The 144,179-nt window shown below is 35.9% G+C and overlaps 1 protein-coding gene across 1 annotated transcript; it reads left to right on the forward strand.

Moving 5' to 3' along the window:
- The first annotated feature begins 6,695 nt into the window (after positions 1-6,695).
- LOC150104844 (cholecystokinin receptor-like) lies at positions 6,696-112,003 on the forward strand. Its single transcript, XM_090395074.1, has 4 exons — positions 6,696-7,158; positions 94,274-94,474; positions 97,797-97,967; positions 111,966-112,003. Exons 1-4 carry the CDS (start codon positions 6,696-6,698, stop codon positions 112,001-112,003), a joined length of 873 nt encoding a protein of 290 aa, XP_090251200.1.
- The last annotated feature ends 32,176 nt before the right edge of the window (positions 112,004-144,179 follow it).

Raw genomic sequence — 144,179 nt, forward strand, 5'->3', positions numbered from 1 at the left:
TTCAGTAAATGTTATATGTGGAACTAGGCCAATGTTATCCTGGAAAGCTGAGGGTTTCTGTTTTCAGTTTATAAAGGTAGTGGCGTTTTCCGTTAGATCTTGTATGGCGCCTAGTTGCAATATGATGGGGCTGTGATGAGAACTTAAGTCGTTATCTGCTTGTATTTGATAGCTGTGCGCCATGTTTTTAGTATTGCGATATCAAGTACATCCGGATGGCCGGTTGCGCCGTGGTGTGTGGCTTCTGCGGGTCCTATTACTGTCATGTTTCTTGTAGTGGCATATGAATTCAGCAGTCTCTGCAGTTGATAGTTGAGTTTCTGCTGATCCATGTGGAATGTTTGGCATTAATGTCGCGAGCTACGATTACTGCTCTGTACCTCCGTTTAGTATTTCATCCAGATCTGAATCGAGGAGTTTTTTTTTTTTATTTGGGGGATTGCAGGCTGCGAATATCCTGATACTGCTTGTGTTTTCCATATATATTTCTATTCCTGTGGTTTCCATGTGTTCTGTTTGGGTTTCGGCTATTGTATTTTGTTTTATGTTTCTTTGGACAAAGATGGCGGTGCCTCCTCCTCCTCTTGCATAGGATTTGTCTGTACGGTAAGTGCTGTAATTGTTGATTCTGACCTTGTCACTTGGACGAAGGTGTGATTCATTTATAAGGATGATATCTACTTGGGTTTCTGCTGCAATCTCCTGTAGTTTAGTTCCTGCATTTTGTTGATAGCCCGTTTTCGTTCCAGCTCACAATCTGTAATGATTTAGAATTTCTATTAGCGTTATTCATTAAGGATTTAAACAATCAGTGATTGAGTGTGTCTTAAGATGATATCCTTGGCTTCTTGAGTTGGGTTGGTTTGCCTGAGTTAAGCAAGCATTTCACCTATGTGGCTTGTTATGTAGGATAGGTTTTTTGGTTTGCTGTGACTGGTTTGGTTTTGGCTTTGGGTCTTTTAGGTAGGTCTGTCTTGTTACTTCAGCCTACGTCCTTCCGTACGTTGTGGAGATTGTGGTTTGATGGGAGGATGTGCGTTCTTATATAGGTTTGCTGGTTTGGAGTTGTGTCTTTTGGTTTTGAGAAAATGTTATGCAGCCACCTATAGTTTGCGAGGTGTGGGTCTCCGCAATTTGTATACTTTGTTGGTTGTGTGCGGGGTTTTTTGACATTCATTTGTTGCGTGTTTGCCACCAAATTTAACACATCGGTAATCTGCTTTGCAGCAGCGTTCTGAGTGGCCAAACGTTTGACAGCGATGACAGTAACAAAAATGTATAAAATGCATTCTTATCATGACGAGTTATGTAGCTTACGCTGTTAATAAGTTTATTTATTCAAATTTTATTTATTATAATTAACATTTTTTCAAATTTAATAAAAGTTTATATATCTATTTTCTTTATACATTTTTTACTTTTAAAATTGGTAACTTTACGCGTAAAGTATAAAAGTTCAGACAAGGCTTAGTTGTTATATTTTATGTCTGTGTTGACTTTTAAAGTAAACTATTCTGCTTTTTAAAAACCAGTGAAATTTTATTTTATTATTAAAATAAAGGCATGCTTCCAGTCAAATATTGGAGGAAAGCTACGCTAAGGATACAGGGTTTATATCGAAAGGCAGTGGAATTATTCATGCCACAAATTGCAATTCAAATAACGTACAATAAAAAGCAAAAATGGTACAACTGCAGAACAATTGTAAACGTTTTACTCTGTTAATACACGTTTCTGTATATTGCGTAATTTTTTGACATTAAATAAGAGCACATCCCTGAAGTTTGTTAGTAATCAGGATTTCTAGACAACTAACATTTTATTACCTAGTCATGTCCTTTTATTTGTTCTTTAGTTAAAAATGTGCTCTTTTTTTGACTGATTCGTCCTCTTACGCCACCTACCGGAAAAGAAAGAGACGACTTAACTCTGTTATGAATGAACTAAACTTATTTTAAGATCAGTGACGATGGCCAGAGAAACGCATTAAATACATTGGTGTCGGATATTATTGATTATCTGTTGTATATACCAACCAAGGATTATTCACTGTCAGGGAACAATCAACCAGCATATTAGAACCTACATGTTATAAAAACACAATTATGTACAAGGGTCTCAAAGCAGCAAGGCACGTTATTGTTATTGAACTATTTCATGCAAATATTGACTAATCAAATTCGAAACACAAAGCAGTTCAATCTACTTATATTTGCGTAAGTGATAAGGAGTTTACTGTAGGTAGCAGCTCGGATAGTTTGACGAAATTCCAAAACTAAAATTTAAATAGAAATTATATACGATATAGTTTGTACTGCCATTGAAAAAACAAACCTACCACCGCTATATGAAGTCACTTAACTCATTTTAGCTGAAACTGGCTTTTAGTAATGTTCGTATTATATAACGACGAAAACTTTAGTTCCCTGAGTTGTCTTTGCAAAGGATTGATACGCTGTTTTTACTGGGAACATTACCTTAGTTACACTACACGACAACTGATAAATTTAGGAATAAAAGTACATCACTCTGAATAATGCATAAAGAAATTAATCTACAGGGATGTATTTCAATCATAAACATGAGAGAGAGAGAGAGAGAGAGAGAGACGGTTCTTTTCGAAGTAATAAAGATGTTGTTTATAATCGCGTGTCTCCTTAATAAAGTCAAATGTACACGAGATTATCATTTAGTATTCAACCAATATTAACTGATAAGAACGATGACATCTTTCACAATGGAATGACGAAGACAGACTAGAAAGACTGAAACATTCATATCCATAATGCATTGTTACCGAACATGGGATCACTAACAGCCGTTGGATGTAGTCAATCTATAAGAGCGGTCGGTTTGGGTAACGACTAGGAGGAGGGAACTACACGAGCATGAATATTAAAAGGAGTCTTGTTCTTCGAGTTCGTAATATATTGTTTGTGGCAGGTTAAACTAGTACGGAACAAAACGGATTAACTTCCTACTTAAAAGGTTAATGAACTCATGAACATTGTTATCGAAAAGAGAGACGAGCATCCTGTGTGTGGGGGGGGGGGGGGAGAAAGAAAGAAAGAGAGGGAGAGAGTACTTAATTTTGATATGTTAAGTTCCAATATTAAGATTATTTATGTTCAGTAAACTGTTTTAGCTGCTCAGAGAATTGTTCTATAAAAGAGAAGGCGGCAGTCCTCATCCCTAATGAAAACCCCTTTTTGATAGGAAAGTGTTCGCCTTCATCGTCACCAAAAGTTTAATGCGATCTTTAACCTGCGTGGATAGAGGAAACTGACAGAATAATGTGGCAAACAGCTGTAACTACTACTGCAGTTGTCCTTTTGCTATCCTGTATTCTTAATCCTAGATAGTATAACTAGCCGAATAGCGCGTGAATTATCGTCAATTTTCATGGGTTACAGAGTAAAATCTGAATTTATTCCAGGAATTAAAACCCTGCTTACCTGCGTTTAAGATGAACGATGAACTACATCGGCACATACTTTAAAAAAAAAGCCTACAAAAAGATCCTATAGTTACTGAGATGTTTTTTTTTCAGACAATCCAGCATTATGGACAAGGATATGGAGCACTAAAATATTCGTAGTTCTGTAGTTATTATGGAAATTAAATAAATTTGGTGATAACCGCATTATTTTTAGAGGCAGCTGCTGTGAGTGTATCGTTTTACTGATTTTAAGCACAAAATTCAAATAACTGAATTCTACAAAGTTATTTTAGAGTTACATTCTTAAATGCATTACATCCTTACGAGTTACATTCTTCATCCCGAAGATAGTGTCACATTCTGAAAGGATGTGTATTATCTCTCTCTCATCACAAGATATCACTGAGTTTTTAAATTAATTGCTTCTCCCTTATTCACAAATGTGCATAAAAGAAGACATATAAGACTTTTATCAATTAAAATTGTCAGATAAATTAGTTCTATGTTTGTAACAAATTACTGTTCATGGTAATATTATCTCACGTATCTCTTATATATTGTAAATTATATTGTACTCTTTTTTATAACTTTTTATATAATTATTATATCTTTACCATGTTTTATACTGAGGATGTGTTAGCTGGATTCATACAAAGGCGATAGGGTTTTTACTTCTTGGAAAGTCGAGAATTTTTTATTGTTACAAAAACTGTCAAACCAATAGGAGAACTAGACACAATTACTGGTCTCATAGCCTTAGTTGTCTTATTAATAATTCCAACCAACTAATTCCCCTTTAGAATTAAGGAGATTTTTGTTTTTGAACGAACAAAAATACTCACATATGATGGAAATGTGACTTCGGTTCGATCATTATACTTCGCATTATTTCCTGGATAAAACACAGTACCTGTTCCTGTAAAATAAAATAGAAATAAATAAATAAAGGAGCTTATCCACAATTGGGCTTTTTTCAGTTTTGTAAGAGGTCCTGCATCATTACTTTTCTGTTACAGCATCAATCATTTCCACTGTACTGTCTAGAAACACGATCATTAGTCATCCAGAAATCTTTGTAATACAATAACTAATACAAATTGGGTTGACTTAAAGTTGTGATTTTGAAACCTGCCTTGTTTGTTTGCGTTTGTTTGAAAAATAAAAAAAATCATAAATATCATACAATTTGTTTCGTCCTCGTTCTATAGAAAAAATTTCACGCACACTGCTGACATCTCACATGACAATCAGCTGAATACATTCTAATTCTGCAACTGAAGTTGATCATTAAGTGCTGAAACGACTGTGACAAATAACTCCAGTAAAACTACTTTCAACTTTCTTTTATAGATATTGTCTACCAATATGAAGTTACTTTCTTTTAACGCGTGCTTCTATTGAAGAACAAAAATTCCATTTTCTAAATTTTCTGATGTGCTTCGAACAGTTATCTGGTTCTTTTAGCCATTTCACAGATGCATGCTTTCAGCTTTATCAGTCAATTAATGTTATGGATTAAGACTATTACACTTTTTTTATATAACGTTCGTCAAGTAGCTTTATTTTATTATCCTACATGTTTGGCCAATATTTTTCTATCGGCATCTTTCAGGGAATACAAACTAATTTTTAAGATCACCGAAAGATCCTCATCCATTCTACAAGTACTCTGGAGTATATAATATACCTTGCTCATGTGGTATTAGTTATGTAGGTCAGACCTCTAGAAGCTTTGAAACGAGAAAGAAAGAACACATAGGATATGTCAGAAACAACAGACAAGACATTTCAGGCCTTTCTTGCCACTTTGCCTCTACTAACCATCACATTGAGTGGGATAAGAGCCTTATGCCCTATATAGAAGATAACTACCATTCAAGAACCTTCAAGGAAGCAGCTACAGTCGCCCGTAAAACTGAAAACCTACACAAGAATCAAGGTCTAACCTTACCAGAAATGTGGAAAGCTTTAATCAGATCATTAAACATTAAAGAAATGAACTTTCATAACAATTACATCATGAGTCATAACGAATAAATCACGTTCCCGAGACACGCGCATTGCCTCGTTCAATACTAATTTTTTGTATGAATTAGAACCATCAGTTATATCAGTTATAGTCTGTTACCTTCATATAGTTTACTACTTTGTATTCCCTGAAGATGCCGATAGAAAAATATTGGCGAAACATGTAGGATAATAAAATAAAACTACTTGACGAACATTATATAAATCAAAAGTGTAATAGTCTTATAAATAATAGTCAAGAAAAAATTCAACACAATGTTATGGATTGTTCTAGCTTATCTTCAGTGTTGATATTTTTATTCTGTTAATTATTAGTTCATTTTCTTCATGATAGAATTAAGGCAATTATTACGTGTCTCTAGGTGGATTGGATAAAGTACATTTTATTTCTTTGGAACTTTATATTTAATTGTTATATATTTTAATCCTAATGTTCATATGATGTTTTTTATGTTCCTCTCTTTTTCCACTTAACTGTCTTACGTTCTGAATCAACAGCAAACAAGAAGCACAAGTTCTATTGAAAGTCCTAAAAAGGGCTGGGAGATAGACAGAGTCCTTGACTCTTTATCCCTTCATCTGAATGATGAAAATTTGTGTGGATGGGGTGTTATTGAGCTAAAATATCTATATCTAGTCGTGGCTGGGTAACGCAATAGCCGAGCTTCTGTTAAAACTTCCTTGGCTACAGTATTGCCACCCTGTTCTATTGAAACAATCGTCCGCCATCTATTTATATATATGATATATATAAAAGTGAATGGTGTTATAAATATTTTCTATGTTTTACCAAATTTATTCCTTAAAAATTCCATAATAGTTTTTAAAAAATTAAAATTTTATGATTTATTTTTATTTTAAGAATATTTACAAAAAATACTATTTCTTTTAAACCTGTCAATACTTTTGAATATTAAGTTCTCATTTCTTCACCTCACAGTTTACACGAGGAAACAAAAACTACCGACAGAGCGCCACAAATGGACAGACATTGCTGATGACGAAATCTACCATACGTGACGTCATCGATAGTTTCTTTGAAAACGAGCCCACGCAACGAGAGGTGGCAGAGTAGGTTGAGAAGCTGTTGGTGGCATGCGAAGCTTTTATACAGAATCTGTGTTAGCGCTTGCATTGCGATCGCACGTGAGGGAAAAATAGAAGTCATCGCATAGCGTCAAAGTAATTTTACAGATTCGTTGATACCCTGACTTAACTGAAACGCATGATGTCAGTCAGGAAAGTATTTAATTTTCTCCCACAAGTAAATGCTACATATGATTACTTAACTGTTGATAGAAGCTATGACAATAATGATATGAACTCTTCAAGTATTACTGATATGATAAACGGAATTTTCAATGAGGATGAGAATATCTCTTTATCGGTTAATGTTTCGCAGAATTCTTCTATCGAAGATAAAAACTTCGATGCATTGCCTAGCGACACTGTTCTCCTCATTTGTTTCTACTGCTTAATATTTCTGCTATCCATCGCTGGGAACTCGTTGGTGATTATTACTTTGGCGCAAAATAAACGAATGAGAACGGTTACTAACGTGTTTTTACTCAATCTTGCCGTCAGCGACCTTTTGCTTGGAGTCTTCTGTATGCCTTTTACGTTAATAGGAAGCATTTTGAAGAATTTCATCTTTGGCGCGGTGATGTGCAAGCTTCTTCCATATCTGCAAGGTAAGCCCAAGAGTTTTGTTCGGAGTTAATTTAGCGTTACTTACTCATTAGAGATTTAACCGATGCCTTAGCTTAAATATACATGAACTATACATCGATAGCATGATCACTAAATTAGTCAAAATAAAATTAATATAATGATATTTGTAATTGTGTGTGTGTGTGTATCCATTTAACTTAACTCGACAGAACCGAAGGCAAAACCAGTGTGAAACGTCAGCATTCTATATTACGAAATAGAAAATCATAAAATTCATCAATACCTTTCTGTGTGGGTTTATCTTCCCATATGTGGTATGCAGATCATATAGAAAATTTTAAAAAATATTAACATCAGATCGAATATATAGATTTAAGTAATCTGTCTTTCTATTACAGAATTACATTTACTATCAATCATAGCAAAACATAAAACATTACTGTTTCATAGAGTGAAGCATTAACAATCATCCTTATAAAAGACTGGCTTTAAGGGACGAAGCAAGATTGCTTTTCATATTCCCCGTTGTCTGTAGAGGATAGTGTGTAGTGTAGAGGAAAGGATAAGGTGTTATTGGGCTATAAAGCTCTGATCATGGCAAGAGGGTAACAGCAATAGCCGAGCCTCAGTTAGAACTTCATTGGCTACAGCATTGCCATCCATTACCCTCCCTAGGTACCCATTTTAGTCGCCTCATACGACATGCGTTAGCTATACTGGTGCTATTCTTATCCCGGCAACCACACTGGGACTAACAATCATCTTTTTTTTAAGGACTGGCTTAAAGGGGCGAAGCAAGAATGCTTTTCATCTTCCCCGTTATATATAGAGAACATATAGAGAACAGTGTAGGGATAAGGTATTATTGAGCTATTAAAGCTCTGATCATGGCAGGAGGGTAACAGCAATAGCCGAGCCTCAGTTAGAACTTCAATGGCTACAGCATTTCCATCCATTATCCTCCAAAGGTATTAATCACCGCATCTCACGGTCGATTAACCATTCATTCATACCCTAACAGTCATCGAACCCTTCGTAATCAATTTCAATTACAGTATTGTATTTAAAAAATGGTGTATTTATATTATTCAAAAATATATTATGATTTTTCAAATTTTAAATTAAAAATAAGCATTTAGATTTTATTTAAGAGAAATAATATATTTCTTTTTATTATTTTATTAAAGTTTCTAAATGTGACGATTATTTTAAATGTTAATTATTATTTTAATTATTAAATGTATTGATATTTTTCATTATACACTACTGGGAAAGAAATCAACGGACAGCATAGTGTGAGGAACAAACATCCAAGCGCCGACCTTAATAAGATGTAGGACCTCGTTCGCTACGATGACTGCAGAAATTTGAGGGGCATACTATCCACAAGCGCACGATAGTAGCGGTTAATGGGAATTTTGGACAATTCTTCCTGTCGACATGTAACAACAGCCTACAGGAAGAATTGTTCTGGAGTGTTCTAGAGCAGTCCTTTGACCTTACCACCCACCAATTCATCCCACCAATCTTCAATAGGGTTGAGATCAGGGCTGTATGGAGGCCAGTTAGATGTGATGATGTTTATGTCCACAAATCACGCAGTTAAAGCAGCAGCAGCCTTATGACACGGTTCATCATTCTTCCTAAAACAGACAACGGTCAGTTCCGTAGAAACACTACAAAGTAGGAAGCATTGCATTATCCAGAATGCTCAGATACCTATCGGAGTTGAATGTTCCACAAACAGAGGCCCGAGACTAAACCAGGAAAAACAAGACTATACCACCACACAGCCACCTCCGAACTTCATAGTTGGGGGTTATGCACTCTGGTAAGAGACGTTCACCGGCCAGTCACACCATTCCATCTGCTCAATACAGGAGACACAGATGTCCTGCGTCTCCTTCTCTATAGAGAGGATGTACTGCACGGGTAAGTAGGGCTTGCATACTGCTAACCTACCATGGAAACTATGTTCTTAGACTCGGTTCTAAATTGTGGAGATTCGTGTTCCTGTCGATGCCCAGAACTCAACGTATTGGCCGAGAAATGGCGGTTTTTGCTTATTATCCGTCGTACCACCCTACGGTCACGTTCGGTGAGTGTGGTGAGCTCACTACCGGTAGCACTTGTAGTTGCTCCCTGCGCTTGCACGTCAGTATGATATCACTTGTTTGTTGTCTTGGGATGGCCCAATTTGTCAACAATTTTCCGAACAGATAAACCTGAAACGTGGCATCTTATCACAATACTTCTTTCAAACTCTGTCAGTTCCCTCTCGCAGACACAATTATATTTCTCCAATGTATATCTTCTGCAAACACGTGACTCGTTATATGGCACGATGTACCTAGCCCATTGTTGTGTCCGTTTACTTCTTTCCAATTGGTGTATATTTTTCTGTATAGGTGTGCAGTTTCCTATGATCCTTTTAAAATACACAATGCTAAAATATTCATCCTTGAAATATCAAACAGTTTGAATTCTAATTAGAATTAAGAGACGGGTGTTTTGTTGAGTATCTCATTACATGGCATGGTGTATTTACTAAATGAAATTTCAAAAATAATTTATTCGTCTGAAGAAGTTAATTAGTTTATTTAGATTACCTTAAAATAAGTAATGACGCTAGTCTATTAGGTGTGTGTGTTTCTTTTGTCTTCCACTTCATATGTCTGTTAACAACTCAGAGTTTCCTATAGAACAAAAGTCTGCACACTTGGTTTAATACGGCTAACTCAATTTTCAATTTTTTTCTCTTTATGATTCGAAGCCAGGTTTCTTGGTTTCTTTATCCGTTTTTTTAAAGTTGTTCTTTGAGCCATTCTTCATTAATTTGAGACAGCCATACATATAAAGAAAGTAGTAATTCCTTATTACCATTTGTTCGTATTCTGCTATAATGAGTTATCGAATCTCCAAACTACTCTCTTTGTATCGAAATAAAATAAGCAAAGGTAGAGGTCACGTAACACAGAGGTAAAGCATATTAAAATTGCTTACGGATACTGCAAGTTGAAACGAGGCAATTTGGAAATAATCAGGGTTTAGGGTTCTTCTGTAAATAGAGTGCCAAGAAAATAAGTCTACAAAAATTTAATTTGCATTTCTTAATTGCATAAACTTCAAAGTGGATTTTTTGCTTTATGTTTTAGTTTACACTCTGTTGATTTTTAGCAGTATTGCTACAGACTTATGATCATGTTGTATTCTGCCAAGAATAATCACTAGTAACATGATAGGGGAAGAAACCCAACCCTTCGGTTTGACATACTGGGGAGGGGAAAGGCAACAGCGAGGCACTTAATGTCATTGGAGAATGCATTAGCAGGGACATCAAATGTACAAACTTACATCAACATCATCAGGGAGGTTTATGGTGACATTAAATACAAATGAAACTGGATATAGGCCATCGTAATGCTTCGGAGTAAACAGCCAGAAAAATTGGCAGACCTTGTTCAGGGAAAATCCGCAACGCTGTTATTATTTTGCACGATGCGTTGGATTGGTAACTAATGAAGTAAACATCGGGCAATTTGACAATTATTTAGAGATTCTGACAGACTATTCTTAGATTCTTGGGTAGATTTGAATTGTTCTCTATCACCAGCCAAATGGTTGTTTAAATGATATCTTGTTTTGACTGTATATCAATTATGTGAAGAAACTAATAATAATAATAATAATAATATTATAGATAATTCTCGCATTAATTCTCAATTTACATTCTAAATGTATAAAAATTTTAAGTCTTTTGTTACTATGTTATGTTTGTTATCAACGGTCTCGCATTGCTGTTCGGTGATTGAAAAGTTTAAAAAAATTCACAAAGACAGCTTCGAATGTAATTCCTGTGAATGGCTTTGCTGAATTTCTTAAAATATGTTAAAGAATATTTACAAAAAAAAAAAAAAAAAAGACACGCTGTTAAACAGGACTTCTCTTTCTGTAATCGGCGATGACATCGCTACTTCGTTCACATCGCTTAATCTAATAATTTCTCTCAGTCCGACCAATGTGACACTTTCCAGTAGGAGCGGTCAAGTTTGTAGACATCTGGATATTCTACAATGTTTTGCACTCTTGAAACCATCTCAAGAGGCTGCGTATTTCTCTCTCTCTCTCTCTCTATCTGTTCTATTTCAATCCCTTGGTCAGAGGCTTACAGGTATTTTTACGCGGACATATATCTGCTACATTCATTTGAAGATCGTTTTAATAAAAAAAATAGAAAATTATTTGAAGCAGTAGTGTATTAAGCACGATATTTATGTTTAATTATTATAATTACAAAATGCACTTTGTTAGTATTTTCTTTCTCTTTGAAACTTTTGTTTCATTTTGTATAAGTTGGATTCTTTTTCTAAGAATAGCACCGTATCCGTATAAAATAATCGTGGTATGGGTCATTGCACTGTGCGGACAGTTGTTATTTTCTTAGTCACAACGAGACTGATTATTCCAGCCCGTTAAAGAGATTCAACCCTAATCGCTGCCCCGGGTCAAGGCTACCAGCTTGTTTCTTCAAACTTCATCATTTTGCTTATCCCATTTGGCGATGGAGGACTTAGTTCTCCGTCTGCTACGTCAGCGATATTTATACAATTCTGATACGCCATTGTTATGATTGAAGAAAAACTTCTTTTTGTCCAGAATATATAACTCATCAAATAGGGACCGACGTTTGTTCGCTGCTACTGCATTAATAAAAATAAATTTCAGATTATCTCTTCTTCTGTGTGAGTGTCCTAGTTGCAAGAATAAACGAAGTTTCTAAAAATCAAAGATTAAAGAAAAACAGGATGTTCCCGATTTCATATTGTGAATTTCTGAAATTCATCATATAAGGACAAAAAATGAGTTAAAAGTATGATGTTATGACTTGTTTTTAATATTGTGAATTGTCTACAAAAGATTTATATCATATATTAAAGATAATAATAATATAATATAATACAAGCGTTTTATATATTAAAGATAATAATAATAATATAATACAATACAAGTTTTTTATATTTTGTCATCTGATATTAAAACTGATTTAACATTAACATTTCTGGCTAGATGGGTGAAGCAAAATTGCTTTTCATATTCCCCTTTGTCTTGTAATGGAAGAACTTTGAATGGAGTGTTTGTGAGCTATGTGCTCGCCCATTGAGGGCAGTGAAGTTAGTTGCGTTCAGCTGAACTTAAAATAGATTTTGGTCTTTTAAATTTGTAGATTTCTTCTTCATTATATTCCGAGGCTTCCTTGATTAACGGGTTTGGATGGTTACTTGTCTTGGTAAAGAACTTCTCAGCTAGATTTATGAGAAAGGAAAAACTGATTTTATAACCCTTTTAAATTTTATTGTAATCATAATCGTAATTAGAAAAGGTGTACTACTAAGATTTCTTGTATATTCTCCATATTAAAAATAACACTCTTCTAAGATACTCTCTTTCATAATATTTTTTAATATTTTTTTTCTAAAACTTCTTATATCATTCATATAAATAATGTTCCATTCTTACTAAATAAAATATACGAATTGGAATATTTTCCCTTGAAATTGATCTTCATCGATATACTAATAACTTGACACATTTATAGCGAAATGCCGTCTCGGTTTAAAATTGCAGTATTTTAGAGAAGTATTCTGGACGTTTATTTGTATTTCATCTTGAAACGCAAATAAAATTTCATCCTAAATTTCCACTTTCTTACAGTCCTTATAAGGACTGGCTTAAAGGGGCAAAGCAAGAATACTTTTTATCTTCCCCGTTATCTGTAGAGGACAGTGTAGGGATAAGGTGATATTGAGCTATTAAAGCTCTGATCATGGCAGGAGGGTAACAGAAATAGCCGAGCCTCAGTTAGAACTTCATTGGCTACAGCATTGCCATCCATTACCCTCCAAGGTTATTAATCACCGCATCTCACGGTCGATTAATTCTTTCCCCCTAAATTTCCACTTAGTCCTTATAAGGACTGGCTTAAAGGGGCGAAGCAAGAATGCTTTTCATCTTCCCCGTTATCTGTAGAGGACAGTGTAGGGATAAGGTGTTATTGAGCTATTAAATTAAAGCTCTGATCATGGCAGGAGGGTAACAGCAATAGCCGAGCCTCAGTCAGAACTTCGTTGGCTACAGCACTGCCATCCATTACCCTCCAAGGGTAGTAATCACCGCATCTCACGGTCGATTAATCCACTCCTAAATTTCCACTCAGTTTTTTTCTAATTATATATACAAAGTATATATAAAAAAGAAAATGGTTTTCAAATTTAGTTAATTGATAAATATTAATGTGTTAAGTAAAAAATAAAATAGAAAATAAACAATTTATCTTTCATTAGCTTCTTACTTTTAGTTTTACGCTGATAAGGTGGACTGTTTTTTTTTTGCCCGCAATCCCTGCACACAGTGTGCAATTAGATATCCAGTAGATTCTTCTGAACAGGAATCCCTTACAACATGCCTTTTGAAGACAGCCGTACCATGGACATAGAATGCAATTTGTTCACGGTCTGCCCCATTAAGATAAGAACAGCGGGGAAGAGAAAAGGAAAGAAGGGGAAAGTCAATGTCTCAGTTCTGTGAAGAGTGTTTAACATTTAATGCTGATCGAACAGACGCGTCTCGGAGACTTCGATACCAAGAATCCAATTAACGTAAAAGATACGTAAGACGAGGCCTATAAATGTCGCGCTGACAAGTAAGTTTTGGTGCTTCGACACAGATGTACGATTCATTAAACTAAAGAGGGTGTGAAGGAAACGGACGCTGCGTTTATCCACATTATGGGAAGGACGTTGGGAGTACAGAAGAGAATTGAACTCGCCACCAAGAAATGCAAATTTAGTTGGCAAATGTTTGCTCATCTTTAAAAGAATGAAACATAAATCAGTATATACCGCATGCGCAGTTGCTGATTCCTTTTCTTTTTTTAAATTAGTATAGTTACAGTTTTATTGATCATTATTTCATAATATTTTCTCTGTTTTACATTTTTTTTCGTGATTTTTCATTACTACTTTAAGTACTTTAGTTTATTAAATCATAAATGATTTATCATTAATCATCATAGAAAAAAAATCGCCAATTAATAAATAAAGTAAATGGCTTTTGAAAGAAAATTTTTAAAAAAAATGAAGAAAGAGAGACTGAATATTTTCTTTTTCTGATTAACTAGATGATAGAGTAGAAATTTATTCATTTAAAACACCGAGTGTTTGTCTTTGTTCTTAACTGAAATGATTTAAAGTTTTTCAACCTGTAGAAAATCGTTACTATGGTGACAAGAACTGCAAAACAATTTCAAGAACATTTCACTGGACTTGGCACGAAGATCTCTTAAAGGAGCTCCCGTCTTGTCATTTATCTTTTGTCTAGAGTCGGTTGCCAGTTTTCTGTGTGCCTGCGAGCTGCGTGTGATGCGGCAGGATCATTATCCATGGGCTTCGTAATAGATGCCAGTTGTAAAATGAACAGCCGTTGTTTTCAATGCTCTTCCTTTTGTGTAACTGACAATGACCATATCTAGTTAGAGGGCGCAGTCTTCAGTTTTGTTGATAGCAGCACGCTTTACTATTTCATCTAATTGAGTATTGCCCAAATGACAGCAGCTAACGGAATACTTTCGTCTACAGCCTATAAATGCCGATTTCGAAACCTCACTTCGGTAAACAGAGATAGTTAATTCAACTGTTTGTTTGTTTTTATTATTTGTAAAGATTCTTCATTTTTTTTCTAGAAAAAAGAAATTCTGTGTACTCCCGCCGACTTCCTGTCTTAAAATGCATTTGGAATAAACGTACTGCAGAATAAATGTAACACATACGTTACCTGCAGTATCTAAGAAATCAGTAAATTGATTTCGAAAGGCGTTATTTTTCTTAAAATAATTATGAACAAATTATATATTAGCTTTATGGCAGAATGCTATTTGTTAATTGAGATACTCCTTATAAGAAGACAATTCCTGAGATTAATCCAAAGAAAACGATAGTTATATTCGCACACTATTTTTTTTCTTTTTTATTGTTGAAGCAAGTATACAACCAGTCATCACCACTTTCTTGGTTTTTTTCGCTACCGCCCACGTTGACACTTGGGCGGTAGCGAAAAAAACCAACATTTCTGAAGTGTCAACTTGAGAAATGTTGGTTTCTGCTTGAAACATCCGAGCTTTTTCATTAATAGTTCTATTGCCATTCAAGACTTATTCTTAAGTATTTTTATTTTTGTATCTGTGGATTTGGGAATATTAAATGAATTTTTTCTCTTTATCACAAAAAGTGCAAAATAGTTTTGTTATCTGGAAAGCCAGAATTGCTTATTTATTTAAGCCTTCAAATAAGCAAGGGAGAATCATTTTTCTCATTCCTGTGAGAGAAAAAACGTTGTTAATAGTAGCACTTCTCGAGTCCAGAAAACAGCTTTCGTAAAAAATGAAGTCTTACTCTGTTATGTCGCATCAGATTTAAAAAGTTTCTCTTCATAACCGAAATAATCCCCATGTGATTTTTTAATACGCAACCACATTTTGTTTGTTACTAATTCCAAAACAAGCTTTTACAGAAAATGAATAATTCCAGTCTACACTCCTTGTTTTTAAAAAAGTCCTTATGAATATGTGAAATAACTAATTTATATTAAAAAAACTTCTTTCTCAAGAATAAAGTAAAAGAATGGGAATTATTTTTCGTAATGATTAAAAAAAAAAGTATAAAAAAAAATAAAATATCGAGGAAACAGCCATTTCAAGGATAAAAACTCACCTTTTTGCCGAGTCTATTTTATCACTTTTAGGTGGTCTTCATGAAATGTGTTCGCATTTTTAGATTCGTTTTATCCATCCTTCCGTCCGAGTATACGTATATGTGTGACTGGACTTTTTTTTTTTTTTTTTTTTTTTTGTTGTTTGAAATTTCGTATTCGGAATTTTTAGAAAATGTAACTCATCTCAATTTTAGTTTCAATTGAATTATATCAGGGACACAAAAAGTAGAAAACGTATCAAAATGAAGATAATAATGATCGAAGTCGTTTCCCACTTGGTTAGACTCTAATAAATTTAGTAAAATCCTTTATCCAAGTGTAATTAAACAAAGTTTGCGCTTACGCCTTCAGACGCAAACTTTGTTTACTTACACTTGGATAAAGGATTAAACTAAATTTATTATGATGCAAATAATAATGAGTACATTAAATCAGGCATTTTTCAAGCATAAAACGGAACAAAGTATTTTAAAACAAAACACAGCAATAAATCCGCTATGTTGGGTTTCGATAATGTAGTATTGTCCGTTAAAATATGTTTATTCAACACAATTTTAACTAAACGCAGACTATTTAATGGTACAATTGGACAGATTGTTTCAAATTTAGCATTCAGATGGTTTGTTTCAGTCATTTCAACGTTAGTTATTGTTAAAGAAGCAAATGAAGTGCTTGTTAAAATATATTTCGTATAATATCTTAAGACTAATACCAACAAAGATTTCTTTTGAATTGAAATCGTTAATCTCATGACCGAGTATCTACATCAGGATATGCTCGTTAAAACTGAAGCCTTGTAGCTTGTGATTTTTCGCAATTTAAATATTCTAGGGACAAAGGCAAATTGTGTCTGAACACGGTAAATCAATTGTTGAGTGGAGTGGATCATTCTCCATAACAGTGAAGTAAAGAGTAATTTATTTAAATTAAAATTTTAGAAACACTGGAGCTACTTTATATAATTTTTAAATATATTGTTTTAGTCATTTTATGTTATTCCTCTCTTTTATGGAAAAATGTAGAATATTTTCGAAAAATGGGATATTGCCTTTTACTCTATCATTGCGAAGAGGAGTTTAAAAGAAGAACAGACCTCTAGGGAACTTAATGGGGGGGGGGGGGAATGAGACTAATCGATGCCCTTGGAAAGTAATATTTCTTCATGCACTTGCTTCTAAAATAAGAAAGTATCTTATTTCATTATTCTTATAATTGAAACACTCTGCTCTTAGCCAGTTTGCATAAGACGGTAATGTCAGAGTTACAGTTAATTAGTCGGAAGGGCATCATTAAAACAAAATTAATTTGAGATACGAAAATATGAGACATGACAGTGCGAAGGTGAAGTTGTCTTGGCAACGATGTCTGTTTTTTACGGTGATAATTAGACATGCAGAGAACTCCTAGAGTTTAATTACCTTGACGTTGACAGTCAGAAGAGGTAATGAATTTGAAACAGTTCGTATGATTTTCTTTGAATTCTGTTACCTCACTCACGACTGTATTTTTATTTCAATTGCTGTCATTAAAAGAATATAATACCGCATTAAATCAGAAAGATGTGCAAGATAAAATAAAACACACACACAAGAAAAATTATTTCTCTCTTTTTTGTCTCTTTTTAATAAAAGTGAGTGGTTTCATGTCACTGGATGGGGGGGGGGTATCAAATCCCATTTGTGATGAATCTGTTGCGTGTGCACAAAACAAACTTTTTTGTATAAAATCCGTATTGCCACATAATTCCCCTACAGTCCTCATACAGAATCCGATGCACACATGCAGTTAGTATCATTGAATTTTGACTCGAGTTTCGCGATTGGGAAAAATCATTAAAAATAGCACCTTACTTACCTTTTTTTTTGTTTTCATTTAGAACGAAATTGGGAAAAGAGGGGGTTATCATTAGATATTAGTTAATTAAAATTACCAACAACTGAAATTAATACTTATGAATTGATGATACGTCCTGTATCATCAATAATTAGTTAATATATACTATCAGCTTACTTTGAGTAAAAATTACTACGTTTTAACCACTTTATTTCCACATAAAGAATCTATTTTTAAAATATGTACCCGTCGATATTTCATATCCAAATATAAATAGCGTAAAGTATATTTCACATCACATTCTACTATCATACACATTGCATTGTTGAAAACAACAAACAGTACTTACTCAGATGAGACTGTGTTTATTTGTATTGTTGGTCGTTAACACTGTTCATCTAGTTCTTATTTCATACTGATATTTTCGATATTTTTAGAATAATTACCCCAAAAAAATTAAATATTTGGTCATCTGCACATTCAAAAACTTTAAGTAATTTCGATGTGAATTGTTTAAATTTTCTCCAACCTTGTAAAGATTTTATCTCATGACTCAGCTATCTAAAGTAGTAAAGAGAATCTATATTCGTTCTTCAAGTAAGGATCAGAGTTTATTTTGGTTAATAAAGAAGAGGATTAATACAAGAAATACCAATTATATGTTTGGAACTTCTAACGGACTGGCTAAATAGGGTGGTGCAAGTATCGGTTTTGCTCCTCTGATGATTTGGAGAGAGTACCAAGTTGTCTAGAAACATGGAGATGAGATGCGATGATGCAAAAAAGGCAATGACGGCACTTTGGTTTAATGAAGCAAAGCAAGCGATCTTAGTTCGCAACGGGAACGTGATAAAAAAAAGTCACTCTGGACTTTTCTCTTTTATTCAATCTAGAAGATCAAAGTCCGTATAGTTACTTTGCTCTTCCAAATATTCAATCTAGAAGATCAAAGTCACTCTGGACTTTGATCTATTAGATTGAATACTTTGAATCTTCTCATGCGAAATCTACGATATCATTGAGCCTTTTGTATCAAAAAATAACGTTTTTTCTCTTCAGAGGTGAGACTAAAAGATCTGTTATTGCATGAACACATAAATACTCCGCAGTATACCACAAAATAAGACGCATGTTGTCACAATTCACAGGGAAAGAGTTGAAAGTGATCGCAATTCTCTTCTCTTTAGTTTTTTAATAAGAAGTGCCATGACTTTTTTAGTTTACAAATTTCTCTTATTTGCTCATTAAACTTAAAGAAACAATAGGAGCCCAATGAGTACAAATTCTTCACAAAATAAAATTCTTTCATGAATCTCTTGTTAATCCAGAAATATTATTTTTGGATTAAAAAGCAGTCTAGTTTATCTCGATGACAACGACTGTAAGGCAAAAGGTCATCCATGTCCATATTTCATCTTTTGTACTCAGGAGGAACGCTGTTATCAAGAAATATCTTTGATTATGAAACAAATAGAATAAATTCATCAGCCTTCTTGAGCATTTAATGAAATTTAATGGGTTTTTAAAATATTTTTTCTTTGAAAAATTAAACAAAGACTTTCTTCCTCTCTCTCTCTCTCTCTCTCTCTCTCTCTCTCTCTCTCTCTCTCTCCTTTCACTCGGTTACATCTTTTTTTTTTATTATTCCCGCATGATAATGATATGCAACATTTTTTCCCTGCTATTTCATTGGAGAATAAACAGGAAACCATCAAAACCAGTTCTGTTAATTATACAGCAAATATTACTTACAGCACGTTATTAATTGGGTACATTAATGAACATGAAAAACAAAAAAAAAAAATATCTGGTGCAAGTACGCAAACAACAACTTCGGAAATGATGTTCGAAAATAAATAATTGCGAAAACCTGAAGGGGAAAAAATGCTACAGTTGTGCGACACCTGGAAGCATAAAATACATCGGGAGTTTTTTTTTTTCCATAATCCAAGGAAGAGCTGTTAGTTATTTATGCCTTACCCACCCCGCCTCTAAATGGAGTCTAAGGAAGAAATTTCAAAGATTTATATAAAAGCTCTCATATAAAGTTTCAATATTTGCAATCTTACACCATTTTTCTTTAAATTTTATGAATGAAATAAAATATCTCCTATTTAAGAAATATTTTGCTATATTATGATGGTGATGCCATAGTCTAAAAGATGGATGATTGACGGCGTTTTATTTGAAAAGGCATGGTCCGAATTGCGTCATTTGGTGAATATTTTATGATATCTTCTTATGTTTTGCAAACTATATATGCATTTATTACATTGGATTTTAGGTCTTCTGTCTAATAAGCAATTTTCTCCTCAATTCTAGTCGAAGGGATTTTATAATATTATTAAAATTTGATATGCTAGGACTATTATATATTACAGTACAAAAGCCAAAAGAAAACAAAGAAATATATTTTTCGTTACTAATTTAATAAGCCGAAAGGATTATAACTCGGCCAAAGGGCAGAGATTCAAACAGTACACCGATCCACACTGTAATTAACTAATTGTAGCTGAGATTACAAAATTTAAATACAAAATTAAATTTCGAGTACGACAATTATTGTGTGATGCATGTGGAAGATATAAAGCGTGAATTATTCATTGTTAATTTCTATTAACATTTTTCATTGTTGTGTAAAGAATTCACCTTTACGAATGACGTCACAATTGACTACAGGACTTGTAGTTTCAAACTTTGGATGGAATTTCAAACTTTCGTAGAAATGACATCGTGAAATCAACCTTAAATACTTCATCAATTGTAGCAAACAATCCATAAGCATTTGTCAAGAATGAGTCCACATCATTTGCATGCTATTATAGAATTGTGTAGAAAGGTTATTCTTCGTTATCTAAATAATATTAATAAATAATCATTAGGCGACATGTATCTGAATACCTGCAATTCATGTAAATGTTATAATTACTTCCCGGCCTAAACAAATTATAAACAAAGGCGTAAATGCTAATGGGTGAATGTGAAAGAGAGAAAGAAAGAAAGAGTTTACTCGTAGTTGCTAATGAGCTCTAATAGTGTATATATTTCTCATTACGTGTAGTATACTGAGGTGATTCAGAGTGCAACAATGAATAATTCACGCTTTGTATCTTCCACATGCATCACACAATAATTCTCGCACTCGAAATTTAATTTTGTATTTAAATTTTGTAATTTCAGCTACAATAAGTTAATTACAGTGTGGATCGGTGTATTGTTTGAATCTCTACCCTTTTGCCGAGTTATAATCATTTCAATCTAATTATTTGTTTCGCAGTAATTGAAATAATGAGAATGAGATTCTCTAACAGATGTTTATCTTTTATGCCGGATTTCGCTTTTTCAAAGAATTAATATTTTGATTAACTGATAGAAACACACAATAATACACTGAGTAGCAGGAATTATAGAAAGGATAGTAATATAAACATTTTAAGGAGGAGTTTATCCACTCCTTTTGATATTAATTATGACTAAAGGGAAGGAGATTGGGTAACAAAAATATGGTTCTTTCAGAAGATATCATTACTGGCAGATTATTATATATAGATTATTATTATATACCAGATATGAAAAAAGCAACTCATATTAATGGAAAAGCATGCCTATAATCACATTCAGTTGTTGCTTCAAACATGATACAGAATTTATGAGTTCGTGTGTATATTGGGAGAAGATAGAAAGAATTGTAATAAATTATGATTTTGTAGAGTTTTGCAAGAATTGTTAGGAATTAAACTTTTATCTCTTGTGCAAGGGAGCAAATGGATTCGATTTTATTGGACATTTTCAGAAAGGAAGTGAAAATATGATTGCCAATGGGTGTAATGATCATTTATAACATGCCTTGAGGAAAGGGTATTTGCTTCCATAACACTCGCTAACCTCCCGAAGGAAAACCATAATATGTTAGATTCTAATCAGCAGCTAGAGGATATTTGAAATGGTAAAGTAGGGATTTTTTTGTTTCTCTTTCTGTTACAGACAATAATACTAAGGTTAGACTTTAAGACCAAGAGATGTCCGAAGTTTTCTATTGTGCCCTTTCCCGAAAAAAGCCTTGTTTCATTGTTATCTTGAGCTCACTATCAGTGAAAGCTGAAGGTGGAGACTGATTTGCCTATTTATCTTTAAAAACTTACTAAGAGGTAATGGATTTGTTTATTTATAATATATAGCTCGGCTGCAATTTTATAGAGCATTACAAATTCGCAGGGAAATTTGTTTTTTTTTTTTTAAATGATTCATTGAAATCAATAATTATTACTTCTAATAAATTAAAAATAATAATAAAAAATTAATACTAAACGGCATTTATTATTTTTATCAAATACGCTATTTTAAAAATAGTATGATGTTAGCAAATTAATTGAAGTTGTCAATTAATTTGCTAACAAATATTCGTCTCATACTTCTAATTTCTTCGCTTTCGAACGAAGCAGATTTGATTATAAAATTGAGTAATTAAAATAAGAATCAACTAAGAAAATAACAAATTTAATTAAGTGAAAACTCGTGTCATAAGAAAAGAAATTAAGTTTGAATCTTAGAGCAGAACAAAAGACATGAGGTTTTGTTTGAAACGCAATTTTTCATTAATGTGAAAATTAAAATACTGAAGAGCAATTAACTGATGGGTAACCCTTGGGATTTCCTAAGAATAAAGATAAGAATCAGCAGACAAAGCAGAACAACTCGCGGGTAAAACTACCGCCTGGAATAATAATTTCTTACATAATTCCGTTTCGATTACTTATTTACTTCTCTGTTGCTTCTGAGATCCGCTCTAAATTACAACGATTTGTACTTCAATCCTGTTATCCTACCAGATACCAACATTGGATAAGCAGAATCGTCAAAAGACCAAGAACCATTGATCTTTATTTCATTTACCTAAGTGATTTTTGAGTATTCCTCAGTGTTGTCATGAATATTTTAAGATTGAAAGTTCTTGCGGAGAACCCAAATTGATTACAGATGTGATCGATACCTTTCTTTCAAAATTATGTTTATTAAAAACATTTTTTTTTGTTTCAATGGTATGCGTTAGCGAGAAAGATAAAGATATTAGAGAGAAGACAGAGAGAGAGAGAGAGAGAGAGAGATAAAGAGAGAGAGAGAGGGAGAGAAAGAAAGAATAGTAAATCAAAAATTCTTTGTCAACATTTTGACAAATTCCATACTGTTAAGATTTCGGAATATACAAATAAAACAGATCTCCAATTATTTTATACATTTTCCAGGAGATAGAAGCACTGCACTGAACGCTAACACATGCTAATCATCACAGTTTTGTCATGGTTAGACTCTTAAAGAAACAACGAAAGACTACACTTTTTATGGTGCTAGGATGTCATACCGAGATATCATATCAAACATGAATTGACTGATGTACAAAGTTTTTTACCTTGGGTAAAATACCAGGTTTAAAATAGTTTGGTATCTTTAATGAATTGACTGATTTCCGTGACATGGGAAAGTCAGTTGGGCTACGAACTTCTTAATTCAGGATAATGTCATCGTATATTTGGGATATTAAAATATTACTTTCGATAACCTGCTGATGAAATGAACTTTTAACAAATCTATATTGCGATGCACTATTTACTGGTCTCATTCTAAACACATGCACGCTCTTTGTTTAGGGATCAGGGGTCCTTTACTTGTACCTTCATATACTAATCGTGTGTTAATAAATATCAGTTCCGTGTTCTAGGAACTAAAAAACTGAAAACACTTTCGTTCCTTTCTCTGTCACTCATATACAAGGAAATGAGAGCCGCCATGTTTATCTAGTGTCTCTGTTTTCTCTCTCATCAAAATTAAACCACACTTGTAGATGAGAAAGGAATAGTTTGAAGATTATAACACACACACAAACTATTTTAAGAATAGTGTGTGTGTGTGTGTGTGTGTGTGTGTGTGTGTGTGTGTGTGTGTGTGTGTGTGTGTGTGTGTGTGTGTGTGTGTGTGTGTGTGTGTGTGTGTGTGTGTGTGTGTGTGTGTGTGTGTGTGTGTGTGTGTGTGTGTGTGTGTGTGTGTGTGTGTGTGTGTGTGTGTGTGTGTGTGTGTGTGTTAATGAAACATGGGGATTAAAGGGTTTTCCAGATGTTTTTTCTTGTAGTTATATCACTTGCTTTAATATAATTATTGTACTAGGTGTTTGATCATAACGTTTCAGCCCTCTCGTATGTTGCATATTATATATATATATATATTTGATCCTCTGCTTGTAAGCAGAGTTTAATCTGTGAATATAGCGCCACCATCTCCTGAAAATTTACAAACACTGCAGAAGATTCTCAAATTCAAGCTATTAAAAATATTCATGCCGTCGATTATGTTTTTCCATTTATCCTTGCAACTGTTTACGAAATTTCAGCCCCTGAAAATTAACGAAATTCGAAATTTCTTCTGTAATACTGAAATTAATGTAATCAATTGTTGGCATTAGCATTCAAAATAGTCCGTTTCGATTCTTGATAGATAGATAGATAGATAGATTGATTGATTGAGAGAGAGAGAGAGAGAGACTAGCATCGAAATAGTTTCTGTTTATGAATGCATAACAGTATAAAACAATGATAAAAACAATTCATGTGAGTTTGTAGCGCTAGTCGTATCAGTCGCAAAAAGTGAATACATTTACGTCAGTAAAATAACATTAAGAAATTTCTTCTATAATACTGAAATTATTGTAATCAATTGTTGGCATTAGCATTCAAAATAGTCCGTTTCGATTCTTGATTATTATCATGTGGCGAAAGCCAAATAAATCCGTTCTCATTTTAGACGTATGTATCGTGCTCAAAAAGAGTTTTCCGACAAATCGCCATTTCCTTGAAATCACCTGCGTTCGAACCCCGTCTAGGACACAATGTTATAATCACTTTTAAGGATGAATTATTTTAGGATGAGTTAGCTAGTATTATACAGAGGTAGAGAAAATTGACCCAAAAGAAATCTGACCTTTATCAATCTCAAAATCCAGACACACACACACACGCACACGCGCACGCACTCTACAATTAACACAGCATAATACACCGGCCCCTAATAATCTTAGGGTTCTTCTAATATTCCAACTGTGGTTTATTCTAATGGTATCCCAATAAATGTAATTTAAATTATTATGATGTTTTTTATTTTATGTTCAATCTAATCTTAGTATTGTACAATAAGAGGAAACGATGAAGCTTAAGATAAACAAAATGTCTTGAAATTAACTTCCATCGATATTTTCTTTCACTGCTTTGCTCGTTTAGTCGGCAGACTTCTGAAGCTCCAATATTTACTTTTGAACCTCAATTCACTGCCGTTAGTGATACTTGAATGATAAATAAAGAAATGATTACACTTTATTCTGCTGCTGAATGCACTTTTAGCTCAAAAAGTCCCTAATGACTTTCAAACCTTCGCTTAAGCAAACAGTTGGGAGGAGGAAAAATTACTAAAGTTGTTGAAAACAACAACATCCACGAGATGTTCGTTCCAGCAAAGTTCTTTAATTGATTTTCATTCCGAATTTTCACACTATAAAATATCGCTATACTCACATGGATTGCTGTTTATCTTTTTTACAAATTTGTAAATTGAAATTTCAAACCCTTTTGGCCGAATTCAATTTAAATACTTGCACAAAATGCATTTAATTTATCTAAATACTTAACCTGAAACTAGTGTGTTCCGGTATTTTACAACACCAACAATAACAATAAAGTGCTGTCAGTCAGTGGATACAATTATCTGCTTGGACTGTATAATAACGTGAACATTAAAATGTTTTTAATGTAATCAATGTACTGGTATTTAACTTACATCGCGAATTTTTATACCAATTAGTTCCACTCATTCTACAGACACTTATAGTGTCCGTAGAATAAGTTCTTAGTTCGCAACTGGAACGTGATAAAAAAAAAAGTCACTCTGGACTTTGATCTTCTAGATTGAATACTTGGAATCTTCTCATGCGAAATCTACGATATCATCGAGCCTTTGGTATCACAAAATAACACTTTTTTTCTCTTCAGAAATGAGACTGAAAGATCTGTTACTGCATGAACATATAAATACTCTCAGAATACACAAAATAAGACGCATACTGTCACATTCATATGGAAAGAGTTAAAATTGATCACAATTCTCTTCTCTTTAGTTTTTTAATAAGAAGTGCCATGCCTTTAATTTTCAAATTTCTTTTGTTTACTCATTAAACTCAAAGAAACAAATAGCATAATGCGAACAAATTCTTCTGTTGATTCAAACGAAATAGCCGGGTGCCTTTGAGGTCAAGATCAATGAACAAATGCGCATGTAATGAAACTTAATAGATTTTTTAAAAATAATTTTTCTTTGAAAAATTAAAGACAAACTTCCTTTCTCTCTCCTTTCACTCCGTTCTGTTCATTTTTTTATTATTCCCGCATTATAATGATATACAACATTTTTCTACCTGCTATTTCATTGGAAAGTAAACAGGAAACCATTAAAACAAGTTCTGCTAATTATACAGCAAAATAAACACGGTAGTAATTGGTCACATTAATGAACATAAAAAAATAATAAAAAAAAGCACGTGCAAACACGCACGCAACAGCTTGAAATGATGTTCGAAAATAAATAATTACGAAAACCTGAAAAAAAATGCTATAATTAGACGAGTTCTGGAAGCACAAAATACATTGGGGAGTTTTTCGCCATAATCCAACGAAGCGCTGTTATTTTTTACCCATCCCACTTCTAATTGATGTCTACAGAAGAAATTTCAAAGATTTATATAAATGCTCTCAAATTAAGTTTCAGTGTTTTTTTAACTTTTTTGTGAACGAAATAAAATATCTCCTATGTAATAATTTAAATTTTGCTATACATACAGTATATTACGATGGCGATTCCATAATTCTATTCAGTGTAAACGATGGCGGTTGATTGCGTCATTTGGTGATATATTTTATGATATCGTCTTAAGTGTGTTTTCCAAACTGTGCATGCATTTATTAGATTGGTTTGTCGGTCACCTGTCCACTATGCAATTTTCTGCTCAGTTCTAGATTGAAGAGATCTTATAATTTTTAAAAAATTTGGTATGTAAAATTAACACGAAAATTCTCTAACCCTCTCTATATTAGTTTCGATCAAATCATTCAATTTTGTCTTTCATTCAAACGGGTCAATTTCAGTATACAAATTAGACTAAAGACTATTATATATTACAGTACAAAAGCCAAAAGAAAACAAAGAAAAACATTTTTCATTGTTGTGTAAAGAATTTAACTTACGAGTGACTTCACAATTGACTACATGATTTGTAGTTTCAAAATTTGGATGGAATTTCAAACTTTCGTAGAAATGGCATAGCTAAATCAACCTGAAATACTTCATTAACAGTATCAAACAATACATGAGCATTTGTCATGATTGAATCCGTATTATTTGCATACTATTATAGAATTGTCTGGAAAGGTTATTCCTCATTATCTAAAGATTAATAAATAATCATTAGGTGGCATGTAATGAATCTCTGTCATTCATTCAAAATAACTTTGCTGACCTAAACGAATTATAAGAAAAGGCGTAAATCCTAATGAGGTAAATGTGAGAGAGAAAGAAAGAATAAATTTAGTTCTAGTAGCTAATTAACCCTAATAGTGTGTATGTTTCTCATTATTCTTTAAGGCAACAACGTGTAGTATACTGAGGTGATTCAGAGTGCAACAATGAATTGTTCACACTTTATATTTTCCACGTTCCACGCATAATAATTCTCGAACTCGAAACTTATTTTTTTATTTTATTTTGTAATTTCAGCTACAGTAAGTTAGTTACAGTGTTGATCGGTTTACTGTTTGAATCTTTGCCCTTTTGCAGAGTTATAATCACGGCATTCTACTTACAGTAGAATCTCTGTTAACCGGCAACAACGGGACTTCTCCGATTCCGGATACGAGATTTTGACAGATAATTGAATATATATTTCGAGAACTTATCCGTTCATGTTTTGCGATACCATCTGTAGAAATTGCTGCATGCGAAGTTCGCTGGTCGTGTTTTTCGTTCTGCCGCTCATAATGAAATAAATAACATCAAACATCGTGCTGTTTTTTTTTTAAATTTAAAACACATACACGTGATTTTATTTTTCACAAAATCAAATTTAAACAACATTTAAACATTACAGTACGTATTATCACGTGAAAGTTGGGAATTTCTTAGTGTGACGACATAACATAACTTCGAATGTCTGCCTGCTTGCAAGGTTGTCGCCAGAGCTTTAAAAATTTATTGTGTATACAATGAAGTTTCATAACATCATCTGCTTGTATATGTGAACGTTGCTCGGCAAATGCTTGCCAGAATGCAAGCCCATTGCATATTTTTCTTATCTCATAGGCTTAAATTTCCGGTTTAAATTTAGCCCTTCGAAAATGCGTTTTGGTATTGCCAGTTAACTGGGTACGGGTTACGAGAGATTTTACTGTATTTGTTTAGCAGTAATTCCTAAACTAGAATTAATTGAAATAATGAGAATGAGATTCTCTAACAGATGTTTATCTTTTATGCCAGATTTCACTTCTTCAAAGAATTAATATTTTGATTAACTGAGAGCAACATGCAACAATACATTATGTAACAGGAATAGTAGAAAGGATAGTAATATGAACATTTTAAGGAAGTGTTTATTCACTCCTTCTGATATTAATTATGATTAAGGGAAGGATATTTGGTAACAAAAATGTTTCTCTCAGAAGATGTCATTATCTCCAGCCTCCTCATAACATTGACACTCTCGTATTATCCTCCCTGAGCTTTATTATTATTAGCGAATGCTGTTGTAATGGATTAAAAATGATTTCCACTGTACAAACATTTATTTAAGTTACAGAGATGGATAGAAATGACTGTAAATGTGTATGGTAACCAGATATGAACCTGGAAATGCATAATAATGGAACAGTTTGCTTATAATCATATTGGAATGTTGCTTCAAGCATGATACAGAATTTATGAAATCGTGTGTTTATGAATTGTAATACAATTATGATTTTGTGGGGTTTGCAACACTTTAGATGACGTTTAATTTATAAAACGTATCAAATAGATTCGCTTTTATTGAACATTTTAAGAAAGAAAGTGAAACTATGATTGCAAATGGGTGCAATGATAATTTATAAGCGAGTGATTATGGAAGCGTTTGCGTCTTTAGTAATAAAGGAATAAATGTCCTCCCAAAGGAAGACCATATAGGTTAGATTCTAATCATCGACTACTAGAGGATATTTTAATACGCATTTCTTCTGCAGGTTCCGAGTTAGTCGATCGCTGGAATGGTAAAGTAAGCATTTTTTTTTCCACTTCGAAAGTCAGAATTTTAACCTGATTCTCAAATTAATTAATTAATTGCCCAAGCTCTTCCACTGCTACAGACAATAATAGGAATATTAGTGTTTAGGAACAAAAGATGTCCGAAGTTTTTTATTGCTCTCTTTCTCCAAAAAGCCTTGTTTCATTGTTAGCTTGAGCTCACTATCAGTGAAAGCTGAAGGTGGAGACTGATTGCCTATTTATCTTTAAAAATTTACCAGCGCTAATGGATTTATTTAAGTATAATTTAAAACTCATCTGTAATTTTATAGAGCATTAAAAATTCGTAGAGAATTTTTTTATATAAAATCATTCATTGAAATCAAAAATCATTACTTCTAAGAAATTAAAAAACTAAAATTTAAAAAAAAATTAATATTATACTGCATTTATTATTTTTATTCAATGCACTATTTAAAAAGTGTATTATTTTTGAGTAAATTAATTTGCTAACAAAGATTTGTCTCATAGTTTTAATTTCTTCGCTTATTTACGAACGAAGCAGATTTGATTATAAAATTTAATAATTTAAAAAAGAATCACCTAAGTAAAGAAAACATTTAACTAAATGTAAACTAATTATGTAAATTAATATGTAAGAAATTATTATTCCGGACTGTAGTTTTTTCTGCGAGTTGTTTCATTTTGAATCTTAGAGCAGAATAAAGAACAAGACGTTTTGTTTTGAAACGCAATTTTTCATTAATGTAAAAATTAAAACACTGAAGAGCAAGTAACTGATGGGTAACCCTTGGGATTGGATTTCCTAAGAATAAAGATAAGAATCAACAGACAAATCAGAACCACTCGCGGGGAAAAACTACCGCCTGGAATAATAATTTCTTACATAATTCCATTTCGATTACTTGTTTACTTCTCTGTTGCCCCTAAGATCCGCTCTAAACTATAACTTTTTATATTTCAATCCAGCTATCCTACCAAATACCAAAATTGAATAAGCAGAATCGGCACAAGGCCAAGAACCATTGATCTTTATTTCATTTACCTAAGTGACTTTTCAGTATTCCTCTAAGTGTTATCATGAATATTTTAAGATTGAAAGTTCTTGCGGAGAAAAGATACACCAAATTTGATCGGAGATGTGATGGATACCTTTCTTTTAAAATTGCGTTTATTAAAACAAATATTAGAAAGAGGAGAGACAGAGAAAGAAACATAGAACGAAAGAAAGAAAGAAAGAGAGAGAGAGAGAGAGAGAGAGAGAGAGAGAGAGAGAATAGTAAAACAAAAATTCTTTGTCAACATTTTGACAAATTCCATACTGTTAAGATTTCGGAATATACAAATGAAAGCGATCCCCAATTTTTTTTTATACATTTTCCAGGAGATAGAAGCACTGCACTGAACGTTAACACATTCTAATCATCACAGTCAGTTTTGTCATGGTTAGAATCTCAAAGAAACAACGAAAGACTACACTTTTTATGGTGCTAGGATGTCATACCGAGATATAGTTTGTCTTATGCAGCTGTCTGAAGCAAATGTGTTGTCTCTATCCCTTGAAATGGATAAAATTGAGTACCGTGCGGTTAAGAAATTCTTTGTAAAAGAAAGTTTTACTCTAAAAGAAATTCACTCGAAGTTCATATGACAGTTTTTAAAAATTTATGGGCACTCTGCTCCTTCATTTTCGAAATGAAGGAAAAGAGTGCCCATATTAAGAAATGGGCTGCCGAGTTTAAACCTGGCTGTACCAGCCTTGAACGTGATCCACGTGAAGGACGTCCAAAAAAGTATAACAACACCAGAAATCATTGATCGAATGCTCGATATGGTATTGGATGACCGACGAGTCAAAGTGCGTGAATTTATAGCTGAGACCATAGGCATTTCAAAAGAATTTGTAGGATATATTTTGCATGAAGAATTGCAAATGAAAAACTTTGCGCAAGTCGGGTGCCGCACTTGTTCACAGCAGATCAAAAACGCACGCGCATTAAAATCTCTGAACAGTGCTTGGAGCGTTTTAACAGGAATAAAACTGATTTTGTGCGTTGATTTATTACTATGGATGAGACTTGGATTCACCATTACGCACCAGAATCCAAATAGCACTCAAAACAGTCCATTTCGATATGTTTTTTGATTATCTTCAAGTAATTCTTGATTTTTATTATGTGTCGGACGCCGAAATAAACTAGTTCTTATTGTACACGTTTGTATCGCACTCAAAAGGAGTTTTGCGACAAATTGCCATTTCTTTGAAGACACCTACGTTCAACTCCCGTCTGGAACACACGTTATAAGCACTTTCAATTCAGGATGAGTTAGCTAGTGTTATACAGAAATGGAGAATATCGACCCAAAAAACGTGATTCTGATTTCAAAAACAAGCGCTGGCCGAAGAACACACACACACACACACACACACACACACACACACACACACACACACACACACACACACACACACACACACACACACACACACAGCCTAAAAGTCTTAGATTTATTCTAATATTCAAAGCATGGTTTATGGTATCCTAATGTTAGTATAACCCTCTCAAAATGTAATTGAAATTATCATCATTTTTCGTTCAATCTAATCTTAGTATTGTACAATAAGAGGAAACGATGAAGCTTAAGTTAAACAAAATGTCTTGAAATTAACTTTCATCGATATTTTCTTTCACTGCTTTGCTCGTTTAATCTGCAGACTTCTGAATCTCCAATATCTACTTTTCAACCTCAGTTCACTGTACCATTAGTGATACTTGAATGTTAAATAAAGAAATTATTACACTACCTTCGCTTAAGCAAACATTTGAGAGGAGAAAAAATTACTAAAGTTGTTGAATGGACAACAACAACAACAACATCCATGAGATGTTCGCTCCAGTCAAGTTCTTTAATTGATTTACATTCCGAATTTTCACACTATAAAATTTCGCTGTATATTGATGGATATTATACATATATGACTTTTGTTTTCTGTATAGTTTTCACTAGGTTTAAACACACAGTTTAAAGTAATCTACTTTCTTTTTCTAATCTCTCACTGACAAAAAAAAGGCAACAATAGAGAAAATAAACCGAGTTTACAAAACAACATTGTAAGCAATAATGGCGACACTCAGCAAACTCATATGAAGCAATACAACAATACCTAGCGGAAGAAAACTGCACTAACAGCAACGCACTTTATTCGCTAGCTCTGGAACTCGAAGATAGTGCCCTTCTGTATGTAACCAATGGCTATAAATAAAGTTTCTACAGTAAGTACGCTTAAAACTTAGGTTATATTATTTAAAAATTATATAACATATAGCATTTCACTTCTTACCTAGCAGAATAATAAATATCAATTTATTTTCATGCTATGTAGGAAACAATGTTAACTGAAATTTGAAAACTGCTTCCAAAGGGATCAGAGGATATTCAGCTTATTTCACAGCCTATAGAAGGTTATTCTAAACTACAGCATCAGTAGATATAATAAATGAAGGGAAAGAAAAAAATCGTTCTTGAGTCTGGAGTAGAACCTGTAGAATAAGGCGTTGGTTAGCCACTATACATCTACAGAATTGAACAGTGGGAGTTTGTACACTTCTTAATTTATATAAAACAAACTCTTATTACATATCCTTGCTTTTAATAAGGATATCCTTTTTATTGCTAAATTAAGCGTTTTTAGACTCTTTTCTTCGTTATTATTATTATTAGTGGAGTATTCTTACTGATAGAAAAATATTAGATAATAATAGCCTTCGTTCAGTACAACGAAATAAGTAGATAAAAGGCCATTATATTAGTATATTAATGGCATTTCTTTTTTTTTATCGGTTTACCTATTTTGCTAGGCGAAAATATAATTTATTTAAACATGTAAAATGTAAGGTGAATTATAAACAACACGTTAACTTTTAGATTTAAAAAACCTGATGATTTTTGACGCTTCGAATGATTAGAGAGAGAGAGAGAGAGAGAGAGAGACTTTTGCTAAGAAATCACAGTCTTCTACGCAACTAATAGAATACAGTCGTTACTTTCCGTCTTGCTGTAAATTAGATATCCATCGTGACATATCACCATTCACCCAGTTGTCTTATTGGCTACCCTACGAGGAGTCAGATAGCTCTCTAAGCTACAAGTGAATACCCATCGATTTTTCCCGCAATGTCACTTTCAGAATTTCCATTTTGTCATCGCAGTGGAAAAATTAATCAACCATTCAGCACTGCATTGTAATCTCGTGAATCCTAAATGGTTAACAAAAGCTTTGCTGTTATCACGAAGATAAGGAATAAATTTGTGAATGTGCTTAATGTTGGATGAAGGCAACGATGTGTTGGTCAGTCACTAAAAATAATTTTTTCCTTTATAGATTTTTATGTCGAAATTCACAACAACTTTGTTGCACTTCGATAACTTATCAAAGTGTTTTAATTTACAAAAATATTTTGATGGCTTTATCATAGTCTATTTGATTTTTATTTTAACTTTATCATAGTCTATTTCAGGCAAGAAAAAAAAATAGAATCCTGTATGCCTATAACATAACAAAGACACCTCGGTTCCAATTCGATTCCATTTGGGACAAAAGGAACTTTTTTTATAAGATCATTTTAACTCAACGCGAATAGACTATCCGCTCTAGTACGAGTTTCATTAATGATTTTGAATGAAAAAAACGAAATTAATTCAGCTCTTTTCATCCTGCCCATCAGCTAAACTGTCTGACAACACACACACACATACACACACAGTTTATAAATCTAACAGTAACCTCATATCTGAGTTCCTTCCGTATAAGTCTACTGAGACTAAACCAAACCAACTGATGCTCGAGTTTTTATTGGCTAAAGATGAGAATGATGAATGCTTGTTCAGCAAACCAACATCCATGGAAGTAACTAAAGATAAAGTAAGACCTAGATCGCCCTGTAGGGATAAAAGAGAGAGAGATAAGTTAATTGAACTGCCTTCCTTTCATACAACATCAAAGATTTTAGGGAAGGTTTGGTGCATCATCACAAACTCAAGAACATATCGAAGCAGAAATTGTGTAAAGTTTATTGGTTTCAGGATGAGACTGCGCCAAAGCAGCTAATACTATTAGGCAAGTATTTTTGTGGTTAATGCATGTTCTCTCTAGTCGACTGTATATTATTATTATTATTATTATTATTATTATTATTATTATTATTATTATTATTATTATTATTATTATTTGTCACCTCCAGGTACTTTGAAATAGCTGAAAGGAGGCCTCAGGTACTTTGAAATAGTTCAATGTTTGGTCAGGAGGTTTCCATAGCGTCTAATCTTGAGCTACCCACATTACTAGGATAGGGAAAATAAGACATATATGTGATGTAGTGCCATAAAGAGGATTAAATTTCAGCCAGAGAGGAGAGACGAGAAATAATCTTGTTTGAAGATGAGTGTGTTATTAAAGATAAGAGAAGATGAAATAAGATTTTTTCCTTGAAAGTACTGTTTTGATAACATTTGTTTAGATTGTTTGTTGCCTGGAAGGTTTGGGAACCACACCGTTTGCCCAACAGAACAGAAAAGTGGAATCAAACGATGGTTTTGATTTGAAGTTAATGAGAACTCTCTTTCATGATGGATGTACAGAGTTGTGCCCTATAGGCAAAAGTTCTAGAAGTTTTTTTTTATCTGTTGCGAGAGATTGCAGTACCCGTATTAGCGGTAATTAATTAAAAGATATACTTCACAGCACTAAAGAATTAACCATTGAACTTCATCATTTGAGAGAAGACGAAAGATAACATGTGGGAAGATGAGAGTAAATAGAAACAATAGTGTCATCGCAAATGTTTTTCTTTCTTTTCAGAAACAGGTGTTGGATATGGACTGACTTACCTGCTGCGGGGTAGAAGAGTATGAGAGGTTGCAGAAACGATACAGTGTTCCAATTATTTCTGACTTTCGTGCCTAATTAAATTATGGTTTTGAAGCTATGCTAGAATAATCTTTTATGCGCGCTATATTCGAAGCGGTTAAAAACTGATCATGACAAATAGAAATACGAGGATCATTTCAAACATTCTACGCACTGCAAGCATTGCTTGAACAAAATATATTTACAAGCTTTCATCTTCTTCTCCATTCTGCTTCATCTCTTCTGTCCAACGAATTGAATAAATCCTGTTGCGTTCCTGTCACATTTTCATGACATAAAAATACTGAAACCAGAAAGTGAGCACAAAACGTCTGAACACGGTGGGCTTACATCTGATGCCCATCCCACTAATCACGCATGCGCGAGGTGAACGTTTGAAGAGATCTTCCTATGTGTGTCAAAAGTTGGATAAATCAACAGTATTAGACCCTCCAGTAACAATTGCATGAGATTAAATAGGAAAACGCATTCAGAAGTACTTGTTAACTGATTAATTACAAAATATATCTCATGCTTTAGACCAGAGGTGGGGAACCATTTTTCTGTCAAGGGCCATTTGGATATTTATAACATCATTCGCGGGCCATACAAAATTATCAACAAAAAATTAACCTGCTATATATGGTCAAACATTTAATTAATTAACCTCTAATTTGATGGTTGGAACTGTTTCTCTTTGGTCAGGCGTGTGATGTTAGCTGATATTGATGATGTTGCTACTCGCAACTGCTTTTCCAGGTTTGCGTCGGTCAGTCTGGAGGGCAGTCGACTCTGCGATGGTAAGTTTTGAAAAGAACTGCTGGCAGCAGTAAGTTGTTCAGAACACAGATGCCTACTTATGCATGTCTCCTCAAAGTGGTAAATTCATCATTGCTTATGTGACGTTTATAGAACTCAAGCAGTTGGGAGGGTGTTGTTGTACCTAGCTTTCAGCTCATTATCGCTTTGCAGCTGAATGATTTCGTGTTGTAGGTTATCAGGTACATCAGTTGGTTCCACATTGAACGGTGTAACAAAGATATTCAATTCCATTTGTTTACTTTTTACGTCCTTGAATCTTTCATTAAATGCCTCAATTAGTTTCGCACATTCACCAGCATATTCAAGTGTCGTAGAAGGCTTTTGTCCTTTCAGAGTGGGGAAATGCACCGTGTTATTCCTTTCGAGTTGCACTTTCCACAGCTTCAAATGATTTCACGTTTGAAAGCAGGAAGCTAAGAAGCTGGTTAGGGCCCCTTGAATTTCGGCTCTGAGAGGTACTTGGTAATGTCTGCCATGAATGCTAGACCACACAGCCACTTCTTATCATTGAGTTCCCTGAGAGGTTTTCCATTCATCTCCATGAACTGCTAGACTTCATCCCGTAGTTCGTAAAACCTCATGAGCTTTTTCCCGCGACTCAGTCACCGCAACTTCACAGTGATAAACAAGATCACCGTACTCAGACTCAAGATCATTCAGTAACTCCTTAAATTGGCGGCTGTTAAACCCTCTGCTTTTGACAAAATTTATGCATGATACTACTGTTGACATCATATTGTTGAGCCGCAACGACTGTGCACAGAGATTTTCTTGGTGTATGATGCAGTGGCATATAATTAAATCACTTGGATCGAGACTGAGACGATTCAGTTCTTTCTTGACAAATGCAATTAACCCTTTTTGCGAGCCAACCCTGGCTGGAGCTCCATCTGCAGTAAGGCCACTTAACTTTTCAAATGTTAGCTCAAGTTTTTTCGTTGATAAAACAAGTCTCTCAAACAAGTCCTCACCTCTTGTAGTGCCATGCATGGCTTCCAGTGAGAGCAGTTCCTCTCGCGTGGGATAACTGCAAACTCTGCAATTATCCCAATCCATTGAGTTCAGCATGTTTTGAGCTGTAATGACCCTCCAAATTGGCTTTTTTCATTACTGCTAACGCATCGACACAAACTAGGAACACAGATTTGAATTTGACTTGAACAAAAAAATAATCATTTGTCCATTTCTCTTGGAAAGAGAAATGGACAAATGATTATTTTTTTGTTCAAGCAATCAACAAGCAATCAGCAATCAACTTTGTCGATCTTTTCTTAGTAGTCGCCATTTGTAGGATATCACACCACTTAAGTTTCAATAACTATCCAGAAGTGTGTGTGTGTGTGTGTGTGTGTGTGTGTGTGTGTGTGTGTGTGTGTGTGTGTGTGTGTGTGTGTGTGTGTGTGTGTGTGTGTGTGTGTGTGTGTGTGTGTGTGTGTGTGTGTGTGTGTGTGTGTGTGTGTGTTGCCAGCGACGCGATTATTTTGCTTTGATCGCTGTTCTAATTATACATCTTGGATTTGGAACATATCCAACGTTCGTACCATCGACTCTCGAGATACGTGTCTCTCCCGTCATGTGCTCGTATGTGTCCTGTCTATCCTAATGGACGTTCCTTGTTTGTCCCTCCAAATTTACATCATTATTATGATTCACTTAATATAAATTTATGTTGCTATGAAAAACGTTCCTAGATTGAATTTCGAGTCTCGCCTGCGGTTGCCTTGGCAGGGCCAGACCAAATGATTTCGCCGGCCTTATACGGCCTGCGGGCCCGACGTTCCCCACCCCTGATTTAGACCATGGAAATCCTGATTTAAAAATATGTAAAGAATAGTCTGTAATGTTTTCATTTCCATTTTTAAGAGATTGATTTATTGTTAACTGCTATTTATGTTTTTATCAGAAACTTTGCTAATTGAAAAAAAAAAACGTAAGGAGTTAGAAAGCCATCTGCAGCATGAAAGTGGATCTTAAATTTTCTTCTTAACTAAAGGACAATAACTATCCACTCTCATTTTCTCTAGAGATTTTATTCATTAACCCTCGATCTCACGAAAGGAAACATGAGAAACTATTCCACTCAATAGACACAAGATGAAGAAAGAATAAAGAAAACCGGCTAACAAGAATAACAACTTAACTGCGTTCTTACGACAGCGTTTGGAAAGAAAACACCTGCCTCGTGTTTCGTATTATTGAAATAGGCTATTTGGATCATCAAATCACAAGGGAATATGCGTTTTATCTGAATGATGCTTCTTTGGTTCAAGTGAAAAACAACATCATGTACACTTTAAGTGGAAAGTCGCGTTTAAATTCACGTCAAAAATGCGAAAAATATTTTCAGTGGTATTTCAAGTGAATATGAATAAACCACCATCTCGGGTGGAAGTAGAGAATTCCACCACCCTTCAGAAAAACTCTGGTTGGTCTCTTGCAAAGCAAATATACAATCAGAGAACGTAGTCCTTTGTAAGAAGGCTTAATGTCATTCAATGTTAACTCATAACATTACAAATTTGTAATGAGAATTCGTTTCAAATTAAATTAATCTGCAATTAAGAACTGATTTAATTTTTAGTGATTTATTTTTTCATAAGAAAACATCTGTATCAACTACATCGAAGCATAAATGCGTTTGACAAACGAAGAAACTCTCCTCATCTTCCTCAATACTATCGAATCAGTTGATGTAGCAGTCAAATCCCTCGCGCGCAGTCCCGCTAGCACGAGAATGTCAAAGGGTTATTTTCTACTCATATAAACCCAAGACGTTGGCTGAGTGCTAAGAAAAATAAAAATCTAAAAATAAATTTCTTTAAGAACAGAACCCGACTCGCAATCTAAAATTCATGGAAATCTTATATCGACTCAGTAACTCTATGTGTGAAGGAATGTATAAGCATTTGAAATCCTTATCTGAATGCGCATTCCAATAGGAATTAAGTAAATGGAAAGGCATCGTAAATTTGTATTTCAGACGACCCTCAAATTTCATGGCTATCATAGAATACAACCCCAATATGAAGGTACAAAGTGCGAGTGCACACACACACACACACACACACACACACACACACACACACACACACACACACACACACACGCACGTCCATTCGAACAGAAATCGGCACACGTTTGCGTGGTGATATAATTTGACCAGAAGAAACAAAGTTCGTTCGTAGATCTTCTTTACAGACGACAGCTACCGATAAATCGATGTGCATCATTGGATTCCTCTCGGGAAAACACGTAATGAAAGGGTGTATCACCAAACCTTATTCAATGGCGTCAACTCATGACAGGAAAAGTAATGTCTATGATTGCACACTTCTAAACTTTGCAGGAGAAGCAATCGATATACAAGTAAATAAATAAAAAAAACTCATTTCAACAAAACAAAATAAACATTTCAACACAATTATGAGTTCATTTTTTGCAATATGAATACTGCAAAAAAGCAAATCGCATTCCCATGAAAAAATACGACATTTATTTAATGAATATCATGAAAAGCCTCTTCCGTTATTTCTATGTAAAAAACACTTTCTACGAAAAGTAGTATATTTTCTTTTAATTCAAATGAAATTCTGTTAATTAAAGATAAAATGAAAACTAAACTACTAAAGAAGAGAACCAACCAATTCGAAACAGCTGTTAGGTCAGCGAAACGTTAAAGAAATGCAGTTATAAAGGGGAACATACGGGCACTTGGACAGTGGTGGTGTGTCCAAGTGCCCGTAATTTTTTTTTTATAAATTTATGAATTTTTATAAATTTATGAATTTAAAAATTCATAAATTGTTAAGTAATGCAAGTTAGGGTAATTCCGATGCCGAGGATTGTATTATTGTAAGTTCCCAGGTCAACTTCTACGAAACTTTCATAAGTTTCTGCAGACTTTAAAATAACATGTTTGATCTTTAATATCCGCTTAATGTAAAATGAAATTCTTTATCTTTATATCAGTTTCAGTCGAAATCCAACTTCTAATATATTTTTTTTTTTTTTTTGGCTAGATGGGTGAAGCAAAAATGCTTTTCATATTCCCCATTATCTGTAGAAGAAAATGTGTGGATGGGGATGCTATTGAGCTATAAGATTTGGTCACGGCGGGGTAACTACAATAGCGATATTTAAGCAAAGGGCTATGCTAAAGAAATTAGGTGATCCCCGGACCACTCCCTACGAGTGACCTAAAGATCGTTTGACTCAGCGTTGTTCCACTCAGTAACATGCTCACCCCTCACCGAGAAGAACTCTCAGCGTTGGCTTTGCCCAGTGACAGGCTCACCCCACCACCGAGCAGAGCTGCTCATATCTCATTTCATCTCAGGGGTGACAGCAATAGCCGAGCCTCAGTTTAAACTTCATTGGCTACAGCATTGCCATCCGTTATCCTCTGTTCGTTTCTCTACTCCCTTTTTCAACTTCTAATATTCTTTCTAGATGGGTTAAGCAAGAATGCTTTTCATATTCCCGTTATCTGTAGAAGAAAATGTATGGATGGGGTAATATAGGGCTATAAGCTATGCATGGGCTACAGTGGGGCGATTTTTAAGTAAATCCCTCTCTAAAAATTAAGACGCTTTCCCGAACCACTCACTACGAGTTGCCGAAAGATCGTTCAACTCAGCGTTGGTTCCGCTCAGTGACGCCCCCCCCCCCACAACTGAGCAGAACCACTCATATTCCAAGGAAAAGCATCCACCGACACGGCCCCTGACGGGCCATGCCGGAAAGCACCCTTCCCAGAGACTCAAAATGCTCTCTCAGGGCACCCCCCCTCCCCGAAATCTAAGCTCCCCTCACCGGGAGCAAAATTTAGGAAGAAACCTGAGAGAGCAAAACTCTCGAAACTCTGCGTTCATTTTAGTCGCCTCTTACGACATGCATGGAGCGCAATTCTTAGCCCGGCCACCATACGGAGTTCAACTTCTAATAATAAAAAGGACATTAATGATATTGTCAAATCTTTATATATAAGTTTTGGTGTGCTACAAAATTAGAGTTTAGTAAATAATATATATACCAGAAAATCTTCAAATATTAACGATAGCTTTAATAAGAAATATTAAAGCTATCGATAATGAAGTTTTAACTGTACATTAAGTTAAAATTTCAAATTTCTTTCACAACATCACAAATAATTTTGAATTAGCTCTGAACTTCAGTCACCTTTTCTACGAGTTGCCTCTAACATTCAGTATTTTTTAAAGTGATACAAATATTTAAAAATCAAAGAAATTAAAAGTAAAACGTTTGTATCTGAGATCGATTTATTTTCAGAGGGATGCATTTTTTATTTAGATGAATGAGAGGGATCGTAAACTTCCTTCATAATTTAAAGATGTACATTGTTATTGAAAGATGCATTATAACGTCAAAGAAAATACAAAAAAAAGTGTATTTTGTTCTTTTAATACCCATTTTGAAAAGGTTTTTATATTAAATGTTCTTGAAGGACAATAATCATTATTTTAATGATGACTGTGATGATTACTATTAAACATTTCTTTTAGAATTGAAAGTTACAAACTAAATCTCTCTCTCTCTCTATCTCTCTGAATCGACGACTAGTTTACAATTAATCTCCATTCCCACTCGTGAATACAATTAAATACAATGCAGAAAACATGATGACAGAAGAGTATTGCAGAGAAAAACAGAAATTATATTTGTTATCAGGATATTGCTATTTCATCTTTTCTTCTGACAATAAAAGAAAACAAAAATCTAACAACGTATGCTTCTGAAGTTTTGACAACTTTAACTTCCCTTTATGAAAACAGAATCAGTCATTACTTTCAGAAGTTGGTGGTATGTCCGCAAGGAATAGAAACACACACACACACACACACACACACACACAAAGAAGTTCAATTAGAACACATTCCAGTCTATTTTCAGGGATGGGGGGGGTTGCAAGGAGAACGGGTATCGATATCTGACTTGTCGCAGCCTGCCCATTCTTACTTCATTTAATCACGAGATTATTTTGCCTTCGATCTTTACGTAACCCCTCGGCACGTGCAGCAAAAATTTCCTCCTTTATGACAAGAGGGGCTACGAGACATCCCTTGCACAGATGTCACACATAACCTTCGTCTTGGCAACAAGCAAAGTAATTTAGGAAGGGTGGGTGAGGGATCATTGCGAAATGACCCATGAGTTAGTACTACATCGACCACTGCTGCTTGGATGAGACTGACCTGCTTCATCTCGAAAGGCGAAAACAAATCAGGATTTATTTCAGTGACACAAATCAACAGAAGATTGCACAAAGTAAATTAAATCATCTAATGAGAAAAGTTTATTCCAAAGTGTTTATTTATTAATAAATTGTTAAAATTTAATAAGAATATTAATCAGGATTTTATTGCTAATAATAATAAAACACCAATAAAAGTATTTCATTATAAATGATTAAATTTAGAATTTTCCTATTTATTAATAATAATAATATTAATGTTAATATTAATATTAATAGAAGTTAATTAGAATTACATTTGTCAGAGTTATCATTTCTTCATTTAGAGACATTTTATAAAATTCTATCTTGCTGGACTTTCTCGTAGAAAATTTCATTCATCAATCTTGTAGAAAATCCTTGGGATTAGCATAGAATTTATAAATTGCTGACTGACACTTTTGCGCATGCGCGTTTTTGTATACGTTTTAGGTCTGAGTATTTTCTTTCATAAAAATAGTTTTAATTGATTTTCATTTTGCTTTGAGGTAGGCCGCTCAGTGGATATCTTTAACTACATCATTTCAAGGCATCTCTTAACGGTACAGTTTGCATGATGATTAATGACCATCAGACACGCGAATTTGCATTTAATAAAGATTTCTATTTCAACTGAAGATCATTTATTTGAACCAGTTCTATTCGAATATTTTATCTTCTTCACAAACGGTCATTTAGTGTTCAAGAATATTTTATCTCTCCGTTGTCTAGGATAGATTTAGTTTTATACACCAACAGAAATAAAAGAAGGATAAAACAAAATATTGCAATAAGTGACAAATCATTTCGGAACCATAGAAATGTGTCGTGTTCAGTTTACTGTAAGGTTCGACTGGTTATAATCAGCAAAGCGGAAAATACATCAGCGATATAAATTTTAAGCCTCCAAGTTATCTGTTTTTATTTCTTCTGTCAGGCTATGTTCGATAAATCACGATGACACCTTTTTCTAAGAATGTTTTGTTATCCAGCAAATCAGCTGAGCTCACAGATTATGTTAAAATGTGTTCAAGTTAAGTCTATTATTTTGCGCGAGTAGGAATTGTATTTATGTTTTCTAAGACTGAATGAGATATAGATAGAAAGAATGTCTGAAAATATTTCTCAGCTGCCAATAGTGTTTTTATTTACTTATTTTTCAAAGTACATACCTTTTTTTTCTGCAAATTATTTCAGATTTCTTCATTAGTATTTTCAAATATACATGATTAATTTAACGACTTCATTGCCTGCGTGTCTGGTGTTGATCCTGTAGCTCCACATGTCTCGTGGGTGTTACACTTCGAAAACAATAAACCGTTTATGTAGTAACAAACTACAAAGAAGGCAAGTTAATTATCTTGTCGTAGCTTCAGCTTTCTTTTGCGATGGATTTCGGTCTTCTATGTTTGAAGCGGTCTGATGGCTTGTAGTCAGCTGCTTATCGAATCAACTGATTTGGGTGAATGTCTGTGAAGAATTTTTCTGCAATGCCTATCATGTGGGTCTTGATATCTAGGAGGTTGGTTTCTCGGTGTAACTGAAGGTTTCTGATGACCCAGGAAGCATTTAGCGCCATTCTTAGGCATTTGTTCTACTTTGTTTGATCTTTGGATGTTTCTTTTAGTCGTGTGTTATAGGCTGGTGAGGCATAGGTTAGCTGAGGTCTTATCACTGATTTGTAGAGGAGTATTTTGTTGTTTTGGAGAATGTTTCCATTCAGGAGTGGATACAGCCGTCTGGTTGGCTTATGTGTTTGTTTTTATTTTATTTTGGGGAGACGGACTGAGTTCTTGATTCTTTATCCCTTCATCTGATCGAAGAAAATCTGTGTGGATGGGGTGTTATTGAGCTAAAGGCTCTGGTCATGGCTGGGTAACAGCAACAGCCGAGCTTCAAGTAAAGCTTCATTGGCTACTGAACACATAAAGCCATCTCTAAAAATTTAGGACGATCCCTAGACCACTCCATAGTGGCCGAAAAACCATCGAACTCAGCGTTGGTCCACTCAGTGACGGGCTCCCCACCACCGAGCAGAAGTGCTCATATTTTATCCAGGGAAAAGCATCCACCGAAAAAGCCCCTCCCCGGAGACTCAAAATGCTCTCTCAGGGCAAACCTCCCGAAATCTAAGCCACCCACACCGGGAGCAAAATTTCGAAAGAAACCTAAGAGAGCGAAACTCGACGTCCCAGGGTAATGGCAATGCCGACCCTCAGTTAAAACTTCATTGGCTACAGCATTGCCATCCATTACCCTGATCTCCTGACCCCTGCTTTTATTTAATCCTTAAAAGGACTGGCTAGATGGGCGATGCAAGAATGCTTTTCATATTCCCCTTTATCTGAAGAGGACAGTGTAAGGATAGGGTGTTATTGAGCTATATAAATAAATCTCTGATCATGGCAGGAGGGTAGCAATAGTCAAGCCTCGGTTAGAACTTCATTGGCTACAACAATGCCATCCGTTACCCTCCCTGGATACCCATTTTAGTCTCCTCGTACGCCATGCATGAGCTACATTGGGGCTATTCTTGTCGCGGTCACCACACGGGAATGTTTTTATTTTACCCTTATAAGGACTGGCTAGATGGGCGAAGCTAGAATACTTTTCATCTTCCCCGTTATCTGTAGAGGACAGTTTAGGGATAAGGTGTTATTGAGCTATTAAAGCTCTGATCATGGCAGGAGGGTAACAGCAATAGCTGAGCCTCAGTTAGAACTTCATTGGCTACAGCATTGCCATCCATTACCCTCCAAGGGTATTAATCACGGCATCTCCTTCAACCTGCTCAATGTTTTTATTTCTCATTATGCATGAAATATAAATAAGATGATATTAAAATTTTAAACATGTTTGAAGCTTGAAATGATTTTTCTGTTATTTCTCCATAATTTTTAATATACCTTTAAAATTTTAAATAGAATTAAAGTTAAAATATATTTCATAAGACGTTATTCAAAATATCATAATTATAAATATTTTAATGACTCATATATACAGTATATATATATATATATATATATATATATATATATATATATAGCAGAAATTGTAATTCTGCTGTGGTAGATTTCGGTGACTTTCGATACAGACATTTTGCAAAAATCTAAACAATACCGTCGATTTTGATAAAATGAAGGGATTGAGTACAGTACTCCTGGAATTCTAATAATTTTAATAAAATAATACAACAAACATATTAAATTAGTGATATTTCTAACGAATTACGATCGAATAAATATAAATGTAGTCTAATAACGACTAGTCCCCGTGTAGTTGCCGGGATAAGAATAGCACCAATGTAACCCATGCATGTTGTATGAGGCTACTAAAATGGGTATCCAGGGAGGGTAATGGATGGCAGTGCTGTAGCCAATGAAGTTCTAACTGAGGCTCGGCTATTGCTATTACCCTCCTGCCATGATCAGAGCTTTATATAGCTCAATAACATCTATCTTTACATTGTCCTCTACAGACAACGGGGAATATTAAAAAGCATTCTTGCTTCGCCCCTTTAAGCTAGTCCTTTTAAGGACTGTGCTAACCAATTTCTAATAACTTTAGTCGCTTGAATCCAAGCACGATCATTCAGAACGGTTACTGCGTTCATACGAGATTGCCCATGAAAATATGACGTCATACTTGTTTTAATTGAGAATAAACAAGACCTTATTATACGTGCAGAAATGACACAGCGTGAGTATAAATATAAAAATATTATTTATTAATAAGTCCTTTGTTTGAAAATCTTCGCTTTTTCCTTGATGTTATTTAGTTGGTTTTTAGTAAATTAAATCTAATAAAGAACCTAATGTATAAATAAGAGAACCAAGTATGTGAGTGAACAGACTGGATGCAGTTTAAAAGGGAATGAAATACCAAAAGTTTTGAAGAAAGAAGGAGAATTAGAACTATGTGAAGAAACAAACCATACACCAATAGAAGAAGCAAAGAGAAATCTGATTAAATCAAGAAAGAAAGCTTGTAAATGGCTGTTAGAAGAGGCTATTCAAATATCAGAAGAAAGACGAACTGTATGGAAACAAAGAAAGGGTTAGACAGTTCAGTAGAGATTTTCAGTCGCGGCCTATGAAAGATAAAGAAAAGTGTTTGAACAAATACAAGGAAATTGAAAAAAATTAATATTTCGGGAAGAAAGGGGATCTGTTTAGAAAGATAACTGAAGTTACAGGAAAGTTTATTCCTAGATTAGAAATATAATTTGGGGAATAGGTTGAGGGAACGAGAAGTGAAAAAAGATGGGAAGAGTATAGAGACGATGTGTACAAAAAAGATATTAACATTGAAGAGGTATCTGAAAGGAGAGAATATGTTGATGGACTGATGATAATGAAAATTAAGGTGATATGAGCAATGGAACAGCTTCCAAAAGAAAACTTTCTTGGAGATGATGGAGTGTCAAAAGATTTGATCGCAGCTGGAACGATAGTGACTCTAATAACTGAAATTTCTCAACATATTTGGAAGAAAATAGACTGGCCTAGAGACTGGAAAATATCAATATTTCTCCCCAATTCCAAAAACATCAGATCCATCAGAACAGGTTAAGTACACAATTACCCCCTTAACTGAAGTACATTTATGTTGAAAGTAATCCCCCCTCACACACACGCACACACACACACACAAAAAACGTTGAACCATATTGTGAATACAGAAATCCCATAAGAACAGCAGATTTTAGGAAAAATAGAACTAGAGACTAAATGGCGAACCTCACACGGATTACGGAAAAGATAATTTCATAGAATTTTTCATTATTTCGAAAAATCATTTATGTTAGGAAAGATTAAGGGCATGAAATAGAGAGGTAAACATCAAAAGAGTTGGATAAACAACAAAAAAGGAACTTACCACTATGAATTACAACCGCTAAAAGAAGAGACAAGAGACCACATTAAATAGAGAATCTATGTTCACAAGATAATCAAAAGTCGGAAACCACTAAAAGGCATATAACAACAAGTAAATGAGTCGGTAAATAAATTTCTGAAATTAGTTTAACGATGTGACATGTGGAGATGCTTGCTGTATTTGTTGTTTTTTTCTTCTTCATCAGTTAGGTGTATCTCAGTATAATGTGTCTCACTACCTTGACTCTTCAGCAATCCTCCTTTAAGCCTACTAAAAATTAGGAATGGGGTTTATTTATTTTATCGACAAGTTATAAAAATACATATATTACACTGATACAATGTGTGTATTGATCATGTTTTCTATTTTGTTTTTAATTTGTACAAATTCAGCTGTTTCATCAGTAACGTCTGCACATGTCACTTTTTATAGATTCTGCATTTAATATGAATTCTTCACAAATAATCTACTGTTTGATAAGAAACTCTTCGGAGCCTCGTTTCTCCCACTAGAATGCTCTGAGCGGCACTACGGAGTACTGCTACGGAGATTCAAGCTACAATTGAAGCTCTAAGATACCGATTGCAAAGTCCTTATATTTTTCAGTCCATTACACCTCTGAGAGATTTTGCAATATCGCTATTTATGAAACATTTTTTGCTACTGAAGGGACTTCTAATGGGACACTAGACACGACACTCGTTGCTTTGATACTTCAATTTTAGTTTCATATGACTGACTACCATTCGTCTTTATACAGTATAATGTTAATGATGCAACTGTAACTTTTATTCATAGACTTGTTGCGCAATGCAAGTTATGCAAATAATTCATCTGTTATCATCTGCAATACAGCATTTTTATACTCATAAAAAGATGTGTTACTGCTTAGAAAATGGAGTTTTTTAATAATCTCTTTTCATCTTTGTTTTGATTCTACGTTAGCTGTACAAAAGTCCATGGAGATTCTCTGCATGTATTTAAATTATAAAAGCAAAACTCATAACAGCATGCAGAGTGACTTGCGCTAAAAGCAACTCCAAGTAAATAAATAATGTATATGATCTTTTCGGTCCAGACTGTTCACTTGAAATAAGGCACGAATTTTGCTTGTGCGTGAAAGACAGAGTGAGAGAGAGATAAAGAGCATATCGGTGTGTGTGTGTGTGTGTGATGAATCTTTCTATTTTTATGGATTAAATATTGCATCGTTAGCTTCACCTCTAGATCTCTCTCTCTATCTATGCATTTATCTATCTAACTTTCTGTTCTATTTATTTTGCGATGATGGACATCTTATTTCCCTTCATGTTTCCATTCTTTTTTTTTTATTCAAAACATCTAAGAACAAGTGCCTTTAAAACTTGAGCAGTGTTTGTCTTTTTATAGTTTTGGTTTTTATATGAACGATGGCCACGTTTTTTTTATATTCTGAGCTCAGACTGTACTCCAATTCATTGTTTACATTTTTGTTTTAAATTCTCTATTGAGTTATGGCACGCAAAGAACTAAAACGGATTTAGAAACACTTTTCTCGCATTACATGTAAAACGAATTTACCAGTTTTTTGATTCCATTAGTCATGCCAGTATCACTAATGTCAATGTACTGTTTGAATGGCATGTTGACTCAATAATGCTGTTCGTTTATTATTATGATTATTCCTTTCTAAAAATAAAGTAACAATTTTAGAAAAGAGTAAAAAATAACGTGTAAAAAATAAATATATTTTGCTTATTATTTTGTTTCCTGTAAGCGTGAAATGATATTCTTAAATAGTTCATATAATTCACTTTTTTTTTAATAATAATATTTTTAAAATAAATCTTACAGAAAGGAGGTTGCAAAAACTTATAGCACGTTGGTTCGGTATGTTTGGTGCCAGGCAATGGATGAATGAAAACAGCAGATATATTTATCTGTTGAACTGGTCAACACTATTTCTCCACTTTCCCTCAAACTCATACACACACTAGCAGCTGCTCTTGTGTTTATGAGTTTGAGAGAAAGTAGAGGAATAGTGTTGTCCAATTCAGCAGATAACAATATCTGTAGAAGAGGCACAACGCAGAAACAGTGCACTCATGAGAAAAAGAATGAAGTGAGTCATTGAAAATTTGACAATAATATCAAGCATTTTTAGAGAAGCTTTCGGCTCATTCCATGTGTGAAAACAATATTCCAATGCGCAGTTTGAGATTTGTATAATTTTAGAAGTTATATCTGTGACAAATAAGGTCTTGAGTGAAAAGCACACCCACTCGCTTTCTTTCTTTCTTTTTTTTTATATATACAGTGGAGTTATGCATATGCTAGAAAAGGCTAAAGGTGCAAGCCAATCCAGTAACAGATATTGGATCTTATATGAAAATCAGCGGATTATTAAAGATGAGAGAAATGGCGTGCATATAAGGTAAGATTGTGTTTCTGGCGAGTGACAAATAAGTTGACGAACCTGTACTCATCCCCCTAAAATACAGAGAGAGAGAGAGAGAGAGAGAGAGAGAGGGAGAGAGAGAGAGAAGTCTTTAAGGCAGCTGACTATGGAAAATCGTCTAGCGTGAAATATATGGCCGTCGCAAAGTTTGCACAATTAAAAAGACAAAACTATTGCCCTATCGTCAGAAATAGGAAGTGAAGGAAGGGTACGTGGGAATAGTATCGTGCAGCGGAGTACTCCGGCATTGATGGAGGAACTATGATGGAAGAAGTCAGCTACCATGACACGCACTGAACGAACGATTGCAAACTAGTCGTTTACTTTGAGAACTGGATCCAGTTGCAAAAGGTAGAAATTAGATCAGACGATAAGTTGGTAAATCTAGAACCATCACATTGAGTTTTACTAAACTTTTCATTCCAATGGATCCATATATGGGTGATGCTGGAAAAGATAGCTGCTGGACCGAGTTTGACAGAATCCATGTTGGTTGTCACTGATCAACTGGTTGGCTTCTAAGTGGTGAGAGAGATTGTTGATGACTTTTCTATTATTTTGTATTGAACTGAAGTGAGTGCAATGGGACGATAGTCCGATGTCTTGCTTTTATCTCCTTTCTTCGGGAATCGGGAATGGTTGGGCGCAGTCTTAGTTGGCATGATGTGGAAGAGTAGATGTCAGATGAGTAATAGAGTAAGGAATGAGTAAGATTTCAGGACCACAAATATTAAGAATAATTGGAGGATAAGAATAGAAGCCTTGTTTGGTATCCAAGCTATTCGGGATTCTTCTGATGGCTTTTTCATGAAAGGCTAAAGGAGATATGCAGTATTCCTTTCTCGGAAATGCCGTGGATACTCCGTTTTTTTCATCAACGTAAAAGTTGGAGGAATAGAATGAAGCCAGGAGGTCAAATTTGTCATTATCTGATGTTACAATTGCACTATCTGGATGTGGGATGGGTTAAATTTTTTATTGAGAGAAGCTGCGCCCCATGGCCTTTGTAAGGGATCAAAAGTTCAGTTGATATTTGAGCAGGAGATAATAAACTTTCCTCCTGCTAAAATAACACTTAGTCTTTGAAAAGTCAGTTTTGGATTGCAGAAGATTTTACGCAGCTGTTGACTGCTGCCTTGTACACTGAGTGAAATCCTAGTGTTTTGGTTCCAAGCCGCTTGCGACATGCACAATTCTTCTGCTGAATTGCTTTAACACGCTGTTGAGAAACCAAAGTATAGACAGTGGCCTGGACTATTAAAGTAAGCGAGTAATGTCGGACTGTTAAGGTAAGTGGACTGAACAATTTGTAAGAGTGTCACTAACGGCGAAAACTCTTAGCATCTCTGCAAGCTGGTTCATTGGAATTTGAGAATGGAAGCATTCTGAGTTGCGAATGCTGGTTGAAGTCTCCAAGAAAGACCTCCCTGTTCTCGTATTTGGACTGCAAATGATTCGCTTCACAGACAGATAAGTGGAAAAAGTCAGAATGTTTGTCAGAACTTGGAGAACGACAGAAACAGGAAATGAGTGTAATCGAATGTGAGAAATACATTTTGAGCAACTGCAGGCTAGCGGGGATTCAAGGTTCATCATTCTCTGATAGGGGATGGCACGACTTCACAAACGAACAAGTTACACACTTGTGATAGAAGGATTCCTACAGAGAGTAGTTAAGAAAGTTAAGATGGAGAATGGAAGTTGAGTACTAGTTAAAGTTCTGTTAAGAATAGTAGAAAAGGTTTAGATGTCTGAAATTCAGGGTGAATATCGTTTAAATTTACTTTGGGCCACGAATGTTCATGAAGTGGATATGAATCTGTATTTTTTTTTGTTTCTTTCTTTATTGTTGTAGCTCGTTTATATATTATTTTTTTTTTTAATTTAGTATTTGTTGATTTTTATGATTTTTTTTGTTTTGAATTTTTTTGGGGGGATGGGGATAGGGATTTATTGTTTTCCGCCTCCGACCTGCTGTACAGTTTTATTGCTAATTCTCTAAATACCTCTAAAATAGCGCCATTTTAGAAGTATTCGCAGTGTGTTCAGCATGTCCACAAGACTTTTATTCACATCACGTGTAAAAAAGAAAGAGACGCAAAATGTATGGTTATATTTACTTTTTGTGCATAAATTCGATATCCTTTTATTATTATTACTAGTGAAACTTATTTTGCTGCATTGCAATCTATCTAAATAATACTAGATTATTCAGAATGTCCAAAGAATAATTTAATCGAAACTTGTTACGCTGATGCGTTATAGCTGATGTTATTCTCATCACATCCCATTATTTTTATCATCTTCTTCTTCTTCTTCTCTTCCGTCTAAGACGGGTTGAGTCTTCTCTTGAGCAGGATCTTCCAGTCTTCTCTATTCCTTGCTGTTCGAAAAAGTTCCTTATATGTTCTGCATCCCGAGATGTTCTTTATTAATTTCAGCCAGGTAATTCTTGGTCTTCCAGGTCTTTTTTTTTCAGTTGGAAAAGTATTGATTAGGACGTTAGGAAGTCTGTCTGCATCCATGTTTTTTTCTATTATTGTCTTTTTATACAATAGTTCTTGTCTGACTGTGATGTTTGTTTTCTTTTCTATCCAACTTGTTCTATTTATTTTTCTTAAGCATTTCATTTCAAATGCCAGCAGTTTTTTCTCCTCTCTTTTTTAACTGTCCACGCTTCTGCTCCATAGATGACTGTTGGTATAATTATTGCTTCATATAATTTGATTTTGTCTTGTTTAGATATCTTGTTTGTTTTCCAGATTTTCTGTAATTTTCCCATGGTGGTCCATCCTATTGCTATTCTGTGTTTGATTGTTTTGAGTTCATCTATTGTTTCTGTTAGTTTTGATCCAAGGTATATGAAGTTGTCTACTTGTTCTAATTGTTCTCCGTTTAGGGTGGCTGAGATGATAGTTCTGTTCCTCCCTATTTTCATCACTTTTGTCTTTTGTATATTTATTGTCATGTCATATGTTTTACAGGTTTCATTTAGCTTGTTGATCAACTTTTGTAGTTCATTTGGAGTTCTTGCAAGAAGGACGAGATCATCTGCATATTTGATATTATTTATGTTTAAACCGTTGACATTGATTCCAGGCTCATTGTCTATTGCTTTCTTTACAACTTCTAGATATATGTTGAATAGGCATAGGGATAATGGGCATCCTTGCATTACTCCTTTTTGGATCTCTATGGGTTCTGTTGTGAGTGTGTCCTTTTTAATTATTGCATTTGTCTTAGAGTAATATTTTATCAGAAATTGTATTATATATTTGTCTATTGCTTTTTTCTAGTAGAATTTTGAGAATGATTTCTCTGTTGATGTTATCGAAAGCTTGTTTAAAGTCCACAAAACAACAATATAGTTCTTTATGGTCTTCCCAGCTGAGTTTTGCTAGTTGGTGCAATGCGAAAATTTGGTCTATTGTTGAATAGTTTCCTCTGAAACCAGCTTGTTCTATGCCTATCATTTTTCGTAGGTGTTTTTTAATCTATTTTTATAATTCTTATGAATATTTTATAGGTGTGAGGGAGTAAATTGATTGGTCTGTAATTTCTGCAGTCTCTTTTGTCTCCTTTCTTGTATATTGGGATAATCTTTCCAGTTCTCCAGTCATCTGGGATCTCTCCTGTTTGTAGTATTTTATTGAATAGGGTTGTTAAATATTCTATTGATATGCTGCCTCCATATGACCACAGTTTAGTAGGGATAGTATCAATGCCTGGTGCTTTATTGTTTTCTCTGTTTTATTGCGTATCTAACTTCTTCTTCTTGTAAAATTTTTGGGTGATCATTATTTTTTTCTATTGTTGGCATTGTAGTTTTGTTTCCTTGGTGGAAGATAGTCTTAAAATTGTTTGACCAGATTTTTCTTATATATTCAATATTCCCGGTTTCAGTCATCTTGTTGTTCATCATTGTTACTGCTTTTGCTGAGAATTCCTTTGTAATTTCTCTTACAGTATCATGGAAGACTTTTAGGTTGTTTTGTTGGTATGCTTTTTGGCATTTCTTAGCTTTTTCTTCTAACCATTTTTCTTTGGCTTTTTTGCATAGGTTATCAACTTTATTTTTTAGTGCTCTGTATTTTTCTCTATTCTCTTCATTGTTTTGTTGGTTTTCAAGTATCTTGGCCTCTCTTTTCTCTTCTATGGTAGCTATGATTTCTTGGGTTATCCACTGTTTGTTTATTTTGGGTTTGGAACCTAGAGTGTCTTTTGCAATTGATAACACTATTTCTTTTCCTTCTTCCCAGAATTTTCCGCTGTTCTGTAAGATGGAGGGTTTTAATTTCAAGCACATCTGTTCTAAAAATCGACTTCTGCTTGAGCTGTCTTTTAGTTTTGATAGGTTGATGTTTTCTTCTTTTCTGATATTATTTTTCCTGTTAAATTTTATCTTCACTTTGGCAGTTAATATTTCATGGTCAGTGTCAAAATCAAAACTTCTTAATGTTCGTACATTATTTACTGATCTTTTCCATTGTTTGTTTATGATGATATAGTCTATGCAGTTCTTTATATTACCATCTGGGGATGTCCATGTATATTTATTATTAGGGCGTTGATAGAACAATGTGTTTGTAATCATTAGATCGTTTGCTTTACAGAAGTGGAGTAATTGTTCTCCTCTCCTCTGTCGTTAAGCTCTCCGTATCCAAATTTCCCCATCACATCTTTTTTGTCTGCTGTGAACTGTTCTATTTTAGCATTAAAATCTCCCATCACTATCATGAGTTCTCTATTTTTGGGATTATCTATTTCCTGTTGTAGTTCTTCATAGAAATTTTCTATTTCTTCCTCTGAATGGTTACTGTCTGGTGCATATATTTGGATTATTTTAATTGTTTGACCTTTTTCTTTTGCTTGAAGTTTGGCTGTTATTATTCTAGGAGACACTGGGTTTATTTCCATTACTGAGTGTGTAAGTTTCTTTTCAATTAGTAATGCAACTCCTTCTCTGTGTATGTTATCTTTTCTTCCTGAGAAGTACAGTCTTCCTTCTGGTAAATCCATGAATCCATCTACGAACCAATGTGTCTCTGATAAACCTAAAATACTCCATTTCAGTCTTTTTAAATTTTCCTGGACTAATTGTAATTTTCCAGGTCGGTATAGTGATCTTATGTTGAGGGTGGCTACATGTTTTACATCCTTGGCTAACCACATTGCTGATTTCTCACCTACTCTATGTGGTCTTTGAGTAGGCGCGTCGATTGTCCCTTACGCAGTAGCACTATCTCGGTTTGTAGACTTTCTCCTGCTCATGAAAGTCACTGGCATAATAATGTAGCCAGCTTGCCATGCCTCTGCTACATCCTTTGGTCCACGGCTCTTTATTCTTTATTCAGAGCAACCCATTTAGGTTTCCCCATCCGCCACCCGGGGGGATGCGCCTGGTAGGAGTGTGGTCTCCCCCAATTTTTATCATATGTGATAAAAATAACATTATTCCATGTTTGCATAAGAGCGTATATAATTAATTTTAGCTGTGTGTATTACTTAAAAAACTTGTGGATATATTGCATTTACCTGAAAGCCTTTCAAAACCGACTTACTTTTATAATACTGTAGAATATTATTTATAAAGCGTACCAACATAACCGAGATGGTGACACTGAACTAGTATTGTAAATTAGGTGGAGAATGAAAAAAGAAAAGATCGCCGAGTTCGAGTGAAAGTCGTCTACATTACATGTCTATTTAGATAAATATAAGACGCGAGATTTGAACCATTTCAGAAATCTCTACTATCGAAAGAATACTGGAGACATTAACACGGCTGTTCAGATAAAAGCGACATGTTAACCACTTCATAATTGTTTGCAACTGAAATATCAATGAAATCATTAAAACAGAATAAGCTGCTTCATTTACGAGTTCAGGGTTTCTATAGCCAAAATCAGATATCACTATTACAATAGGCATCCTCTAGACAGACTTTTGGGAAGTAAGTCACGAATGTGCCAAAATTTCTTGAGTTAAGTGCTTCCCTATCAGATGTACTGAAATGGTCTCCCGTTAAAGTAAAGTAATTTTTTTTTTAAACTTGGAACTTCCAGGTTTATTTTTCACTTGGTTAGACTACAATAAATTTAGTTCAATCCTTTATCCAAGTATGAGCAAACAAAGTTTGCGCCTGAAAGTATCTTCAGGACTGGGGTAAGGTAGTACAACACCGGGAAACTCGTTGCAAGGTGGAGCAAGTTACATCACCATATCTCAGTATCTCCAATAATGCAAAACACATCTCCTTGCGAATATGTATAATGTTATGCATTAAGGGAAGGGCCATTACCCAGACTAGATTCGACCTTTATTGAGGTCTCTTCAGTGGGAGCCAGGAAGATGCAATAGCGAGGTCATCTCTACTTATAGGAGTTGCCAAAAGTGAAAAATAAACTTTCAACATCTTTCTCTAAATTCAGAGTAATTTAATAAAAAGGTGGCACACCGTTTGGCAACTCCTATACGTAAAGATGACCCCGCTATTGCTTCTGCCTGGTATCTCCACTGGGGCCTGGCTCCCACTGAAGAGACCTTTATTGAAGGACCACTATCCAGACTAGTCGAAACTAGTCTGGGTAGTGGCCCTTCCCGTCATGTGCCAAATTATAGTCTAACCAAGTGAAAAATAAACTTTCAACATCTTTCTCTAAATACAGAGTAATTTAATAAAACATGTGGCACACCTTTTGGCAACAACTCCTAGAGGTAGAGATGACCTTGCTATCCTGGTATCTCCACATCTGGGCGTGGCCCCCACTGACGAGACCTGGCTCCCACTGATGAGACCTGGATATGGGTCGGAACTGGTGGGGGATGGCTTTGAGAGGCTCTGCTTTGGGATAGGTTTTTGCTTCTCTGATAGGAACACCGCTGAGATTATGGCTCTGGCTGGTGGTGGAGTGAGCCTACCACTGGGTAGAGCCAACGCTGAGAAGTTCTTCTCGGTGACGGGGTGAGCCTGTCACTGAGTGGAACAACGCTGAGTTGGACAGTCTTTCGGCTACTATGGAGTGGTCTAGGGATCGTCCTAATTTTTAGAGCGGTCTTTACTTAAATACAACTCAATAAAGTCTGGATAGTGGCCCTTCCCGTAATGCATAACATTATACATATCCGCAAGGAGATGTGTTTTGCATTATGGGAGATACTGAGATAGGAGTGATATACCCTTGCTCCACCTTTGCAACGAGTTGCCCTGTGTTACTACCTTACCCCAGTCCTGAAGACACTTCAGGCGCGAACTTTGTTTGCTCACACTTGGATAAAGGATTAAAGTAAATTTATTTTGGAACTTGGAACTTCATTGGTTGATATAAAAAAAAATAAATAAATAAATAATCCCATCGATTTTTTTAAAGTAACAATGAAAGATTATTTCAGATCAATCCCACTTGGAACTTCTTTGGGAGATGGACTGAGTCCTTGACTCTTTATCCCTTCATCTGATTTTAGCTTGTGTATTAGAGGATTATTGTGGGTAAATTACCCGCTCAGTGTGAGCATTGTAAGCTGTATTAGCTTTATCTTGCGATGGAGGATTTTGGTGTTTTATGTTTGAAATGATCTAAGGGTTTGTAGTCTGCTGCCCGTTGAATTAGCTGATTTGGGTGATTATCTGTGTCTGTGAAGAATTTTTCTGCAATACCTGCCGTTTCGAGGCAACAGCTTGATCACCCTGTTTGAGATGCCGTCTGGTCCAGGAGTTTATTGTTCTTAAGTTTTTTAATAATAGCATATAATTCAACAGGTGATGCGGGTGCAATATGGTCAGCACTGGCATCTGGGAGATTTAATGCATGCCTGACCTGTCTGTGGATTTTATACAAGTGATTGAAATTTAAGTTGTTATAAGAAGGTTTGCACTGCTCCTCAAGATTGTTTAGTATGGCTTCTGCCTTATCTGCATCTGAGTGGACTAGGCCCTGGTTTGAGATTATGGGGGGAGGGATCTGTTTTTATTTTTGATGTTTCTCAGTAACCCCCTGATAGAGTATCAATAGGTGAGATAGAGGTTAACATTTTATCCCAAACTTGGTTTCTGTGAGTTTCAAGTGCATCTCTTACTGCTCCATTCAATCTATTAAGCACTGTTTTGTCCTGAGGAGCTCGAGTGTTACGAAATCTCTTCCTAGCTCTGTTCTTCTCTCTAATCAGGTCCATAATATCCTCAGGTAAACGACCAGGCTTGGGAACAGGTTTGTGGAAGGTTGCAACCATTATAGCGGACTTAATCTGTTGGGTGAGGCTAGTCACTGCAGATTCCACATCTTTTGGTGTGCATATGTGAGAAAAGGGTCCAATTTGATCCCTAAGTGCTTTAGACAGTCTCTCCCACGATATGTCTGAATGAGAGAGAGGAGACAGGCATTCTTGTTTTCCCATTTGCAGTAGAATTGGGTTGTGATCCGACGACAGTTCGTTTAGTGATTTAAGGCTGTACTGTACTTTAATGTCTTGCAGGATGGCTATATCCAGGATGTCAGCAGTGGCAGACGTACTGAAATGAGTTGGTTCGGTAGGTCCAGCCACAACAGCATAGTTTGATCTTGTGTAGCTAGAAAGGATGCGACCATTTTTATTGGTAGTTTTACTGTTCCAAGCCGGATGTTTTGCATTGAAGTCTGCAGCGATGACGACCGGTCCTTTTACTCCAAGGATGGCATCCAGATCTGAGGTTAATAATGTCTTTAATGGAGGCTTGTAAGCAGAAAAAAATTTTAGGTTTCCAATTGAGTTTGTGAGGACATTAATTCCTGTTATTTCGAGGTTAATGGTTGTATGGTTGGTTATTGAATGATGACTGATATAGTTTTTGATAAGGGTGGCTGTACCTCCACCTCTACACCCAAGTCTGTCGTTTCTGTAAATCTGATACCCTCTGATGTTTAGGATGTCAGCAGGCCTCAGGTGAGTTTCATTGATTAGTAATATATCTGGGTTGCATCTATTATTGAATTCCTGGATTTATAACAGTTTATTTGTGATACCATTGGCATTCCAAGCAATAATCCTAAGAGAATTTGGGGCGATTTTTTCCTATGCATCAAAGAGTGCAGATAATATGGATTGGGTTTGCTGTAAGAATCTTTTTGTAACACTTAGTGATGGATTTGAGTTGCTGAAATCCTGCAGTATATTTGAAAGAGAAGAGGTGATAATAGCTGATAGATTCGAATGTGGATTATTCAGGTTCTGTGTTTGTACTATCTGTTTGGAGCGGAAGACATCAGCATATGTTCTCGCTTGATGTTCAAGATTCGTTTTCTTAAGGGGCTCAGTTAATGATGGGCGAGCACTTGTTGTCGTGATCTCACCCTTGGAGGACTGAGGAGCCTGAGCTTCAGGAACTCTCGCACTAGATGACGAGGCGACTGATGATCTGGATCGCTCCATCTGTTTTGGGGGTGATGTATACACCCTCTATAATTAGCAGGGTGAGGACCCCCACAATTAGCGCACTTAGCCGGGGTGGATTGTGGCTTGGGGCAGTGTTTGTGGGATGATTCTCGCCACATTTTAGGCATCTGAACTAAGCTTTGCATAGTTTCTGGGCATGGCCAAATTTTTGCCATCTGTGGCACTGCCCAGAAGATGCTTTCTTTCTCAATGGTTCTGGGATGATTTTGAGTCCACAGATTGATTTTAAATTATAGATGTCTTTGTAAATGTTATGAATTTATACTAAGACTAAAGGCATAAGCGTCTTATTTGATCTAAACATTCTAGTGACCTTTATGGGAGGTAGATCCTCTAAGTTAAGGTCAGTAACTATTTCTTCCGTGTCAATATCCTCGGAGACTCCTCGTAGGATCACTTTCAGATTTTTTTCGGAGGCAAGTGAAAATGTGTGTTGTTGAGTTCCTCTTGCGTCCAGTTCCTTTGTAAGATTTCTATAATCAGCCACCGTGGTGGGCTGAATGTTTATGCCTTCGTCTACATTTTTAGCAGATGTATAACTTATTTGTAAGTTAGCCATGATGGTTCTTAGTATTGTCCATCTCTGCTTTTCCCTTAGGATAATCGGTGGCACCTTTTAATTGGGGGAGGCAGAGGGATCTGTAATGGGAACGTCCTCGTCCATACCAGCATCATTTGTTGGCTCAACAGCGAAAGAAGAAGAGAAAAGAGTTTTTCTCTTCTTCTTTCTCCTTGATCAGAAGGATTAGGGGTAGAGACAACTAGATTGAGTTTTTCCTCCATTTGAGGAGAGTCTTTATTTTCCTCAACGTCGACTTCAGGTGAAGAATATAAGTTTAAGTAGCCGGGCCAATCCCGTTCAAACTTTTTGAGAAGCTTTTTAATAAAAGTGAGTGCTAGCCTTTTATCGAGTGACTCGATAATGATGTCGGGGTCGATCATGCTAGTAGGCCATGTCAGCTTGAACTTCTTTTGGAGTTTATCAATAAGTACAAGAGCCGGCTCTTTATCGAGCAAATCAGTGAATACGTCTAGGTCAGGTACGCTCATATCGTTTTAACTGCGTGTGAGCGTTAATAAAAATCCCGCAGGTCAAAAGACCTGTCAGCAGAATTTTTTTATAGAATATCCCGCAGCCGCAAAGGACTGTCGGCAATACCAAGCGTAGGCTAAAGAAAGCAATAGCAATTAAATTGCATCTAATCAAAGTCTTACCTTGATATTTCATAAAATGAAGAACGCTTCGAACATTACTAAAACAACTTATCCACGGTATCACTTAATCGATCAAATTTGGAGCATATTTCCAACAAGTCTCACGATAAAGAAAAGCAATTCCCACCAATCTCCGCAAGAATGAAAGACAATTTCAGTGCCAGTTATTAGTGTTGAAGAAAGGTGTTTAATAAATTAAATAACTAAGATTGAAATACTTTCTTTTATCTTCTCTCTTTTATCCGTTTTAAAAATTGTCAATACATTACTTAATAGAATTCAGGCAGTCTTCCAAAATTACTTGGAACGTTGACGGATCGTAAACGGGCGCCCAGAGTGCGCGCTGTGAGTACTAAAATGAAATATTTCTCGAGAATAAAAGAGTAAGTGAATCAATCCTCCATTTATCACGCCTTTGTTTTTAGATTTGACTGGTTACAAGAAGACGGAAGGATTATTATTACAAACACAACAGATAAAACGTAAGAAAAATGGCAAATGTTTTGCATCCTTCGGAATCTTCAGTTATATTTACTTCCATAGTTAAATGAAACAAACTGCTGCGAGTTGCGCTGGAATCTATCAATAATTCTTTGAATAAGCCGACTTGCTTTGAGTTATTCCGGGTGTCATAACAGAATGAATCAAATCACCATTTAAATAATGGTGTTTGTCTTGCATTGAACTAGAATGAATAAACGATAGCTTTTGAAAGTATAACCATCCAAAACATATTGTAGATTGTAGAGGGCGCTGCTGTAATTCAGCCATTTGTTCTGTTGTGTATATCGTACAATAAATTTAAAGCTAATAACATGAAATTATATAAATGGGAAGCTGCCAGAATTCTAAAGGATGCATTTTTCTAACATACTTCGTGATGAGAAGAGCGAAGTTTTTTTTTTAATTTTATTTTTAAAGTTACATTACTTTAAAATTACTCTACCTCAGATCTTGAGTTTACGTTAGAATGCGATACTACATCTCCTATTTCACTTGTCATATGACATATAAAGGGGTGAATAATATTACCGTGTTACTGAATACAGTATAGCGAATCAGGGTAGCAGTTTTGAGGTCGTATCGAGAAGTCTACCCTAACACTGTCTATAAGTGAGTTTGCTACCCTCATATGGGGGGGGGGTTAGAAACTCAAGTGTTTCATTTCGCAAATACTGACACAATACTAACCATAGCCTTAGTCTACTTAACCGTAATATCCACCAACCTAACCCAAAGTAACTAAATATATAATATGATTTTGACATTATTCTCAAAAATTACTTCATATACAGTATTAATTGTATAATGGTGATTAATTCATTATTTTTACTATTCGGTCTCTGTTTCTATTATTATCAGCAACATAAGCAACAGTAAATCTACTCCGAGGAATATAACGGCCTGGTTAGCCGACAGATTATTCGCTATCCACTAAAATATCGCGGTTGGAATAGATGGCTGTGAATGTATTTAGGTAGGAGATCGATTTCGTTGCGGAAAAACGCTCCAAAATGTTCAGATACCTGTCAGATTTCAATGTACATGGTACCATAAACAGAGGCCCGAACCCAAACCAGAAAAAAACAGGACCGTACCATCACATCGCGACCTCCGAATTTCAGAGTTACGGTTACGCACTCTGATAAGAAACGTTCACCAGGCATCCGCAACGCTCACACTAATCCATCTGCTCGATAGAGGTGTAGCGTGATTTATCGCCATAACACAGCTTTACCAAGCTTCCACGTCATCTTCTGTGGTGCACTTTGCACCACAGAAGATGACGCTGCTTGTTGGTTCGGGTAATTTGGGGATAGCAGATTGCGGTTTTACCATGGAAAAGCCATGTTGTTAGCCTAGGTTCTGAATATTATCGTGCAGATTCGTGTTCCTCTCTATGCTTGGAACTCTGCATTCAACGTGTCGGCCAATGAATTGCGGATTTTGCATATTATTCTTCGTGTTCCCCTACGGTGATGTTTGATGAGTGTGAGATCGTGGGTCGTCTACTGTGGATATCACTAGCAATTATCTTCCCGCGCTTCCATCTCAGTATGGTATCCCTGATTGTTGACCTGGGATGGCCCAACTTGTCAACAATTTACCGAGCAGACAGGCTTGCAACATGGCATCCTATCACAATGGCTCTTTCAAACTCCGTCAGTTCCCGTCAGCCATTTCATCAGGACACAATTGCAGTGACTTGGGAGCATTATATTCCTCCAATTTATAATGGTTATAAACACGAGGCTCGTTACATGCCATGATGCACTTCGCCCAATATATACGCAGTTTAAGAAAAACGAAGTTTTTTTAATAATGGTAAAATGAAATGATATAAAACACGGTGGGCAGCTAGATCCGTTAATAACATTCAAACAGACCGCCATTGCCGTGTGGAGCTACTGTCGTCTGTGAGCTAATTTCAGTTGCAAGCTGGCAGCTACTGTCCGAGCATGCTCCAAAAGTTATTCGTTTTTTGCAAGCAAAAGGGGCTTCATCAAGTGAAATTCGCCATGAACTAGTTGCTGTGTGTGGCAAAAGAAGGTAATGCCAAAGAGGCACGTGTGTGTTTTGGTGCAATGAATTTAAAGCGGACCGTGGTGACATTGAATATCAACATGGGGTGGGCAGGTCTTCAATAAGCAAGACAGAAGACAATATTTCGCACATTAAGAGCATCTTTCTTGAAGATCGGCGAGTGAAACGGCGTGAAATTGCACATAGTGGTGAACTTGAGTAAGTCCACTGTTTACGAAATTGTTCGTGATATCTTTGGCTTTCGAAATTTGTGCTCTCGCTATGCGCCCCGACAAATTTCAGAGCAGTACATGCGTGTTGCCTTGCGTCCGGAGAATCGGTTGCGATACAGCGACAAAGGCGAGGATTTTCTTGCTCGCCGAGTCACAGGAGACGAAACGTGGGTTCATCACTTTACTCTGGAGAGAAAACAAGACTCCATGAAATAAAATTATAAAAATAATATTGTTGTCAAAGAAAGGCTAATAACATTCAAATTTAATGTTATTAGCCTTTTTTTAATTTTTTATTTGTTTATTTATATTGCCTATAGAAGGCGGTTTTTATTCTATTTTGCATTCGGTGACTCGTAAAAGAATGTTCAAAGGTCGATAATATTTTTGGAATTTCTTTGTCTATTTAAATGCTCATTTGTTTTCTAATTATAATTCGTTTTTTTTTTTATTTAGCTAGTAAATTATTGAAATTCCGCTAAGAAGAAGCAGACGATAAACCAAATAATGTGTTACAACATTTCGATCAAGATATATTAATAATAACAGAAAATACTTCTGATGATGAAGATCGATGAATATCGATAGAAAATACTTCTGAATATCGATACATGCATCTGAACAATTGATGTCCTTACTGCTGTTCTTTGAATTCTAATACTGAACACCAAAGGTGCAAAATAAAGAAAAAGTCACACTTAGTTGTCATAACAAATTACTGCAAGAAAAACCATATCCATGTGATCTTCAATAACGTTTTGCCATCGCTAATTTCTTCGATCACAAGAACTTTATTTCCAATATTAATTTTTATGACAACTCTTTCTGCATTTGCACTTATGGGAGCGCGGGTTCAAAACATGACTTTTGGACCATATTACCACCAAGTCCAAGGTTAAATATACCATCAAACCTCTTATTTTTACTATTAACCATAACTGCGCGTCAACAATATTTTCAACTAAACGCAATCTATTGCATTTAAAAAGGATTGCAGAATACTGACGATGAACAAAGTACCATATAATAAAAATAGTTGTAAAAATATGCAAGTCATAGAAAATATGAAAAGTTTGAAAAACCCTCAGATTACATTTCTCTGCCAGTCTTTTATTTATTCATTTGTTGTTGTTTTTACCTGATATCTACAGGCAAAAAAGAAAAATCTTTACTGAATGTGTCACTTACCTCTTCTGTCCTAGCCTAGGATGGGTCAAGTCTCTCATGGGCACTGATTTTCCATCTTTGCTTATCTCGTATAAGATCTCTCATCAACTTAATGGCTTTAAAAGGTAGATTTTTTGTCGTCTTTATAACCAAGTTAACTGTGATCATTCTAGGAATTGTAATTCCTAGAAAGTGCTTCTGGATAATCTTATAATACATTGCTTATGCAATGTATTATAAGAGGATATTATATTACAAGAGAAATATTATATTATATTTCACACGATAAGGAAGCATATGCGAGCGTTATTTCAAATTAGATAATATTTTAATATTTTTGAATGTAAGAAGTTGTCGCAATATGCATTAAATAAATTGAATGCGAGGCTAAACAACAGTCTGAACAAACACTAGTGATTGTCTTATCAGATACTGCCTACCTTGTGGTTAGTATAGAAATTAAAAAAAAAAAACATTCATTTTCTTTATGCATTTAGTCTTTCTCTGACATAGATATAATCAAGCTAAAATCATTTAAAATGTTACATGATACAACGAAATACTGGAGCATTCCAATCTCCGTAACATGGTCGGAAAAAAGGACGTCGTGTGCTATGTAAAACTTGATTTCGGTTCTCCTCCTGGTGTGAGAGGAAGATTTTAATATTTTCAGTAAAAGAACATTTATGCAGTCAAGTAATTTGAGAGGGTTTTTTTTACCACCAAGAACCTGAGTCAAACCAGCCTGAGAACACTCGGTTACATAACATCATTGCACTCGCCCCATGACTTTAGTTTCCTTATAGAAATTCAAAAACCAAAACACTTTCCAGATTAGTCCGCATAGCCTTAGATTCTTCGTAGTTTTTTTTTTTTTCAGAAATTATTTCTTTTGTGTACGATGCCGGTTACTGAACTCTCATAACTGATTATGCATTTTAGTTCGTTCATTTACACATCGATTGTTGATATGTCTTTCTCTTCATCGTTAGTTAAAGTACATAAACACAGGTTTATTTCAGATTCAGTAATAATAACGCGAAGGAAAAGTCATTGAAGGCGTCTCGGGATTGTTGAATTAAACAGTACTTCATACTGATATGTTAATATCCGAATTTTTGAAATTAGTGAAGAAATTAATGCGGACTTTCTCTGATTTAATTAAGTTACTCACTAACAAACTATTAATATTCACCTGTCAGCTAAATTTACATCGGAATGGTGATTGATTAGTTTCTACAACAACATGCCAGATGATTGTGAGTAAACTGTCAGAAAACGCAGGCAGTATGGAATGTCAAAAGCTTCACTGAATAAATTAGAAGGAAGGGGGGGGGGAGGTTACTAAGCTAAATTAGTCTGTCAAGATCAATCGAATGATCTCATTGATTCATCTATAGCTACGCTTAACAGGGCAATGCTCAAAGTCAAACCTATCCTGAGAGATTTCAATGAATGTTCTCGTCATAACGTCATCGAATAAACATTTACCCTCCAACTCGACACGCTATGGAACAATGGCAGGCTAATGAAGCATTATAATTTACTTGCTCACTTCTTTGTTTATGCCAGCTTAAATATCTTTTAAACCTTACTTAATGAACAGCGAGATCTACATTCATGTCCGGTAGTCCCCAAATCACAAAGCGGATAATCCTTTTCATGTCTGCTGTCTCTAGAAGTTTATAAAGGATTAATTAAGATCGCATTAAGCATCAGGATTAAATTAAGAATGTTTAGTAAAGTAGTATTAATGTTTATATCTTAAAATTAATTTCACAGGAACCAATCACTAACCAGTATCGGGTCACCACAGTCCTGCAATATCTGCATTACGAACAACTCAAGAAATAATGTGGTACATAAACTAGAATCAATAAAGATATACAATAGAAAACAAACTCAACTTGTTGTTGCTAGGAAACGGTTCTTTGGAATTAAGGCCTAAGCAACAAAGACTATAATTTAAGCGTGTTATGTTTATAAACTGCGTGTTTTCTTCTGACCGATGCATGTTTTGCGGGAAGAAAATTCCTAATTAGCGGGAAAGACAAAACTTCTCCACCTCTGTATAAAACTAACTAACTCATCTTTAGATGGAAAGTCCTTATAAAGAATCTTTGCGTCCTAGACGAGATCTGAATTCGGGTCTTTCAAATTAAAGTACAAGTATGGCGAATAAACTACAAATGGTTTCCTTGAAAATTCGAAAATAAACACTTAATTGAAAATTGGTTTCGATTAATTGTCTCTCGTAAATTCCAAACAGCAGCCTACAAATATATGTGAATAATCAAGAAACATGGTTAAAAAAAAAAAAACTTGAAGTAAGTAGAAGTTGTCCTTTGGGATCAATGTGGAGGAAACATTCTTTGGCAGAAAAATATTTATGTATATTTTCCCTACAATGAAAATTAAATATTAACATCACTGTTTTGTAAGTTCTGGTAACCATAGTAACGAATTCGGTATAAGTACATTATAAATGAAAGCATCTTATACGTTTATTTTTTTTCTAACACCCAGAACTCTCACATCTGCTTCTTCTTTTGGACGTGTATTCTCTTTTTCCTCCATTTCCGACTAATAACTTCAAAACGAATCCATTAATCTGATCATTGATAGCCTGAGAGCTAAAAGACCCAAAATGTTTCATTTGCAATACTAAAACGAAGTATTACCTTGTATAAAGTAGAAAATTCATGCCATAATACTTGAAAGAAATTACAAAACTGACAATTTTTGTCATTGGAAATCAACTATCCAGCGTTAGTGCGCAGTAGTGATATTAGATGGCAGCACTAGCACACGAGTTATCCTATGGGAATAACTGGAAATGTGATTCAAGTCGATGTTTTTCATAACAGATGTTAATGAAATTATTAACAATTCAACAGTAAATTTTGCCTTTGGAAAAGAACTTAATATGAATATTATCTCCGTTATCGTTAACGTATGTCACATCAATTCGTTTGAAGTGTCTAATGGAGAATATAAAAAACTGTAAAAATATTTAATGAAAGCGAATTATATGAAACATATATATATATATTACTAATTGCTCATTACATTGAGCAATTAGTAATAACATTAAATGATAATTTGTTCGTAATTCACTTATTACTTCACCATTAAATAGAGATTTTTTTCTCTTAATATGTGAGCATCATAAATAATTAGTGATTGTATAACAGAATCTCGCGGTATTCCACTTTTGCCTTCTTCATCCACAAGAAGTCAAACTTCCCTCCTATTCCTAACAATACTTTCTGTCTTCAGATGATATCCAGTTTCCTTTTCATCTCACTAAATCATCTTTTTCCATCAACTTGTTTTAATCAGCATGTTCATAGGCGAAATCTTGGGAAAAACTTTGATTAAATTATCACGTGCAAGCTATAACGTCAATTATTCTTCTTGTAACAAAATCTCTTAATAAACCCTTGTAATGCCATGCTTAATATATAAATGTATATCAATGAAATTCTAAATAAGATTTCTAGTTAATGTATTCATTACTTTGTCGATAATATAAAAGAATAACTGGTCTAAAGCTCTCCATTTTATATGATAAAAATCCATAAAAACTGATATAATCCTCGCAAAATTCCAATAGAATGGACGACTTCTGATATTATTATTATTATTATTATTATTATTATTATTATTATTATTATTATTATTATTATTATCTAGTACTTCCAGGCAGTCAAGGATTCATCGAAGGAGGATATAAATCACCCAAACCAGCTGTCATACCTTCCCTTAAATTCATTCACACTGGACGCATTCACTACCCCTAAGGGCAAATCATTCCACTCACTCACTATCCTCTGGGAGAAAATGAACACACAATAGATGATTTAATTAGGAACTAGAAAGAGTGCTAAAAAGCATCCAAAGTGATATAGTTTATACCCAGGAATGTAAATATAGAACAGCATAAAATACTAGAGAATGGGATTTGCGATCCGGAGTTCAGAGAATATGTTTATGGACCAAATAAAAAGTGGAAGACAAGGAAGTGTATTGATCATGTCTTTATTAGAAAAAACAGAACAGATGAGCAATACTCTAGGACCTCATACTGTAGCCATAGGTGATCCCTGGCTATCAAAAACAGACATATGAACTGGTGTCGAGGGTAAATGATAAAGTATTTTTAGGAAGGATAGACGGAACAGAAAGGAGGGTGTGTGTGTGCTACCAATGATATCAGACAGCTTGAATCCAGTTAGTCGATACCTATGAGTGTAGTACTAGAGAATTCGATTTGTAACAGTTTTTCGTCTGGCAGCGAGTTTGAAGCCATCTGGTGTGAAGTGGAGTCTAATAAGATCAATTACATAGTAGGGTATTGTGACAGACCTATGCTTTGTTCCACTCTAAGAATGCAGACCACTCACCACAAGAAATACGCATATTCCACCGCGCTCCGCATTGAATATTCTTCAGAGTAATTCCTGATTAATTAGGTAATTCCTGAAACATATAACAGCTTGACTTGAGGGATTAGTTTTTTGGGACAGCTGTCAATAGTTGTAAAACATTCCGCGGTGTTTTTTTACGAAAGATCATACCATTTGTCTGGTATCTTGGCAACGCGATATAACTGATGGTTCTTGACTCTCCAGGGAACGTTGAGTGCCATACTAAGTCACTTAAGTTTTATTGTCTGCAGCTTCTTGATATTCTTTTCAGAGATGTGTTCCCAGTCTGGTAAGGCATACGTTAGAAGTGGTCTTATAACTGTTTTGTAGAGCAGAATCTTATTCTTCGTGTTTAGGTGACTCTTCCCGTCTCCAAGAGACGGTAGAATTGGGCAATAGCGCAGCTGACTTTCGTTGTGATGAAATCTTTGTGCATTCTGAAGTGCAGACATTTATCTAGTTATTTGGCAGAGGTTTCCCAGGGTTACAGGTTTATCGAACATGCGTGCAGCTTCTATCGTTGTTCGCTGTGTAGTGAAAATGCAGAACGTTATTGTCTATAAGGGTGAAGCATAATGCTTTTAATCCCTGCTATCTGATAGGGTACTGTGTAGAGAAAAATTTATGAGCTACGTGCTCATCCCGAGTTGGGCAAATTATAGATCTTGAAAGGGAACTAGGATGGTCTTAGGTCGTCTATGTTTGCATAATTCCTATTCATCATAATTTGCTGCTTGTTGGACTAATTAATTTGGATGTGAGGACGATTTTGAGAAGTACTTTACAGCGAGAGTTTGCAGGAAAGAGTAGATGTAAGGGATATTTGTGTCTCGATGAAGTTGAACATTTCGAATATACCATGATGCATTTAAGATCATGCGTAAGCATTTGTTTTGCAGTCTTTGCAGTTTAAGGATATTTGAGCTTGAAGTATGGCTCCAGGCGAGGGACGCATAAGTGATAATGGGACGAACCATCAACTGGTAGAGGAGCAATTTGATTTCAATATCTAGTTTGCTGTTCCAATTGATAAGAGCATAGAGCTTAGTGATAACTTTTGATACCTTTGCACATAAGGATTTTGTATGCTGGCTGAAGGTTAGTTTTTTATCTAGCAGTACGTAGATATTTGGCTTCACTTTTCCAGGGAATCTTGATGTTAAATAGAAAGATGTCTTGTTTGGGAAATGTTGAATTTTTTGTGAACAGAAGTGTACTGCTTTTTTGAGGATTTATGTACTTGCAGTCTCCAAATGAAGAACCAGTGTTCCAGTTTCAGGGGTTATCTTGTAGTTTCTTTGTAACAAGATGCGGTTTAAGAGATCTGGCCAGTATTGCTGTATCGTCGGCAAAGAGAGCAATGATAGATGACATCGGATTATGCGGGATGTCCGCGACGTAAATCGAGAAAAGTATCTGCGCCAGGAGTGATCCTTGAGGCACTCCAGCCAAGATCCGCTGCTGGGTAGATATCGACCCATTTAGTTTAACTTGCATGCGTCTTCCAAAAAGAAAGGACTTAATGAGGTGGATCAGATCCAGTGGAATGCCGGTTAAAATCATCTTGTATAGGAGTCCAAAGTGCCATAATTTGTCAAGGGCCTTTTCTAGAGCCAAACTGCTCTGCAGGTAGGATATTTAGCTTGTTTACAGAAACTTGAATTTTGGAGACGATGGCTTTTTCAGCGATTTTGCCCAAATTGGAAATCAGACTGATGGGGCCATAACTTTGTGGCAGCTGTGGGACCTTACCAGGCTTATAAATAGGGACCACATCTGCCAACCTCCAAGCATAGGGAAAGTATTTTAATCTAAGAATGGTATTTATTATTGTTGTAAGGTATACAATGGCCTTTCTGGGTAGCAGTTTAATAATTTTATTAGGAATGCCGTCAGGTCCAGGAGATTTTTTTATTTTTTAAATTTTATATGATGTCGTGGATTTCGGCTGGAGAAGTAGGCATGAGTTGGCTGGTGCAGGTTTCACCCTGTTTTAGTACGTATCTGACGTGGCAGTGGATTTTATAAATATGATTGAAGTTCAGGTAATCATAACAAGGGCTGCAGTGCAGCCCTTGTTATGATTTTATAGTCAAAAACTTGTTATGTTTTATAGTCAAAAACTTTACTAAGTTTTTGACTATAATTTCGGCTTTTTCGGCATCTGAGTGAACTATGCCTGAATCAGATTTGAGAGGAGGAAGAGTTTTATTTTTATTTTTAATATTTCTTAACAGTTTCCAAACGGTTTGATCACCGGGAGTAATGGAAGCTAATTTATCTTCCCATAGTTTGTTTCTGTGGGCCTTCAGTGCATCTCACACTGCACTATTCAACTGGTTGAGTAACTTTTTATCCTGGGGAGCCCTAATATTAAAGTATCTTTTTCTTGCCTTATTTTTTCCCTGATTAAGTTCATAATAGCTTCTGGAAGTCTTTTAGGCTTAAAGGTAGGCGTATTTGAGGTGATAGATGATAAGACTGCATTGATTTGTTGAGTAAATGTATTGACTGCAGAATCAATTTCTTCTTTAGAGTTAATATGAAGACCAGGACCAAAGCAGTTTGGAAGCACATTGGATAATTTTTCCCAAGGTATGAAGGTGTGAAGCGGAGGGAACAGTCCCTTCTGAGTGCCTAATTGGAGCAGAATAGGGTTGTGGTCAGAGGCTAATTTGTCAAGTGAATCCAGATTGTACTGCAATTTGACATTTTGGAGGACAACTATATCTATGACGTCATAATAGCCAATTGGACTGAGATGAGTTGGTATTGAAGGACCAGTCACAACTATGCAATTGGAACTTGACTAGTTAAACAGTATGCAGCCATATTTGTTTTGTTTTTTTTTCGGAGGCAAGTGAAATTGTGTGATATTGTGTTCCTCTTGCGTCCAGTTCCTTTGTAAAATTTCTATAATCAGCCACCGTGGCGGGCTGAATTTTATGCCCTCATCTATATTTTTAGCCAATCTATAGCTTATTTGTAAGTTAGCCGTGGTGGTTCTTAGTATTGTCCATATCTGCTTTTCCCTTAGGATAATCGGTGGCACCTTTTCATTGGGGTCTGAAATGGGAGTGTCTTCGTCCATACCAACATCATTTGTTGGCTCAGCAGCGAGAGGTTTTCTCTTCTTACGAGCGTGGATTTCTCCTTGATCAGAAGGATTAGAGGTAGAGACAACTAGATTGAATTTTTCCACCATTTGAGGAGTGCCTTCATTTTCCTCATCATCAACCTCGGGTGAAGATTATAAGTTTAAGTAGCCGGGACATTCTCGTTCAAATTTTTTTGAGAAGTTTTTTAACGAAAGTGAGTGCTAGTCCTTTATCGAGTGACTTGATAATGATGTCGGGGTCGATCATGCTAGTATGCCATTTCAGCTTGAACTTCTTTTGGAGTTTATTAATGAGTATAAGAGCCGGCTCTTTATCGAGCAAATCAGTGACGGCGTCTGAGTCAGGGATGCTCCTATCGATTTAATTGCGCGTGAGAGCAAGTAGAAATCCCGCAGGTCTAGAGACCTGCCAGCAGAAATTCTGTAGAAAATCCCGCAGCTGCAGAGGACTGCCAGCAATACCAAGCGTTGGCTAAATACGCGAAGCAATAGCAAGTAAATTGCATCAAAAGTTAAAGTGTTACCTTGTGCTCCACTATCAGCGATCAGATGAGTCTTTTCATCTTCAATCAATCACTAATTTACAACAACAATCACTCTGATAATCCTGAAAACTTCGTAATCCTACTGTAGTGAAAAAACTTGCAGAGCCTTTTTTAATGGGTTGATGGAGATTCACCATTTGCCACCACTTTTCGAGTTCGATGGCTATATAATAATATTTATAATCCTTATAAGTAAGAATTGTACTCGAATTGAACAAGTTATTATAGAACAAAGTGGACATAATGAACATTTTGTTGAAACTGAAGTATTACACAAGAGGTTTATACATTTATTAATAATTTACAAATACCAGTTTGTATTTATATTTAATAATATCATTTTACAGAGAAGTTCAGTCCAATATTTTGTTTTCTGGAAAAGAAAATGGATTAAAACGAGATGTGATATGCAATTGATCTGTCACAATGTGTGAAAGCTTCCTGCAAAATATTCAAATCATTAAAGATTTCTGGGAAATCGCTTTGCTTTAGATGCACGAAACTGAATCTAAGCGATTAAGGCAAAATGGAAAGTCTCACAAAACCAGACAGAAATAAAATATACGAACTTCGAATTATTAATCTAGGTTAGAGAGAAAGAGCTTCCGCTTTCTCGGACGCCGTCGGTTATCTCCAACCAGATTTTAAGCCAATAGGAAGATGTTTATTATACCTAGTTACGGTACGTCTGAGCTCTGTTATAATACCATATTGTAACCATGTCTGAGGCTTCCAAACGTATACAGCATTTTTCAATGTGGTTGATTCAATATGTATAAATAAATTATAATACGTCGTAGAAGTAAAACTTTCAAGTCTTTCTGAACTACTAAATGATTTATAGTGAATGTAAATAACGATAGGAGAAAGAAGCTTCGTAGTGCACTAATCGATCCAGTTACAAATCTGTTTGAAAACTTTTAATGGCTTCCAAGTATCAGTTTTTCTTCGCTTTGCTATCCTTTTTATTTTCACCAGAGAGGTTTTCATTGTTATCGATAAACCCTGGAGTTTACCGATGGCGTCTTTTACTTGTTAGAATCCAACAATTTGATTTTTTATTGATAATATTTACAAAAGGGTTGAAAATCAACAAACAATGAGAAGATAATGGTCTGAGTTTTTACGTTTACTTTGTGTTGCTTAAATATTTTTTTTTTATTTTGCTTTAAAACAAAAACTGATGACGACATATAGATTTAGAATATGAAGCTTAAATTGAACTTAAATAGAAGTGAAATGAAGACGAAATAAAGGTCAACTAAATTACATGAAAGTCAAACTAAACTTTAAGAGAATAAATGGACAGAAAACTCGGCAATGTGGAAGAAATTACATTGACTATTTTCAATATGAACAGAAACTACACTGCTCAAAACAATTAAGGGATATTTTAGTTTCTGTCAGATAATTATAAAAACTTTTGGGTACTTTATACATGAATAACTATTTCTTACTTATTCACTTATTCATTTCATATCCAAACACAAGTGTACAGTAGTAAGTAAGTGGTACAACATGATTTACAACACATTAGGATACATTACAATGAGATCAGCTTAGATTTGGTAGGTTAATTATACAGGTAAATAATAATTAAATATGAAAAAAAAGGAAACTGTACATAACGTATATACAATAAATATGGACAGATGTTCCTCCGGTATCTTGCACAATCAACTGCTCTTTCTGTACAGGATATAAGGTCCTCTTTTATGCAAAGTGATTGAAGAAAGGGACAAGAAAAAAAGGTGTTCCATAGACTGGGTTGTCCCACACTCACAACTGTCTGGGGCCAGTGAGGTAGCCCCATTTGATGAGGTTTTGTTTGCAGCGTCCTGTCGTTCGCAGTCTGTTGAGGCTTTTCCAAGTATTCCAGTCCAAGTGGGAACCACGTGGAAGATGTTTGGCTGTTGGAATAGCAGTATTATTCTCAGGGTATAGTGCTAGCCATTGTTGAAGTCTTGTCTCTGGGAGGTTTTTAGGTGGTTCAACAGTTGCCAGGAAGCTATGTCGGGATCTTAGTCTTTGGGGGATGCGGTCTGGCTGAATATTGAGTGGTGTTTATCATTCATTTGTCTGCTTCATTCATCAGCTGAGAATGCAGATCTTCGAATTGAAGGGGGGTGCAGTACCAGCCAAAGTATACACGTCTTTTAGTTGTGTTGGTTTCAGGCATCCTGTTATTAAGTGGCAACTTTCATTCAATGCTGGATCAAGGTTTTCAGCATGGCAGGATCTGGACCATGCTGGGCAGGCGTATTCAGCAGAAGAATAGCGCTCTTACTTATGAATAGGGTGTAATTGATGAGATAGATATTTACATAATCGATATTTATTACAAATTTAACAAATTATACATTTTAGCATGACATAAGTTTATGAATAACCAATTTTATGAACAAGAATTGCCAAAAACGCTTTTGTTAATTTTTAATAGGGCGTATAGTCTCCATTATAGTCTCCACCAAACTGGACAGAATTGTTCGGACTCTCCCGGGAAAGAAGTGAAAAGAGTTCATTCGGCCTCATCATCATCCAAATAGATGATGGAAGAGAGAAGAAAACCAAATTTGTGGACAATGCTAGTGTCCCATATCACACCTTCACTTTACCCAGCGAAAAGAGCCTGAATTTGGTTCTTCGTGGGATGGACGAAGGTATCACACCTGACGAGGTGATCACTGATCTCTCCAGACAGGGCCTGTCCCCAGTTAAAATGAGCAGGATACTCAGGTCAGATAAATGACCAATGCCTTTGGTGCTGGTGGAAATCAGCAATACACAAAAGCAAATCTATGAACAGTAGTAGGCGGACTCAAATTATCAACTGAGCCACTTAGGAAGAGGGCATCTGCAGGACAGTGTCATAGGTGCCGAAGGTTCAGGCATGCCCCAAAATTATGTAAGGCAGCCTACATTGAAATGCGGCGAGGTAGTACACCAGACTGTCACCTGCACCAAGCCACGCTCTACCCCTGCCTGCTGCACAGACTGCAGAGGACTTCACCCCGCTAACTACAGGGGATGCATTTTCAATCCAAAAAATCGAGGGTCAGCAAAGGTCAATATTGCTCCTCCTCTTAAAAACGCTATACGCAACTAAGTAGGCCGTCCCCCAAGTCAGAAACACCACACCTTCAATCACACAGGAAGGAACACTACCCACAACCACAACCAAAAGCATAAACTGAGGCTGCACGAACTAAGTTTTCTACATCTCTCGAGCTAGAAAGCTGCACTCTCACATCAGTTTTAATTGCCTCGCTTGCCACCATGTGCTGCAGGAATTCAGCAAGACAAGCCCTTCACCATCTTGCAGAAATAGATTCCTGCAAGGCACTCAAACCATTATTACAGCCATCTGTCATGAGTAAAAAATTCAAGCCGAGGTCACTCATAATAGGCATGGAATGCAAATGGATTGATGAACAAGATCTTGGAGCTTCACAAATTTGCGACTCGTCTCTACGCTGATGTCATCTAGATTGGTGAAACACACCTAAGAGTAGCTGATAACCCTAAAATTCGTGGATACACTATGTACATAAATGATAGAATTGGCGCAAGAGGTTGAGGCACAGCCATATATATTAAGAGTTACCTGAAACATAATACAATAGCTAACCCCCAAACTATAAACCTGGAGGTGACCGGGATGGAGGTACATACCAGCAATGCAGGCAGTCTCAAAATCTATGCTGCTTATATTTCTCCGAGCATTCCTCTGTTGAAAAAAAGAGATGTGGACTCAACACTTGGTCCAAATGACTCCATAATAATAGCAAGAGACCTCAATTCAAAGCACGCAGCTTGGTACAGCTCTTCAATTAACACCAAAGGCTAAACACTATTCAACTACGCAATTCTCAACGCTGCTGTTGTGGCCGGACCCACCGAGCCCACCCACTTCAGCCCATTAGGTAGCTCAGATGTGCCAGACATCGTCATTTTTAAAAATATAAGATACCAATACAAATTAGAATCAATTAACGAATTATCTTCCTACCACAGTCCCATAGTGCTTAATCTAGGTTCATCAGATCAATTCTCTCCTCCGCACACATTCATATCTTGGGACAAGTTAGCCAAAGTTCAGTGAGGCAATCCACTGCCTTCCACCCAACCAACCGTATCTCAGAGGAAATCATGAATCTAATTAGAGCAACAAATAGAGCCAGAAAGAGATTCCACAATACTAGGGCCCCCCACTACAAAGCAGTATTGAACAACCTAAGCAGACAAGTTCGGGAAGCTCTTGAAAACACAGAAACCATCTACGGGAAGCCAAATTGGCTAATATCAATGCTGAATAGATATCGTCTGGAAATTCTTAAGAGCCATCCGCACAAAAAAGCCACTCATACCTACCCTATACAAACCAAGAAAAGGATTGTTCACACAGATAGAGAGAACGCTGAAGCACTAATAGATAACCTTGAATCACAGGGCAATCCACCTTATGCAAATCTAAATATTAACCTTGTATACAAGATTAACCATCATGTTAGGATACCTTTACGACAGCATAATTGAGAATTGAGAACATAACACTCCCCCTACTCCGGCAGAAATAATAAATATCTTAATCTCATCTAAACCGTAAAATGGCTCCAGGTCCAGAGGTCATAACCAACCGAATAATAAAGCTACTTCTAAGAAAGGCCATAGTCAATCTCGTCAACATTACCAATGCCATTTTTAGATACCAGCATTTTCCCACTGCTTGGAAGACAGCCACCATCCAGCCATTGAAGAACTCGTGGAAAAAACCCTCAACTCCCCGAAAGCTCCAGACCTATCTGCCTGTTGTCCAGCCTCGGAAAGGTGATAAAGAAAGTGATCCTCACAAGGCTTCAAGCAGAAACAGATAAATTAGGAATTTTACCCAACGAGCACTTTGGCTTCCGCAAGGGCCAGCACACTTCAACAAATACACCGGCTAGTGGAGATTATCACAAACGCCTACAATTGGAAACTCCATATATAGCTGCCATCTTCAGCAATGCTGAGAAGGCGTTTGACAACGTATGGCATCAAATCCTTATTTACAAACTTATAAAATGTAACTTGCCAATTAAATTAATAAAAATACTCCATTCATATATGAAAGACAGATATATATATGTTAGGGTCGGCGAAACGATTTCGTCCAGACGCAGGGTCTTGGCTGGCATACCTCATTGCTCTCTGCTGTCTCCTCTTCTGTTCTCAATCTATGTAGCAGACATCCCACCGAACCCGAGAACAACATTCACTGCATTATATGGTGATGATACTTCATTAATGGCAAGATCTCTGAGCCCCAAAACTGGCAACTAAGAGACTTCAAAACAGTATACATACACTAGAAAAATGGTTGGCGGACTGGAGGATCCAAGTAAACCCCAGAAAAGCTCAGCCATACCGTTTCTAAAAAGAAAGTCCATAGCACGGAGGACATTCATCTTTTGGGAGTCAAGATTCCATGGCAGACTGAAGTGAAATATCTTGGAGTGATTCCTGATAGAACACTCCTATTCAGCAATCATATAAGACACATAGACTCGAAGACATCCAAAGTAAATGCACAGCTCTACCTTGTGATCAACAGAAAAAGCAAACGAATAGCTGAGAACTTCCTTACCTAGACAAGCAACCACCCAAACCGTTGATCAAGGAGGCTACGGAATATAATGAAGCGGAAAGCTACAAATATAAAAGGCCAAAGTCAATCTTACATCCATCTGAACACAACTAATTTCACTGCCCTCTGTGGGCGAACTTATAGCTCATAAACACTCCATTCGAAGTTCAACCTTTATAGACAAAGGGTAATATGAAAAGCATTTCTGCTTCACCAAACTCGCTAGAAATGTTATTTGATATTCATTTTTACATTCTTGAAGGAGACCCGAAAACGCGCGGCAGAACTAGATCGCTCATTTGTCGACCTTCCATAAATGTCTCTCATTCCACTCGCAAGAATCAAAATATTTACAGGTAAGCTTTTTCTTCATTTTGTGACTACGGGATCTGTGTTTGCTGGTAGATCATCGATCTGATCTACTGGATTTCACATTTAGGTTCTAAGACCAGCTTTTCAAACTTTAAGTTTTGATAATTCATAGACATGGAAAAACTGAGAGACGAGACAAACTTTGAGGTTGTTTATCGGGAATTTATACGTTTGGGTGAGATGCTTGGTAACAGGTGGCAGGAAAAAAGTAAAACTCTATGACACGTTACCCCCCCCCACAATTCTCACAGACGACTCTGGAAAATGTGTCGGCATTGTACATCGGACAGCGAACTTCCGGTCAGTCATTAGATCCCGAGGATGCCTCAATATTCCAAAACAATGCCCACCATATATATTGAATACAATATATGGTGAATACCCACAGTCATCCTAAGGGAGAAAAATCATTGGACATCAGTTGTTACTTCACTCCGAACTCTAGAAATATCATTTACGAAAGCCACTGATACAGAAGAAGGAATTCGTATCCAGCGAATAACTTCTACCGATTATAGACAACTAACAAAATTTCTGGATAATAGAAACCTTCCCTACCACACATTTGCACTCAATAGTGAAAAGAACCTTAAAGTTGTGCTGAAAGAAGTAACAGAATCCATTGTAACAGACGAAGTACAAGCAGGTCTCCAAAACAAAGGCTTCAGACCTACAAAAGTCAGCAGTATGCGCAAAGCTGATAAAACCCCATATCCTCTAATATTGGTAGAGATCAGTAAAGACTAGAAACACATATACGGTCTTCAAACTATTTGTGATATACTCATAAAAACTGAATCGCTAAAACCTGAACAAACAACGACGCAATGTCATCGCTGTCAAAAGTTGGCCACTAACAGTGCTGCTGCAAAACAGATAACCGATGTGTTAAATGTGGCAGGAAACACGCAACAAATGAATGCCAAAATCCCCGCACACAACCAGCAAAGTGTGCAAATTGTGGAGGCCCATACCACCCAAATTATAAGGGGCTACATAGCATTTCCTCAAAACCAAAACATACAACTCCAAACCAGCAAACTTATACAAGAACGCACATCCTCCCATCAAACCACAGACCACAACGAGCGGAAGGACGTATGCTGAAGTAACAAGATCAACCTACCTAAAAGACCAAAAGCCAAAGCCAAACCAGTCAGAGCAAACAACAAACCTATCCTACAGAACATAACAAGCCACATAGGATAGATGCTTGCTGAACTCCGGCAAACCAACTCAAGAAGCCAAGGATATCATCTTAAGACACACACAATCACTGCCTGTTGAAATCCTTAATGGATAAGGCTGATAGAAAATCTAAACCATTACAGATTGTCAGCTGGGACGCAAACGGACAACCCAACAAAATGCAGTAATCCAAGCGGACATCATTCTTATAAATGAATCACACTTTCGTACAAGTGACAAGGTCACAATCAACAATTATAGCACTTACCGTACAGATACAGACAGATCCTATGTAAGAGGAGGTGGCTTCGCCATCTTTGTCAAGAGAACCATAAAGCATAATGCAATAGACGAATCCCAACAGAACACATGGAAACCATAGGAATATAAATACATGTGCGAAACACAAGCAGTATCTGGATATTCGCAGCCTGCAATCCCCCAAATAAAAAAACGCCCAGATTCAGATCTGAATGAAATACTAAACGCGGGTAGACCAGTAATCGTAGCTCGCGACATTAATGCCAAACATTCCACATGGAACAGCAGAAACTCGAATATCACCGGCAGACTACTGAATTCATATGCCACTACAAGAAACATGACAGTAATAGGACCCACAGAACCCACACGCTACAGAGCAATCAGCCTACCAGTTGTACTTGATATAGTAATACTAAAAAACATTGCACACAGCTATCAAACACAAGCGTTTAACGACTTAAGTGCTGATCACAATCTTTTTGTGATCTTCTTTAGATCTTTAGATCTTCTATGGCCCCCCCTCCATCATATAGGGGCCATAGAAGATCTAAAGGAAAACGCCCCAACTTTATAAACTGGAAACAGCTACCCTCAGCTTTCCAGGATAACGTTGGCCCAGTTCGACATATAACATCCACTGAAGATATAGTAAAGGCAGTAAAAACCTTTGAAAAGCAAATACTAACAGCGATATCACAGGCAACAAATATATCGAAGTGTGCACCACCAAATAAATCCCAGAGGACGTACAACGTCTGAGTTGAGAAGAAAAACAGATTAAGAACACAATATCATAGAACAATGGATTCCGTAAATAAGCAGGCAGTTACCAGAGCAACTAACCAGGTCCGGTATGCTCTAAAAGACCACGAAAAACCAACTTTACAATAACAAAACACATCGCCTAAATACAGAGGATCAGTCATTCTGGAGAATGATAAGATCACTTATCATTCTACTGTGTGTAGAAAAGGAAGTGTGTAACTAAGAGTTACACACTTCCTCGAATTCAAGGTGACTATAGAGTCGCCTACAATGATGAAAAAAAAGCAGAAGCATTTCCAGACATTTTAGCTTAGAAAGACAATGCAGCCCCAATTATACCAATATAGATATAAACTTCATAAGAAACATCCACACACAAGTGCGTAAAATTACTCAAAACGCCTCATTCCAATCCAACAACAAATCCGTGTAACCAACAGAAATATATGAGATCATAAGAAAACTAAACAACGAAAAGGCTACGGGTTCGGATGGAATAAAGAATAAGGCGCTCAAACTGCTGCCCAGTAAAGAGATTAATTATGCATCTGGTAGCCATCACTAATGTCATCCTTCGGCTAAATTATTTTCCATAGGGATGGAAGCTTGCAGATGTCTTCCTAATTCCAAAAACTGCAAAAATACACAATTTCCTCAGAATTATAGACCGACCAGCCTTCTATCATGTGTAGGCAATAAAGCCGAACGCTCTCTACTCACACGGATTCAAGAGGCAACAGATATCAACCACGTCATACAAGACAAGCATTTCAGCTTTAGGAAATATCACTTCACAACGCTTGAAATTTAAAGATTCGTTGAATACATCACGCAAGAGTTCGAATGGCATCAACATTCTGGTGCAGTCTTCCTGGACATAACACAAGCATTTGATAGAATATGGCATTATGGTCTAATTTTTAGACTACACCAAATAGGAATCCCATAACTATTCTAGTTCTACTTATCACGTCATATCTGAATAACATAAAATTTAAAATTAAACTCAATGGAATCAGATCCACAGAAAGGATCTGAGTCCCTCAAGGCTCTCTGCTGTCTCCCCTACTCTTCTCCATACACATGACAGATCTTCCCAAGGTGTCCCCATTCATCACCACTCTCCATGCCGATGACGCAATTATCATAGCCAGATCCCTCCGTCCACATCTAGCGTCAAACATGCTGCAGAGAGCAGTCCAAGAATTAGAGATCTGGTATGAAAAATGGCGTATCTCCATCAACCCAGTAATGAGCTCTGCAGTACTTTTCAGCAGACGTAAAGTAGAACCGAATACAAGCATACAAATTTTTGAAAAGTCATCCCTTGGCACAACTCTACTAAGTATCTAGGAGTTCATCTGGATAAACGCCTAAATTTCAAGACACGCGTAAATAGTGTCTCCACCAAAGCAAGTCAGAGTATTGCACAGTTATATCACCTTTTCAATAGAAACATATTCCTAACCATAAACAACAAAATTTTCCTCTACAAATCTGTGATAAGACCTTAGCTAAATTACGCCTCACCAATCTGGGGATGCACACAGCTAAAAGTAACATCAGCAGATTAGAGACGATCCAGAACAAATGCCTAAGAATTTAATGCCTCTTGGTTCATCAAAACGTGCAATTACACCAAGAAGCCAACCTTCCAGATATCGAGACCTACATGATAGGCATTGAAGATGAATTCTTGACAATCACAAAAATCACACAAATGAACTAATTCGACAGGCTGCGGACTACAAACCCTCAGATCGTATCAAATATAAAAAACTGAAATCCGCCATCACAAGAGAAAGCTAATACAGCTTACAATGCTCACAATAAGCGGGAAAATTATCCTCAGTAATCCCCTCATACACATGCTAAATCAGCTGAAGGGATGAAGGCTCGAGGACTCGGTCCATCTCTCAAAGAAGTTCCAAGTTCCAAGTTTTACAATCTTGGTGTTTCATTTGGACTTTTGACGACTCAGACGTGTTATTTTAGATTTAGCCTGATTAGATTTCATACCAGGTTTTTAAGGAATCTCACATTGCACTGGCCCTGACACAGTTTGATTCCTATTGTCTCTTCTGTGGCAAAGGGAAGTCTCGACACTCATTCCCCTTAAACTAAAACTTAACTTTAAGGGGAAGTAGTTAAACTTAAGTATTGATTTGCTTGTAGACACATTTGTGTGCCTATGGGACTTTGCTGAAAGATCGTAAGATCTTCGAGATTTTTATCAGTAGACCCTTTAAAGTCTATAGGATTATCTACAGACACAGGAATATTCTTCAACAATATACGGTGAACAAAAATCGAAAACATAAAAGACATCAACGACCCCATTCAAAATCGTAACAGAGATATGACACTTGAAGTTCTTAAATTTACCATAAAGAAATTTGAGACAGAATATCCCGGCTTCCTGAATATCTACACTCAAGTGCACGACATAGAAGAAGGTGATATGGACACTGAAGGGGATTTCATACCTGTCACACCACCCAAAGGCTCCCTACAATATGACTTCTCAGGAGAAACAATCAAACACTAAAGATCATATGGTACAGGATGTAGTAACACATGATACACAAGACAGAAAAGAATTGGTCCCTCCAGTTATCCTCCGAGACAAAGAGAAGTCGTCCTCAGACTCAAGGTCCCTAAGAGAACGAAACATCAACTTCTCCAGGGCAAGAAATACTGATGAGGGTATAAAGATTCATTCTGCTACTGTTTCAGATTCTCGTAAGATGACGAAAATTCTGGACAACTCCAAATTGCCCTTCCATACCTTCGTACTACCAAGCGAGAAAAATCTTAAAATGGTGCTTAGAAGGGTTGCTGAGGGCATTACAACTGTGAGATCACTGCCGACCTCATCAGTCAAGGACTGGCCCCAATCAAAGTCAGCAGGACGTTGAGATCGAATAAAAGGCCAATGCCGCTGGTGTTGGTCGAAATTAGCAACACACAGAAAAGGATATGTGAAGTGACAGATATTTGCAGGCTGAAAATTGCAACGAGACTCTAAGGAAGAACACATCGAGGCCAAGCCAAAATCCACATCTGCCTGTTGTGCTAACTGTAGAGGACCACATCCTGCCAATTACAAGGGCTGCCCTTTACACCCAAAAAATCGTGCGTCAACAAGTATGAATGAACCTTGCTCCCCCATACAATGAAACCATAAGCAACTACACAGGTCACCTTCCTGTTCGAAATACCTCACATTCAGCAGCACAGGAAGGTACGCGACCTTCATCCATGACCAAAATATATGCAGAGGTGGTACGAACTCAGATTCCATCATCTCAAGAGCAAACAAGCTACAAGTTAAGATCAGTTCTAACTGCTTCACTTGCCACCAAGCTGCTTGAATTCAACAAAGGAAGCACCTCACCATCTTCCAGAAATTGGGTTTCTAGATAGAATCTAGAAACCCAATCCATATTGAGCTCTCTATAATGTACAAAAATTCAAACTAAACTCCCTGATGATTATAGCATGGAATGGTAATGGCCTGATAAATAAAATTCTTGAGCTGCAAGAATTCGCAAACAGATACAATCCGGACAAAATCTTGATCCGCAAATCACACCTCGGACCATCTAACAACCCAAGATTAAGAGAATATATACTATGTAGGACAGACAGACTTAACTCTAGTGGTGGTGGCCCAGCCATTGTTATTAAAAATTATTTAAGCCACAATGTTTAGCCAACCCTAAAACTTTAAACCTTGAAGTGAGAGGTGTGGAGGTGCACACCAACAACGCAGGTAGACTTAAAATCTATGCAGTGTACAATCCTTTCAGCATTCCACTATTGACATCGGATCTAATCTCCATCCTCGGCTCCACGGATTCTATAATTATATCAGGAGACCTCAACTCCAAACATACAGCTTGGTTCTGTTCGTCAATCAACTCCAAAGGCGTACTTTATTTAATAACACGTCACTCAACTCTTCAATATTAGTTACCGAGCCCACCCACTACAGCCCATCAGGAAGTTCGGATGTATTAGACATGTCATCCTCAGGAACATCAGATATCAGTATCAGCTGGAGGCATTAGAAGAGCTTACTTCACATCATAATCCCATCCAGCTCAAGTTAGGTACCCAGGATCACACAAACCACTGTCTTCTCCTCATCCATTTGGATTCCGGAAAAGATAACGGACCTAATTACTGCGAAAAACAAAGCCAGAAAGCGATACCACTACAAAAGAGGAGCACCGCAGGACAAAGCAACCTTAAGAAACTTGAACAGACAGATTCGAGAAGCTCTCCAGAAACACAGGAATTCAGAATGTGAATCTAAACTCACGGACATCAACCCAGAAGATAACTCCATATGGAACTTTCTAAAAACTCCACGTACTAAAAGACAACTCATTCCCCTATAAACACTAAACATGGAATTGCACAATGAGATAAAGTAAAAGTAGAAGCCCAAATTGACAATCTGGAAAATCAATGCAGCCCATCTTACGAAAACTTAAATAATATCATTTATAAAGTTCACTGTCAAGACAGAAAAGCCTTAAGACAGCCTAAGGATGATTCAGATCTCATCGCCCCAATACTCCAACAGAAATAATCAATATTATATCTCAATTGAAGAATAAAAAGGCCCCTGCTCCTGACGACATCACCAATAGAATAACAAACTTACTCCCAAGGAAGACCATAATTCATCTAGTTAATATAACCAATTCCATATTAAGACTCCAGTACTTCTCCCCGGCTTGGAAAATTGCTGATATCACCCTCTGAAAAAGACTAACAATAACCCACAACTCCGCCACAGCTGCAGGCCCATCAGTCTTCTTTCCAGCCTTGGTAAAGTAACCAAAAAAGTCATCCTAACAAGGATACAACTAGCCGTGGAGCAATGAGCAATTTGGTTTTCGCAAAGCTCATAGCACACTGCAACAAATTCACTGATTAAGAGAACACATCATCCATGGTTTTAACTGGCACCTCCATACTGCTGCTGTGTTCTTGGACGTTGCCCAGGCCTTTGATAAGGTCTGGCATCAAGGCCTTATGTTCCTACTTATTGAAAATAACATCCTAATTAAGCTAGTAAAACTTAACTCATACCTTAGCGTAAGATACATGCAAGTAAAGCTTAACGGAATTGTTTCATCAAGGCGCAAAATTCTAGCTGGTGTACCCTTCTGGCCCCACTGCTGTTCACAGTTTACGTATCAGACATCCCTCTAAATTCAAGAACAACCATTTATGCCAACGACACCGCTATTCTACCAAGGTCGCTCAGCCCTCGCCTGGCAATCGGTAGACTACAACGAAGTATCAACGCACTGGAAAAATGGTTCATCAACTGGAGGATTCAAGTAAACTCGCTCAAAATGATAATTGTCGGAAAATGTAGATTTTTTTTCCCGCTTATTTTGGACCATTTTCTAGTTAAAGAAGCAAAACGAGTTTTGTTTTGAAAATTAAAAAAAGTGAGCTTGTATAATCTCATTGGCTCCAAGATATCCAAAGAACTAGCTCAACTCTATCCAATGGTCAACCGTAAGAGAAAACTGAACTTACAAAATAAATTACTACTTTACCGGATGGTAATACGTCCAGTTATTACCTACGCCTCACCTGCATGGAGTCACACTTCAAGATCAAACATTTCAAAACTACAAAGAATCCAAAATACGTGCCTAAAGATGATTCTAGATGCCTCATGGTTTATCAGAAATTCACAGATTCATCGAGAAACCAGCATTCCATACATCTCCTCCCTTCTTCGCGATCTCGCAGAAAAATTTTTCGTCAAGTCAAGTTCGCATTCAAACCCGCTGATCGTATAAGCTGTCAATTACAATGAAACAGATTACCACAAATATAAAAGACCGAAGGCTATTCTACTCCCAGCTGATCATAACTAATACAACTGCCCACAGAGGGCGAGCTTATAGCTCACAAATCTCCCTTTTTCCAAACAACTTCCTTTACAGACAAAGGGAAATATGAAAAGTATTTTTGCTTCACCCATCTTGACAGTAGCGTTATACGTTATACGTTTTTACAGTCTTTCAGTAATTAAATTATACATGACCTTATGACGATAGTTCAATGATGTGAGAACATCACTGAAGAGAAGTACTGAAGAATACCCTTATTTTTAGTATAGAATAGTTTAAACGTGCCAAACCAAGTAAAATTATAATTCGAATACAATTATAAAAATTATATATCGAATAATTAAATAAATATAATTATAGCAATTAAAAAAGTAAGTTTTAATATAGTAGTATCATTAAATTATGATCAATAAGCATGACTGATTAACAAAATTTAGGCTAGGCTAATCGAACATTCCGAGGGTGTAGGTTGAAGTGTGGGAAACTGGTTTTTTAAAATTCGAATTTTACGGGTTCAACTTAGCCGATATAAATATTTTTTTTATTTCTTTTGTTCAGTACATAATACGAACTCTGTGGATTATTTTATGCCCATACACCTAACAGAAGATTGTGTATAATTTTCGGAAACTGTAGATTTTTTCCCGTTTATTTTGTACCGTTTTCTAATTAAAGAAGCAAAACAATTTTTTTTTTTGAAAAAAAAAAATCAGCTTATATAAACACAAACTGGAGTCTCTGCAACTCCAGTACGCCTATTTAAATCAATGCACTTTTAATTCCGTAATCAATTCTCCATCACTACCGAAAAATATTTCCTGTAATATATTTGTAGGCCAATGAAATAATAATCATTATTAGTTTCTCTCTCTCTCTCTCTCTCTCTCTCTCTCGTATAATTATCTATTATAGAAATGTGGTCTGTTTTTATAGTGTCCTTAGGAGAATTTAGTCAATCATTAATTATTAAGAATGGTTTGATTTTCCGACTTGATTAATACAGGTCAATTACAAGACACAATCGCCTAATGTAGGTCAGGTTTATCTCCGTTCTGTGGGAGACATTTGGCAACGAACAGTGAGAAGAGTTGATGTCAAGACTGGATAACATGTGTGATGTCATATTTGTAGAATCGATCCCATCCTAAGCTCCACCAACTGCCAATAGTAATATCAGCATTGTTCGAGTTCGCGTATCGTTGCTAAAACTGCTCGCTGTGGTTGACTTCAAAGTTAAAGTAGTGATTAGCAAGAACTTGCGGAGAGTTTGCATCCTATTCATTACATAAACAATACAAGGAATTATTTTCTCCCCGGGATACAAAATAGGAACAACAGACCCTTGTGAAATCTATTTCGCAACGCTAGATACGGACAATCAACTTTTCAGATACCCCACGGGGATTCATTACTTGAAAAGAAAAGAATGAACCGACATTCGCTTCTGACAACAAGTTGAAATGTTTCTAACTTTCTACATCAAAGGAAATACACACTATTGACTTGTAATGTTCATTTTCTGAGGTAACCCTTTCTTACATTAAACTCGATGCTCGTTTTCACTGCAATGGACATCTTTATCAAATTACTGAGAGACAAACGAACACGCGACTGAAAATTAGCATAGGTTCGTGTTTTCTCGGTGGAATGACCTAGTAATTCGTTGCCATCACTTACACTCCATTAAATGCTACCTAATTAGCAACTTAGCAGCTGAATAACCACAAGGATATCGTTAAGACAATTGTATGCTGATGAGGATGTTGGTTAGCAAATTTTAGTAGTCCGTAAAAGTACATTAATCTTCTAGGATAATTGCAGTTTCTCTATACACTTTGCATATTATTTGATTATTTACGTAAACTGAATGACAATTACTTATGTTCTAATAACCGCTAGATGGAGTTGTTGTTAGATCAATTGTTGAGGTGAATTCAGTCGACCAATTTCCATGCCTTCAATGAAATATTGTTTTGAATCCAGCATATTCGTGAAAAGGCATCTTGGCGAAATAAAAATAGCTCAAATGAAATATGAAAATACTAGTTAAATGTACTTGGAAAATTATTTATATAATTTTCTAAACATATCATAATAGCTCCAAGTAATAAACTTAATATATTTAATGAACATAATAAATGTTCTTCAGCTTATTTTAGTTCTCCATCTATTTATTTATGCATACTTTCGTGTTTGTTTGTTTGTATTATTTATTTTATTTAGTGATCGGAATATTTTCAAAACTTTAATTTAAGTTTAATATAAAATCGTATACTGTCTAATAATAATTATAATATTTATAAAAAGAAAGGCGAAAACATGATATTTTAAAAACCACCATAACTTTATGTAATATAAAATATATACATAAATAAATATGTATCGATATAAGATTTCGATGTGGGTGAACAATCGACCGTGAGATGCGGTGATCGATTCATTCAATCCAATACCCTTGGAGGGTAATGGATGGCAATGCTGTAGCCAATGAAGTTCTAACTGAGGCTCGGCTATTGCTATTACCCTCCTGCCATGATCAGAGCTTTAATTGCTCAATAACACCTTATCCCTATACTGTCCTCTACAGATAACGGGGAATATGAAAAGCATTCTTGCTTCGCCCCTTTAAGCCAGTCCTTATAAGGATATAAGATTTCGAGTACGGGATGGAATCAATCGACCGTGAGATGCGGTGATTGATTCATTCAATCCAATACCCTTGGAGGGTAATGGATGGCAATGCTGTAGCCAATGAAGTTCTAACTGAGGCTCGGCTATTGATGTTACCCTCCTGCCATGATCAGAGCTTTAATAGCTTAATAACACCTTATCCCTACACTGTCCTCTACAGATAACGGGGAAGATGAAAAGCATTATTGCTTCGCCCCTTTAAGCCAGTCCTTATAAGGACAATAAGGATATAAGATTTCACCCCGTGTGGTGGCCGGGATAAGAATAGCCCCACTATAGTCGATGCATGTCGTACGAGTCGACTAAAAAATGGATACCCAGGGAGGGTAATGGATAGCAATGCTGTAACCAATGAAGTTTTAACCCAGGCTCGGCTATTACTGTTATCCTCCTGCCATGATCAGAGCTTATAGATCCATATTACCCCATCCACACATTTTCTTCTAAAGATACCGGGGAACATGAAAAGCATTCTTGTCTTCCGCCTCTAAAAATGAATATTTCGACTGCCGGTCTACACTTGGTGGAAGGAAGGAACAGTGCAGATCCTGAATCACGCAGCCCCCATTAAATCACGGGTTGATTTAATTTGAATCATTGCTGTATCTCTCGGTCTTGCTGGCGGCTCGTTTGTGAATGCGGTATCTTTCTTTGCTGGTGCATCATCGATTTGATCTACGAGATTTCACATTTGGGTTCTATGACCCGCTTATTAAACTTTAAGTTTTGATAATTGACTCTGATAGACATACACATGGAAAAACTAATAGACGAAACAAAATTTTAAGACATTTATCTGGAATTTATCCACTTAGGGGAACTGCTTAATAATAACTGGCCAGGAAAAGTAAAACTCTATGACACGTTTCCCCACAAGTGTCACAGACGACAGTCTGGAAAACCGTCAAAATGAAAACGTGACTGCGTTGGACATCGGACAGCGAAGCTCGGGGCAGTCACTAGATCCTGAGGATGCGACAATATCCCAAAACAATGCCCACCATATATTGGATAAAATTGACACACAGGAAGAATTGCAAACCGTTAAAACTAAAAATGTGAAAATTTTCGTTACTAGAGAATCACCCAAAACAGTAGAAATGGAGACTGATATTAATAGAAACTCAAAAGAAAGAATAACCCCTGTCATCCTATGGAATAAAAACAATTGGACCTCAGTTGTTACTTCACTCCGAATTCTAGAAATATCATTTACGAAAGCCACTAATACAGAAGAAGGAATTCACATCCAGTTTGTTAATTGTCTATACCGATTATAGACAATTAACAAAATTTCTGGATAATAGCAACCTTCCCTACCACACATTTGCACTCAATAGTGAAAAGAACCTTAAAATTGTGCTGAGAGAAGTAACAGAATCCATTGTAACAGACGAAGTACAAGCAGATCTCCAAAACAAAGGCTTCAGACTTATAAACGTCAGCCGTATGCGTAGAGCTGATAAAACACCATTCCCTCTTGATATCGGTAGAGATCAGCAAAGATCAGAAACACATCTACGATCTCCAAACTATCTGTGATTTAGTCATAAAGACTAAATCACAAACAAAGAACAACGCAATGTCATCTCTGTCAAACGTTTGGCCACTCTCAACGCTGCAGCAAAGTAGATTACCGATCTGTCAAATGTGGTGACAAACACGCAACAAATGAATGCCAAAAACCCGCACACCACCAGCAAAGTGTGCAAATTGAGAAGCTCACACCACGCAAACTACAGGCACTGCATAGCATTTCCTCAAAACCAAAAGACACAAATCAAAACCATCAAACCTATACAAGAACGCACATCCTCCCATCAAACCGCAGTCTCCACAACGTGCAGAAGGACGTACGCTGAAGTAACAAGACCAACCTACCTAAAAGACCCAAAGCCAAAACCAAACCAGTCACAGCAAACCAACAAACCTATCCTACAGAACATAACAAACCACATAGGAGAAATGCTTGCTTAACTCCGACAAACCAACCCAACTCAAGAAGCCAAGGATATCATTTTAAGACTCACACAGTCACTGCTTTTTGAAATCCTTAATGCATAAACTAAGAAAAACCTAAATCATTAGAGATTGTAAGTTGGAACGCAAACGGACTATCCAACAAAATGCAGGAACTACAGGAGTTTGTAGCAGAAACTCAAGCAAGCATCATCCTCATAAATGAACCACACCTTCGTCCAAATGACAAGATCGCAATCTACAGTTATAACACACCGTACAAACAGATCCTATGCAAGAGGAGGAGGCACCGCCATCTTTCTCAAAAGAAACATAAAGCATAATACAATAGCCGAAACCCAAACAGAACACATGGAAACCACAGGAATGGAAATACATATGGAAAACACAAGCAGTATCATAATATACGCAGCCTACAACCCCCCCAATAACTTAGGAATTGTGTTAGTGAATCATCATAACATGAAATTTTTTACCCTTTAGTTCCATTGTCAATGTCTTTTCAATAGCGATTAAGCTTAGGCCGCACAGCCTTTCCTGTGATTGTGTTCCTCTATAACACATATGCATTCTCTTAATAGCTGAAAAAGAATGCTCAACTCTAGAAATACAGCCTCGAATCGACTTGATAAGTTCTACTTATTTATAAATATATTGCAAGAATTTTAATAGGTTTCCTATTAAAATTCTTCGTGTCTAAGGGTAGTGCAGGTCAATGAGGTCCGTTAACTGCAGTGTGATTAAACTTGAATATTTTCTTTAATATTCTGTTGTGTACATTATACAGTTAGGCAAGAATATTTGTACTGTATATTCTCCTCGGGTACAAAGTCCACACTGAATTCTCAAGGCTCCTTACTTTTATTTAGAGCTGATCCTTGAAGAACACCAGTTTTGATGATTGATATTCGTTCAAGCTGCCGTTTCTTTGACGCGGCAGATATTTACATATGGATAGATATTGAACTTCTTCTCAAATGATATAAAACCACGTTGTCAACTCAAAAACTCCAAAATAAAAGACTCTTTAAAAACATCTCATCGAGAAAATAGAAAACTACAAAAAACGTGAGTGTGAATAGGTTTTCCATTCACGCCCAGAAATTTCACACTTATTTTCTACAAAACTGTAGAAAGTGAGAAGAGAAAAATTCTACGCCTCATTTAATGAAACTGCTGAAAAGGACTTCAGCATCCTACTTTATCCAGCTGCCAAGAGCCTTTATCATAACGTTTCATCTGAAAGTGACTTAGCTTGTCTCATACGAGGCTAGAAGGTTTTTTTCTCCCTGAAACTTGGGTTTTTCTTTGCTGAAAAACTAGAGAACCGAATAAAAAAACGCATGCAGTGATTTAAAGCCAGTTGCTTCGGCCTTAATTCAGAACAACTCACCCAGTCCCATTTTCCTTTTCCCCCCTTTACTACTGTGTTTTCTAACTGTGATCCGTCGATCATTGGCAACCTTCAGAAGTTCGAATGGGACTTCCAAACGGTGCTCATCTAAATATAACAATAGATGAGCATGCTTCAAAAAGCTTATTATTATTATTTTTATTTTCCGAGAAAACATTTAAACTTTTTTTAACAAACTTCATCTCTCATCTCCTCAAAACCCAGAAATGCACCCACGTGTATACTCATCAGTATTCTTAGCTTACTCCTCCTGTTATTAACTGCAATTACTTGTCTACGAGGACCTTTGTGGGATAAGGGCATATGACACTTCTTGTCGTTCAGGAATAACAGAAACAGGAGTAAATAAGTGAAACGTGATCGAAAAATCTTCAGGAATGATGGGGGTTTTTCAAGTTTTCCAACATTTGTACTTTGAATTCCTATATTTATTATCTTCTGAGAAATCCTTTACATCAAAGGATTAATTAATTAAAAATTATTATTATTATTATTATTATTATTATTATTATTATTATTATTATTATTATTATTATTATTATTATTATTATTATTATTATTATTATTATTATTACTAACACAGTAGGTTTGTCAGTAGTAGTAGTAGTAGTAGTAGTACATGCATTGTTGTTATTATTATTAGTAGTAATAATAATGATTAATGCTCTTCCCCCTCAGCCTCCTGAACCTAATAAATGGTGGGATAACAATGCTATTTTACTAGGGAATAATTATAGAACAATACGGTTTCTTATTATCTTTCATGTCCGATAACTGATTCATGTCTGTATATAGGTGTGTTTATGGGAATGATTTGCCTGTTTCCCGGAGTAAAAGCCCAGCCATCTCCGTATTAGGCCTGCTCACTTACCTTCAGTTGAAGAGGACTGATAAAAATTATGCGCCCGAACACGGAAACTTTTACAAAAAATTGTCGAACCGTTCCAGTTTTCAGTTCAGCTATATTTGGGGCTACAAAGGAACAACGTGTCGAAATTATGTATTACGATAACTCTCTGACTCAGCGGAATTCGCAGACATTGTCGGTACAAGAAGCTGTCTTCAGGTTCAGTTTTAATTCCTTCACTTTTATTACAACATCTTTAAAGTTTCGAAATGATATTAGCAATTTTGCACTGAATTTTTCATTTCAGTCCGACTAGTGTCATTAGTAGAATGAAATTTGTTCCATACAGAGAAATCGCTATCTGCACAATGAAGCAGTATCTACACTTACATAAAATGTTCTAAAATGGGACAAAATAATTATTACGTTTCAATGACCACTTCCATATGTTGTCTGTATCTTGAGTAACGTTAGGTATCGAATACTTTTAAACAATTGTTGGCAAGAAAAATTACTTTTCGATGAATTCTTTCATAATTCAACGAAATATTTTTGGTGAATTGAATTTTCGAAGAAAATTGCATTATCGACAAATTGTCGTTCGATGATTTGTTCATTCGATGAATTGCCTTTTCGAAGAATTGCCAGTCGTTAAATTGTTTTTCGATCATTTGTTTATTTGGCGAATTGCTTTTTCGATGAATTGTCGTTCAATGAATTTTCGAATACAGAAATAAGTGACTGCGGGATTCTGATCCTCTGGGATTCTGATCCACCGAGAGATCAGAATCCCATACATTTTTCCGCTCCTTCATGACTCAGCTGAAAAGTTCTCAAAGGCAAGCGCGCATCCAAACCCACTAATCAGACAAACCGCCAACTATAATAAATCCGAACACTGCAAACACCAACGACCGAAGACACTCCTGCTCCCAGCTGAACACAGCTAACCCCAAAGTTCCCAAAGGGCGAGCTTTATGCTCACAACCCCAATCTCCTACCCCAAGTTTCCTTACACAGATAAAGGGGAATATGAAACGAATATTTGCTTCACCCATCTAGCCAGTAATGTTGTTTGTTTGTTGTTGTTGTTGTTGTTGTTGTTGTTTGTTTGTTTGTTTGTTTGTTTGTTTGTTTGTTTGTTTGTTGTTGTTGTTGTTGTAAGATTTAAGTCGTAATATAATACTAATAACTGTAATGAGTATCCATGCCTAAATGTTGCACTTTTATATTTCTCTTGTTCAGCTGTGTCTGTATCAGTTAGTGTATGGACCTTGGTTTCGATCTCTCTGGAAAGATTTTTCGCCATATGTCGACCCCTCCATTCAAGGCGATGGCAGACTGTGTCTCATGCCTATCGCGTGATTTTTCTGGTATGGTTTGGATCCACGATAACAATGCTACCTATAGCAATATTAAGTCAGTTGTTGCCAACTAATGAACTAGGTAAGTAGTAAGAAATAAAGTCTAAGCATCCAATTAAGTATATTAATTTAATCTAAATTACATTCGCACAATACGTTTGTTTAACAGGTTACGTAAAGTACTTAAATTGGTAATTTATTTTAAGACCATTCTTCATTTTCATTGAATAATTTGTTTAAAAGGGCTGTTTTCATTGAATATATTTAAAATCATCTATTGTTAATTACATGAAGAGACAAACGCTTCAATTCGGCGACATATAAACTTATTTAAGTTAAGGGATATTACATCCCATATTGTTTCATAGTCGAATAAGAAACTCAAAGAGTTTCATGCCGAATATAGTAAATATATAAAGTTCGGCGAGTCCAAGCGTAAGCAAATACCTGGATAGTGTTACAACTGACCCTTTAGGGAGTGCAACACTGAGGCAACTCATGTTAAGGTGAAGCAAGCTCCGATCACTATTCTTGATATTTCCCCATAATGTGAAACCCAGCTCCTAGGGGCTGTATTACTGTTCTACATTATGAGTGAGAGAATGTCACTACCCAGACCGGTTTTAACCTTTATTGAGGTCTCATCAGTGAGTAGGTAGACCTAGAAATACTAAGTTTGTAGCAAACAGAAGTTACATGTACCCTACTATGAGAATTGCAAAAGATGGTGTCCTAATAAATTATTAATAATATGAAGAGCCAAAGGCTTAAATTCGGCGACATATAAACTTATTTAAGTTAAGGGATATTACATCCCATATTATTCATAGCGCTAATGTTTAGAATCAGCTATTTAACCGTGTGTGTGTGTGTGTGTGTGTGTGTGTGTGTGTGTGTGTGTGTGTGTGTGTGTGTGTGTGTGTGTGTGTGTGTGTGTGTGTGTGTGTGTGTGTGTGTGTGTGTGTGTGTGTGAGCGTGCGTGCGTGCAACCAACACGCTGTGCCTTTAATCCCAATTAGGCTTAGATATTTGCGAGAAGTCTATAAGCGAAACATTCATTTTCATCGTCTGAAATTTTGGATTAAATCAAGCTTCTCACCAGTTTGCTTAGGTTAAACCTCAAGTATATAAAAGGAGTACAAATATTGAAGTATTTTCCTCCAACATATAAAATTGCAGATGTTATTCCGTTTCATAAACCAGAAAAATATCGGCTGTGTTCTCAAAATTACCGATTCATCAGTTTACTATCCAATTTAGGAAAAATTGCCAAAAAAAATCCTATTCAGATTGCAACAAACAACAGATAAGCATCATTCCAATAAACAGTTCAGTTTCTTACGAAACATAATACAGTTCAGCAAATGCATAGACTTGTCGAATATATTACTACAGGATATAACTGAAAACATCACACTGGTACTGTATTCCTGGACATTGTAAAGGCATTTGACAAAAAATGGCAACAAGGCCTTCTTTACAAATTTATCACAGAAAATAAATTTAATAGTTTAATGGTTTCATTAAATTTCGCAATACATTTAAGGTCATCAGTGGAATATCATTGGAACAATCTCTACGAAACGTGATATTTTCGCTGTAGTTTCACAAAGCTCATTGCTGACTCCGCTTTTGTTCTCGGTCTTCATGACAGATGTTCCACAAAATCCTATGACGACCATCACAGCTCTATACGCAGAAGATACTACAATATTAACAAGATCTCTTCGTCCTTACCTGATACCCAGAAGACACGGTACTGCCATGTTGGAAAACTGGTTCTGTAATTGAAGACTTCAAAAAGAGGCCCACAAAAAAACACAGCCATACACTTCAACAGAAGGCTAGCATCCCCAAAGTAGATATTCAACACTTTGATATTTAAATTCTACGGAAAACATAAATTAAATATCGTGGGATACATTTAGATAAAGAACTACAATTCAATAGTCACACCAAACTCAACTGTACGAAATTATCCAATCAATCTCTCAACTTCACCGCATGATTAACTGTCGTAGAAAATTAAATAGGGCAATCTTAAAGCTAACAAACTACTCTTACGAATGTGTCTTTCTACATAAATAAAGGGGAATATGAAAAGCAGTTCGCTTCACCTATCAAATTAGTAGTGTTGTTGTTATTGTTGTCGGTGTTGATGCCATTCATCTGAAAGTAATGTAATATGAAGAAGGTTACATAGAGGTTAATTCATTTAAATGTACGCAATTTTATGTTACAGTAGTTTTCTAATGGGAGATTAACGCAATGTACAACCATTTATTTTCATTTACCTTCTATTTTGATCGATCCGTCCAAACTGATAACCTTGACATTAATACCGCAACAACCTTTGTTTCTACATTGAACGTTCAGTAGAACAGAAATGGAATTAAAAATAGACCCCCATGGAATGAAAGAAGAAACAGAGGGTTGATTTGGTAGTAATGGCAGTCAAAGCAAATAATGTCATAATGCCCTGCATATTGCCTATGTTAACTGTGTGTGTTCTTGGGGTTTGGTTGCTTCATGGAATTAAAATTGAAATTTCCTGACGACGGATAACTCACCTTCGGCTGAAAAACCTTTATTGAGGTCTTTGACATCATAGAGGTGATTTGAACCCAAATCGTTTTAACCAAACGGTTCCGGGCTAGAGGATCGCTCGAGGGAATGGATTAACTAAAAAAATTGTGTTTTTTTTACCTTTGTAAAAAAGAAAAAAAAAACTTCAAATCAAAAATAATTATTAAATGCCTAATAGCCGTAACACGATGAAACATTTCTTCGAATGGAAAACTCAATATTTTCCTTAATGTGTTTTAAGCTACGTTTAACGCTGTTAAGTATCAACAAGAGATGGCTTTTGTGTTAATTGTATCTTAATTCACAATTTCTATCTTTATTTTCTGCAAAATTAGACAAATCGGAATATACATTATTTCTTGGGCTTACTTCTCTGGGATTAATTCTTTTACAAGAACTCAAATCATTCTGGCTGCTCAATATAGACGGTTGTGTTTGTAATAGAAGCATGTGAGAGAATAAGCCAATGGTACTCTAAACATAAGCCTCTAAGAAACGAATGGCTTAAAAGTATTAAAAAAATAAAAAGCATAATTGCTTATCAATTAATACAACCAGAAGTGTACCACTGGGAAATAACTCATTATAAATAAAAATGCAAAATTAAAAGGAATTCTATGGTCTTACAGAATACGGTGTAAAATACAATTAATTTTATAAATTCAAATCATTCAAGATCTCTTTGATATTTCCGATAAGAAAACATCTTTAAAATACTGGCAACGTTAATATTAAAAAGACTGATTCATATGTTTATCTGAAAATTATATTTTACCTTAGTGTTTTTGTGTTACTAAATGGTTTTGCGTGATTTATAGGAAAGCATAAGTGCAGAGAAGTGTGGTCAAGCAAATACTTAGAGAAAGCATTTAACATCTACTTGGACGTAGTCTTGCTTTGCGTTCCATTGCTGATTATGACCTTCGTATATTCACTCATTGCTCGCACATTGTGCGCTGGAGCCAGACTGGAGTATCCCGTGAAAACAGGTAAAAAAAATAAAATCTCCGTTCTTTACGCTAATTTAAAATTCCGTCTACAACTTACGATAACTACTGAAATATCCCGGTTTCTTGCAGTGAAAGGAAGCCACAAGTACAGTCGAGGAAAGAAGAAGACAGACGAGGCCACAACATCAAAAAATGGCATTCTGTGTCACTCCAAAAACTCTTGTCAGCAACGTCACAAGTTTACCAGTGAAATTGTCGTCCGGAGTGCCGACGACAGGCAATCAAAGATGCGAGTGATTCGGATGTTGTTCATAGTGGTCTTGGAATTCTTTATCTGCTGGACCCCACTCTATATCGTCAATACTTGGATGCTCTTTGACCCCAAAGCGGTGTATATGACCCTAGGTTATTCCAGTATCTCAGCGATTCACCTTCTCGCCTTTATTTCGTGTTGCTGTAATCCTGTTACGTATTGCTTCATGCACAGGAAATTTCGTCAGAGCTTCTTGGCCGTTGTGGGTTGCAAATTGAGCCATAGATGGCGTTACGGGTATGGAAGTGAACGGGTTGGAACAATGGTGAGCATGTTCAGCACAAGAGGCAATTCGCTACAGAGTGGTGAGTATTCTGATACCGTAAATACTTAAATGTGTATCTATTTCATATCAGCATATGGATCGTCCATAAGTCTAGCAAAAATTAAAACCCTCATATAACAAACTGAATAACCTTCCTATAAATCACAATTTTTGCAAGCTTATATTTGTAATTAAATGCAGATGTAATGATATTCTTCCTAAATATTGAGCATAACACTGAATCATCATCTAGAATCCACTGGCGTAGAAAACAACTCTACTTTGGTAACATATGTCACGTATTTGCACTACTGGAAACCAGTTATCGGAGATTGAGAAATACATATATGCACGCCATTCTAATCTGAATCTCTACCTGCTAATCTTGAGGACACTCTAGACAGATCAGTGGCAGTAAAGTAGTCTCTCTAACAGCATGAAAATAAAAGCTGACCTGAGGCGGAAGTTCGGCAATCTAACTGAGAAAGAGAGCCTTAATGCGCATCTACTTCAAAATAAGTTGATTGTTAGCCTTTCCTCCCTTGGGAAGGATGTTTTATCTAATTCGTTAAAACATCCTTCCCACGACTTAACAACTTCCGGAGAGTTTGGAAGGGAAGACAAGAGTTTTGGTAAACTGTGTCCACCATTTTGCTTGTACGTATCATAGCAATGGATGCCGATCCGATATGGCCTCACCCAAAACGATATCGATACTTTAATTTGGTGAAACATCCCTAGAACTGGCCAAGGAATTGCGATCAGCTGACTTCCAAATACCCTGATACCAAGAATTTATAGCACTCTAAGGTGCAATAGGTAATATACTTTTATGCCACATTGTGAATGTTCTCCTCTGATTCAAATATCTGTCAAGATATACTGGTAACAAAACTGATACCTTACAGTTTTGCTGAATATCTTCCTATTTACCTACATGAAACTAAAGATTTTGCTGCGATGTGTTGACTACATTTTTATCGTTTGGCAGACTCGTTGAGCAGTCTACATCGGCTTACAGGCTTACTCTTCCTAAAGGTCCCTGAAATGACCCATTAAACAATCTTGCATTGAAAGCCTTGCGAACTTATGGATGATCCTAGATAAATGAAATTAGAATTTAAGTTATATATATATATATATATATATATATATATATATATATATATATATATATATATATATATATATATATTTATTTATTTATTTATTTATTTATTTATTTATTTATTTATTTATTTATTTTTATGTGGCCCCATTTAAAGGTTTCATGTAAAACTATTCTACATTCGTGCCATGATAGACTTAGGGTGTTTTTTTTCCTTTTCATTTTTTTTTTCATATTTCTTATATATATATTTATTTATTTTATATATATATACCTAATAATATATAAAATATAATATATATTATTATTATTATTATTATTATTATTATTATTATTATTATTATTATTATTATTATTATTATTATTATTATTATTATTATTATATCCTATTATATTATGATTATAGTAGTATAATATATTATTTTAGATCACATGATAATAATTATTATAATCTGATCATATAATTACATGATTTCAGTTAACTGATAATACTCTCCTCAATAACATTAGATCAGAAGAATAAACTAAATCTTTAAAAGAGATATGAAAAACGAAAGAAAAACATCACGAGTGGACAAAGATTATTAATGAAGAACAAACGGCTTTCGAAAAGGAAGATCCTAGACATATCCTATTTTCGTTATCAAAAGTTAATTTGAGAAAAGAAGAGAATTCAACTTAAAAATACAACATATTCATAGATTATTTTAAAAAAAAACTTAACAAAAATGAACAATAAATCTCCTTGCTATACCACAAAAACATAAATCTCTTTACACCACTCAAAAGTCTATATAATCAAACTATAATAAATGGCTACAAAATAATAGAAATGAATCGGAATCCTTCCTGGTAAAAGGCGTGAAGATATAAAGTCCTTTTTAGGACTTCCAGGGTAACAAATGGCAGTGCTGTAGCCAATGAAGTTTTAACTGAGGCTTGGCTATTGCCGTTATCCAGCCATGACTAGAGCTTTTTAGCTGAATAACACCTCATCCACACAGATTTTCTTCATTCAGATGACGGGATAAAGAGTCAAGGACTCAGTCCATCGCCCAGTTCTTTTAAGAACTTAAGAACTAGAAATGAATCGGGAGAGTAGGTATTTAATCCAATATCCTTGGAGGGTAATGGATAGCAATGCTGTAGCTAATGAAGTTCTAACTGAGGCTCGGCTATTGCTGTTACTCTCCTGATATGAGATATGATATGATATGATCAGAGCTTTAATTGCTTAATAACGCCTTAACCATACACTGTCCTCTACAGATAACGGGGAAGATGAAAAGCATTCTTGCTTCGCCCCTTTAAGCCAGTCCTTATAAGGACTATAGAAATGAATCAATCGACCGTAAGATGCGGTGATTGATTCACTCAATCCAATACCATTGGAGGGTAATGGATGGCAATGCTTGTAGCCAATGAAGTTCTAACTGAGGTTCGGCTATTGCTGTTACCCTCCTGCCATGATCAGAGCTTTAATAGCTCAATAACACCTTATCCCGACACTATCCTCTACAGATAACGTGGAAGATGAAAAGCATTCTTGCTTCGCCCCTTTAAGCCAGTCCTTATAAGGACTAAACATTTTTCTAGAAGAGGGGAAATCAATCGACCGTGAATTTTCTAGAGGAGGGGAAAGGGGAATCAGTCGACCGTGAAATGCGGTGACTGATTCATTCAATCCAATACCCTTGGAGGGTAATGGATGGCAATGCTGTAGCCAATGAAGTTCTAACTGAGGCTCGGCTATTGCTGTTACCCTTCTGCCATGATCAGAGCTTTAATAGCTCAATAACACCTTATCCATATACTGTCCTCTACAGATAACGGGGAAGATGAAAAGCATTCTTGCTTCGCCCGTTTAAGCCAGTCCTTATAAGTATAAGGACTAATATTTCTAGATACTCTGTAGTGAATTCTGATCTCATGAGTTTTGGATTTTTCGTGATGGCGGCTCGCGTGTTAGTGTTTCGTGTATTATTGATTGTGAATTTGATTGATATGTTTTTTAGCGATTTATGCTTATTCATTAGTAATAGTAGTTAATTGCTTGCTACCATAAACACTTTATTTATCCACAGTGGTTTATACAGGTAAGTCAATTGAAATTTCAAGGGCTATACGCTATGCCTACTGCCGCTAGTATCGCCATTGTTTCATATCTTGTAATCATAAGCAATTGTCTATTTGCTATCGTGACAAGGACAAGGCATGTCCTGCCCCACAGAACAGATTTTGGGACCAATCATGCAGGCACCATATGAAGAACTAAATTTCAAAGAACGTCTGGCTATCTTCAAGCATGTAGGCAATCTACTGCACACTAAATTGCCATGTAAAGTTGTAATTCATCAAATAAAAGAGGTTGATTCAGATGACCCTCAACTCTTTGAACTTCTTCCCAGTATCCATCAAGATAGCACCAGCGTAATAGAAACAACTGCTGATGACAATTCCATTGCAGATCACAGCGATCATCAGGAGGTTCTCGCTCGCAAAAAACGCAAAACTGCAGCCTCTGAACCACCCAAAGCGGGTCGAATGGAAGAAGACGGTCCCGACCAGGACTCTCCTACCTCCTCAAGGGAAAAGATACCTCCGATTATTCTGCAAGAAAAGAAAAAATGGATGTCCCTAAGGACTATGATATCCAATTTAAAGATTTCATACAGTCAAGCAAAGAATGTCACAGAAGGTATTAAATTACAGCCCAGCTCAGTGATGGATTATCGAAGGTTGACTGGTGAATTGGATGCCAAAGGTATACAGTATCACACCTTTTCACTAGGATCAGAAAGAAACCTCAAGGTAGTAATCAGAGGTGTCTCGGAATACGTATCCATAGAAGAAGTGGTTGTGGATCTACACCACCAAGACTTACCACCCGTTAAGGTCAGTAGAATAACCAAAAAAGACAAGACTCCAATGCCACTGGTTCTAATTGAGATCAGTCAAGCTTATAAGCACATATATGATCTGACATCCATCTGTGGACTGACAATTACTATAGAACTACTAAGAAAAAGAGCTTCAACAGGGCAGTGCCACAGATGTCAAAGATTTGGCCAAACCCAGAAGATATGCAGGGCTGAATTTAGATGTCTAAAATGTGGGGTCGACCACCTAACAAATACATGCACTAAACCAAACTCTACCCCTGCTAAATGTGCCAATTGTGGCTGTCCTCACACTGCCAATTAGGATGCGCTCACAATCCAAGAAATAGAAAATCAGAAGCAGAAACATTTTCTTCCACACTCAGCACACTTATGTCAGAGACTACTTCACAGTTTCCTTAAGTTCAATATAAAAGTTCAGACACCCTTCAGACGAAGTCAGAGGTTGCCAAAAGAGTAACTCCGCAACAGCAATCTAGGACATATGCGGATGTAACTCGGATGTAACAAACAGTCATCCCGTGAACAGACAACACCACACACAAATCTGACAGCTATCATTACCTCTTCTCTCGCAAATATGCTGTTGGATTTTAGCAGATCCAACCCTTCACAAAGTTCTACTAACAGATTTCTAAAGGACACAGAAGCCATTATTTCAGTAACACTAATGAACAGTAACAAATTAAAACCAGAATCTCTAGAGATCATTGCGTGGAACGCGAACGGCCTGACGAGTAAGATTTTAGAACTTCAAAATTTCGTCCAAAGACATCAGCCAGATGTCCTTTTACTAAATGAGACGCACCTAAGACCATCAGACAACCCCAACATTTGTGGATACCAACTGTACAGAGCTGATAGACTATCCCACAGAGGAGGAGGCACGGCAATTTTCATTAAAAATTTCATCTCTCATCACTCCATAAACATCCCTCCTACCACCAACCTCGAGGTCACCGGCATTGAGATTCTCACGAGTTCTGTCGGCAAATTAAAAATCTTCGCAGCATATCATCCTCCACAAAAAACATTACTGTTCTCGGATTTGAACGCCTTATTCGATACCGGAGAACCTATCATTGTGGCAGGTGATTTAAATGCCAAGCATTCAACCTGGAATAGCCGTTCCACCAACAAAAATGGACAGATACTACTAAACTATGCTGGTTTCAACCTTCATGTAAAAGGTCCCGCTGACCCCACCCATCACAACACTTATGATCGGGCTGATGTGTTGGACATAGCCATATTGCAGCAAATCAGACTCCAATACAATTTAATGACGATTAACGATCTGTCATCAGACCATAACCCAATACGATTAAAATTGGGAAACCTTGAAAAATTAATCCCCCACCCTCACTCATTCATTCCTTGGGAAAGGCTCTCCAAGGTACTTCCAAAATATATTGGTCCTGTTCCCATCATTAAATCAAAAGAGGAAATTAAAACAGCTGTTAAAAATCTAACAGAACAGATTAAACCAGCCTGTGCAGCAGTTACTATCCCTGCAACTACCCGCAAATCCAACCACTTGCCAGAAGATATTATGAATCTGATTAGATAATTAGATAAAAAAATAAGGCAAGAAAAAGATACCACAACAACACCAGGCGCCGCAAGACAAACGGATCTTGAACAGGTTCAACTCTGCAGTGAAAGATGCCCTCGCAGCGCATAGAATTCAACTCTGGAAAGAAAAACTGACCTCCATCTCTACTGATAACCACTCCATATGGAATCTCATCCGAAAGATTAAAAACAGAAATAAACCTCTTCCCCCCCCCCTCCAAACAGATTCAGGTCTTATCCACACTGATGCTGATAAAGCTGAAGCAATAGCAAATCATCTTGAAAAACAATGCACACCTGCACACGATCACCTATTTTAACCATATTTTAACCATATATACAAGATCCACCGTAACGTCAGATATTCACTCAATTCTGCTCTCACATATTCCACTCAAATTGTACCCACCACACCTGCTAAAATATATGCTATTATTAAGAAGTTCAAGAACAAAAAGGCTCCTGAACCCGATGGTATCTCTAATATATTAATAAAGCTTCTACCACGTAGAGCTATTGTCTATCTGACAAATATAATTAACTCCATCCTTCACTACAAACATTTCCCTTCCTACTGGAAACTGGCGGACATAATACCGATCAATAAACCTGGAAAAGATCCCAGATTGCCTCAAAATTACAGACCAACCAGCCTCACTCAAATCTCGGTAAATTGCCGAGAAGATAATTCTTACCAGACTCCAACATTCAGTACTCCGAATAAATATCCTACCTGAGGAGCACTTTGACTTCCGACAATCGTATAGCACCACGCAACAAATACACATATTAGTGGAACACATCATCACGGGTTTTAACTGGCGTCAATGCACTGGGGCTGTTTCCCTTGACATAGCCATTGCATTTGACAAGGTTTGGCATTATGGTTTGCTATACAAACTGATATCATCTGGTGCCAATCGGAATCATTCATGTTATAAAGGCATACCTCTACGATAGGTGCATGCAAGTCAGGATGTGTGGGGTGGTCTCGACACAAAAACGCATCTTGGCTGGAGTTCCACAAGGATCCTTACTAGCACCAATCCTATTCTCCTTATACTTGTATAATATACCGCACAACCATTATCTTCAATTAAAGCTCTATACGCTGATTATACAGCGATATTGGCCAGATCTTTAAAGCCTCACATAGCCATCAAGAAACTGCAAGAAAACCTACTGTCTTTTAGAACATCAGTTAGAATCTGTTAGAAGATCAGTGCTTCCTAAAGAATATATTCTCCTTTTCAACACTAAAATTCCGTGGAAAAATGAGATCAAATATTTTGGTGTAATATTGGACAAACAAACTGACTTTCAGCTCCCATATCAAGACTCTTTGTGCAAACACATCAAACACTATACCCCAGCTTTACCCGCTAATTAACAGAAACAGTAAGCTGAGCACCAGAATCAAACTTCTCATATACAAACTGATGGTTCGTCCAATCCTCAAGCCATCGACCTGAAGCTAACCGGCATAGTAGTGCACACTGGCAGACTCAAGATATACGCAGCCTACAACTCACCAAGCAACCCACCTACTGATGCCAGACTTGACGGCATCCTCGGCTCCACAGACTCTACATCATAACAGGAGACTTAAACGCCAAGCACATAGCATGGTTGAGCACCACAATTAACAATAACGGTCGCACACTAAACACGTATACGACATTTAATTCCATTAGTCCATTGCAGTAGTAGGACCCACCGAACCCACCCATAACATCCCTCAATGCAGATCAGATGTACTAGACATCGCTATCTTCAGAAACATCAGATATCAGTATCAACTAGAGACGATCAACGAGCTATCGTCAGAACACAACCCTATCCTGCTTAAATGCTGCACCCAAAATCAACCCTCCCCTGCACTTCTTCATAATACGAGACATGTTATCTAAAATTCTCCCAAACAACATCGTAACAGTACTCATCACCCAGAAAAATGGAAAACAAGCTAACTGCACTCAACCCTGAGGATCATACAATCTGGAAATTCCTGAGAACCCTCCATACCAAACGCAACTCTCCCAATGCAGTCCAAGCACGGAATGGCGAGCGCGCGCGCACACGCACACACACACACACACACACACACACACACAAACGCATATAGAATATGCCGAGGCTCTCGTCGACAACTTGGAAAAACAATGCAGTCTGTTATACGAAAACATAAACATCAACCTCATTGAAAAGGTTCTTCAACAGGTTGGATGCACCTTAAGGCCATCCAAGAACAACACAAAACGAATCAACCCCACTGCTCTTGTAGAAATCAACATCATAAAGAATCTTAATAGCAAAGTAGCACCAGGTTCAGAGCATCACCTACAAATTCATAAAGCTACTCTCACGATAGACTATAGTGCACCTCGTCAACATAACAAACACAATCTTTAAAATACAGTATTTTTTCCATGGAAAACCGCTGACATCATACCTATAACGAAGCCATGTAATGATCCCCAGCTTCCCCAACTTTACCGTCATCAGCCTACAATCCAACCTACGAAAAGTCATCCTCGGAAGATTACAAGAAACAATAGATAAACTAGGAATCATACAAAATGAACAATTTGACTTCCGAAGAGAGCACAGCACAGCACATTTCAGCAAATCCTCCGATTAGTAGAATATATCACAACAGGATACAACTGGAAACAGTACACAGGCGCGGTACTCCTAGACTTTGCTAAGGCCTTTGACAAAATCTGGCACCAAGGCCTTCTCTATAAACTCATAAAAGCAAACATGCCACCCAATCAACTGAGGTTAGTAAAAGGTCAGTAAAAGAAACATGCAGGTAAAAATCAGATGAACAGTCCCAACCAGGGCTCTCTGCTGCCCTCCTACTATTCGCAATCTGCATTGCAGACATCCCACAAAACCCGAGGGCTGCCATCACAGCCCTATACACAGACGACCTATACGTAGACGACACGCCACTACTAGAAGATCTTTCTTCCCCCACCTGGCAATCCGACGACTCCTAAACAGTATCACTACAGTGGAGAAATGGTTCTCGGAGTGGAGGATCCAAGTAAATCTCCCCAAAAGCTCAACCATACTATTCTCCAGAAGAAAAGTCCCCAACAAAGATGACATCCAGCTCTTTGGAGAAAGATTCCATGGCAGACAGAAACCAAATATCTCGGAGAAAAACTTCGCTTTAACAGTCACTTCAAACTCATAGGTGCTAAGTCACCCAAATCCGTAGCTCTACCTAAACTACAGATTTAGAAATTACAGGCATTGAAGTCTATATCAACTCAGCAGGAAAGCTCAGAATTTTTGCTGCCTACAACTCTCCAACAAGAAACTGTCGGCTGATTTAGACGCCATTCTTGGCATCTGGTAGTCTATTATCATAGCTGGGGATCTGAACTCAAAACACTCAACTTGGAATAGCAAAACAACCAATAAAAACGGTCGCATTCTATATAATTATATAATTATAATTATATAATGATATAATTGTTCTCAGACCCTCAAAAAAGTGTAGCCATACTCTTCACTAGACGATTAGCATCTTCCAAAGGGGACATCTTTCTATTTGATACCAACGTTCCATGGCAAATAGAAGCCAAATACCTCGGAATACTACTAGACAAAAGATTGTGCTCCAACAACCATATTAAGAGCATCTATGTGAAAGTATCCAAAACTATCGCTCAACTCCATCCCTTGATTAATCGACACAGTAAATTAAACACAAAGAACAAACTATTATTCTATCAGATGAAGATCTGTCCTATAATTATCTATGCCTCTCCTGCTTGTACCCATAACGCCAATTTCAACATACTTAAATTGCAACGAGTGCAAAACAAATGCTTGCGAATGATACTAAATGCTCCGTGGTTCGTCAGAAATGATGAGATTCGCCGGGACACTAATATCCCATATATCTCCTCATTCCTTTGCTCTCTAGCAGTAATTTTTTTTTCAAAAGCGACTACGCATGCAAGTCAGCTGGTACAACAAGTGTTAAACTACAGTGAAAAGGACTTCTACAAACACAGAAGACTTTAAAGCCATTCTGCTACCCAATAATTCACTAAACCCCTCTGGCCTCACAGGACGAGCTAAATGCGCGTAATTTTTTCTTACTAATGTTTTTTCTCTGTATCAGACAACGGGGAGTATAAAACGTGTTAAGCGGTATGCGTGAAATTTTAATGGCTAAGTGGGTATTCAGTGGTCTTGACATGCTATCTGCTATGTTGTCTTGACATGCTGTCCATGTAAATATTGAATTTGAGTATAGTTTTTAGGGAGCCTTGACGGGCGATGCCTGTCAAGATTTTCCTTTGTGATGATCTGATGCCCTTGATATTAACTCGTAGTTTTCTATTGCTGAGATAAGATTTAATGAGCTTAATCATGTTGATTGAGAAGTTTCTTTTCGTGAAAGTGTGGAGAAGGCGTTGTGCCATATTTTGTCAACAGATTTTGTAATGTGGAAAGTTTTTTTTTACCTTGGATATAATATACGTTAGAGATACCAAGCAATTTTATAAACTTGGTTTTAACCCTTTTTCTCAAGTAAGCAAACAGACAGGTAAGTCTGTTTTTGACTTACCTGTCTGTTTGCTTACTTGGTAAAAAGGATTAAAGACAAGTTTATAAAATTGCTTGGTATCTTTAACGTAGATTTTGTAATGTCCACGAAAACAGCACCCGTGTCCTGTCTCCAATTGTATTCAGTGGTAATACAAAGTTCTCAACCGTTCTTTGAACAACCGTGCAGTGTCAGTGATTGATTAAAAACATAGAACAATACGAGAAGGAGATAAGTAAAGAATCAATGCAGAAGAAATGAAATATATGAGAACAGCAGGTAATACAAGACTAGATGAAAAACAAAATGAAAATATACTGAAAGAGGCTAAACCAAAGACCAACAATAGAAAACATACAGAAAAATACAGAACTAAATGGAAAGGACATCTATAATGACACATGAAAGAATATCCAGGAAGATAATGAATTACAAACCAAAAGGACGAAGAAACAGAGACAGGCCGATGAAATGCTGAACCGAGACTGATATAGGCTATCTGGCGTAGATTCGTAAAAGGAAGAAGAATACGAGGATTATAATTACTGCAATGTTTGAAGCCGATTAACTTTCCTGTAAACATTATAATGTATTTATGATGAATGAAATATTATTATAATGTTTCGTAATGCATGAACCTATGAAGTTTCATAGTTTCATGCATTATGAATCTGAACACGCATCAGGGATGACATTTATTTCATTTTTTTTCTTCATTCGCGTTACGATGCTTGATGTTGTTAACAGACTTCTACAAGCACCAATGGCATTGAACTCTTATCTATACTGTACAGTACCGAACAAATTAATCAGAACACTCACATTTTAAAAAAAAATTCATTTCACAAGAAAATAAGTACAAATAAAATTACTAATAAGTTCGTTAATTCGCTTAGGCATGGACTCTACCAATGTAAACACATTTATCTTATTTCTACATCTTCAAACCATACTTTTATAATGGATTGTATTAAGTTAACCTTTTGTATCACAATTTAATTTTCCAGGTCTCTTTTTCACTATGGCCCTCAAATTTTCTATTGGGTTAATGTCAAGAGAGTTACCTGGCCAATTAAGCAATTTGATGTTGTGATTGTTGAGGAACTCTTTCATTTTTTTTTTTTGAAGTGTGTTATGAAGAGAGATCCTGGTTAAAGATGAGTTCTTTGTCTTTCTGGATCAGTGGGACAACTCTTTTCTCCAACATGTTTATGTAAAAGTCAGTTTTCATCATACCGTCAACAGGCTCAAGTGATCCTGGACTGTCATGTGTAAAACATGTCATATGCAAAAGTATGAGAGCAATTATCTGGGATTTAGCATCTTGCTGAAGTTGTTCGGGAGAAGTCTTCTCAGCCGCTGATTTGCGAACATAGGATACTCGCTCTCCTTGGACAAAGAAATCGTTCCCATCTGAGAATGTGACCTTCTTCCACTACTCAACAGCCCAATCTTTGTACACTTTTGTCCACTGGAGCCTCTTTTTCTTCATAGCCTTCGTCAACAGTTGTTTCTGTTTAAGTCTATAGCAGACAATCTTGGTTTCATGCTGCTTTTACTAACTAGTAAACGATCTTGAGTAAGTGTAGTTTCCCTTTTTCGCCCACATTTTCCTCTTCTCTCAGAAGTAAAGGTACCTGTCTCCCTAACCCTGTTTAAAGTTACATTAACATTACCCAAACCAACACAACACTCATTGACAATTTGTCTTTGAGTCATGGAAGAGTGCCTAGAAAGAGCACATATCTTTGAATGGTTTCTTGGAGATGTATCCATTTTATAGCTACGCAAAAATGAATAAACTACTAAGAATGCCAATTTGTTTATACTATTAAAAACACACGACACTATTAATAGACATTGTAGAGACAGTTAAAACATTCAGCACTCAACCAAAATAGTGAACTGAAACAAAAACCTAAACAAAACCAAAATCTTGACGCAAATTGGGCTTTTTCAGATTAATGTGTTCACTGCTGTACATTTGGCTGGCTTTGATGGGATGAAAACTGCGGTTTTGAAGGTCTATTATGACCTCAGCGTTTTTAGTAAGTCTACATCATCACGTCAAAGCACTACTTTTAGATTTTCTCGCTTTGGAGGGCAAAAGTATGAGAGCAAACGCTTGCAACCCAAGAATTTAGTGAGACAACGGTAATCAGCGACCATCTCCGGGTGAATTCGAATTCCACCGTCGGTATTTCGTTCTGCTGAAGTTTTTCTTGATGGCGGTCTCTGCTACAATCCATCAGTTCTTGGCAGGTGGGATGACTGAGAACAATAGCGAATTTGATGTCGAAATTCATAGACACTGCAATTTCGTTGGCAGGAAGCTCTTTGTGTCCCTTTTTCCTACTTCCCGGACCCGTCATGGTCTAAGGTCTGTTCTGTAATTATTTCATTAGAGATTTGAAATGCAGCCTGTGGTTGGCTGATTTAGATATCAGGAGGCCTACGGTCTGGAGCGTGTGCCCATCTAGCGAAATGAATTCGAGCAGGTCACTTTGTCTCCATCTGTTCGTCCAGCTTCCCGAACAGGATAAGTGTATTGTCAAATTCAAGATTCTCTCCCTTAAAGTTATCAGCAATGAGCAGAATAACTAAGATTGTCATCATACATGACACTCTCAGGGCAATCAAGAAAACGAAATGATGCTGCCTAAGTCACCATCACAGTTAAGTAAAATGCAATTAATTTGACTTACCACATACTGAGGTTCAATAGAGCCACTTCTCAAAAAAAGTCACTAATCAAATTACAGTAGAATAAAACAAAAACAAGTGAATCTTTAAACCATCCCATCAACATTTTAGATTGGATATCTTTTGCACAATTGTTTTCTCCTCTATTGTCTCTATGAAAAAACATAATGGTTTATTAATAATTACAAAGAATTTCTATATTTTTATTTTAATAAAATTTTAATTTGAAAAAAAGTTATTATACATATATATATATATATACTTTTGGTTTAGTTAATTAATAATATATATATATATTATTAATTAACTAAACTTCTCTCGATTATGATGCACTTAAGTCACAAACATAGTAAATTTTTTTCATAGATTAAAATAAATAAATGATTGCTAAATTATTAACAGAAATAATTATTATAAAACTATAATAAGAAAATGTAAATGTAAGTGATAATATTACCTATTAGCAAAGCCTATATTTTCAAATGATGTAAACAAATATGCTGTTATGTTCAGCTTTAGGTGAATTTGTATTATTTCTGAGCTTAGTGATTCTTTATCTATGAAAACATTTGTTTCATTGTTTTCTTTATTTATTTGCAGAGACTACAATTGATCGCCTGGAGCAGAGCACAGTTTAAAGATCGAGAAAAAAAAGTCTTTTTTTTTTCAATGTTGATGTCCGTAAAAAAAAATTAACAAATTCATCAAACGTAACAAACGAATCAGATCATGTGCCAAGAAATCTACCAATTTTTGACACGTGAAAAGAGGTGGTAAATATATGCGTGTGAAGTGCCATCTACCGTTCGTTACAAAAATTCATAAAAAAATCAATATAAATAGAGGATTGATTTTTTAACGGCTAAAACAATGGTAGATTCATCTATATGATTAATGAAAACGCACATTAAAAGGATTGCAGGAAATATGAACAACGGTCTCTTAAAAGAAGAACTGGTTTTTCTAGAATAAAATGAAATATCGAAAAATTCAATTTGATTGTCAGCACATACAATACAAAAATGACATTTGCTAAATAATGTGTTCATATAATGTAAAACCATGTGTTTGTATCTCATTATCTATGTGCCAATGAAAAGTATTCTTTAAAAAAACTTTCTGTGCATATATATTAAGTTGTTGATATGATAACATGAAACATATAATGTAACAACAATACGCAGTTTTAAAATTTCTGTAATTTATCCATCTCGGGTACACAGAGAGAAGAAAACCTAAAGATTTGATTGATAATCTTACCACTTTTATGTAATTAATATTTTCAGTATATCTTAAGAGAATTGGTCTCTGTAGCTTTATCTGCAATATCCGAAATCCAGAATTACTTAACAAATATTAATTTCGTTTTCGGGATGCTAAGAAAGGCAGCGAATGCATCACGTGTGATGAAGGTGTCGTTTCTTTAATATTTCCACTTGAACGTAAACATCCCCGTGGACATTTCATTAGTGGAAGCCGAAAACGGTTAGATTAACATTTCCCTATCGATGCAGCTTAAGAAGTTCGTTCTAACATTAATTTTCAGCCAAGAGCAGAAAATATTGACTAGTGATAAAAATAGGAAAAAAATCTGTTACTTATCAGATTGGACGATAAACATTATCATAACTAATCTTATTTTGAACTCGTGATGAGGAAGATTAAAATTCGTTTGGAAGAGTTTCGTGTTACAGTAAAAAAATAGTTTAAATGATACATTGACCTGAAGACACAAGTCATTTTTAGATATCAAACAATATAGAAAAATAAATAAATAAATTGTTTTACAAATACTTAAACAAAATGGATCTCTTATCACTAGAAGGATGTCACACCACATTAGTTTAGATTAGATTCGCTTCATTTAATTATGGTTTCTGTTTTGGAAACTAGAAACATGGTAACATCACAATGGCATGCTATCAGCACACACCAAGAACAATATACGCATCAAATCTCCTGTTTCTCCTTCCCCAAGGGTGACTTTTTTGAGTAAAGGCATGAAATATCTTTATTTTAATGTAAATAAGAAAATAAGTGTTCTTATTGCAGTATAGTTTTTATGTTTCGCTTCAGAGGGGTTGGATTCGTTTTGTTTTTCCATCGTTGAAATTTGGGAACCGGAATCTAAATAAAATTTGGGAATTAGAATGTACTCATTAAGATGTGAATATGACTGAGGTTTAGTTTTGATTTTTATTTTATTTTATTTTATTTTATTTTCTAAATTCCCTGACGACAGTGAGTACATAAGTCAAATGTGCAAAAACCGTTGATACACTAGTCGGATTTTAACATGTGTTACCACTGGATAGAACTATTTTGAATATCTATCAGAGACATCATGACGATTCTTGAAAAAATAACGGAAATGTTGACAATCTAAAATTTGACTTCAAATAATTTCAAACTGCATTGTAGACAATTATTCCTCTCAGTTAAAAAAGTAAATGATACTTGCCAAGAAATTTATTAGTTTTAATCCATAACCCATTCCCATTATATATATATATATATATATTGTTGACTGATAGTTGATTTATTTTATTCAGCATCCTATGACATTGTTGTTAATTGGGAACGTATGATTCCCAATTAACATGCATGCTAAGTATAGCCAATGATTCAGTTTACCCGCAAACATCCTTTATTTCTATCATATTACCAACACAACAAACAAATTTCCGATTCTTCTGAAGCAGTTTTCAAAGTCAGAATGAAAGAATATATTTTATCGCTGTTTGTGGTATATTTTTCCTTCATCTTTGTCATATTTTAACTTATCTGTGATCTACACCACCTATTTAGATCCTTATTATCCTTTTTTATTATTCGATTTTTGATTGACTTTTAGCATATTGGGTCATTTTAAATTAGTTTAATAGGAACACGGTTAAAACAGCAAAGAAGATTGGCAAGTTTGTCTGTTTTGAGGAATAATAAATTCTTTCATTTGTGTTTGTCTTGCCTGACATTGTAATGGACATTTTGAAAAGTTAAACAGTTTTTCCGGTCTCGCACTGGAATTCATTCCAATTCTATCAGAATGAATAATAAATGTCAAATGACTACGATTTTAATAAAACAAAATCATATCATGTGTGATCTACATCGCACATCACATCAAATAGCACCAAAACATATCACATGACCAGGTAATATATTAACATTAACAGCACCAGTATATTTATCGAACCAAATATGATTAAAATGTCTTCATCAATATAAAAGGAATAAATACAAAAATATTATTGGTGTACAGGTATCTCTTGCTTAACGTGAGATTTGATGAACGCGGCGAAATTAATTTCGGCAATCCCTTGATATACGCAGTAAGAGTTTTGATTGACGCGCCTTTAACCCTGCGGAGCTGTGAGCTCCGCAGGGTTAAAGATCTGACAGATACACAAAATGTTTAATATAAATATTCTTACACAATTCAGTGTATAGCTTGGAAGTCATGAGTAGCTATGCATTCATATGCTATGAGTGATATTCCGCACTGTTTTTTGTTGTCAGTTTGGTTTAACACATGTTATACAAAGGTTTGTGGTATTTCATGCAGTTTGATGCAGTAAATTGTATCTGATGATACCGCGACCTCCGATGTCAGTATAGTATGGTTTAGTTTTTTATTTATTGATTGATTGATTTATTCTTTGTTCAATAATTTCTAGACTGTAACTGAAAATAAAGAAACCATCGTGTATTACTGAAATAGAGAGCCAAAGGCTTATTTATCGTACATGTCCTCTAGGTCACAGTGCTTCCCAAACTTATGGATGTAAAGGCCACTTTGGAAAAATTAAAATATTTCACGGCCCCCATCGAAAAATAAATTCGTGATACAGAGATATATTATAATATTTTGTTTTTATGTTCAATACAAAAGATACACAGCGAATATCGTAAAAATCAAATGAAATATTACATTTTTAGAATCTTACATACACATTTGACATGGTCTTAAAACATTTGACTTAGTCTTAAAACATTTTAAATTTGTTTTCAATATTTGACGGTCTCCTTAACAAAACTTACAGTCCCGAAGGGGGGCCGCGGCCAACAGTTTGGGAAGCGCTGCTCTAGAAGATGTGCTTTACATTATGGAAAATACTAAGGAAAGTGATCTGGATCTTACTCCACCTTTACTACGAGTTACCCATAAGGTTATTTATGCTTGCATCCGCCGAACCTTTTAGTTTCTATATTCGACACGGAACTCTTGTAGTTTCTATATTCGGCTATGAAATAATGTTAGATTCAATATCCACTTAATTTGTACCATCATGGATTATATTTGCAGTGTTTTTCCTTTATGTTTTATTGCTTGTTTGCCGAGGTCTGGAGAGTCATTTTGCTTGTTATCGTAGAATTTATGCCGATAAGAAAAAAACTAAAACTGTTCAAACGACTCTTGATAACTTCTTTTGATAAAAAAAATTGCAGTAAATAATGAAGGTACATTATTAAACATTTATTAAACATTTACTTTGCATTCATTTTTATCTTTCCTAAAAGAGTACCATATAAAACGAATTATTAATACAGTAATCGATCATGGACGAATTGTAATTTTTACCGTTGATTATTGGATTTGATTATGCGATTTTGATATACGCGGTAACATCGAGGGATTAGTTAACCACGTTAATCGAGAGATACCTGTATTTAGTTGTGAATGTTTAAGGTTATCATCATTAATTAAACCTTTTAGAATATAAATTACTTCAATTTTGAATGCTTCCAAAAATGTTTTATAATTGAATATGGACAACAATTAACTTTGTTAAAGTAATTTGTAATAATTTGAAAATCTCGCGTAAATGGAAAGTTGGCAATGCTTAATTCTAACATGCACTCTTATGAGATTTCTACCCCAGATATGCTACCATGCATCCCAGTAAAATACTAGAGCCCTCCTGAACTTAATGCTAGAAATCACTCAGTACCAGTGTTCTTAGAAACTAATTCCATATTTTCAAGAATTTACACGTGAAAACAAAATGCGTCCTCATGAATACTAGGAGACTTTAGTTTGCGTTTTGAAGTCATCCAATGATCCTTGATCAGCATTGCATAGCCATTGTATTTTGAAGAACGTAAATCCAAATATTATTTAATATTGTCTATTGACAGACGTTTAGTATGCATAAAATGGTTAAGTATTATTTATTTATTTATTTCCAGAAGTAACTATTAAATTCCTGTTTTCGGCCGAAATTGTCGGCTTTTTTTTCGGCCTAAATAAGTAAACAAGTAAGCAAAAAATAAGTAAAGGCAATGAAGTAATTAAAATAATGAATAACTACGAACATTCAGAAGAGGATATCCGAGGCATCTTACGATCGCAATGCGATCGGAGTCGCATTGCGTATGGATACATACGCAATGTGACTCCGATCAGATGTCTGAGGGTACAAACCCATTAAGGAAGTATAACTATTATAAGCTTTTAAGTCTTCCTAAATGGCACGTGTCCCTTGAAGCAGTGTTTGACATGCTGAAGATGTCCAGCAGGATCAATAGACCATTGGTGTACTTGGTGCCAACGCTCTTCATTTACTGTATTCCGTTTCTTTCTTTTTTTTCTCTCGTTTTCTCTCGTTTCTATTGATATTTAGACTTATAAATTGCAGGAAACCAAGTTCCAGACTCGTTCACTACTATGAACACAAATCGCTGGTCCGTGACTTCCTAGCCCAACTGTTTGGATTTGCCACACAGTCAACTGAGCAACTGTAGAAAAACGCCAGTTAGATTTTAATTCTATGTTTGGGTTTCGTGTTGATCAGCTATTTACAAATATCATACGTCGGCAGTAATGTTTTTTTTTTTTCGTGTATCGCGCCATGCTCGATATATACTGTATATTTCCCAGATACTCTTACCAGCATGTCTTGTTCAAATTACTCTAACATGGAAATATCTAATATTTTGGTCACTGAGCGTACATCACAATAGTGAACGAATGAGTTTTAAGGAAACAAGATCTCATAGGAATATAACGTAAATATTGCTAAGGGCATAAGTAAATTAATGTTGCTTTAAAAAAAGAAAAGCAAATAGAAATAGCAACAAAGAAATATATTTAGTTAAATTAAAAAGCTTTAATATCGAAAAAACATAATTTTATTTTTACAAAATGAAAATAATTTGATGTAAACATGGTTGATATGATTCCGTTTTAGATGCGAGATGAATTTCATAGCGGAGGGCGAGTCCACTCTCCCGTTTATTTGGAGAAACCTAACGTGGGTACGAAAAAGCTCCATGTTTGGTCTTTAGGGTACAGGTTCCAGATTATGTAAAAAAAGAAATAATATATTTAAAAATTACCTACATTTATAAAATAAAAAATATTATCCCGCCGACAGTCTAATGTATTATAGTTTTCAAACTTTCATGGGCGTGTCTATGAAAATGAACGAAGCTATGAATACAATAAGAATCCATCATTGGATTCTTATTGTCACCATTTGGATGGAGTTCACCTAAACTATGATAAATAGATAAAATTTAATTTCTAATATTCATTATTTCTGCTACATGAAACAATCCCTTCATGCATTTCTAAGAAAAAATATTGCAACTATAACTTATTGGGAAAAAGAAGTCTTTATAATATAGATATATTCTGTTTTTAAAGGAAGGGAAAAAATCATACTTTTTGCGCCAAAGTACACTTATATAAAGTATCTACTCCCTTCATATAATCGCAAAGGCAGAAAGAAAAACGATTCCCACAAATCAAATCAAACCAACAAGTAATAAGCTTATATAACCGAAGCCGGATACATACCAAAAATTGGAATCTCTACCACGATAGGCATGAAGGAATATCCGATCATAAATTTCTCATGGAATTTCAATAAAATATGGAAATAATCAAAATATATATAAAAATATCAGACATTTTCATATTTTATTCCCAACTTGAACATTTACAGTATCATTTTAGGTTATCAAAAAATAGCCTAACAATAATCCCATCCCACCAATTTCCTGACTTTTAATCTACATGTTCTACTTACACCTGACTCAAACGCATCTTCCATTTCTCTTCAGTACTGATGATACTTCAAAGAGATGAGAAGTAGTTCTAAATGAAACCCTCCTCCAGTTCCAGTTTAACCGATACACCATTGCTCTCCTATACGAGGATGGTCTGAAACGTTCTCGGCCTCAACCATAGATGGCAACACTATCGGCAAGTTGTTTTGTTTAATTTGGACATCTGTGATAAGTATCCATGTGAACTTGCGAGTCATTCTATCAAGTACTTTGTTTTATACAGCTGTCTGAAGCAAACGTGTTGTCTGTATTGATTGAAATGGATAAAATCGAGCATCCTGCAGTTATAAAATTATTTGTAAAAGAAAGTTTAACGCCAAAAGAAATTCATTCGAAGTTCATAAAAGTTTATGGGAACTCTTCACCTTTGTTTTTGACAATTAAGAAATGAGCTGCCGAGTTTCGACGTGGCCGTACCAGCCTTGAAGATGATCCACGTGAAGAATGTCCAAAAAGTGTAACAACACCAGAAATCAATGATCGAGTGCACGATATGGTATTGCACGATATGGTATTGGAAATTGCTGAGCCTACAGGCATTTCAAAAGAACGTGCAGGATATATTTTGCATGAAGAATTGAAAATGAAAACGCTTTGCGCAAGATGGGTGCCGCGCTTGCTCACAGCAGATCAAAAATGCACTCTCGCATGAAAATCTCTGAACAGTGCTTGTTCAGTTTTATTCTTTAACAAAAATAAAACTGATTTTGCGCGTCGATTTATTACTATGGATAGACTTGAATTCACCATCACACACCACAATCCAAACAGCAGGTCAAAATAGTGGACAGAGGTCGGTTGTTCAGCGCCAAAGAAGGCAAAGTTGGTTCCATCAGCAGGAAAGGTCATGGCATCGGTGTTTTGGGATGCTAAGGGCATTTTGTTTTTGTTTATTAATTATCTTGAAAAGGGTAAAACAATAATCGGGAATATTATCCCGATCTTTTAACCAGACTAGACGAAAATATTCGTGAGAAAAGACCCGATTTGCAGAAGGAAAAAATCATCTTTCCTCAGGACAATGCACCTGCCCACAAAGGTGTTTTAGTAATAGGAAAATTATGGGATCTGCACTATGAATTGCTGGAACATCCACGCTATTCCCCAGATTTGGCTCCCTCTGACCTCTGTCTCTTCCAAAAACTAAAACTCTTCCTCGCTGGTCAGCGTTTTTCTTCGAATCAACAGGTGATTGCTGCTGTAGAGAAGTATTTTGAAGATCTTACTGAGAACCACTACAGGGACATAATTTTGAAATTATGAATTCGTTTTTTCATTATTAGGCAGAGAACGTTTCCGACCACCCTCGTATTTTTCTTCCCTTGTTCTGCCCTTTTAATTCTTCTCTACAGCTCACTTCTAACCTAATCCTTTTTTGTTAGCTACCCGAACACCTCTTTTTTTCTTTGCTAATGCTGTATTTAGTGCTTAGGAACTTAGGTCCTGAATCATTTTCCTTCATCAGTCATTTTGTCCACTATTGGACGAAGGCCTTCTCAATTTTTCATTCAGTTCTATCTTTGTCTTTTCTGTGCCACTAAGTTTCTCATATTTCTTTAATATCATCTTCCCACCTTCTCTTTGGTATTTCGATGGCTTTCTTTTCGCCTCCAATGTTTATTCAGATATCATCTTTATCCATTTTCGAGTGTTGCTTCTTGCAATGTGATCTGTCCATTGCCCTTGGATCTTTTAATGGCTAATAATATAATCTCTCTCTCTCTCTCTCTCTCTCTCTCTCTCTCGTCTGAGCCTAAACATTTCCTACTCAGCTATTTTTTTCATATTTCTCTGGGTAATTCTCAACTTATCAGTCAACTTCAATCTTTTGGTTGAAATCTATGTGTCATCTCCATATGTCGTGAGAAGAAGTATTTTCTTTTTTCTTAAGGACGATAGGGATATTCCCTTCGAGACTTTCATTTCACAGTGTTTTTCAAAGCCTATTTATCTCTTATATTTAACCCTTCCTTTTTCCTTTTCTGTTAAATTAATTAATTATTTCTACAAGTTCTTCTTCTTCTGAGTTACAATGAACAATGTCATTACCAAATCTTAAGTGAGTTACTCTTTTCCATTTATTATAATTACTCTATTTTTCCATTTCAGATTGTCAATATTTCATTCAATTCCATTCAATATGTATATTTTTAACTGATAAATATATTGATTTCTCTTTGGCCAGACCTAAAGGGAATTAATATTTATCTGTCTTTTCAATAAATCGCTTCATTACGTAGATATCCTCAAAATTAGTATGGTTTACTTATTCTTGAATTCTGCTCGTTCATAAAAATATGTTGCAGTATATTTTTTCAGAAATATATAAACTACATACTGTATATAACCTACATCCGTGCCAAATAAGTTCTTTCATGAAAATCAATGCAGCATCCAAGCTTCATTGTTGAATAGCACACACGCAGGAAAAGAGCAATCCGAGATACCATCATATCTAAACACATCTATCAGACAGGAAGAATATGCAGCTGGCTAATTGTTTCATATGGCCATTTTCCACTGCTGAACAAAGTCCTTAGTCGACGGATGATATTTATACATTGCACAAAAACTAATAGACTCCTGTTTTCCGTGAAAATCATCGTATGCAGTTATGTGTTGTTCAAGAATCTGTAGGATTGCTGGCGGTTTGTCGTACATGTATACGCCAATCTCTCTCTCTCTCTCTCTCTCTCTCTCTCTCGGAGGGACGAAGTCACAGCCTCCTCAAGTAATGAGGAATGTCGATTCATATTAGTCAGCATTTTAGACCAGACAGTCTAATCTTGGACTCATTACCACCTGTGGATTTCTGTTTATTCAGCATTTGAGATTTCTGACATTTCTGGACTGCAGAATCGTAACTTCTGCGAAATATTCACATAGAGATGTCCCTAATGACATCCGGTTATCATTCTCATTTGAAACACTGTCTCTTTTTAATGTAATCGTCTTTTCGGCTTGGAAGATCGAAATGACTTCTGAGGAAATTGCTGAATCCTTTTATAAGCAAAATAAAGTATATTGCTTATTCGCATCTATTTTCTGCCAATCAGAGACATGTTCCATACCTTTTAGTACAACTGTACAAACACTGAAAAGATATATTTGTGAGATGTTACTTATGATGGAAAGTCACTAGTACCCTGAATACATCATCAGCCTCTAATTAGCAATAAAAATCATCCAGAAACTGAAGAAGTTGCAACAAAAACACGGACTCACTATAAACGAAAGCAATTACGTCTCAGACCTTCCAGAGATCTTTGACAAATGGCTTCTTTCAACTATATCTTAGACTGTTATTCAACTGAAAATAACTTTTTCCAGGATATATGTTCTCCTGCATAAAATAAATATTACCTAGACATCCAAAAGGTAATCATTTATTATGCTTCTATCTTGTCTGAATGTACGATATGGTTCCAAGCGGCTGTTAAAAAAACAGAGAAACCTAATAAACAGAAATAAAAATAAACAACAAGATAGCGGTAGACAATACTTCCACTAGATCGTTATTTCGAGATAAACCTAACAAGTTGAGTAAATGTCTACGAATACGTTAGGGCAGAAACATTACGAAAACCTATTGGAATTTATACAGACTGATATATTTTTTAAGTTTAACAATTTTATTTAAATGCAAAAGGGAAAAAAACTATTTGAATTGAACTAAAGAATAGGTTTCTGAAAATATGCCGATAACATTGGGACCAATCAAGAATACGAAGCACATCATAAACTTTGGCTTATGTAAATATTAATACACTTTACAATGAGATCTCTTTGAATATTATCGTATTCCGTAAAGCGTATTTACTCAAGGAACTTATTGGATAGCAAAAGGAAACGCCGTCTTCTCGTATATAAACAGAAGAGAAGTGTAATGTAAAATGGAATTGGATCCGTTCTCGGCTGGATATATTCGATTTTAGCTAAGCCAGTATTGCAGAAGATCGGCACAAATCGAAATTTTATTTTATGGCCAAGTTTTTGTGTTTTTAAATTCCTCAAAAAGATAACGACGAAGGCGATGAATGTAAATCTGTGAGGAGACACATCATTGCTTACTGTTACCATAGTAACAAATTGCATGATAGGCCTCGTCAAAGTCTATACACCTACACCGTCTTCTCTATAAACAGGTCTTCGCTACCACATCAACAACAGGTGGTTGTACTTCCTATGATTTCCTGTGAGAAGGACACTGGTTACTGACATAACTGACACATTAATGATCTAAAGACTAGATAAGTTTCCTAAATCGGCTCTTTTCGTAAAAAAAAAAAAAAATAATAAGTCGAATCCAACAGAGCTTCCAATAACAACAAGCTCTGGATAACATTTGCTTAGATTAATTCTTCGGTAACAAATAATTATGCTTTTATTCTATTGTTTGTATTGAAGAGTCTCATTCAAGATAAGATGTTTCATTTCAGTATGAAATATTTTTTCCACCTTCAACTGAAAATATAGAATGTAGAGAGTGTCGTGGCTATCATTCGGAGTATTTACCATCCATAGTCCAGTCTATAACGGTAGAGTGTAGAAACTCTAAAGGGGACCACGATGGGGTGGATGAGCTTTTAATGCTAAGCTACCCTTAGCTTAGCATTAGCATAAAATGCAGAGCAATCCTGAATTCTCGGATTGTTTCTTTCATTCTCCAATAAAATACATACTAAACAATATATAATACATAACATACAATAAAACAATAAGTCGTATAACATACGAACGGAAAATCCTATGATTCTTTTCATTATTCAGAGAGCGCTACAAATTGTGTAGTGACCGGATTAGGTTGCATCTAAACTTTCAGCACATAATACCTTTTCTTGCACAATATATTTTCCTGTTATCTCCTGAAGATATACTCGTACTTTTCACAAGATTATTGGAAAAAAGTTTGTAGGAAGAGATGGAAAATCAGCTCTGATACATTTGATATAGTTATGGTCGTGTAAGTGGAAAACAGTTGAAATACTTGGACGTTCCAACTTGCTTGGATGATACCTTTATTCAGTCACCCATTTTCAACAAGATATTGCGTCGCCCAATACGATTATTGGAGTATGCAATTACTTCTTTGAAGATGTTCCAAGAGCTTCTTCCAATCAGTGCATGTAAACTGGTTACGAGAAGGACCAATTCACTCACGTTGGTATGCACATATACTTGCAAAATTAAACTGAAAGCTGTTCGCATGTCCTTCACATAATTAGATAGAGTTTGATCGATACAATGTGTCTAGTCGAAGTATTTTGAAACTAACCTGGTGAAATATATTTAAGCTGTTAGAACATCAGTGTTGTTAAAGTGAATGTAATGTCTTGAAACCTAAATAATCCGTATATCGACAACATCACTAAAATTATCACTACATCACTAGAAAGTGTGGGATTAATGGGATTAATACTTTCTCTGAGATATGAAACCAGAGATTTTGATTAGAAAAATCTGGTACGATTCTGTTAAAAGCACCTCTCTCTCTCTCTCTCTCTCTCTCTCTCTCTCTCTCTCTCTCTCTCTCTCTCTCTCTCTGTGGAATCTACTGGCAGGTTCTTGTTTCCTAACCTAACTAATATTATAAAACTACTCAGGTACTTCCATGTGTAAAATAATAAATCAATGATTAAGCATACATTACGAAGTTCATAATTTTACCTATATTTTCAATACATTAACAAAATAATGCCTTTTAGGTGTTTCTATCGATTCTATCACAGCATAAAGTTTAACATGTTTCTGTCTGGGTACTATACTACTCATCGATAGTGCCACCATATTTATTAGCGCTGCATTCGGTCACGTGAGGGCAGCACGCAAAGTAGTTCGCGTACAAATGATTCGCTTTATGCGAAACTTGTGAGTTCGATGGAACTTCACTGTTCGGCCCACTAATAGCAGCAATAATATGCTATTTCTTCCTGACAATTCCCCGACCTGACACCAGCTTACACACAAAAGAGATGCAACTGTCTACACTAATCTTCCTCATCTTGACAATAGCCCGGATCTGGCACTGTTTGGCTACAGCTTGTTTTGTCCTTTGAAGGATGCACACCTGCACTACTAGGATCTATTTAAGACTCGAACGGCGGATTAAAGACTATTACGGAGTGTCGGCATTCAACGTCTCACTCAGAGATGGCAAAAGTGTATAGAAAAATGACAGAATGCGTTCACCGTAAAAGATGGAGTATTGATCCATGCAAAAGCTATTGTTAAATAAATTATATATTTTCTGGAGGGGAGGAAATAAGGTGTTACTTTCGCAACGTCCCTCCTATTTATTTAACGAATTTTAAGGCTTAAAGTCTACGAGGTTTGTGTGTTCAACAATACACTAGCAAAACGCTTATTCAGGATATGCTTTTACAAACATTTATATTTTATGCGGAATTCAAAACACACTTGGTGTGTTAAAGAACCGTGCTCTCCACTAACCCAACCAGGGCAGAAATAAATGTCTATGACAATTTAGGTGCATCCATTATTTAGAAACTCTTGCAGCTATAAAACTGGTAAATATATGCCGTCCACCATAAAGTAGTCATTTTATGTGGACAAATAAGTCCACAGAGCTTACACACGTAAAACATTTTGCATTATTGAACAGCTAAAAGCACAAACATGATCCAATTGCATTATTTAAGCTAAAGTAATATAACATCATAAAATGTTGCATCTAAATGTAGACGACTTTAATTCCAAATTAGATGCATTTCTAAGCTCTCCGTATAATCCACGTAATTTCCATTCCTTAAATCTGTTTCCATTTTTCGTTCTGATTCGAAACTTCCGTCTACTTAAAAAATTATACTGATTACCCTACAAAATTCGGTGTCTGTTTTCTAATAAATTTTATTTTTAAAGCAAGCAAGTTAAGCTTTTATTTCCACAATTTTAAACAGGAATTCATTTTAGCGTCTTGATTGTTTCTCTCTTTAAGCTAGTCTTACACAGCGGTACACATGTTTGTTTTCCTTTTGGTGTCTTGCTTTTGCAGAATCTCTGTTCTTTTGAAATACAAAAGAAAAGTAATCATGGTAAGTAAATTGAATTTATTTTTTATAATCTTACAAAAGCAGATTAAAGTTGATAAGAAAATTTAAATTATTCTAAATGTACATGGATATTAATTTGAAAAAACCCATCAGCCTAAGACGTTTCAGAAAGAATGGGACTATAAATATTTGATCAAATGAACAAATAATATTAATTAAATGTCATATTTTGTTTACTAATGTGTACAATAAACAAAAAGCTCCGACCAAAATATATAATTGTTTTCATTGTAAAAAGTAATTAATTTTTCTTTATCTTTCAACTACTTTCTTCTCGTGGAAAGGCTTAGACGTTGGTTACGCATTTTTTTACTAAATAATTTAAGGAAATTACAACGTAAACTAGGATATACATTAAAATAAATTTTAATATACTTCAATATTTCGGTAACGTCACGCTGCCATTTTCAAGAAACTTAAGAACAAGACACGTGCACGCTGGCACAACAAACAGTAAATAAGGAAGAAGCAGGAAGCTATTGTTTCTCCTAAAGTCCTGATGGTGCCCCCTAGTGGGAAATGTTGGTAGTCTTGGGCGATTGAGCTGAAGGTCTTCTGATGTAGGTTTCCCAAATTTGAGGCAGTCTCATGCAGCCAAATTTGTTGAGCTTTGGATTGTTTCTTAGGGATGAAGCTCATTCCATGAAAAGCCTTTCATATTTGTATTTACTACGGTGTATTATCGTGGCTTTCTTCTACCGTATTCTATGACAAGTATCCAGCGCATGGTCAGCAAGACCAGAGTGGCTGTATTGGTGAAACCGGATGTAGTCCTTGTGTTCTGAAATTCTGATATTTGCTGATATTCTACTACTTTAATTTAAATTGCTACTGATTTCAGCAGTAAATAAAAGAAAATTACGGAAATCATTTGCTTTTACTATTGGCCAAAATAAATGAACAAAGCACGTTTTTTTACTTAACTGATTTGCTGGAAATCGAGCCCTTGGTTTTAACTCCCTTAATCTTTTAGTTTAATCGGATGGGACAGTTATTGAGCATCTACCTCGCCCTTTCCGGGCAGTGAGGATAGTGATTAGGTCCTGTTCAGGAGGGTTGTTTCGGGACGTTTGTGTTTCACAGGATCATGTTCATCATAATCTACAGCGAATCTTATTAATTGATTTTGATAGTAAGCTGCTTGAGAAAGGAATTTTAGAGTGGTATGCTGAAGAAAGGTAGCAATATCTGGAATGTTGGCTACTCAGTGAAGTTGTGAATTTCTAACAAACAAAGATCATCAAATGTAATGCGTAAGCATTTATTTTGGATAGTTTGAAGAGTCTTGATGTTGGAAGGTGATGTATACCTCCTGGCTGGTGATTCATATGTCATTAATTGGTCTCGTGCGTCTGCTGATCAATGGGTATAGTTGGACAATTGCTTTATTTGACTTGGAGTAAATATAACATATATGGGATTCGAAACGTAGTCTTTTATCAAGTTGAATTCCCAGATATTTGATTTCTGTTTTCCAGGGATGGTAGTGTCAAATTTGCTTGCTGAGCTATGAGGTGATGTTTTCCTTCTTGTACGTAGAATCTCTACACTTTTTTCTGCGTTTACGTCAATTCTCCATTTCCTAAACCATAGTTCAAGATTATTAGCTGCATTCTGTAGGCGCTTAGTTGTTCGTTTCGGGCTGAGTGATCTGGTACGAATGGCTGTATCGTTCATAATAATAAGATAAAATGGTGGAATTAGTACGAGGGATATCAGCCATATAAAAGGAGAATAATGATGAAGATAGTAAGGAGCCTTGTGGAACAGCTGCTCTAATTTTACGTTCAGAGGATTTGAGTCTTTGTATTTTAACTCTGAATTTTCTGTCCGTTATATAAGGTCTGATAAGTAGAATCAAATGAATTGGAAAATTTGTTGTTATTAACTTATAAATAGACCGGTATGCCATACTTTCTTAAATGCTTTACTTATATCAAGGAAAATGGCACCAGTTTGTTGCTTACAGTTGAATCCGCTTGATAAATATATTCCACGATTCTCTAGACCTATTGCACTGTACATTGGGTTGGGCGGAATTCAAACTGTTCATTTGGTATGATGTTGGATAATTCTTGCATTTCTGATGGCTTTCCGAGACAGGAGAGGAGGTTAATGGGTTGGTAGTTTTGAGGAAATTTCAAATCTTTTGCTAGCTTAGTAATTAAAATTATATCAGCTGTTTTCTGTCTAGTTGGAAAGTAGCTGCGTCTGAGCATTGCATTTGTGATAGCAACTGTATGCGTGATGGCATTTTGTGGGAGACATCTAATAAAAAAGGAGGTTAAGCTTTTTTTATTATTGAGTTTTTTGATGATTCCACAAACATTGATCAGGAGAAGTTGGGTGGATATTCATTTGATGGATACGGCGATTTAAAGAGCGACGTACCAATCGATGCACTATGGAAATAAATGATAATTCTGCAAATGTGTATTTGGAACTGAACAGTACTTCAAGACTTTCTGAAAATGTTCCAATTTTTCATCTTCACGGTATACAATGCCCCGCTCGCCATGTATTGGAAATTCTTCAAATCTCCTGCGGTGATATTTAAAGAATTTCCATAAAGATTGGTCATCCCGTTGCAAAGTTCGTGGCGTGTTGTCTCAGTGCTGGTTACGGACGTCCCTGATAGCACAGTGGACTAAATTAAGTGCAGGTGAGTTTCATTAATTAGCAATATATATCGATATCTAAACGGGGAGCAAACTCCTGCAGTTCATGCGTTTTGTTAAGAATGATATTTGCGTTCTAGTTATGGAATCTGTAGTGTGTTGTTAGTTGTGTTACTCATAGCTGAGTGTAGAGAGATCTTGTTTAGGATTTGTTTTACTAAATTCAATCAGCATGGGATTAGATAACAGGTGATCAGATGAAATGGTTTCATAGTTACTACATCACTATAAGATTTATTCGCGAGGATTAATAAGATGTAGATGGTATTGGTTTATTTGTTACAGTTAGAGTCGGGAGCCTTCTTTGCTATCTTTCGATTAATTGGGTGTTGAGTACAACTATAATTAGTTGGATGAGGACCCCCACAATTGGCACACTTTGCTGGCGTTGTACGACGCTTCTCATAAGAAACTGTGGGATGTTTATCTCCACACTGTGGGCAGCGGAACTCTGCGTGTCCGTATTTTTAATATCGGTGGCATTCACCGGATGAAATTATGATACCTTCCTACGTAGCAATTCCATTTTGATCACCAGTTTGCATACTGTTTTTAAATTATATATTTCATGTTTGTCTTCATCAATTTCTACCAGAACTAGCGGCACCAGACGCTTGTCTCCCCTGTGCATTCTGGATACTTTTATGGGTTCAGTTGACTTCATTATACGCGAAATGAATTTTAACGATTAGTCAAGAGCTGAAGTCATTTGCGAAAAAAGTGTACAATTTGGTTCGGGATGCTTGTTAATCGAATCTATGTTCTGATGAAATGGTGTCGATGAATTGAAGGAAAGTCGATTGCTGGAAGTATTTGTTTCCTCTCATTCATCTTCTTTTATTGTGTCGAAATTCAAATGTCAGAAACAATGACAGATCTTTCATTAGTAAATGTTGATTATAATCAACTTCTCACGTTGTTCAGAAAGATTGGATCTAGAAACAAAATGCTCAGGCAGAATTAAGCTCATTAAGCCATCATTTAAACCCGATTCAACTTACAGTCCTGACATTGATTTCGATCAGCCATAGTCCTCCCTGCAGGATACACGCTCGAATTCTGAAGAATTTCAAGTAGTGGAAAAAGCAAGAAGGGAGGTCATTGATACCAATGAACCTGTTGCACCAATGGACGCATCTGTTAACTCACGCACAGAGCGTATTCCTCCAGTTATCCTCAGATCTAAAGAGAAAGAGCCAGAATTAACCATCTATCACGAAAAACATTCGCATCAAATTTACCAATGCAAATAACACGAAGAAGGGTATCCGCATCTACTAACAGACTACCGAATATTAACAAAACTATTATACAATTTATTGATTCATTATCACACACTTGCCCTTAAAAGTGACAAAAAAAATTCAAGAACATGTTTCCGAACATCAAACAGGTTTGATAACCTAAGCTCTTATAAGGACTGGCTTAAAGGGGAGAAGCAAGAATGCTTTTTATCTTCCCCGTTATCTGTAGAGGACAGTGTAGGGATAAGGTGTTATTGAGCTATTAAAGCTCTGATCATGGCAGGAGGGTAACAGCAAAAGCCGAGCCTCAGTTAGAACTTCATTGGCTACAGCATTGCCATCCATTACCCTCCAAGAGTAATTAATCATTAATCACCGCATCTCACGGTCGATTAATCTCTCCTCATCGGATCACCTAAGCTCTTATCCTCATAGTCCTTATAAGGACTGGCTTAAAGGGGCGAAGCAAAAATGCTTTTCATATTCCCCGTTATCTGTAGCGGACAGTGTAGGGATAAGGTTCTTGAGCTATTATTAAAGCTCTGATCATGGCAGGAGGGTAACAGCAATAGCCGAGCCTCAGTTAGAACTTCATTGGCTACAGCATTGCCATCCATTACCCTCCAAGAGTATTGGATTGAATGAATCAATCACCGCATCTCACGGTCGATTGATTCCTAAGCTCTTCTTAGAGTCTAATTATAATGTTATGATATTGAAAATAAATTAAGGTGGATGCTATATTTTTTGAATATTTTTAGGATTTTTAAATTAAAATTGTAAAATTCAAAACATTTAGTAAAATATATTTTTTTAATATATTCTATATAAAAATATTTAATCGAAGTATATCATTTTTTTCCTTCTAATTTTCATCATTGTTTATAATCATGTAATAGTCTAAGTAAAATTTATAACGGGAAAAAACTCACTTACAAAGATTATTTAATAGTATAATTTTCGCCTGTGTGTCACACGCATCTTCAGTACATTTTAAGTTCAAATTAAACAATAACTGACAATTCCAAAAAAGCGCCACCTAAGTAGCTGGTGTAAGATAACTAAAAAGGTCAATAAATTTCCTGAAAAGTCTAGACTTGCAGAACATGCCATCTTCACTAGATACAGAGTTCATTGGAGAAAGACAAGAGTTCTTCACAAAAGTCGGTTCCTCATGGAACGCCTTTATAAAGAAACATGTGAAACTCAGCTTCATTCTCATAACTTAAATAGATCCGACGGCTTACGTCTATCCCCTTTATGGGAGATAGTACTTTACAAATCAGCTAATCTTTCCTAACTTTTTATTGTATTAATTTGTTTTTAATTTTTTTTAGGAAATTTATTGACCTTTTTAGTTATCTTACACCAGCTACTTAGGTGGCGCTTTTTAGAATTGTCAGTTATTGTTTAATTTGAGCTTAATATGTACTGAAGATGCCTGTGAAACACAGGCGAAAATTATACTATTAAATAATCTTTGTACGTGAGTTTTTTCCGTTATTAATTTTGTATCGACATGTAATAGTCATCACATACATATATCTCAAATTGTCGAAAGTTTATCAATAAGACGGAAATAATTTTACTTCCTTCCATGAGCGAGAGTTAAGGCAAGAAATATTTTATCAGTGCAGTCTTCACATCTGTATATGATAGGTAAATATATATTTATTGATTTCATTTTCATTCAGTTATTTTCATCTTCTGCACGTCTAGCAGCCAGTCAGGAAAGATTCACACCAAAACACAATAAGAAATATTTGGTGGCTATTCATTCAATTAACCTACGTTGTTATTGAGCGCAATTCTTTTTTATTACAGCGATGTCAGTATCATGGAATAATAAAAATGATCTTCAATGTAATTTGTTACTTGAAATATTATATAAAGTTGTCACATATCTGTTGCGTTCCATGTATTCAAATATTTAAAGTAGTCACCAAATATTTCTTTGGGACACGGGACAAACACGGAAAAACACAAGACAAACATGAGTCCCGTGTTTGCAGCCGGTATAAATTGGAGGAATATGATGTTTCCAAGTCAGTTCAACTGTGTCCAGGTAAAATGGCTACGAGAAGAGAACCGACGAGTTTGAAATAGGCCTTATGATGGGATACCATGTAGCAGGCCTATCTGTTCGGCAAACTATTGGTAAATTGGGCATTCCCAGGTCAACAATCAGTGATATCATGGTGAGATGGAAGCGCAGGGTGTCAACTGAAAGTACCACCCGCAATTGACGACTCGCTACCTTCACCGTACGTAACTGTAGGGTGCTACGAAAGATAATATGTTTAAAACCTGCGCGTATCGGCGTTAAATGGACGTATAATCATCCGGCAAAGTAATAGTAGTAATTTATTTTATAGGTTCAGTTTACTCTTGCGGTTGATCATTGGGTAGAGTTGAGATATTACTCTGGATATCTTGGAGCTAATGAGTTGATGCGCTTGTTAAAAAAGGAGATTTTTATCCAGTAGTATCCCAAGATATTTGGTCTCTGAATTTCATGGGATCTTTTGACCAGACAGCAAGATGTTCTTCCTTAATGCAGACCTTTTTTCTAGAGAATAATATGGCTGAGCGTTTGAGGGGATTTATTTGAATCCTCCAGTTGGTGAACCATTTTTCCAGTGCGTTGATACTTCCTTGGAGTCTACTGATGACAACCGAGGGCTGAGAGACCTTGCTGGAAAAGCGTTGTCGTCCGCATAAAGGGCCTAAATGGTTGTTCTTGAATTTAGAGGGATGTCTGATACATAAATCTAGAAATTAGTGCTGCCAGAAGGGAGCATTGTGGTACTGAACCGTCTTAGAGTAGGAGTGTCCAAATGCACAAGTAATCTGATGAAATGGCGTTATGCAGATAATGACAGCTGTGACTGCGGAGACGCCCAAACTGCGAACATCTTTATATTGCGCAAATCTTATCGATGTGTGCTCCACGCATGATATTCTGATGGTCAATTACAAGGCGATACAAGCCGCTGTTTTTTGGAGGGAAAGGATATGATTGGTGTTCTGGACTCAGAAAGTAAAGTAAGTATTTTGCCTTCTCCCAATGTGTTAGGCACAATGTTATGACCAAGTATGTTACCTTCATAAAACCTTAATCATGCTATGACAGGATTATTAATCCCATTTACATAATCTATTTCCTATCCAAGTGAATGTTCCGTAGCTGGACTTGCATCCTAGAGATATTCGAAACCAGATTTTTTTTCGATTCAAAAGACATCATCGCTATTATTAGCGACTTCGTTTCAGAAGCAGTGGGACGTTATAAATCATCCACGATTTCATCTTTATTTTCTTTCTTTTTTTTATGGATTATGACTGCTGCTGTCTTTTATTTTCTCGAAATATCTCCTTGTCGTATGTTCAGGATTAATTTTAACTTCAGAAGTCTTAAATAATTACAGAATCCAAATTGTAAGTGGTAAGCAAAGATTAACTTTACAAACACTTGTTAGGAAAACCTGAGTTCGAATTCTGTCTAGAGCAGAAAGAACTTTCATAAGGGCTTTTTAATTAAAGGCTAATCAGAAGTCTGTTGCGGAAGCACAGGGCGTTTTTTTCCCACTAAACAAGCAGATCAAACGAAAACATGCCATTAGTGTACATACATTGGCATCATAGTTGCCTCAGAACTGATTTTTATGAAATAATGCGGCAGATATTGTCAGCAGCACAGGATTAATTAAGTGCGTTTCGTAATGAACAAATGTGTAGCAACTGTTTTACATCGATATCAAGTTCTACTTAAGTTTTATTTAATCTTTTAAAATGATGGAATTTAATCTAATCAGTGGATCATTTAAAAAAACTCCAAAGAGAAGTGAACAATTTTACTCGATGTATACTTAATATTCGAAGAGCATCCAATTTACTTAATAAGGCGCTGTGGGAAGAAGTGAGCTTGCAAAGAAGTAAAAAGAATATCACGTTTTTTTTTTCGGCTTGGGATAGATTACATTCCGTTCATAAGAGTAAATTAGCTTGCTAAAATATTCATAAAGCTGTATAATACCCGCGACGAAGGAGATATCATGTTTTTAAAAACATGTTTACTGCAAAGTTCGAGTTTAGACATGCAGATATTTTTACGTGCGCCTAATTAAAACACAGTATAAAATTCCTCCCGAATTTCAAACTAAAAATTAATACGCAAGCAGTGGACTTTGCATAATAAACACATTGTTTACAATATGTTTCTTGAAAACATTAGCCATTAGCTTCTTTTCGATTTGTTTTTTTTAAGATATTTATTAAGGAATCTGAAAAGGTTAATAAATCAGACCACATTTTAGGATCAGCACTTTTCTCGCAGGAGATCGGAAAGTGTAGGCAAAGTATTTCGAAACCAGTGCTCAACTTTGTCGTGATGATCATTAACAGAACGTTATAGAGAACAGGAAGTTATACTTAAAGCGCTAAATATACCTTTATTTATTTCTAAATATATTTCTCTTTCTTTTCAAAATTCAACTTTCAAGAACAGTTTTGACCAAACAGCTTTTACCCAATGAATTGCTACTGATTTTATATATACCGTAGCGTATATATAAAATCATATATAAAATATAAATAAATATATATACAGGGTGTTCGGGATAAATTTGACAGTTTCGTAAGGAAAACGAAAATCTTCTTTGTATCTATTAAATTTAATGAATTGACAAAAAAACATTACAGGCAGAGTTAATTACAATACTATCAACAAGATTTACTCAAAATAACCACCATTAGCATCGATCACAGCTTCAATTCTGCTTCGGAACCTCGAACAAGCTGATGCTACAGTCTCCCTGGGAAGGGCCGCAAAAACTGTTTTAATTTTATCCATTAACTGGGCTTTTGTATTACTGGAAGTGCGATTGGTGTCCTTTTCAACTGCGCCCCATACAAAATAATCCATGGGGTTAAGGTCTGGGGAATTTGGAGGCCAAACATTTGGACTGGTGAAGTCGTAGAAATTTTCAGACAACCATTTTTGACTTTTCCCAGAGGTGTGGCAAGGGGCCGAATCCTGCTGCCATACATACGGCCTACCATTGGCTACCCTTGTTATCCAGGGCTTGACTACAGTTAGCAACTCCACGAACAAAGCCCGAATTCCAATGCCAGGGTTCTTCAACACCTGTTCCTGCAGATTTGCGAGGAATTCTGCTGTACGAACGCAATCAGATCGTCTGCTAGGGATCTTTCTTCTTGCTACATCCTCGTAGTCACCATTGCAAGTCTCTAGTTCATGCCTGATTGTTTTTACTGTATTCAGGGAGCATTGGGCAGCAGTCGTAATATCCTTATTTTGATGGCGGGCACGAATCATCATGATACAAGTTATTCTCTTCCATGATTCAGGTGGGTTCCAGCTATCCATCCTTTCTGACATCTTGTATATGAATAAAGAAGGGTCCAAACTTTTAAATGAAGAGAAGTGTGTGTTAATACATGTAACTTACGGAAAAATATAATTAATTATAAATATGTCAAATTTATCCCGAACACCCTGTATATATATATATATATATATATATATATATATATATATCAACTAGATCAATTTCCTCAGGTATCACAATCAAAGAAGTATATAAAAAATTACAGAGACTTAAAATTGTAATAACAGAAAAAGTATAAAAAGACAGTAGCGTGTTTGAAAAACAAATGTGAGTATGAGTTCCAAACAAACGTATACTACGCGCTGTCGCGAGTGCGCCAGTACTGAACAGAAGCAACGTGTGCGTCAGAAAGATTGTAACTCAGGCTGTTGTTGATATGAGAGGAATCTAGAGAAATTTTCCTGGATTCAACAATCTTTCTTTCGAGTTCATCGTAGCACACGTACATGTTAGAAGTTTGAGTCCAGTTTACAATGTGTTGGCGGCCTTCGTCTGAGTTAGCTGAAAAGCGAACGTGACTTGAGAGAACGCTAGCTCTAGTCCTGTTATAGGAGATATCTCTACGGTGTTCATCCAAACGTAGAAGGATGGATTTAGCAGTCTGTCCATAGTATGGCTTTCCACAATCACACCAAATCTTGTACACTCCTGGAAACTGAGTAGGAAAATGTTTCTATTTATGTTTGCTAAGTAATGAACGAAGTTTTGGAAGTGTAGTGAGGCAAGTTTTGAAGCTAAATTTCTTGAGAATCTTGGCCAGTTTTGGTGAAAGAGAGCTGATGTAAGGCAAGGAGATGAAGGCTCTTGGAGAAGAGGGATCTTCAGAAGTAGTTGAGTGCCTGGGGGAAAGAAATTTGTCAATTTCTTTGGAGAGAAACCATTGTTAATAAAATTTTTTTTTAAGACAAAGGAGTTCATTTTCAATTTCTGTTTCTTCTGTAAGTAATGATTTGGCTCGGTCAGCTAAGGTGGAAATAATACCACATTTTTGTGGGGGATAGTGATGGGAGGAAGCATGAAGGTATCTATCAGTATGAGCAGGCTTTCTAAAAATTGAGATTTTAATGCTCTCAGTACATCTGGTAAGTTTGAGGTCTAAAAAGGGATGGTAGCCATCTGATTCCAGTTCGCAAGTGAAAGAGATTTTTTCATGGCACTTGTTTAGGTGGTCTAAAAATAAATAGAGGTTATTGACACCGTCTTCCCAGATGAGGAAAATATCATCAATATAGCGGTACCAGACTTTTGGTTTAAAGTTAAAGGAGTTAATAGCTATTTCTTCAAAATCTTTGAGAAATATATTCGCGAGAATCGGAGAGAGTGGGCAGCCCATAGCCAGACCTGAGTTTGTAAGTAGATATTATTATCACATTTGAAGTATCCTGACTTTATGCAATGGGAGAGAAGAGCAAAGAGTTTTTTTGATAATTTGTTCTTGAGAAGATCGAGGACTTCTTGAGCAGGTACATTTGTAAAGAGAGAAACAATATCAAAACTGGCCATTAAATCTGTTTTTTTAAGTTTGATGTCCTTGATTTTAGAAACAAAATATCTGCAGAGTTTTTAATATGTGAAGAGGAAATTTCAGAAAGATTACTTAGAAAACTCGCGAGATATTTGGAGAGATTATAAGTAGGAGAGTGTATGCCCTCAACTATAGGTCTGAGTGGGCAGTTTATTTTGTGAATCTTGGGGAGACCATACAGTCGAGTTTCTAAGTTTCCAAATACATATATATATATGTGGCGATCAGCTTTTACTCGGTTGTTATACATTTGAAAAAAATAGATTTAATGACTCCAAGACCGAGATAACATATAAAGATTTTAATGATAAATACTACTAGTTTCGGCATATAGCAGCCTTCTTCAGGTATTTATAAAGGAAAGGAATACTAATAAACATTGAATTATTTAAACAAACTGGAAATTACAGGTACAAATTGCCTCACATAATCGATACATGAAAACGTTGTATTTTTCAAGTTGTTCCAACTGGCGTGCCATTGTTTGTTGCAATTGTGCGTGCAATGTGATTGCAATATCCCATACTTTGGTCAAACTAACAAATCTATTGAACAACGCATATAAGAGCATAAGAGAGACATCTCATACAAAAGATCTCATGCAACTGCGTTATCCAGTCATGTTTTTTTTTCAAATAATCCTAATGATGACCAACAAAGCCACTCTGTATGCTGGAATAGATCAGAAAATATTTTTCGCTGTGAAGATGAGTTTGAAAGGAAAATCGTAGAATCAAGGGAAATCCTACTGAACCCGGTCCACTTAAATAATAATTTAAGTTATAACATCCCAGATAGCCATGCTGCAGTTATTCAATATTGGCGTTCACGTGAACTTGCACGCACAATTGCAACAAACAATGGCACGCCAGTTGGAACAACTTGAAAAATACAACGTTTTTATGTATCGATTATGTGAGGCAATTTGTACCTGTAATTTCCAGTTTGTTTAAATAATTCAATGTTTATTAGTATTCCTTTCCTTTATAAATACCTGAAGAAGGCTGCTATATGCCGAAGCTAGTAGTATTTATCATTAAAATCTTTATATGTTATCTCGGTCTTGGAGTCATTAAATCTATTTTTTTCAAATATATATATATATATATATATATATATATATATATATATATATATATATATATATATATATATATATATATATATATATATATATATATATATATATATATATATACTCTATTGACAAATGTACAACAGTATTAGGACAGCTGACGTGCCATGCAACTTTCGGATCCTACCACGTGCAAATATTTAGGGAGTGTTTGCGTAATAAAAGGCGGGATGTGATATGCATGTTTTGCACTGTACTCGATGTCTAGATGCCACGTTCACCTGAACTGAGAGACTTCCAACGCGGGATGGTAGATGAGTGTTATATCAGTGGTATTTCTGTCCCTGACAAACCCACCTCACCATACCGAAATTGTCCGTTGCTTATTGTTGATGTCGAAAGTGCTACCACAGCGGTAAAACGTCGTGGGAGACCACAGGCACTCACTGACCTGATATATCACTCACTGGACTGATATCTTTCACACCATTCCTGAACCGTACATGATTTGGAAAGGATTCTGTGGAGTGACGAATCATGCTTCTAAATGTTTCATGATGGTTGTGTTTGGATCTGGAGATTATCCTGGGAACGGTTTCGGCAGGACTGCATCATTCCAACTGTCAACTTTGGTGGAGGCTCGGCAATGGTATGGAGTTGTTTCAATTTCAGTTTCAGGGATGAGGCTTGGTCAATTGGTGGAAGTACCTAAAACAATAATGTCTGATAGCTACCTGGACATCCTGAGCATGCTTCCGCCATTGTGGAAGTATTTTGGCAGTACCTCTTGCATGTCTCAACACGACAACTGTTCCATGCCATACTTCGTTGCATGTCCGAGATTGGTTTCCACAAAACGATGTTGAAGTATTAGACTAGCCAGCTCAGAGTCTGGATCTTTGGGACGAAATAGAACCCCGAATTCGCTCCAAACCATAGCCGAAGTCATCAGCATCAGTAGTTGGGGTAGCTTTATGCGAGGAAGAGAAAAATATTCCTTCTTCGTATCAGACATTGGTTGAACGCTCAGTGGGACCAAAGGTAGTCCCACTGAGTTCTAGATGTGCATTTTCTGACCACAACTAAGTTTCCAAATACTTTTGTCAACCTGGTGTATATATAAAACCATACACACACACACACACACACACACACTCACAACCGGCACTGAATAGAAAACCAGAAAAAAGCTCTGCAGTATTATTCACCAAACGGAAAGCAGAACCGAAAACAACCACACAAATGTCGGAAAAATTATCCTTTAGCAAAAATCAGCCAAATATCTATGAGTTCTGCTTGATAAAAGCCTAAACTTCAAGACACTCATAAATAGTGTCTCCACTAAAGCCAACCAGACCGTACCAGAGCTATATCCATTCCTAAATAGGAACAGCCTTCTAAACATAAACAACAAAATTCTCCTCTACAAATCAGTGATAAGACCTCAACTAACGTATGCCTCACCAGCCTGCGGACACACGACTAAAAGAAACATTAAACGATTAAACGATCCAGAACAAATGCCTAAATTGCGCTAAATGCTCCCTGGTTCATAGAAACCTCCAACTACACCGAGAAGCTAACCTGCCAGATATCAAGACTACATGATAGGCATTGAAAAATTCTTCACAGTCAGAGACAATCACCAAAAGCAGCTGATTACAAGCCCTCAGACCTCTTCAAACATAGAAGACCGAAATGCTTCATCGGAACAATACAAAATGCTCACAAAGAGCGAATAAAATAAACACTAAATCTCTCACCCACAAATTAGAACTCAGATAAAGGGATGAAGAGTCAAGGACTCAATCCATCACCCAAAGACGTTCACAGTTCACTTACTGGTGAAGTGAATGATTTCAGTGTAAATGATGGATGAATTTTTGATTTTTAATTGTGATCAGTGATTTTTGACTGTCGGCGCGGTTAGCCTAGTGGCTATGCGCTTTGCAACCATATGCTTAGGGAAGGAGTGTCCTAGGTTCGATTCCTGTCGACGGCGTGAGGAGCTTAAGGATCTTCATCAGCCATAGCCAAGTCAGCCGGTCTTGGGTGTGGAGAGCAAGGTTTTATCCCCAGTTTATCTGGGGGTTTTCATCCCGCAAGCAGGCAAACAGGCCCCGTGAACATACGCACGGATACAGTCATGAATATCGCCCTTAGGGGAATGCAGCAGAGGAGTGGCGAACCGGCTGCATTAATACGCCAGTAACCCCTCATTAGGAGGGGACTGAACCGTCTTAGACGGAGGAGAAGGATAGGATTTTTGACGATGATTAGGCGACTTTCTTAAGTGATATATGCGTTTTGATTGTGTCGATTTTTTACTCTAGTGTGTCTCGAAATAGTAGCTATTTCATAAGTTGCTTACTTAAATTATGGATAATCTTCATACTGATGACTTAGTCCGGTCTTGGGTGTGGAGAGCAAGGTTTTATCCCCAGTTTATCTGGGGGTTTTCATCCCGCAAGCAGGCAAACAGGCCCCGTGAACATACGCACGGATACAGTCATGAATATCGCCCTTAGGGGAATGCAGCAGAGGAGTGGCGAACCGGCTGCATTAATACGCCAGTAACCCCTCATTAGGAGGGGACTGAACCGTCTTAGACGGAGGAGAAGGATAGGATTTTTGACGATGATTAGGCGACTTTCTTAAGTGATATATGCGTTTTGATTGTGTCGATTTTTTACTCTAGTGTGTCTCGAAATAGTAGCTATTTCATAAGTTGCTTACTTAAATTATGGATAATCTTCATACTGATGATTTAGTCCAAAAGTTGGATAAAAATTACTAACACTTGAACTGCTTAAAAAAACCATTAAAGAAATTTGAAATCGTGTGACCAAGTTAATTACACCTTTACTCAATGACCCAGAAGGAGATGACACGAGAGCATTGGAGGAAAAAATAGACTTGGTGGTTTCCCACCTCAAGAATTTCAAGACGTACATACGCGTGAAAAATGTAGAACTTAAGAAGTACAAGATCATGAGTGATCACGATATTGCCTACTCATGGGCTAAAACACGGACGCGGTCATAAAACTTCAGTCGACCACAGCTTCAACGTGCAATATCACGCATTCTTCCTCAGCTCGGAAAAAACCTAAACGTAGTTCCTAGAGAAATTACTGAAGATATCACCACGGAGGACATAGTAACCAATCTCTGCTGTCACAGTCTGTCTCCGGTTAAGGTCAGCTGAATATCTCCAGCTAAGAAGAGCCACTGGCTTCGGTGAATATGCAAAAAAACATATACGATCTAACATCATCTGTGGGGCCAGGATAATGCCTTAACCTTTACGGAAAACAACATCCGCACGCAGTACCACATATGTCAAAAATATGGCGATCGTCTAAAATTATGTAAAGCTGATTACAGATGTTTCAAATGTGCAGAGAACCACGCCACTAACGCTTGAACCAAGTCTAGAACCACACCGGCTAAATATTGTGCCAAGTGCGTGGCCTTCATCCAGCAAATTACAAAGGATGCATCTACTGTCCAAAAAACAGATTGGCAGTAAAAAATAATCAAAGTTTCTCTCAACCTTCTAGCAGAATTTCCTCAAATTCAAACAAAATTTAAAAACGCAAGCAGATATTCATCAAATGAACAAAACGTATGCCAAAGTAAAGCTTCCCCACGGAAGCAAAATGTCAGGATCAAACACATCCTAACCAGATTCCGTTATTACTGCTTCTCTAGCTACCATGCTTCAAATTTCAGTAAATCAGGCCTATCACTAACCGCTACAAAAAGATTCCTACAAGAAACACACCCCATCCTAACAGCACTTAGTAATGATTCGAAATAAATTTCTTCCAAACTCCCTTTTAATTGCAGCATGGAGTGCCAACGGCCTCTTCAACAAGACTATTGAACTACAAGAATTTTTACTAAGATACAATCCACATATTATTCTAATAAATGAAATTCATTTACGACCCTGGCAATCCGAAATTGAGGATACCTGCTCTACAGAAATGACAGACTGAATTCCAGAGGCGGTGGTACTGCCATTTTTATTAAAAACTAATAACAATTCTAATAAACCTTTTATAAACTTCATTACTACACATGTACAGTACCTGTAGTTATAAACGTTTGTGTATTCAAACACATAGTGTATATATATTTGAATTATTATTTTTTTACGCGTACTCATTTGTAGCAGTGCTTTTCCCAATTAAGAGCAAGTTCCGTTAAATCGAGTTATTCCGGTTTTGTGACCACGTTTTTATTAAAACAGACTGTTTTTTAAAACTAAACGAGTACTAAAAAACACACCCGACAAGTTTCGTTAGTCGTCAGACTAACATCTTCATGGGTAAAGAGAACTAACAGTTTAAAGCACAAACTATAAGAAATTACGAAAAAAAAAAAGTTCATTTGTTGATATTATGAATATCAAAAAAGTTCGTTAAAGAAACCGAATAACAGATCTATATAACCGTTAATGCGTGTTAACTGAAATCAATGCTATTTGATGTCGCGGTCTGTGGTTCACTTTCACTCTGTCCGAGGTCTGAACTGGGAAAAGTTTTAATAAACGCTTACCAAACTTAGTTGAAAATCAAACCTTGATTTTTGTTGCATTGCGTAGGAATTTTAATCATATTTGCTGCCTCTTTAAAATTCTTACGCAATGCGACAAATATCAAGGTTTGATTTTAAACCAAGTTTGGTCAGCGTTTATTAAAACTTTTCCCAGTTCAGACCTCGGACAGAGCCGGAATATTTCGACTGAACTTCTTAACCACAGAAACCTCCGCATGATTAAGTTCAGTTACGTTACTGAATTAAGTTACAATAGACTACATGTAATGACATTAACGAAGTGATTGGATAAATTGGCATTGTCGTTTCATATTAGTATCCAATTGTGCGTGATTCAAAAACCACCTGCGCGTAATGCCAACGCTCCAATCCAATCAAAGGATGCTAACATGCATAAAAACTAAATCACGATATTTACATCTTGCTTGAAAGCTGTTGCGCTCAGTATATATTTTACTACAGTATATTCTTTCGTAAACATTAAAAACGTGGTGCACGTTTTTGATGCTACTGTTGCGCAATCACTCTAGAATGTTTTTAAAAATGCGCTGTTAAATATTAAGAGAAACTGTGGGACCTATCGTTTAATATATAAACATAAACCCCATGATACGAAAAACTTCTTGGAGTGATTATACATGTTGAAAAGAAGAGAAAAATCTTCCTATTCTAAATAATCAAAGCCGCTAGCACATCGATGGAAACAAACTTTTCCAGTACTTATCCACAATCCATATAAAAGTGACTTAAGCGCATCCTTATAATTTCAATTTAAGATACCTTAGTCGTTCTCATTTAGAAAAGTAAAACAGTGTTTTGACTTCCTTAGACCCGGGTTTTGCTAGGTTTTTTTTTCACTCCTAATGACTCAGGTGTTCTAGGTTTCCACTCCCAGGAACTCGGGTGTTCGAGAACCAGGTCGAATCTTAGAGTTGATTCGATTCGGTTTGTCTGTTTATTTATTTTATTTACTTTTTTTGCAAAATGGAAAACAACTGAGTCTCCGTGAGTCATAACCCTACAACCTCTATATAAAAGTGACGATCGCAAACCGAATGACACACGCACATTTAACAGACGTAATAAACTGACTTCGTAGCCTTAGTTATTTCAGTCAATCGAAATTACAACAGAAAAATCTGTTCTAAAATAGCCTCTATCAAATGTCTCAGGATATATATAAAAACATGAAGCGACTTACATATAACTTAAATCAATAGGATTTAAGTTGATTTAAGTTCACACGTAGAGCCAAAGCCGACGTCATATGGTGATAATCCTCCTCATTCCTGTAGTGTCCTATGTCATGTCTGTATGTTGGTATATTGTGTATTCACTTGGACAGCTTTCCTGTTTTTGAAGGGCGAAAAACCCGAAGTTTCCAAAAAAACTCATCTGTCTGTATGAGATCGACTAACTTACGATTTTATTGTAAACACCTGGTAAACGTTCCTCACCTCATAGACGGAATTCGAACCCAGATCTCTCCAATGAAATAGGATCGTATAAACTAGCCGAGCTGGAGGCTCACATATAACTCACATTCTTTAACCTATACAATCAAGTGAGGAGTAAGAACCAATTGTAGTGAATTATGACCACACTTTTATCTCTGTCACGTTGGATAATATTAAGAGACACCCATGATTTGAGTAATGAGATAGAGTTACAACAGGAACGGGGAATACACTGTTCATATTATAAAGAATTCTTTTAATACGTAATGATGTTTGAATATAGAGAATAAAAAATCAAATTCAAGGTAAAAGATGAATAAAAATTAGTGTATTATCAAATGGGAGCTCAACTTATTTCATAGCAATAAGTTGATCAATTCTTGAGTCTTTACACAATGGTCTACGCTCTCCAGGAGAAGAAACGTTTATCAAGATAGGTTCTGTAATTGAAAGGTAAGATTGGCAAGTGCACTATGCTTTAAGTTCACAGAAACTGAATCACTGTATGTTGTAGTTGTTATTCTTCTTTAGTGCGCACAGTAAATGGTGCGACACATGTTGACTGTAATAAATTCATCTATACAACCGATTACTTAAGAACAAGTAAATTACTTAGAAACCAATGAGGTTTCATGATCGCGTGTTTGATATTGGAATCAATTGTTCGACAATACATAAATACATAAGTTCTTTTTGATATTCGTGGCATTCCGTT

Source organism: Typopeltis vanoorti, chromosome 7 (assembly GCF_054136105.1).
Source record: "Typopeltis vanoorti isolate ZY-2024b chromosome 7, IOZ_Tvanoo_1.0, whole genome shotgun sequence".
NCBI classification, from domain to species: domain Eukaryota; kingdom Metazoa; phylum Arthropoda; class Arachnida; order Uropygi; family Thelyphonidae; genus Typopeltis; species Typopeltis vanoorti.

Bases quoted from the DNA above. Each gene is read 5' to 3' on its own strand.
- LOC150104844 (XM_090395074.1), top strand. From the start codon at position 6,696: ATGTCAGTCAGGAAAGTATTTAATTTTCTCCCACAAGTAAATGCTACA. The intron at 7,159-94,273 runs GTAAGCCCAAGA...TCTCTTGTTCAG, and splicing joins GCTTCTTCCATATCTGCAAG to CTGTGTCTGTATCAGTTAGT. The intron at 97,968-111,965 runs GTAAAAAAAATA...ATTTATTTGCAG, and splicing joins GGAGTATCCCGTGAAAACAG to AGACTACAATTGATCGCCTG.